We start from the raw sequence: 142,714 nt of genomic DNA on the forward strand, positions 1-142,714 counted from the left end.
CGCAATGACAAGGAGTAAAATGCAACAAAACATTCTAACACAAACACCCCGTACATCCAACTGCCACTGAGCGCGCCTACTTGCTCAATAGCAGACAGTAACGGGACTCAATTTTATCTTCCTTTCCCTCTTAAGAATCACTCATACATACTTGCCAAACAACTAGGTGCGCTCAATGGCGGTTGGATGTACGGGGTGTTTGCGTTCGAATGTTTTGTTTCATTTTTACTCCTATTCCCTCGATATGTCGTCTCACTCTGGTTTCCCTCATCTCTCTTTCTCTACACCATTATTCCTATCCTTTTAATCCGTCCTCACCCCCCATCCCTTGTGAGCTACCGCTGAGGTGTCGCATCCTGATGCAGACAGTTGTTTCGGGGCTCACTTTCCTCTTCGTTTCCATCTTACACATCAGCAATCCCCCCCCCCCCCCCACCTCTAAGTGCTAAATATGTGGCACAAAAAGCAGGAAATGGACTCAATGAAAGGGTGAAAAATAATAATCATAATAGAAAGGAAGATCAACACGCGCCTCAAAAAGCCCCATTCACTCGGCTTTCACATTTTCACGAGAAAATGAAGGTACACACTTGGAGAACAATTTTTGTTATAGGTAGGCTTGCCTGAGCAGAACCACTGTCGTGCGCCTTGGTTACACATTCGACGCGCCTCTTCCTGTGCGGAGGGGGGTGGGAAAAGAAGGGTGCACTTGAAAATGCATTGCTCGTGGGTTGGTGTCGCCATCTGACGGCAGGCTCACGCGAGCGCGCCTTGCTTTCGAATTTCCCGCGCTCGAACCTTTCGCGTTTACATGGGCCAGTCCCCCTCCCCCTCTCGCGTGGGCGGCCAAGCCAGCCTCCCTAGAGTGACCACCTCTGCCGGCGAAATGGAAACAATTGTTGCGTGGCTGTCCGTCCAAGTAAAGCTTTCACAACTGCAGTGTTCGCAGCACCAGTACAGTACATGAGTGCCACTTCTATCAAGTGCAGCTTGCCTCAGCACGCCGCATGGGCAGCGCTTATTGTGTACTTGCTTCTGACTTGCGCAGAAAATTGTTTAAACATCCCCTTCCACTTTTCTTTCTTGCTTTTTTTTTTTTTTTTTTTTACAGCTTGGCAGCGCCAGGTGTGGAAAAAAAAAAAAAATTAGGCGGGACAATGTACACAATGTGTTCTTGAATGGGGCACTTCTGAGTGCACGGCGGTAAACACGACCAACCTGTCACAATCAATTTTCATTTGTAAGTACACAGCCGTTCTTCGTCTGCGTGCCCCACGGTAGAACATAGGGCGTTTTTTATTTATTTCGACACAACGTGACGCGATCGTGTAGTGGGCATTCCAAACAGAAAAGCGAGTTCGTGCTTCCTGAGCATAGTCGTGTCTCCAAGAATGCAGTGACCAGGGTAGAACGCTGCGCTCGGCTTCTTCCTTCGCGCGATAAGGTAACTAACTAGGCGAAGTTCGCTTGACGGGCCCGTTTTAGCAGCTTGGCTTGCAGGAAGGAGAGGAAGAACTCGCAGATGCGGCGATTTATTCGTGCATGCAGACCCAGGAGAAAGACGACGACGCGAACGAAATGCGGTGAACGTGACAAGTACCCAGCGCGATCAGGCTACTACTACACGAGGTGCTGCTCACCTGAGCGATGACGCAATGATATTGCAAAGAGGGACGGGCGGGTATGGCGAACCGCTGGGATCACACTGCCGAAGCATCAAGTGGGTAGCCCTGAAGAGGGCTGTTGTGTTCTCGTTGGCTGGCTGCAGGCGACGCCGCTGGCTTCTTAGCCTCCGAATCCGTACAGGGTGCGGCCCTGACGCTTGAGGGCGTACACGACGTCCATGGCTGTCACGGTCTTCCTTTTGGCGTGCTCGGTGTAAGTGACGGCATCGCGGATCACGTTCTCGAGGAACACCTTGAGAACGCCGCGAGTTTCTTCGTAGATGAGGCCAGAGATGCGCTTGACACCGCCACGGCGCGCCAGACGACGGATGGCCGGCTTGGTTATGCCCTGGATGTTGTCACGCAACACCTTTCGATGACGCTTGGCGCCACCCTTCCCCAACCCCTTGCCACCTTTGCCACGGCCAGACATGACGGCTTCCGAAGTTCTGCTTCTGCTTCGAAACGCGCCCGGAAAGCGAATGCTCCACACGATCGAGTCGTGGTGTCGGCGCCGACCCGCGAGACTGAGGAGGAAGGCGAACGGCGCACGCCGGTTGGTCGGCGGCCGGCTCGTCTCTCTCTCCCTCTTTTCTTCGCGAGGAGCGCGTTGGCCGCGCAGGTTGCTGCACTGACTATTTTTCTGCACTACAAGATTGAATATACACGGCAAACGTGCTTTCGTTTGTTTGTTTGTAATTCTTTTCTCGTTACTGTTGCTAAGTTTCTTGGCCATTCATTCACGCACCCTTCACTGCTGCAAAATGGCGTATCACTCGTATCAGCTGCCCCAGCGGCAAGGAGACATCAAACCGAGTAAGCGACAATTCATGCACAGCGGATACAACGCGTTCGCTAAAACAAACGTTTCATCGTGTCCACTGAACATGACACACGCAATATTTGTCAAAACTCACAGCTGCAACAGCTCACCTGTGTGCCGCACGTAAATAAACTGCACACTTAACACTTTGCGACTACTCGTCCCCGGCCTGTGCCCCCTCCCTCTTTTTTTTTTTCTTTTCTATGTTGTCGCTTTCTTTCTAATCACATCAATGCCTCATTTGCACGCACGAAACCCGTTTCACGGCGTCACTTTGACGCCATCCTTGTCGCCAAACCAAGGGACTAACACACGCGGTCCGGGCACGGCCTCATGGCCGGGAATTTCTAAACAAAGCGTGCTCGCGTTGTTGTGGACGCCGGCACGTGAAATTCGGCAAAGTAACAGCACCTTCGGCTGGCTACGCGTGTCCCAAATTTTACTGTGGCAGCTCCACTACATATCGCGATACGGCAGTTTCACCGAAGCCACGCAACGCGACCGCGCTCATTTCAGCATTCACGGGGACGGCAGAGAGTGAGAGCGCACCTCCTCTCGGGCGCGCCTCTCCTCCCGTAAACACGGACTGTCAAGCGGTCCGGTCGCAGCGAAGTTTCCCCATCTTGTTTCAAGTGCACGGTTGCACTGTGAGGAACCCTGCAAGGGTCACGCAATTACAGGCAAAACAGCCCTAACTCTAAAGCGCCTTACATAGGACGATATTGGAGCGTAAAATGCACCACCCTTTATGCATTCTTTCTTCTTTACAGCGTTGGAAGAGTGTTCGTTCGCTGCATGTTTTACGCATGCGTACTTTCGCTTACATAATACCTTCGGAGGCTGACAACCTGTTAAGTAATCTATCAACGACTATCCGGACGGCATCAGCTGTGCAAAGAGGATTTGCAGTTGGCCTTTCTTATTCGCACTTCTTTTTCCGAGGCTCACATGTGTTCCTAGCTTCATTACGCCTGATATCTGCCGTCCAGAGCAAACAAAGTAGGTCTACACATCGTGGCAACCAATATTTCGAAAAAAGTGAATTGCGTAGTATTATAAAGAATAAAACTTTCAGAATGAGCAAAACTGCTTGGTTTGACCAAAGTACAAAGAGGTGCGATTTATACCACATCGATCCATCTATTGAATTAAAAATTACGCTGGCATTAGATAGAATATCGCAAACTCTAATTTACCGATTGAGGCTAGGCACGACATACACAAAACATTTTTTTTTTTTTTTTTGCACAGACACGGCAGAGCTGAAAGTCCCGAATGCGAATGTGGATTAATAGATGAAGACGTATGTCACCTTCTCGTAGAATGTCCACATCACGAGACGCCGTCTTAAGTCCGAACAGTTGGCATTAGACCGCAGACCGTTTAACATGAAGAAACTTCTGGGTCCGTGGCCTACTCGAGTTTTACAGTCGCACGCTTTAAAAGCATCAACACGTTCTTTACAAGACAGCGGGATTGCTGATAAGTATTAAGAAATAACGAACTTTCATTTGTAACAAATGTACTTATTATGTACAGTATCACGTGACTCCCATCATGTGTGTGTTGTGAAATGAATGACGTGTCGACAATTATGTACACACGAGCGAATGCATCTTTATAAGGACCAGACGTGTGCTCCACTGTTTTGTGCTGGTGGACCGAATATTAACGAGGGACATTATCAGAGACTTCATTCATTGACTTTCGAACATTTACTTACCATTGTGTTCTGATATGTGTGTATAAGTGTAAGTGTGTCTTTGCATATTTCTGCCCGAGTTTTCTACTTTCCATGCACTGCTTTGTATGTTTTGCTTCAAGATACGTGTTCAAGTTTCACTCAACGGCTAAGGAGTAGCCGGTGCCATAATGGTGCGCCGACATATCCTTATATATCATATCAATAAGAGAAAAAGATGCGCGCCAATGCCCATCTATTGTATTCCCTTCTCACGTGCACCAATACCAAACTGCGCGTGCCATTTTTGTGGTGCAAGTGTGTTCAAGCGGTCGCAGTTTCATCTTTCACAATCATGAGCGGTCCCATGGTGGCAGGGACGCACGATGCAAATTTACAAAATGATCGCGCTTGAAGGCTTCATACAAATGCACTGTCGAGCCGCTGAACATAGTCAGTAATCTAAAAAGATCTCACAAAACACCCACAAGCCGTTCGAAAAAGCCGCGGTTGGTATCCTGAAATGAAACATCAATAAAAACACAGCCTGGTCTCACTAACCTCCGCAAATGAAATCATCTTACAAACGACGGCCGCATTGTGCAGGTACACGCCCGCGGCAATCGCAACCCAACAACCAAACTGCCACCTTTGGTTCGCATCCAGTCCAACTGCGAATCCTGAGTAGCCGCTTTTTTTCTTTTTTTTTTAATTAATTAACCCACCATTTAGGACTGAGTCCTCCCGCACCGCATCTACGACACGGTTCTAATGGTACATGAAGTGTGGCGATTCTGCGTAGATAACAACTTTAACTAGGCTTCGCATCTATTTAAACAGGGCCACTGACCGCGAACCATCATCCCTGCTGAACGAAAGGCGGCTGCAGCCGAACGCGTGCACCAGTACTCAGACAAGCCCCGCGATCCAAACGACATCCAAGGCCACGATAACATGCCAGCCAACTCTGGCTGGTTCAGCCTTAATTGTGAGTCACCGCTGTTTTCTTTCTTTGGCGATGTCCTTTCTCTCGTTATATTCATTTGCTCACGACGAGTTAAACGCGGACTTCCCCTTGGCATGCTACGCATCTCTAGCGGCGCTACGACGCACCATAACGATAGCTGCGGTAGCGTCAAACAATTATTTTTTCTCCCATCCCCCTTTTCCTTTTTCGCGCAGAAAACTGCACATTTCTACATTCTGACCGACGTCAACCGCTCAGTTACATGTGTATCGGTTACACTGCAACGCTCGCTGCCGTCCATCACGTCACGAAACCAAGCGGAAATAAAGGGTGCGTCCACTCATTCATTTAACGTAAGTTTCCAACCATATTCCTAATGGAACGCACCACTCATTTGTGCCTAGCACAGGCGCATTTGTTCTTTCGAAGAGAACACAGTGTTCCGCTACACCGTGTGATATGTAAACGTCAAGCCGAGCAGTGTCGTTTGCTGGCCGGCCTGGCTATGTTTGTTTCGGCGACGCGCAAACGGAGCACTCGGTGGTAAAAAACAGGAAATGCCCATACCCCCTGTCGACCGCCTTTCTTTACTGAGTTTCGTACTTCTTTGTACACTATATAAATCACCTGCGTGGTACCCCTGTTATGCGTACGCACAGCTTATTTTTTTTTTTTCCCCTTTCCATGGGGGCTGTTGATACTTTGCGTTGGGGCAATAATTAGCATGCAGCCCGCCCCCACGCTTTTCCGCTTCTACAGCTAATGTCACATGCGTCTATACATTCTCCCCCATCTTTTCTTGCATCAATGCTTCCGCACATTTTTCACCGCATCGCGCACTTCAATCTACATTCACTCCTCCTACAGTCTCGAAACGGGCCTGCCCTGCGCTCTCAAGAAATGAATGCCCCAATTTCGTAAACAAATGAGTGGGCGTGGCAGAGAAGGAACTCGGCGCTGGCTGATGAATGTGGCTGTACCCTTCACATCGGACATGCTTAGCTAAACAACAACTAGATTTATCTTTTTATTTTGTCCCCCTTAAATAGTGAAGTATAGGACCGGCGCTTTGCAGTGAATGGTTTAGTTTTCACTCTTGCTTTGACTGTAGCCACCAATAAGATAACCACCTTCTAGTTGATTCTACCCGCCTAAAGTATATTTTGCCCTCCCCCGGTGCTTTGAAAAACTCTGCGCCATCATTTTAAACTATAGGGTGAAGCCATTTACATAACATTATCAAGTGTTCTGCAGTTCCCTTCTCTCCGCATGCACTGCATACCGTGTATACCCCTTCGTATTTGGCCCGACATGTCGGAGTTGCTCGGGCAAATGCTGACGCTAGTTTTCTTTTCGATCATTCCCCTAGAGCTGAACACACTCGAGGTCATGTTACGTTTTGAGCAGCGGCCACCTTCCCCCTGTTTTTTTTTTTTTTTTTAATTACCACGCTCCTGGTTTTCCCTCCATTACCGTACTTGTGGCACTTTTCTCCGCGCACTCGGTCTTCTCTAATTTACCTGTTCAACCTACCCGAGCACACACGTCGAGCGCGGCACACCAACGCTCCTGCTAGCGGTGTTCAACAGAGAGAAGAGGATGGATTTGGAGCCGAATCTCTCAGCACAACCCCTATGCCGACGCAAACAATTTGGGTGGCTCTGAGAAGAGCCGTTGATTTGTCGCCGCTCGCTGTGGCCCACGACGCACGCCTACTTGGAGCTGGTGTACTTGGTGACGGCTTTTGTGCCCTCGGACACCGCGTGCTTGGCCAGCTCTCCGGGCAGAAGCAGGCGCACCGCGGTCTGGATCTCCCGGCTCGTGATGGTCGAGCGCTTGTTGTAGTGAGCAAGGCGTGACGACTCGGCGGCGATACGCTCGAAGATGTCGTTCACGAAGCTGTTCATGATGGACATGGCCTTGCTGGAGACACCAGTGTCGGGGTGCACCTGCTTCAGCACCTTATAGATGTAGATGGAGAAGCTCTCCTTCCTGCGGCGCTTCTTCTTCTTCTTGTCCGTGGCGCGCACATTCTTCTGCGCCTTGCCGGCCTTCTTGACAGCTTTGCCAGACGGTTGGGGAGGCATGATTTCACGCAACACGCACGCGAGACCAGAGTCGAATGCGCGTGTCGCCCCTGCGCGGCGCGCTTAAATATGAGCGAGGGGTGTTGACGAGATCAGCACAACGCGCGCGCCCCATTGGTTCGCACGGCTTCCCTCTCTCACACTCTCATCCGTTCCCCGCGAGCGGCGGCGCGCGATGGTGGCAACGGAAACCATTCGAGCACGGCTCTCATCTTAGAAGGCAGCAGTTTTTCTCAACCGGCAAGCGAAAAGCAACACCATGTCCGGACGTGGCAAGGGCGGCAAGGCGAAAGGCAAGAGCAAGACCCGTTCTAGCCGCGCGGGGCTTCAGTTCCCCGTGGGCCGTATTCACCGCCTCCTACGCAAGGGAAACTACGCCGAGCGCGTCGGAGCGGGCGCCCCGGTCTACCTGGCTGCCGTACTCGAGTACCTGGCCGCCGAGGTGCTCGAGCTGGCGGGCAACGCCGCTCGTGACAACAAGAAGACCCGGATCATCCCCCGTCACTTGCAGCTCGCCATCCGCAACGACGAGGAGCTGAACAAACTGCTTTCCGGCGTCACCATCGCGCAGGGCGGTGTGTTGCCCAACATTCAAGCCGTGCTTCTTCCGAAGAAGACGGAGAAGAAGGCGTAAGCGAGCACCCCTTCCGCGCGCTCGCCGCATTCCCCAAACGGTCCTTCTAAGGACCACCCAAACAGGTGACGCGGCCGGGCTTCGCTTCGCAGTCACGATGGCTCTGTTCGTACCCTCAAGCGTGTTTGTTTTTGTCTATATTATATATATATTTCCTCGCGACATCAGTTAGCCACCAGTGCGCAACGCCAAATGCTGCACAGAGACAACCAAATCACGCAGCTCGGCACCGAAAGAGACAGAAAAGGGCATGTAAGCGTTGTCATTAGTTACTGTGAAGCTCCACACGTAACCGTCTATCTTTACGATGACACCTGAACGGGTCAGCACAGGGACAGAGTAAATTTAATACTTTTGAATCGAAAAACAAACGTAAGGTAAAAAAGAAGAGAGAGAGAGAACCCGCCGTTAGCGCATTTCATTTCGTGCTTCTAACACAATTTATTTCGTCTGTCTTGCTAGGAAGCGCAGCCACTATTACACAGAACACACAACACAAGCGCTTAACTTCAACTAAACGTTTATTGCAAAAAAAACAAACAAAAAAAAAACTGTCCAGAATATGGCTTAAAAACTTGTTCTGTTTCAAAAGAAATGAAAGGAAATGACACGCGATGATTTTGAGTGTGTTTGTGCACTCTCTATCGCGCTCACGCGGAAAGAACTGTGTTTTGGATGGGGTGATAGAGAATAACAGATAGTAATGTGCGGGACTGGCACGTGTGCTTTTAGTTGTCTACCTTTTACTATTCTTTTTCTATAAACTCTGACGTTTGCAATAAACGTTCAGTTGAAGTTAAGCGCTTGTGTTGTGAGGTCTGTGTAATAGTGGCAGCGCTTCCTAGCAAGATGGATCCTTACCAAGTGGCCCGATACAATTGTTTATTTCGTCTCTCGGTAAAACTTCATCACCTCCTACGAGTGCACCCAAAAGTTGCGCCGGGGTCCAGCAGCCCAAGTCACCATGGCGTTACGCAAACAGAAGCCCTCAAAAACACCTTACAAGCGGCGGGCAAAAAGCTAAACACATAAATGAAATTGACACACCACAGGTTCGCAGCACGGCTGCTGCACACATACCGACTGAAGCTAGCCTACCTTTTGTCTGTCTACTCATAATGGTACACACTTTTACCTTGAATTGTCAAAGCTGAGCCATTTCTTCGTAATAACGACGCGCCGACGTTCCTTTCTTCCGCTCGCTAGACAGCGCAGCCACGAACGTACAAAACATGACAGCAAAAGAGGGTGCGGCCGGAGTACGTGGCCTGGAGTGGTCTCGTAGCCAAAGCAGACACGTTGGTGGTCCTGAGAAGGACCGTTTGTTGTTGCTTGCCTGTCGACCGAAGCGCAGGGAGCAGCCCAACTTAGGCGCGCTCACCGCGAATGCGCCGAGCCAGCTGGATGTCCTTTGGCATGATGGTGACGCGCTTAGCGTGGATGGCGCACAGGTTGGTGTCTTCGAAAAGACCAACGAGGTAGGCCTCGCTAGCTTCCTGAAGGGCCATCACGGCAGAACTCTGGAAACGGAGGTCCGTCTTGAAGTCCTGAGCGATTTCCCGCACCAGGCGCTGAAAGGGAAGCTTGCGGATCAGCAGTTCGGTCGACTTCTGGTATCGGCGAATTTCACGCAGGGCCACGGTTCCAGGCCTGTAACGGTGAGGTTTCTTCACCCCGCCTGTGGCAGGGGCACTCTTGCGAGCAGCCTTGGTAGCAAGCTGCTTACGCGGAGCCTTGCCTCCGGTACTCTTGCGCGCGGTTTGTTTAGTTCGGGCCATGGTTCGTACGTCCGATCACCTCGACTGGCGGAGCGAAACTGCGCTCCTGCCGGAGAACGGCAAGCAGCTTCGCCGCACGACCCATCTCTCTCCCTCCCATTGGCCGACGCGTGAGAACCCGTCCGCGTGCGAGCGCGGAAGCGTGCGCCAGGATGCTGGCTGGCGCTCATTTTCGGGCAACCGTGCAGTTCGCGGCTGCAAAGAGGTACACCGAAACGAAACCACTACCGCTGTACAATACAGCCTGCTGCGCATTTCTTTCGCCTTCCAGGCAACACATCAATCGACGCTGTAGCTCGTCGCTTCCCGAAGGGGCGCGACGGAGTGCGAGACGCCACCATTCACGCCAACAGCGCGCCTCGCATCACCGAGGCCAAATGCGCACTGCCACGCCAAAAAAACTTGCTCCTTGCGTTGTCGCTCATTTGCGACCATTACGTAGAGTGGCGAAGACGACGAGAGACCACCGGCAGTGTTGGTATATGCATACAAGTCGGCGCAATGACAAGGAGTAAAATGCAACAAAACATTCTAACACAAACACCCCGTACATCCAACTGCCACTGAGCGCGCCTACTTGCTCAATAGCAGACAGTAACGGGACTCAATTTTATCTTCCTTTCCCTCTTAAGAATCACTCATACATACTTGCCAAACAACTAGGTGCGCTCAATGGCGGTTGGATGTACGGGGTGTTTGCGTTCGAATGTTTTGTTTCATTTTTACTCCTATTCCCTCGATATGTCGTCTCACTCTGGTTTCCCTCATCTCTCTTTCTCTACACCATTATTCCTATCCTTTTAATCCGTCCTCACCCCCCATCCCTTGTGAGCTACCGCTGAGGTGTCGCATCCTGATGCAGACAGTTGTTTCGGGGCTCACTTTCCTCTTCGTTTCCATCTTACACATCAGCAATCCCCCCCCCCCCCCCTCTAAGTGCTAAATATGTGGCACAAAAAGCAGGAAATGGACTCAATGAAAGGGTGAAAAATAATAATCATAATAGAAAGGAAGATCAACACGCGCCTCAAAAAGCCCCATTCACTCGGCTTTCACATTTTCACGAGAAAATGAAGGTACACACTTGGAGAACAATTTTTGTTATAGGTAGGCTTGCCTGAGCAGAACCACTGTCGTGCGCCTTGGTTACACATTCGACGCGCCTCTTCCTGTGCGGAGGGGGGTGGGAAAAGAAGGGTGCACTTGAAAATGCATTGCTCGTGGGTTGGTGTCGCCATCTGACGGCAGGCTCACGCGAGCGCGCCTTGCTTTCGAATTTCCCGCGCTCGAACCTTTCGCGTTTACATGGGCCAGTCCCCCTCCCCCTCTCGCGTGGGCGGCCAAGCCAGCCTCCCTAGAGTGACCACCTCTGCCGGCGAAATGGAAACAATTGTTGCGTGGCTGTCCGTCCAAGTAAAGCTTTCACAACTGCAGTGTTCGCAGCACCAGTACAGTACATGAGTGCCACTTCTATCAAGTGCAGCTTGCCTCAGCACGCCGCATGGGCAGCGCTTATTGTGTACTTGCTTCTGACTTGCGCAGAAAATTGTTTAAACATCCCCTTCCACTTTTCTTTCTTGCTTTTTTTTTTTTTTTTTTTTTTACAGCTTGGCAGCGCCAGGTGTGGAAAAAAAAAAAAAATTAGGCGGGACAATGTACACAATGTGTTCTTGAATGGGGCACTTCTGAGTGCACGGCGGTAAACACGACCAACCTGTCACAATCAATTTTCATTTGTAAGTACACAGCCGTTCTTCGTCTGCGTGCCCCACGGTAGAACATAGGGCGTTTTTTATTTATTTCGACACAACGTGACGCGATCGTGTAGTGGGCATTCCAAACAGAAAAGCGAGTTCGTGCTTCCTGAGCATAGTCGTGTCTCCAAGAATGCAGTGACCAGGGTAGAACGCTGCGCTCGGCTTCTTCCTTCGCGCGATAAGGTAACTAACTAGGCGAAGTTCGCTTGACGGGCCCGTTTTAGCAGCTTGGCTTGCAGGAAGGAGAGGAAGAACTCGCAGATGCGGCGATTTATTCGTGCATGCAGACCCAGGAGAAAGACGACGACGCGAACGAAATGCGGTGAACGTGACAAGTACCCAGCGCGATCAGGCTACTACTACACGAGGTGCTGCTCACCTGAGCGATGACGCAATGATATTGCAAAGAGGGACGGGCGGGTATGGCGAACCGCTGGGATCACACTGCCGAAGCATCAAGTGGGTAGCCCTGAAGAGGGCTGTTGTGTTCTCGTTGGCTGGCTGCAGGCGACGCCGCTGGCTTCTTAGCCTCCGAATCCGTACAGGGTGCGGCCCTGACGCTTGAGGGCGTACACGACGTCCATGGCTGTCACGGTCTTCCTTTTGGCGTGCTCGGTGTAAGTGACGGCATCGCGGATCACGTTCTCGAGGAACACCTTGAGAACGCCGCGAGTTTCTTCGTAGATGAGGCCAGATGCGCTTGACACCGCCACGGCGCGCCAGACGACGGATGGCCGGCTTGGTTATGCCCTGGATGTTGTCACGCAACACCTTTCGATGACGCTTGGCGCCACCCTTCCCCAACCCCTTGCCACCTTTGCCACGGCCAGACATGACGGCTTCCGAAGTTCTGCTTCTGCTTCGAAACGCGCCCGGAAAGCGAATGCTCCACACGATCGAGTCGTGGTGTCGGCGCCGACCCGCGAGACTGAGGAGGAAGGCGAACGGCGCACGCCGGTTGGTCGGCGGCCGGCTCGTCTCTCTCTCCCTCTTTTCTTCGCGAGGAGCGCGTTGGCCGCGCAGGTTGCTGCACTGACTATTTTTCTGCACTACAAGATTGAATATACACGGCAAACGTGCTTTCGTTTGTTTGTTTGTAATTCTTTTCTCGTTACTGTTGCTAAGTTTCTTGGCCATTCATTCACGCACCCTTCACTGCTGCAAAATGGCGTATCACTCGTATCAGCTGCCCCAGCGGCAAGGAGACATCAAACCGAGTAAGCGACAATTCATGCACAGCGGATACAACGCGTTCGCTAAAACAAACGTTTCATCGTGTCCACTGAACATGACACACGCAATATTTGTCAAAACTCACAGCTGCAACAGCTCACCTGTGTGCCGCACGTAAATAAACTGCACACTTAACACTTTGCGACTACTCGTCCCCGGCCTGTGCCCCCTCCCTCTTTTTTTTTTTCTTTTCTATGTTGTCGCTTTCTTTCTAATCACATCAATGCCTCATTTGCACGCACGAAACCCGTTTCACGGCGTCACTTTGACGCCATCCTTGTCGCCAAACCAAGGGACTAACACACGCGGTCCGGGCACGGCCTCATGGCCGGGAATTTCTAAACAAAGCGTGCTCGCGTTGTTGTGGACGCCGGCACGTGAAATTCGGCAAAGTAACAGCACCTTCGGCTGGCTACGCGTGTCCCAAATTTTACTGTGGCAGCTCCACTACATATCGCGATACGGCAGTTTCACCGAAGCCACGCAACGCGACCGCGCTCATTTCAGCATTCACGGGGACGGCAGAGAGTGAGAGCGCACCTCCTCTCGGGCGCGCCTCTCCTCCCGTAAACACGGACTGTCAAGCGGTCCGGTCGCAGCGAAGTTTCCCCATCTTGTTTCAAGTGCACGGTTGCACTGTGAGGAACCCTGCAAGGGTCACGCAATTACAGGCAAAACAGCCCTAACTCTAAAGCGCCTTACATAGGACGATATTGGAGCGTAAAATGCACCACCCTTTATGCATTCTTTCTTCTTTACAGCGTTGGAAGAGTGTTCGTTCGCTGCATGTTTTACGCATGCGTACTTTCGCTTACATAATACCTTCGGAGGCTGACAACCTGTTAAGTAATCTATCAACGACTATCCGGACGGCATCAGCTGTGCAAAGAGGATTTGCAGTTGGCCTTTCTTATTCGCACTTCTTTTTCCGAGGCTCACATGTGTTCCTAGCTTCATTACGCCTGATATCTGCCGTCCAGAGCAAACAAAGTAGGTCTACACATCGTGGCAACCAATATTTCGAAAAAAGTGAATTGCGTAGTATTATAAAGAATAAAACTTTCAGAATGAGCAAAACTGCTTGGTTTGACCAAAGTACAAAGAGGTGCGATTTATACCACATCGATCCATCTATTGAATTAAAAATTACGCTGGCATTAGATAGAATATCGCAAACTCTAATTTACCGATTGAGGCTAGGCACGACATACACAAAACATTTTTTTTTTTTTTTTTGCACAGACACGGCAGAGCTGAAAGTCCCGAATGCGAATGTGGATTAATAGATGAAGACGTATGTCACCTTCTCGTAGAATGTCCACATCACGAGACGCCGTCTTAAGTCCGAACAGTTGGCATTAGACCGCAGACCGTTTAACATGAAGAAACTTCTGGGTCCGTGGCCTACTCGAGTTTTACAGTCGCACGCTTTAAAAGCATCAACACGTTCTTTACAAGACAGCGGGATTGCTGATAAGTATTAAGAAATAACGAACTTTCATTTGTAACAAATGTACTTATTATGTACAGTATCACGTGACTCCCATCATGTGTGTGTTGTGAAATGAATGACGTGTCGACAATTATGTACACACGAGCGAATGCATCTTTATAAGGACCAGACGTGTGCTCCACTGTTTTGTGCTGGTGGACCGAATATTAACGAGGGACATTATCAGAGACTTCATTCATTGACTTTCGAACATTTACTTACCATTGTGTTCTGATATGTGTGTATAAGTGTAAGTGTGTCTTTGCATATTTCTGCCCGAGTTTTCTACTTTCCATGCACTGCTTTGTATGTTTTGCTTCAAGATACGTGTTCAAGTTTCACTCAACGGCTAAGGAGTAGCCGGTGCCATAATGGTGCGCCGACATATCCTTATATATCATATCAATAAGAGAAAAAGATGCGCGCCAATGCCCATCTATTGTATTCCCTTCTCACGTGCACCAATACCAAACTGCGCGTGCCATTTTTGTGGTGCAAGTGTGTTCAAGCGGTCGCAGTTTCATCTTTCACAATCATGAGCGGTCCCATGGTGGCAGGGACGCACGATGCAAATTTACAAAATGATCGCGCTTGAAGGCTTCATACAAATGCACTGTCGAGCCGCTGAACATAGTCAGTAATCTAAAAAGATCTCACAAAACACCCACAAGCCGTTCGAAAAAGCCGCGGTTGGTATCCTGAAATGAAACATCAATAAAAACACAGCCTGGTCTCACTAACCTCCGCAAATGAAATCATCTTACAAACGACGGCCGCATTGTGCAGGTACACGCCCGCGGCAATCGCAACCCAACAACCAAACTGCCACCTTTGGTTCGCATCCAGTCCAACTGCGAATCCTGAGTAGCCGCTTTTTTTCTTTTTTTTTTAATTAATTAACCCACCATTTAGGACTGAGTCCTCCCGCACCGCATCTACGACACGGTTCTAATGGTACATGAAGTGTGGCGATTCTGCGTAGATAACAACTTTAACTAGGCTTCGCATCTATTTAAACAGGGCCACTGACCGCGAACCATCATCCCTGCTGAACGAAAGGCGGCTGCAGCCGAACGCGTGCACCAGTACTCAGACAAGCCCCGCGATCCAAACGACATCCAAGGCCACGATAACATGCCAGCCAACTCTGGCTGGTTCAGCCTTAATTGTGAGTCACCGCTGTTTTCTTTCTTTGGCGATGTCCTTTCTCTCGTTATATTCATTTGCTCACGACGAGTTAAACGCGGACTTCCCCTTGGCATGCTACGCATCTCTAGCGGCGCTACGACGCACCATAACGATAGCTGCGGTAGCGTCAAACAATTATTTTTTCTCCCATCCCCCTTTTCCTTTTTCGCGCAGAAAACTGCACATTTCTACATTCTGACCGACGTCAACCGCTCAGTTACATGTGTATCGGTTACACTGCAACGCTCGCTGCCGTCCATCACGTCACGAAACCAAGCGGAAATAAAGGGTGCGTCCACTCATTCATTTAACGTAAGTTTCCAACCATATTCCTAATGGAACGCACCACTCATTTGTGCCTAGCACAGGCGCATTTGTTCTTTCGAAGAGAACACAGTGTTCCGCTACACCGTGTGATATGTAAACGTCAAGCCGAGCAGTGTCGTTTGCTGGCCGGCCTGGCTATGTTTGTTTCGGCGACGCGCAAACGGAGCACTCGGTGGTAAAAAACAGGAAATGCCCATACCCCCTGTCGACCGCCTTTCTTTACTGAGTTTCGTACTTCTTTGTACACTATATAAATCACCTGCGTGGTACCCCTGTTATGCGTACGCACAGCTTATTTTTTTTTTTTCCCCTTTCCATGGGGGCTGTTGATACTTTGCGTTGGGGCAATAATTAGCATGCAGCCCGCCCCCACGCTTTTCCGCTTCTACAGCTAATGTCACATGCGTCTATACATTCTCCCCCATCTTTTCTTGCATCAATGCTTCCGCACATTTTTCACCGCATCGCGCACTTCAATCTACATTCACTCCTCCTACAGTCTCGAAACGGGCCTGCCCTGCGCTCTCAAGAAATGAATGCCCCAATTTCGTAAACAAATGAGTGGGCGTGGCAGAGAAGGAACTCGGCGCTGGCTGATGAATGTGGCTGTACCCTTCACATCGGACATGCTTAGCTAAACAACAACTAGATTTATCTTTTTATTTTGTCCCCCTTAAATAGTGAAGTATAGGACCGGCGCTTTGCAGTGAATGGTTTAGTTTTCACTCTTGCTTTGACTGTAGCCACCAATAAGATAACCACCTTCTAGTTGATTCTACCCGCCTAAAGTATATTTTGCCCTCCCCCGGTGCTTTGAAAAACTCTGCGCCATCATTTTAAACTATAGGGTGAAGCCATTTACATAACATTATCAAGTGTTCTGCAGTTCCCTTCTCTCCGCATGCACTGCATACCGTGTATACCCCTTCGTATTTGGCCCGACATGTCGGAGTTGCTCGGGCAAATGCTGACGCTAGTTTTCTTTTCGATCATTCCCCTAGAGCTGAACACACTCGAGGTCATGTTACGTTTTGAGCAGCGGCCACCTTCCCCCTGTTTTTTTTTTTTTTTTTTAATTACCACGCTCCTGGTTTTCCCTCCATTACCGTACTTGTGGCACTTTTCTCCGCGCACTCGGTCTTCTCTAATTTACCTGTTCAACCTACCCGAGCAACACACGTCGAGCGCGGCACACCAACGCTCCTGCTAGCGGTGTTCAACAGAGAGAAGAGGATGGATTTGGAGCCGAATCTCTCAGCACAACCCCTATGCCGACGCAAACAATTTGGGTGGCTCTGAGAAGAGCCGTTGATTTGTCGCCGCTCGCTGTGGCCCACGACGCACGCCTACTTGGAGCTGGTGTACTTGGTGACGGCTTTTGTGCCCTCGGACACCGCGTGCTTGGCCAGCTCTCCGGGCAGAAGCAGGCGCACCGCGGTCTGGATCTCCCGGCTCGTGATGGTCGAGCGCTTGTTGTAGTGAGCAAGGCGTGACGACTCGGCGGCGATACGCTCGAAGATGTCGTTCACGAAGCTGTTCATGATGGACATGGCCTTGCTGGAGACACCAGTGTCGGGGTGCACCTGCTTCAGCACCTTATAGATGTAGATGGAGAAGCTCTCCTTCCTGCGGCGCTTCTTCTTCTTCTTGTCCGTGGCGCGCACATTCTTCTGCGCCTTGCCGGCCTTCTTGACGGCTTTGCCAGACGGTTGGGGAGGCATGATTTCACGCAACACGCACGCGAGACCAGAGTCGAATGCGCGTGTCGCCCCTGCGCGGCGCGCTTAAATATGAGCGAGGGGTGTTGACGAGATCAGCACAACGCGCGCGCCCCATTGGTTCGCACGGCTTCCCTCTCTCACACTCTCATCCGTTCCCCGCGAGCGGCGGCGCGCGATGGTGGCAACGGAAACCATTCGAGGATTCGCTCGCAGGATTTCAAGCTGGACGGTTGTGCCCTCGCGATCTCCGACTTCAGCGTAGCTCCCGCCGACTGGTTCGCCCTCCGCGGTCTCCTGATGCCGTGTAGCTCTCGCATTGTGGCACCCCGCCCTTGGACTGCTTCGACCGGATCCCCACTTTCCTATCTCCTTCTTTTTCCTCTCGTTGGCTGTCTTCTTCTGCTTCTACTTTCCTTCTATCCTTTTTATCCCTCCTTAACCCCACCCCTATAAGGCACTGCGCCGTGTCGCCTGAAGGCAGACAGAAATTAGGTGCCTTTTTCCTCTTCATTGTAACCACTACCACCACCACCATTCGAGCACGGCTCTCATCTTAGAAGGCAGCAGTTTTTCTCAACCGGCAAGCGAAAAGCAACACCATGTCCGGACGTGGCAAGGGCGGCAAGGCGAAAGGCAAGAGCAAGACCCGTTCTAGCCGCGCGGGGCTTCAGTTCCCCGTGGGCCGTATTCACCGCCTCCTACGCAAGGGAAACTACGCCGAGCGCGTCGGAGCGGGCGCCCCGGTCTACCTGGCTGCCGTACTCGAGTACCTGGCCGCCGAGGTGCTCGAGCTGGCGGGCAACGCCGCTCGTGACAACAAGAAGACCCGGATCATCCCCCGTCACTTGCAGCTCGCCATCCGCAACGACGAGGAGCTGAACAAACTGCTTTCCGGCGTCACCATCGCGCAGGGCGGTGTGTTGCCCAACATTCAAGCCGTGCTTCTTCCGAAGAAGACGGAGAAGAAGGCGTAAGCGAGCACCCCTTCCGCGCGCTCGCCGCATTCCCCAAACGGTCCTTCTAAGGACCACCCAAACAGGTGACGCGGCCGGGCTTCGCTTCGCAGTCACGATGGCTCTGTTCGTACCCTCAAGCGTGTTTGTTTTTGTCTATATTATATATATATTTCCTCGCGACATCAGTTAGCCACCAGTGCGCAACGCCAAATGCTGCACAGAGACAACCAAATCATGCAGCTCGGCACCGAAAGAGACAGAAAAGGGCATGTAAGCGTTGTCATTAGTTACTGTGAAGCTCCACACGTAACCGTCTATCTTTACGATGACACCTGAACGGGTCAGCACAGGGACAGAGTAAATTTAATACTTTTGAATCGAAAAACAAACGTAAGGTAAAAAAGAAGAGAGAGAGAGAACCCGCCGTTAGCGCATTTCATTTCGTGCTTCTAACACAATTTATTTCGTCTGTCTTGCTAGGAAGCGCAGCCACTATTACACAGAACACACAACACAAGCGCTTAACTTCAACTAAACGTTTATTGCAAAAAAAACAAACAAAAAAAAACTGTCCAGAATATGGCTTAAAAACTTGTTCTGTTTCAAAAGAAATGAAAGGAAATGACACGCGATGATTTTGAGTGTGTTTGTGCACTCTCTATCGCGCTCACGCGGAAAGAACTGTGTTTTGGATGGGGTGATAGAGAATAACAGATAGTAATGTGCGGGACTGGCACGTGTGCTTTTAGTTGTCTACCTTTTACTATTCTTTTTCTATAAACTCTGACGTTTGCAATAAACGTTCAGTTGAAGTTAAGCGCTTGTGTTGTGAGGTCTGTGTAATAGTGGCAGCGCTTCCTAGCAAGATGGATCCTTACCAAGTGGCCCGATACAATTGTTTATTTCGTCTCTCGGTAAAACTTCATCACCTCCTACGAGTGCACCCAAAAGTTGCGCCGGGGTCCAGCAGCCCAAGTCACCATGGCGTTACGCAAACAGAAGCCCTCAAAAACACCTTACAAGCGGCGGGCAAAAAGCTAAACACATAAATGAAATTGACACACCACAGGTTCGCAGCACGGCTGCTGCACACATACCGACTGAAGCTAGCCTACCTTTTGTCTGTCTACTCATAATGGTACACACTTTTACCTTGAATTGTCAAAGCTGAGCCATTTCTTCGTAATAACGACGCGCCGACGTTCCTTTCTTCCGCTCGCTAGACAGCGCAGCCACGAACGTACAAAACATGACAGCAAAAGAGGGTGCGGCCGGAGTACGTGGCCTGGAGTGGTCTCGTAGCCAAAGCAGACACGTTGGTGGTCCTGAGAAGGACCGTTTGTTGTTGCTTGCCTGTCGACCGAAGCGCAGGGAGCAGCCCAACTTAGGCGCGCTCACCGCGAATGCGCCGAGCCAGCTGGATGTCCTTTGGCATGATGGTGACGCGCTTAGCGTGGATGGCGCACAGGTTGGTGTCTTCGAAAAGACCAACGAGGTAGGCCTCGCTAGCTTCCTGAAGGGCCATCACGGCAGAACTCTGGAAACGGAGGTCCGTCTTGAAGTCCTGAGCGATTTCCCGCACCAGGCGCTGAAAGGGAAGCTTGCGGATCAGCAGTTCGGTCGACTTCTGGTATCGGCGAATTTCACGCAGGGCCACGGTTCCAGGCCTGTAACGGTGAGGTTTCTTCACCCCGCCTGTGGCAGGGGCACTCTTGCGAGCAGCCTTGGTAGCAAGCTGCTTACGCGGAGCCTTGCCTCCGGTACTCTTGCGCGCGGTTTGTTTAGTTCGGGCCATGGTTCGTACGTCCGATCACCTCGACTGGCGGAGCGAAACTGCGCTCCTGCCGGAGAACGGCAAGCGGCTTCGCCGCACGACCCATCTCTCTCCCTCCCATTGGCCGACGCGTGAGAACCCGTCCGCGTGCGAGCGCGGAAGCGTGCGCCAGGATGCTGGCTGGCGCTCATTTTCGGGCAACCGTGCAGTTCGCGGCTGCAAAGAGGTACACCGAAACGAAACCACTACCGCTGTACAATACAGCCTGCTGCGCATTTCTTTCGCCTTCCAGGCAACACATCAATCGACGCTGTAGCTCGTCGCTTCCCGAAGGGGCGCGACGGAGTGCGAGACGCCACCATTCACGCCAACAGCGCGCCTCGCATCACCGAGGCCAAATGCGCACTGCCACGCCAAAAAAACTTGCTCCTTGCGTTGTCGCTCATTTGCGACCATTACGTAGAGTGGCGAAGACGACGAGAGACCACCGGCAGTGTTGGTATATGCATACAAGTCGGCGCAATGACAAGGAGTAAAATGCAACAAAACATTCTAACACAAACACCCCGTACATCCAACTGCCACTGAGCGCGCCTACTTGCTCAATAGCAGACAGTAACGGGACTCAATTTTATCTTCCTTTCCCTCTTAAGAATCACTCATACATACTTGCCAAACAACTAGGTGCGCTCAATGGCGGTTGGATGTACGGGGTGTTTGCGTTCGAATGTTTTGTTTCATTTTTACTCCTATTCCCTCGATATGTCGTCTCACTCTGGTTTCCCTCATCTCTCTTTCTCTACACCATTATTCCTATCCTTTTAATCCGTCCTCACCCCCCATCCCTTGTGAGCTACCGCTGAGGTGTCGCATCCTGATGCAGACAGTTGTTTCGGGGCTCACTTTCCTCTTCGTTTCCATCTTACACATCAGCAATCCCCCCCCCCCCCCCCACCTCTAAGTGCTAAATATGTGGCACAAAAAGCAGGAAATGGACTCAATGAAAGGGTGAAAAATAATAATCATAATAGAAAGGAAGATCAACACGCGCCTCAAAAAGCCCCATTCACTCGGCTTTCACATTTTCACGAGAAAATGAAGGTACACACTTGGAGAACAATTTTTGTTATAGGTAGGCTTGCCTGAGCAGAACCACTGTCGTGCGCCTTGGTTACACATTCGACGCGCCTCTTCCTGTGCGGAGGGGGGTGGGAAAAGAAGGGTGCACTTGAAAATGCATTGCTCGTGGGTTGGTGTCGCCATCTGACGGCAGGCTCACGCGAGCGCGCCTTGCTTTCGAATTTCCCGCGCTCGAACCTTTCGCGTTTACATGGGCCAGTCCCCCTCCCCCTCTCGCGTGGGCGGCCAAGCCAGCCTCCCTAGAGTGACCACCTCTGCCGGCGAAATGGAAACAATTGTTGCGTGGCTGTCCGTCCAAGTAAAGCTTTCACAACTGCAGTGTTCGCAGCACCAGTACAGTACATGAGTGCCACTTCTATCAAGTGCAGCTTGCCTCAGCACGCCGCATGGGCAGCGCTTATTGTGTACTTGCTTCTGACTTGCGCAGAAAATTGTTTAAACATCCCCTTCCACTTTTCTTTCTTGCTTTTTTTTTTTTTTTTTTTTTTACAGCTTGGCAGCGCCAGGTGTGGAAAAAAAAAAAATTAGGCGGGACAATGTACACAATGTGTTCTTGAATGGGGCACTTCTGAGTGCACGGCGGTAAACACGACCAACCTGTCACAATCAATTTTCATTTGTAAGTACACAGCCGTTCTTCGTCTGCGTGCCCCACGGTAGAACATAGGGCGTTTTTTATTTATTTCGACACAACGTGACGCGATCGTGTAGTGGGCATTCCAAACAGAAAAGCGAGTTCGTGCTTCCTGAGCATAGTCGTGTCTCCAAGAATGCAGTGACCAGGGTAGAACGCTGCGCTCGGCTTCTTCCTTCGCGCGATAAGGTAACTAACTAGGCGAAGTTCGCTTGACGGGCCCGTTTTAGCAGCTTGGCTTGCAGGAAGGAGAGGAAGAACTCGCAGATGCGGCGATTTATTCGTGCATGCAGACCCAGGAGAAAGACGACGACGCGAACGAAATGCGGTGAACGTGACAAGTACCCAGCGCGATCAGGCTACTACTACACGAGGTGCTGCTCACCTGAGCGATGACGCAATGATATTGCAAAGAGGGACGGGCGGGTATGGCGAACCGCTGGGATCACACTGCCGAAGCATCAAGTGGGTAGCCCTGAAGAGGGCTGTTGTGTTCTCGTTGGCTGGCTGCAGGCGACGCCGCTGGCTTCTTAGCCTCCGAATCCGTACAGGGTGCGGCCCTGACGCTTGAGGGCGTACACGACGTCCATGGCTGTCACGGTCTTCCTTTTGGCGTGCTCGGTGTAAGTGACGGCATCGCGGATCACGTTCTCGAGGAACACCTTGAGAACGCCGCGAGTTTCTTCGTAGATGAGGCCAGAGATGCGCTTGACACCGCCACGGCGCGCCAGACGACGGATGGCCGGCTTGGTTATGCCCTGGATGTTGTCACGCAACACCTTTCGATGACGCTTGGCGCCACCCTTCCCCAACCCCTTGCCACCTTTGCCACGGCCAGACATGACGGCTTCCGAAGTTCTGCTTCTGCTTCGAAACGCGCCCGGAAAGCGAATGGTGGTGGTGGTAGTGGTTACAATGAAGAGGAAAAAGGCACCTAATTTCTGTCTGCCTTCAGGCGACACGGCGCAGTGCCTTATAGGGGTGGGGGGAAGGAGGGATAAAAAGAATAGAAGGAAAGTAGAAGCAGAAGAAGACAGCCAACGAGAGGAAAAAGAAGGAGATAGGAAAGTGGGGATCCGGTCGAAGCAGTCCAAGGGCGGGGTGCCACAATGCGAGAGCTACACGGCATCAGGAGACCGCGGAGGGCGAACCAGTCGGCGGGAGCTACGCTGAAGTCGGAGATCGCGAGGGCACAACCGTCCAGCTTGAAATCCTGCGAGCGAATCCCAAGCGAATGCTCCACACGATCGAGTCGTGGTGTCGGCGCCGACCCGCGAGACTGAGGAGGAAGGCGAACGGCGCACGCCGGTTGGTCGGCGGCCGGCTCGTCTCTCTCTCCCTCTTTTCTTCGCGAGGAGCGCGTTGGCCGCGCAGGTTGCTGCACTGACTATTTTTCTGCACTACAAGATTGAATATACACGGCAAACGTGCTTTCGTTTGTTTGTTTGTAATTCTTTTCTCGTTACTGTTGCTAAGTTTCTTGGCCATTCATTCACGCACCCTTCACTGCTGCAAAATGGCGTATCACTCGTATCAGCTGCCCCAGCGGCAAGGAGACATCAAACCGAGTAAGCGACAATTCATGCACAGCGGATACAACGCGTTCGCTAAAACAAACGTTTCATCGTGTCCACTGAACATGACACACGCAATATTTGTCAAAACTCACAGCTGCAACAGCTCACCTGTGTGCCGCACGTAAATAAACTGCACACTTAACACTTTGCGACTACTCGTCCCCGGCCTGTGCCCCCTCCCTCTTTTTTTTTTTCTTTTCTATGTTGTCGCTTTCTTTCTAATCACATCAATGCCTCATTTGCACGCACGAAACCCGTTTCACGGCGTCACTTTGACGCCATCCTTGTCGCCAAACCAAGGGACTAACACACGCGGTCCGGGCACGGCCTCATGGCCGGGAATTTCTAAACAAAGCGTGCTCGCGTTGTTGTGGACGCCGGCACGTGAAATTCGGCAAAGTAACAGCACCTTCGGCTGGCTACGCGTGTCCCAAATTTTACTGTGGCAGCTCCACTACATATCGCGATACGGCAGTTTCACCGAAGCCACGCAACGCGACCGCGCTCATTTCAGCATTCACGGGGACGGCAGAGAGTGAGAGCGCACCTCCTCTCGGGCGCGCCTCTCCTCCCGTAAACACGGACTGTCAAGCGGTCCGGTCGCAGCGAAGTTTCCCCATCTTGTTTCAAGTGCACGGTTGCACTGTGAGGAACCCTGCAAGGGTCACGCAATTACAGGCAAAACAGCCCTAACTCTAAAGCGCCTTACATAGGACGATATTGGAGCGTAAAATGCACCACCCTTTATGCATTCTTTCTTCTTTACAGCGTTGGAAGAGTGTTCGTTCGCTGCATGTTTTACGCATGCGTACTTTCGCTTACATAATACCTTCGGAGGCTGACAACCTGTTAAGTAATCTATCAACGACTATCCGGACGGCATCAGCTGTGCAAAGAGGATTTGCAGTTGGCCTTTCTTATTCGCACTTCTTTTTCCGAGGCTCACATGTGTTCCTAGCTTCATTACGCCTGATATCTGCCGTCCAGAGCAAACAAAGTAGGTCTACACATCGTGGCAACCAATATTTCGAAAAAAGTGAATTGCGTAGTATTATAAAGAATAAAACTTTCAGAATGAGCAAAACTGCTTGGTTTGACCAAAGTACAAAGAGGTGCGATTTATACCACATCGATCCATCTATTGAATTAAAAATTACGCTGGCATTAGATAGAATATCGCAAACTCTAATTTACCGATTGAGGCTAGGCACGACATACACAAAACATTTTTTTTTTTTTTTTTTGCACAGACACGGCAGAGCTGAAAGTCCCGAATGCGAATGTGGATTAATAGATGAAGACGTATGTCACCTTCTCGTAGAATGTCCACATCACGAGACGCCGTCTTAAGTCCGAACAGTTGGCATTAGACCGCAGACCGTTTAACATGAAGAAACTTCTGGGTCCGTGGCCTACTCGAGTTTTACAGTCGCACGCTTTAAAAGCATCAACACGTTCTTTACAAGACAGCGGGATTGCTGATAAGTATTAAGAAATAACGAACTTTCATTTGTAACAAATGTACTTATTATGTACAGTATCACGTGACTCCCATCATGTGTGTGTTGTGAAATGAATGACGTGTCGACAATTATGTACCCACGAGCGAATGCATCTTTATAAGGACCAGACGTGTGCTCCACTGTTTTGTGCTGGTGGACCGAATATTAACGAGGGACATTATCAGAGACTTCATTCATTGACTTTCGAACATTTACTTACCATTGTGTTCTGATATGTGTATATAAGTGTAAGTGTGTCTTTGCATATTTCTGCCCGAGTTTTCTACTTTCCATGCACTGCTTTGTATGTTTTGCTTCAAGATACGTGTTCAAGTTTCACTCAACGGCTAAGGAGTAGCCGGTGCCATAATGGTGCGCCGACATATCCTTATATATCATATCAATAAGAGAAAAAGATGCGCGCCAATGCCCATCTATTGTATTCCCTTCTCACGTGCACCAATACCAAACTGCGCGTGCCATTTTTGTGGTGCAAGTGTGTTCAAGCGGTCGCAGTTTCATCTTTCACAATCATGAGCGGTCCCATGGTGGCAGGGACGCACGATGCAAATTTACAAAATGATCGCGCTTGAAGGCTTCATACAAATGCACTGTCGAGCCGCTGAACATAGTCAGTAATCTAAAAAGATCTCACAAAACACCCACAAGCCGTTCGAAAAAGCCGCGGTTGGTATCCTGAAATGAAACATCAATAAAAACACAGCCTGGTCTCACTAACCTCCGCAAATGAAATCATCTTACAAACGACGGCCGCATTGTGCAGGTACACGCCCGCGGCAATCGCAACCCAACAACCAAACTGCCACCTTTGGTTCGCATCCAGTCCAACTGCGAATCCTGAGTAGCCGCTTTTTTTCTTTTTTTTTTAATTAATTAACCCACCATTTAGGACTGAGTCCTCCCGCACCGCATCTACGACACGGTTCTAATGGTACATGAAGTGTGGCGATTCTGCGTAGATAACAACTTTAACTAGGCTTCGCATCTATTTAAACAGGGCCACTGACCGCGAACCATCATCCCTGCTGAACGAAAGGCGGCTGCAGCCGAACGCGTGCACCAGTACTCAGACAAGCCCCGCGATCCAAACGACATCCAAGGCCACGATAACATGCCAGCCAACTCTGGCTGGTTCAGCCTTAATTGTGAGTCACCGCTGTTTTCTTTCTTTGGCGATGTCCTTTCTCTCGTTATATTCATTTGCTCACGACGAGTTAAACGCGGACTTCCCCTTGGCATGCTACGCATCTCTAGCGGCGCTACGACGCACCATAACGATAGCTGCGGTAGCGTCAAACAATTATTTTTTCTCCCATCCCCCTTTTCCTTTTTCGCGCAGAAAACTGCACATTTCTACATTCTGACCGACGTCAACCGCTCAGTTACATGTGTATCGGTTACACTGCAACGCTCGCTGCCGTCCATCACGTCACGAAACCAAGCGGAAATAAAGGGTGCGTCCACTCATTCATTTAACGTAAGTTTCCAACCATATTCCTAATGGAACGCACCACTCATTTGTGCCTAGCACAGGCGCATTTGTTCTTTCGAAGAGAACACAGTGTTCCGCTACACCGTGTGATATGTAAACGTCAAGCCGAGCAGTGTCGTTTGCTGGCCGGCCTGGCTATGTTTGTTTCGGCGACGCGCAAACGGAGCACTCGGTGGTAAAAAACAGGAAATGCCCATACCCCCTGTCGACCGCCTTTCTTTACTGAGTTTCGTACTTCTTTGTACACTATATAAATCACCTGCGTGGTACCCCTGTTATGCGTACGCACAGCTTATTTTTTTTTTTTTCCCCTTTCCATGGGGGCTGTTGATACTTTGCGTTGGGGCAATAATTAGCATGCAGCCCGCCCCCACGCTTTTCCGCTTCTACAGCTAATGTCACATGCGTCTATACATTCTCCCCCATCTTTTCTTGCATCAATGCTTCCGCACATTTTTCACCGCATCGCGCACTTCAATCTACATTCACTCCTCCTACAGTCTCGAAACGGGCCTGCCCTGCGCTCTCAAGAAATGAATGCCCCAATTTCGTAAACAAATGAGTGGGCGTGGCAGAGAAGGAACTCGGCGCTGGCTGATGAATGTGGCTGTACCCTTCACATCGGACATGCTTAGCTAAACAACAACTAGATTTATCTTTTTATTTTGTCCCCCTTAAATAGTGAAGTATAGGACCGGCGCTTTGCAGTGAATGGTTTAGTTTTCACTCTTGCTTTGACTGTAGCCACCAATAAGATAACCACCTTCTAGTTGATTCTACCCGCCTAAAGTATATTTTGCCCTCCCCCGGTGCTTTGAAAAACTCTGCGCCATCATTTTAAACTATAGGGTGAAGCCATTTACATAACATTATCAAGTGTTCTGCAGTTCCCTTCTCTCCGCATGCACTGCATACCGTGTATACCCCTTCGTATTTGGCCCGACATGTCGGAGTTGCTCGGGCAAATGCTGACGCTAGTTTTCTTTTCGATCATTCCCCTAGAGCTGAACACACTCGAGGTCATGTTACGTTTTGAGCAGCGGCCACCTTCCCCCTGTTTTTTTTTTTTTTTTTAATTACCACGCTCCTGGTTTTCCCTCCATTACCGTACTTGTGGCACTTTTCTCCGCGCACTCGGTCTTCTCTAATTTACCTGTTCAACCTACCCGAGCACACACGTCGAGCGCGGCACACCAACGCTCCTGCTAGCGGTGTTCAACAGAGAGAAGAGGATGGATTTGGAGCCGAATCTCTCAGCACAACCCCTATGCCGACGCAAACAATTTGGGTGGCTCTGAGAAGAGCCGTTGATTTGTCGCCGCTCGCTGTGGCCCACGACGCACGCCTACTTGGAGCTGGTGTACTTGGTGACGGCTTTTGTGCCCTCGGACACCGCGTGCTTGGCCAGCTCTCCGGGCAGAAGCAGGCGCACCGCGGTCTGGATCTCCCGGCTCGTGATGGTCGAGCGCTTGTTGTAGTGAGCAAGGCGTGACGACTCGGCGGCGATACGCTCGAAGATGTCGTTCACGAAGCTGTTCATGATGGACATGGCCTTGCTGGAGACACCAGTGTCGGGGTGCACCTGCTTCAGCACCTTATAGATGTAGATGGAGAAGCTCTCCTTCCTGCGGCGCTTCTTCTTCTTCTTGTCCGTGGCGCGCACATTCTTCTGCGCCTTGCCGGCCTTCTTGACGGCTTTGCCAGACGGTTGGGGAGGCATGATTTCACGCAACACGCACGCGAGACCAGAGTCGAATGCGCGTGTCGCCCCTGCGCGGCGCGCTTAAATATGAGCGAGGGGTGTTGACGAGATCAGCACAACGCGCGCGCCCCATTGGTTCGCACGGCTTCCCTCTCTCACACTCTCATCCGTTCCCCGCGAGCGGCGGCGCGCGATGGTGGCAACGGAAACCATTCGAGCACGGCTCTCATCTTAGAAGGCAGCAGTTTTTCTCAACCGGCAAGCGAAAAGCAACACCATGTCCGGACGTGGCAAGGGCGGCAAGGCGAAAGGCAAGAGCAAGACCCGTTCTAGCCGCGCGGGGCTTCAGTTCCCCGTGGGCCGTATTCACCGCCTCCTACGCAAGGGAAACTACGCCGAGCGCGTCGGAGCGGGCGCCCCGGTCTACCTGGCTGCCGTACTCGAGTACCTGGCCGCCGAGGTGCTCGAGCTGGCGGGCAACGCCGCTCGTGACAACAAGAAGACCCGGATCATCCCCCGTCACTTGCAGCTCGCCATCCGCAACGACGAGGAGCTGAACAAACTGCTTTCCGGCGTCACCATCGCGCAGGGCGGTGTGTTGCCCAACATTCAAGCCGTGCTTCTTCCGAAGAAGACGGAGAAGAAGGCGTAAGCGAGCACCCCTTCCGCGCGCTCGCCGCATTCCCCAAACGGTCCTTCTAAGGACCACCCAAACAGGTGACGCGGCCGGGCTTCGCTTCGCAGTCACGATGGCTCTGTTCGTACCCTCAAGCGTGTTTGTTTTTGTCTATATTATATATATATTTCCTCGCGACATCAGTTAGCCACCAGTGCGCAACGCCAAATGCTGCACAGAGACAACCAAATCACGCAGCTCGGCACCGAAAGAGACAGAAAAGGGCATGTAAGCGTTGTCATTAGTTACTGTGAAGCTCCACACGTAACCGTCTATCTTTACGATGACACCTGAACGGGTCAGCACAGGGACAGAGTAAATTTAATACTTTTGAATCGAAAAACAAACGTAAGGTAAAAAAGAAGAGAGAGAGAGAACCCGCCGTTAGCGCATTTCATTTCGTGCTTCTAACACAATTTATTTCGTCTGTCTTGCTAGGAAGCGCAGCCACTATTACACAGAACACACAACACAAGCGCTTAACTTCAACTAAACGTTTATTGCAAAAAAAACAAACAAAAAAAAACTGTCCAGAATATGGCTTAAAAACTTGTTCTGTTTCAAAAGAAATGAAAGGAAATGACACGCGATGATTTTGAGTGTGTTTGTGCACTCTCTATCGCGCTCACGCGGAAAGAACTGTGTTTTGGATGGGGTGATAGAGAATAACAGATAGTAATGTGCGGGACTGGCACGTGTGCTTTTAGTTGTCTACCTTTTACTATTCTTTTTCTATAAACTCTGACGTTTGCAATAAACGTTCAGTTGAAGTTAAGCGCTTGTGTTGTGAGGTCTGTGTAATAGTGGCAGCGCTTCCTAGCAAGATGGATCCTTACCAAGTGGCCCGATACAATTGTTTATTTCGTCTCTCGGTAAAACTTCATCACCTCCTACGAGTGCACCCAAAAGTTGCGCCGGGGTCCAGCAGCCCAAGTCACCATGGCGTTACGCAAACAGAAGCCCTCAAAAACACCTTACAAGCGGCGGGCAAAAAGCTAAACACATAAATGAAATTGACACACCACAGGTTCGCAGCACGGCTGCTGCACACATACCGACTGAAGCTAGCCTACCTTTTGTCTGTCTACTCATAATGGTACACACTTTTACCTTGAATTGTCAAAGCTGAGCCATTTCTTCGTAATAACGACGCGCCGACGTTCCTTTCTTCCGCTCGCTAGACAGCGCAGCCACGAACGTACAAAACATGACAGCAAAAGAGGGTGCGGCCGGAGTACGTGGCCTGGAGTGGTCTCGTAGCCAAAGCAGACACGTTGGTGGTCCTGAGAAGGACCGTTTGTTGTTGCTTGCCTGTCGACCGAAGCGCAGGGAGCAGCCCAACTTAGGCGCGCTCACCGCGAATGCGCCGAGCCAGCTGGATGTCCTTTGGCATGATGGTGACGCGCTTAGCGTGGATGGCGCACAGGTTGGTGTCTTCGAAAAGACCAACGAGGTAGGCCTCGCTAGCTTCCTGAAGGGCCATCACGGCAGAACTCTGGAAACGGAGGTCCGTCTTGAAGTCCTGAGCGATTTCCCGCACCAGGCGCTGAAAGGGAAGCTTGCGGATCAGCAGTTCGGTCGACTTCTGGTATCGGCGAATTTCACGCAGGGCCACGGTTCCAGGCCTGTAACGGTGAGGTTTCTTCACCCCGCCTGTGGCAGGGGCACTCTTGCGAGCAGCCTTGGTAGCAAGCTGCTTACGCGGAGCCTTGCCTCCGGTACTCTTGCGCGCGGTTTGTTTAGTTCGGGCCATGGTTCGTACGTCCGATCACCTCGACTGGCGGAGCGAAACTGCGCTCCTGCCGGAGAACGGCAAGCGGCTTCGCCGCACGACCCATCTCTCTCCCTCCCATTGGCCGACGCGTGAGAACCCGTCCGCGTGCGAGCGCGGAAGCGTGCGCCAGGATGCTGGCTGGCGCTCATTTTCGGGCAACCGTGCAGTTCGCGGCTGCAAAGAGGTACACCGAAACGAAACCACTACCGCTGTACAATACAGCCTGCTGCGCATTTCTTTCGCCTTCCAGGCAACACATCAATCGACGCTGTAGCTCGTCGCTTCCCGAAGGGGCGCGACGGAGTGCGAGACGCCACCATTCACGCCAACAGCGCGCCTCGCATCACCGAGGCCAAATGCGCACTGCCACGCCAAAAAAACTTGCTCCTTGCGTTGTCGCTCATTTGCGACCATTACGTAGAGTGGCGAAGACGACGAGAGACCACCGGCAGTGTTGGTATATGCATACAAGTCGGCGCAATGACAAGGAGTAAAATGCAACAAAACATTCTAACACAAACACCCCGTACATCCAACTGCCACTGAGCGCGCCTACTTGCTCAATAGCAGACAGTAACGGGACTCAATTTTATCTTCCTTTCCCTCTTAAGAATCACTCATACATACTTGCCAAACAACTAGGTGCGCTCAATGGCGGTTGGATGTACGGGGTGTTTGCGTTCGAATGTTTTGTTTCATTTTTACTCCTATTCCCTCGATATGTCGTCTCACTCTGGTTTCCCTCATCTCTCTTTCTCTACACCATTATTCCTATCCTTTTAATCCGTCCTCACCCCCCATCCCTTGTGAGCTACCGCTGAGGTGTCGCATCCTGATGCAGACAGTTGTTTCGGGGCTCACTTTCCTCTTCGTTTCCATCTTACACATCAGCAATCCCCCCCCCCCCCCCCCACCTCTAAGTGCTAAATATGTGGCACAAAAAGCAGGAAATGGACTCAATGAAAGGGTGAAAAATAATAATCATAATAGAAAGGAAGATCAACACGCGCCTCAAAAAGCCCCATTCACTCGGCTTTCACATTTTCACGAGAAAATGAAGGTACACACTTGGAGAACAATTTTTGTTATAGGTAGGCTTGCCTGAGCAGAACCACTGTCGTGCGCCTTGGTTACACATTCGACGCGCCTCTTCCTGTGCGGAGGGGGGTGGGAAAAGAAGGGTGCACTTGAAAATGCATTGCTCGTGGGTTGGTGTCGCCATCTGACGGCAGGCTCACGCGAGCGCGCCTTGCTTTCGAATTTCCCGCGCTCGAACCTTTCGCGTTTACATGGGCCAGTCCCCCTCCCCCTCTCGCGTGGGCGGCCAAGCCAGCCTCCCTAGAGTGACCACCTCTGCCGGCGAAATGGAAACAATTGTTGCGTGGCTGTCCGTCCAAGTAAAGCTTTCACAACTGCAGTGTTCGCAGCACCAGTACAGTACATGAGTGCCACTTCTATCAAGTGCAGCTTGCCTCAGCACGCCGCATGGGCAGCGCTTATTGTGTACTTGCTTCTGACTTGCGCAGAAAATTGTTTAAACATCCCCTTCCACTTTTCTTTCTTGCTTCTTTTTTTTTTTTTTTTTACAGCTTGGCAGCGCCAGGTGTGGAAAAAAAAAAAAAAATTAGGCGGGACAATGTACACAATGTGTTCTTGAATGGGGCACTTCTGAGTGCACGGCGGTAAACACGACCAACCTGTCACAATCAATTTTCATTTGTAAGTACACAGCCGTTCTTCGTCTGCGTGCCCCACGGTAGAACATAGGGCGTTTTTTATTTATTTCGACACAACGTGACGCGATCGTGTAGTGGGCATTCCAAACAGAAAAGCGAGTTCGTGCTTCCTGAGCATAGTCGTGTCTCCAAGAATGCAGTGACCAGGGTAGAACGCTGCGCTCGGCTTCTTCCTTCGCGCGATAAGGTAACTAACTAGGCGAAGTTCGCTTGACGGGCCCGTTTTAGCAGCTTGGCTTGCAGGAAGGAGAGGAAGAACTCGCAGATGCGGCGATTTATTCGTGCATGCAGACCCAGGAGAAAGACGACGACGCGAACGAAATGCGGTGAACGTGACAAGTACCCAGCGCGATCAGGCTACTACTACACGAGGTGCTGCTCACCTGAGCGATGACGCAATGATATTGCAAAGAGGGACGGGCGGGTATGGCGAACCGCTGGGATCACACTGCCGAAGCATCAAGTGGGTAGCCCTGAAGAGGGCTGTTGTGTTCTCGTTGGCTGGCTGCAGGCGACGCCGCTGGCTTCTTAGCCTCCGAATCCGTACAGGGTGCGGCCCTGACGCTTGAGGGCGTACACGACGTCCATGGCTGTCACGGTCTTCCTTTTGGCGTGCTCGGTGTAAGTGACGGCATCGCGGATCACGTTCTCGAGGAACACCTTGAGAACGCCGCGAGTTTCTTCGTAGATGAGGCCAGAGATGCGCTTGACACCGCCACGGCGCGCCAGACGACGGATGGCCGGCTTGGTTATGCCCTGGATGTTGTCACGCAACACCTTTCGATGACGCTTGGCGCCACCCTTCCCCAACCCCTTGCCACCTTTGCCACGGCCAGACATGACGGCTTCCGAAGTTCTGCTTCTGCTTCGAAACGCGCCCGGAAAGCGAATGCTCCACACGATCGAGTCGTGGTGTCGGCGCCGACCCGCGAGACTGAGGAGGAAGGCGAACGGCGCACGCCGGTTGGTCGGCGGCCGGCTCGTCTCTCTCTCCCTCTTTTCTTCGCGAGGAGCGCGTTGGCCGCGCAGGTTGCTGCACTGACTATTTTTCGATTCGCTCGCAGGATTTCAAGCTGGACGGTTGTGCCCTCGCGATCTCCGACTTCAGCGTAGCTCCCGCCGACTGGTTCGCCCTCCGCGGTCTCCTGACGCCGTGTAGCTCTCGCATTGTGGCACCCCGCCCTTGGACTGCTTCGACCGGATCCCCACTTTCCTATCTCCTTCTTTTTTCCTCTCGTTGGCTGTCTTCTTCTGCTTCTACTTTCCTTCTATTCTTTTTATCCCTCCTTCCCCCCACCCCTATAAGGCACTGCGCCGTGTCGCCTGAAGGCAGACAGAAATTAGGTGCCTTTTTCCTCTTCATTCTAATCACTACCACCACCACCACTATTTTTCTGCACTACAAGATTGAATATACACGGCAAACGTGCTTTCGTTTGTTTGTTTGTAATTCTTTTCTCGTTACTGTTGCTAAGTTTCTTGGCCATTCATTCACGCACCCTTCACTGCTGCAAAATGGCGTATCACTCGTATCAGCTGCCCCAGCGGCAAGGAGACATCAAACCGAGTAAGCGACAATTCATGCACAGCGGATACAACGCGTTCGCTAAAACAAACGTTTCATCGTGTCCACTGAACATGACACACGCAATATTTGTCAAAACTCACAGCTGCAACAGCTCACCTGTGTGCCGCACGTAAATAAACTGCACACTTAACACTTTGCGACTACTCGTCCCCGGCCTGTGCCCCCTCCCTCTTTTTTTTTTCTTTTCTATGTTGTCGCTTTCTTTCTAATCACATCAATGCCTCATTTGCACGCACGAAACCCGTTTCACGGCGTCACTTTGACGCCATCCTTGTCGCCAAACCAAGGGACTAACACACGCGGTCCGGGCACGGCCTCATGGCCGGGAATTTCTAAACAAAGCGTGCTCGCGTTGTTGTGGACGCCGGCACGTGAAATTCGGCAAAGTAACAGCACCTTCGGCTGGCTACGCGTGTCCCAAATTTTACTGTGGCAGCTCCACTACATATCGCGATACGGCAGTTTCACCGAAGCCACGCAACGCGACCGCGCTCATTTCAGCATTCACGGGGACGGCAGAGAGTGAGAGCGCACCTCCTCTCGGGCGCGCCTCTCCTCCCGTAAACACGGACTGTCAAGCGGTCCGGTCGCAGCGAAGTTTCCCCATCTTGTTTCAAGTGCACGGTTGCACTGTGAGGAACCCTGCAAGGGTCACGCAATTACAGGCAAAACAGCCCTAACTCTAAAGCGCCTTACATAGGACGATATTGGAGCGTAAAATGCACCACCCTTTATGCATTCTTTCTTCTTTACAGCGTTGGAAGAGTGTTCGTTCGCTGCATGTTTTACGCATGCGTACTTTCGCTTACATAATACCTTCGGAGGCTGACAACCTGTTAAGTAATCTATCAACGACTATCCGGACGGCATCAGCTGTGCAAAGAGGATTTGCAGTTGGCCTTTCTTATTCGCACTTCTTTTTCCGAGGCTCACATGTGTTCCTAGCTTCATTACGCCTGATATCTGCCGTCCAGAGCAAACAAAGTAGGTCTACACATCGTGGCAACCAATATTTCGAAAAAAGTGAATTGCGTAGTATTATAAAGAATAAAACTTTCAGAATGAGCAAAACTGCTTGGTTTGACCAAAGTACAAAGAGGTGCGATTTATACCACATCGATCCATCTATTGAATTAAAAATTACGCTGGCATTAGATAGAATATCGCAAACTCTAATTTACCGATTGAGGCTAGGCACGACATACACAAAACATTTTTTTTTTTTTTTTTTGCACAGACACGGCAGAGCTGAAAGTCCCGAATGCGAATGTGGATTAATAGATGAAGACGTATGTCACCTTCTCGTAGAATGTCCACATCACGAGACGCCGTCTTAAGTCCGAACAGTTGGCATTAGACCGCAGACCGTTTAACATGAAGAAACTTCTGGGTCCGTGGCCTACTCGAGTTTTACAGTCGCACGCTTTAAAAGCATCAACACGTTCTTTACAAGACAGCGGGATTGCTGATAAGTATTAAGAAATAACGAACTTTCATTTGTAACAAATGTACTTATTATGTACAGTATCACGTGACTCCCATCATGTGTGTGTTGTGAAATGAATGACGTGTCGACAATTATGTACACACGAGCGAATGCATCTTTATAAGGACCAGACGTGTGCTCCACTGTTTTGTGCTGGTGGACCGAATATTAACGAGGGACATTATCAGAGACTTCATTCATTGACTTTCGAACATTTACTTACCATTGTGTTCTGATATGTGTGTATAAGTGTAAGTGTGTCTTTGCATATTTCTGCCCGAGTTTTCTACTTTCCATGCACTGCTTTGTATGTTTTGCTTCAAGATACGTGTTCAAGTTTCACTCAACGGCTAAGGAGTAGCCGGTGCCATAATGGTGCGCCGACATATCCTTATATATCATATCAATAAGAGAAAAAGATGCGCGCCAATGCCCATCTATTGTATTCCCTTCTCACGTGCACCAATACCAAACTGCGCGTGCCATTTTTGTGGTGCAAGTGTGTTCAAGCGGTCGCAGTTTCATCTTTCACAATCATGAGCGGTCCCATGGTGGCAGGGACGCACGATGCAAATTTACAAAATGATCGCGCTTGAAGGCTTCATACAAATGCACTGTCGAGCCGCTGAACATAGTCAGTAATCTAAAAAGATCTCACAAAACACCCACAAGCCGTTCGAAAAAGCCGCGGTTGGTATCCTGAAATGAAACATCAATAAAAACACAGCCTGGTCTCACTAACCTCCGCAAATGAAATCATCTTACAAACGACGGCCGCATTGTGCAGGTACACGCCCGCGGCAATCGCAACCCAACAACCAAACTGCCACCTTTGGTTCGCATCCAGTCCAACTGCGAATCCTGAGTAGCCGCTTTTTTTCTTTTTTTTTTAATTAATTAACCCACCATTTAGGACTGAGTCCTCCCGCACCGCATCTACGACACGGTTCTAATGGTACATGAAGTGTGGCGATTCTGCGTAGATAACAACTTTAACTAGGCTTCGCATCTATTTAAACAGGGCCACTGACCGCGAACCATCATCCCTGCTGAACGAAAGGCGGCTGCAGCCGAACGCGTGCACCAGTACTCAGACAAGCCCCGCGATCCAAACGACATCCAAGGCCACGATAACATGCCAGCCAACTCTGGCTGGTTCAGCCTTAATTGTGAGTCACCGCTGTTTTCTTTCTTTGGCGATGTCCTTTCTCTCGTTATATTCATTTGCTCACGACGAGTTAAACGCGGACTTCCCCTTGGCATGCTACGCATCTCTAGCGGCGCTACGACGCACCATAACGATAGCTGCGGTAGCGTCAAACAATTATTTTTTCTCCCATCCCCCTTTTCCTTTTTCGCGCAGAAAACTGCACATTTCTACATTCTGACCGACGTCAACCGCTCAGTTACATGTGTATCGGTTACACTGCAACGCTCGCTGCCGTCCATCACGTCACGAAACCAAGCGGAAATAAAGGGTGCGTCCACTCATTCATTTAACGTAAGTTTCCAACCATATTCCTAATGGAACGCACCACTCATTTGTGCCTAGCACAGGCGCATTTGTTCTTTCGAAGAGAACACAGTGTTCCGCTACACCGTGTGATATGTAAACGTCAAGCCGAGCAGTGTCGTTTGCTGGCCGGCCTGGCTATGTTTGTTTCGGCGACGCGCAAACGGAGCACTCGGTGGTAAAAAACAGGAAATGCCCATACCCCCTGTCGACCGCCTTTCTTTACTGAGTTTCGTACTTCTTTGTACACTATATAAATCACCTGCGTGGTACCCCTGTTATGCGTACGCACAGCTTATTTTTTTTTTTCCCCTTTCCATGGGGGCTGTTGATACTTTGCGTTGGGGCAATAATTAGCATGCAGCCCGCCCCCACGCTTTTCCGCTTCTACAGCTAATGTCACATGCGTCTATACATTCTCCCCCATCTTTTCTTGCATCAATGCTTCCGCACATTTTTCACCGCATCGCGCACTTCAATCTACATTCACTCCTCCTACAGTCTCGAAACGGGCCTGCCCTGCGCTCTCAAGAAATGAATGCCCCAATTTCGTAAACAAATGAGTGGGCGTGGCAGAGAAGGAACTCGGCGCTGGCTGATGAATGTGGCTGTACCCTTCACATCGGACATGCTTAGCTAAACAACAACTAGATTTATCTTTTTATTTTGTCCCCCTTAAATAGTGAAGTATAGGACCGGCGCTTTGCAGTGAATGGTTTAGTTTTCACTCTTGCTTTGACTGTAGCCACCAATAAGATAACCACCTTCTAGTTGATTCTACCCGCCTAAAGTATATTTTGCCCTCCCCCGGTGCTTTGAAAAACTCTGCGCCATCATTTTAAACTATAGGGTGAAGCCATTTACATAACATTATCAAGTGTTCTGCAGTTCCCTTCTCTCCGCATGCACTGCATACCGTGTATACCCCTTCGTATTTGGCCCGACATGTCGGAGTTGCTCGGGCAAATGCTGACGCTAGTTTTCTTTTCGATCATTCCCCTAGAGCTGAACACACTCGAGGTCATGTTACGTTTTGAGCAGCGGCCACCTTCCCCCTGTTTTTTTTTTTTTTTTTTTTAATTACCACGCTCCTGGTTTTCCCTCCATTACCGTACTTGTGGCACTTTTCTCCGCGCACTCGGTCTTCTCTAATTTACCTGTTCAACCTACCCGAGCACACACGTCGAGCGCGGCACACCAACGCTCCTGCTAGCGGTGTTCAACAGAGAGAAGAGGATGGATTTGGAGCCGAATCTCTCAGCACAACCCCTATGCCGACGCAAACAATTTGGGTGGCTCTGAGAAGAGCCGTTGATTTGTCGCCGCTCGCTGTGGCCCACGAGCACGCCTACTTGGAGCTGGTGTACTTGGTGACGGCTTTTGTGCCCTCGGACACCGCGTGCTTGGCCAGCTCTCCGGGCAGAAGCAGGCGCACCGCGGTCTGGATCTCCCGGCTCGTGATGGTCGAGCGCTTGTTGTAGTGAGCAAGGCGTGACGACTCGGCGGCGATACGCTCGAAGATGTCGTTCACGAAGCTGTTCATGATGGACATGGCCTTGCTGGAGACACCAGTGTCGGGGTGCACCTGCTTCAGCACCTTATAGATGTAGATGGAGAAGCTCTCCTTCCTGCGGCGCTTCTTCTTCTTCTTGTCCGTGGCGCGCACATTCTTCTGCGCCTTGCCGGCCTTCTTGACGGCTTTGCCAGACGGTTGGGGAGGCATGATTTCACGCAACACGCACGCGAGACCAGAGTCGAATGCGCGTGTCGCCCCTGCGCGGCGCGCTTAAATATGAGCGAGGGGTGTTGACGAGATCAGCACAACGCGCGCGCCCCATTGGTTCGCACGGCTTCCCTCTCTCACACTCTCATCCGTTCCCCGCGAGCGGCGGCGCGCGATGGTGGCAACGGAAACCATTCGAGCACGGCTCTCATCTTAGAAGGCAGCAGTTTTTCTCAACCGGCAAGCGAAAAGCAACACCATGTCCGGACGTGGCAAGGGCGGCAAGGCGAAAGGCAAGAGCAAGACCCGTTCTAGCCGCGCGGGGCTTCAGTTCCCCGTGGGCCGTATTCACCGCCTCCTACGCAAGGGAAACTACGCCGAGCGCGTCGGAGCGGGCGCCCCGGTCTACCTGGCTGCCGTACTCGAGTACCTGGCCGCCGAGGTGCTCGAGCTGGCGGGCAACGCCGCTCGTGACAACAAGAAGACCCGGATCATCCCCCGTCACTTGCAGCTCGCCATCCGCAACGACGAGGAGCTGAACAAACTGCTTTCCGGCGTCACCATCGCGCAGGGCGGTGTGTTGCCCAACATTCAAGCCGTGCTTCTTCCGAAGAAGACGGAGAAGAAGGCGTAAGCGAGCACCCCTTCCGCGCGCTCGCCGCATTCCCCAAACGGTCCTTCTAAGGACCACCCAAACAGGTGACGCGGCCGGGCTTCGCTTCGCAGTCACGATGGCTCTGTTCGTACCCTCAAGCGTGTTTGTTTTTGTCTATATTATATATATATTTCCTCGCGACATCAGTTAGCCACCAGTGCGCAACGCCAAATGCTGCACAGAGACAACCAAATCACGCAGCTCGGCACCGAAAGAGACAGAAAAGGGCATGTAAGCGTTGTCATTAGTTACTGTGAAGCTCCACACGTAACCGTCTATCTTTACGATGACACCTGAACGGGTCAGCACAGGGACAGAGTAAATTTAATACTTTTGAATCGAAAAACAAACGTAAGGTAAAAAAGAAGAGAGAGAGAGAACCCGCCGTTAGCGCATTTCATTTCGTGCTTCTAACACAATTTATTTCGTCTGTCTTGCTAGGAAGCGCAGCCACTATTACACAGAACACACAACACAAGCGCTTAACTTCAACTAAACGTTTATTGCAAAAAAAACAAACAAAAAAAAACTGTCCAGAATATGGCTTAAAAACTTGTTCTGTTTCAAAAGAAATGAAAGGAAATGACACGCGATGATTTTGAGTGTGTTTGTGCACTCTCTATCGCGCTCACGCGGAAAGAACTGTGTTTTGGATGGGGTGATAGAGAATAACAGATAGTAATGTGCGGGACTGGCACGTGTGCTTTTAGTTGTCTACCTTTTACTATTCTTTTTCTATAAACTCTGACGTTTGCAATAAACGTTCAGTTGAAGTTAAGCGCTTGTGTTGTGAGGTCTGTGTAATAGTGGCAGCGCTTCCTAGCAAGATGGATCCTTACCAAGTGGCCCGATACAATTGTTTATTTCGTCTCTCGGTAAAACTTCATCACCTCCTACGAGTGCACCCAAAAGTTGCGCCGGGGTCCAGCAGCCCAAGTCACCATGGCGTTACGCAAACAGAAGCCCTCAAAAACACCTTACAAGCGGCGGGCAAAAAGCTAAACACATAAATGAAATTGACACACCACAGGTTCGCAGCACGGCTGCTGCACACATACCGACTGAAGCTAGCCTACCTTTTGTCTGTCTACTCATAATGGTACACACTTTTACCTTGAATTGTCAAAGCTGAGCCATTTCTTCGTAATAACGACGCGCCGACGTTCCTTTCTTCCGCTCGCTAGACAGCGCAGCCACGAACGTACAAAACATGACAGCAAAAGAGGGTGCGGCCGGAGTACGTGGCCTGGAGTGGTCTCGTAGCCAAAGCAGACACGTTGGTGGTCCTGAGAAGGACCGTTTGTTGTTGCTTGCCTGTCGACCGAAGCGCAGGGAGCAGCCCAACTTAGGCGCGCTCACCGCGAATGCGCCGAGCCAGCTGGATGTCCTTTGGCATGATGGTGACGCGCTTAGCGTGGATGGCGCACAGGTTGGTGTCTTCGAAAAGACCAACGAGGTAGGCCTCGCTAGCTTCCTGAAGGGCCATCACGGCAGAACTCTGGAAACGGAGGTCCGTCTTGAAGTCCTGAGCGATTTCCCGCACCAGGCGCTGAAAGGGAAGCTTGCGGATCAGCAGTTCGGTCGACTTCTGGTATCGGCGAATTTCACGCAGGGCCACGGTTCCAGGCCTGTAACGGTGAGGTTTCTTCACCCCGCCTGTGGCAGGGGCACTCTTGCGAGCAGCCTTGGTAGCAAGCTGCTTACGCGGAGCCTTGCCTCCGGTACTCTTGCGCGCGGTTTGTTTAGTTCGGGCCATGGTTCGTACGTCCGATCACCTCGACTGGCGGAGCGAAACTGCGCTCCTGCCGGAGAACGGCAAGCGGCTTCGCCGCACGACCCATCTCTCTCCCTCCCATTGGCCGACGCGTGAGAACCCGTCCGCGTGCGAGCGCGGAAGCGTGCGCCAGGATGCTGGCTGGCGCTCATTTTCGGGCAACCGTGCAGTTCGCGGCTGCAAAGAGGTACACCGAAACGAAACCACTACCGCTGTACAATACAGCCTGCTGCGCATTTCTTTCGCCTTCCAGGCAACACATCAATCGACGCTGTAGCTCGTCGCTTCCCGAAGGGGCGCGACGGAGTGCGAGACGCCACCATTCACGCCAACAGCGCGCCTCGCATCACCGAGGCCAAATGCGCACTGCCACGCCAAAAAAACTTGCTCCTTGCGTTGTCGCTCATTTGCGACCATTACGTAGAGTGGCGAAGACGACGAGAGACCACCGGCAGTGTTGGTATATGCATACAAGTCGGCGCAATGACAAGGAGTAAAATGCAACAAAACATTCTAACACAAACACCCCGTACATCCAACTGCCACTGAGCGCGCCTACTTGCTCAATAGCAGACAGTAACGGGACTCAATTTTATCTTCCTTTCCCTCTTAAGAATCACTCATACATACTTGCCAAACAACTAGGTGCGCTCAATGGCGGTTGGATGTACGGGGTGTTTGCGTTCGAATGTTTTGTTTCATTTTTACTCCTATTCCCTCGATATGTCGTCTCACTCTGGTTTCCCTCATCTCTCTTTCTCTACACCATTATTCCTATCCTTTTAATCCGTCCTCACCCCCCATCCCTTGTGAGCTACCGCTGAGGTGTCGCATCCTGATGCAGACAGTTGTTTCGGGGCTCACTTTCCTCTTCGTTTCCATCTTACACATCAGCAATCCCCCCCCCCCCCCCACCTCTAAGTGCTAAATATGTGGCACAAAAAGCAGGAAATGGACTCAATGAAAGGGTGAAAAATAATAATCATAATAGAAAGGAAGATCAACACGCGCCTCAAAAAGCCCCATTCACTCGGCTTTCACATTTTCACGAGAAAATGAAGGTACACACTTGGAGAACAATTTTTGTTATAGGTAGGCTTGCCTGAGCAGAACCACTGTCGTGCGCCTTGGTTACACATTCGACGCGCCTCTTCCTGTGCGGAGGGGGGTGGGAAAAGAAGGGTGCACTTGAAAATGCATTGCTCGTGGGTTGGTGTCGCCATCTGACGGCAGGCTCACGCGAGCGCGCCTTGCTTTCGAATTTCCCGCGCTCGAACCTTTCGCGTTTACATGGGCCAGTCCCCCTCCCCCTCTCGCGTGGGCGGCCAAGCCAGCCTCCCTAGAGTGACCACCTCTGCCGGCGAAATGGAAACAATTGTTGCGTGGCTGTCCGTCCAAGTAAAGCTTTCACAACTGCAGTGTTCGCAGCACCAGTACAGTACATGAGTGCCACTTCTATCAAGTGCAGCTTGCCTCAGCACGCCGCATGGGCAGCGCTTATTGTGTACTTGCTTCTGACTTGCGCAGAAAATTGTTTAAACATCCCCTTCCACTTTTCTTTCTTGCTTTTTTTTTTTTTTTTTTTTACAGCTTGGCAGCGCCAGGTGTGGAAAAAAAAAAAAATTAGGCGGGACAATGTACACAATGTGTTCTTGAATGGGGCACTTCTGAGTGCACGGCGGTAAACACGACCAACCTGTCACAATCAATTTTCATTTGTAAGTACACAGCCGTTCTTCGTCTGCGTGCCCCACGGTAGAACATAGGGCGTTTTTTATTTATTTCGACACAACGTGACGCGATCGTGTAGTGGGCATTCCAAACAGAAAAGCGAGTTCGTGCTTCCTGAGCATAGTCGTGTCTCCAAGAATGCAGTGACCAGGGTAGAACGCTGCGCTCGGCTTCTTCCTTCGCGCGATAAGGTAACTAACTAGGCGAAGTTCGCTTGACGGGCCCGTTTTAGCAGCTTGGCTTGCAGGAAGGAGAGGAAGAACTCGCAGATGCGGCGATTTATTCGTGCATGCAGACCCAGGAGAAAGACGACGACGCGAACGAAATGCGGTGAACGTGACAAGTACCCAGCGCGATCAGGCTACTACTACACGAGGTGCTGCTCACCTGAGCGATGACGCAATGATATTGCAAAGAGGGACGGGCGGGTATGGCGAACCGCTGGGATCACACTGCCGAAGCATCAAGTGGGTAGCCCTGAAGAGGGCTGTTGTGTTCTCGTTGGCTGGCTGCAGGCGACGCCGCTGGCTTCTTAGCCTCCGAATCCGTACAGGGTGCGGCCCTGACGCTTGAGGGCGTACACGACGTCCATGGCTGTCACGGTCTTCCTTTTGGCGTGCTCGGTGTAAGTGACGGCATCGCGGATCACGTTCTCGAGGAACACCTTGAGAACGCCGCGAGTTTCTTCGTAGATGAGGCCAGAGATGCGCTTGACACCGCCACGGCGCGCCAGACGACGGATGGCCGGCTTGGTTATGCCCTGGATGTTGTCACGCAACACCTTTCGATGACGCTTGGCGCCACCCTTCCCCAACCCCTTGCCACCTTTGCCACGGCCAGACATGACGGCTTCCGAAGTTCTGCTTCTGCTTCGAAACGCGCCCGGAAAGCGAATGCTCCACACGATCGAGTCGTGGTGTCGGCGCCGACCCGCGAGACTGAGGAGGTGGTGGTAGTGATTAGAATGAAGAGGAAAAAGGCACCTAATTTCTGTCTGCCTTCAGGCGACACGGCGCAGTGCCTTATAGGGGTGGGGGGAAGGAGGGATAAAAAGAATAGAAGGAAAGTAGAAGCAGAAGAAGACAGCCAACGAGAGGAAAAAGAAGGAGATAGGAAAGTGGGGATCCGGTCGAAGCAGTCCAAGGGCGGGGTGCCACAATGCGAGAGCTACACGGCGTCAGGAGACCGCGGAGGGCGAACCAGTCGGCGGGAGCTACGCTGAAGTCGGAGATCGCGAGGGCACAACCGTCCAGCTTGAAATCCTGCGAGCGAATCCCAACGAGACTGAGGAGGAAGGCGAACGGCGCACGCCGGTTGGTCGGCGGCCGGCTCGTCTCTCTCTCCCTCTTTTCTTCGCGAGGAGCGCGTTGGCCGCGCAGGTTGCTGCACTGACTATTTTTCTGCACTACAAGATTGAATATACACGGCAAACGTGCTTTCGTTTGTTTGTTTGTAATTCTTTTCTCGTTACTGTTGCTAAGTTTCTTGGCCATTCATTCACGCACCCTTCACTGCTGCAAAATGGCGTATCACTCGTATCAGCTGCCCCAGCGGCAAGGAGACATCAAACCGAGTAAGCGACAATTCATGCACAGCGGATACAACGCGTTCGCTAAAACAAACGTTTCATCGTGTCCACTGAACATGACACACGCAATATTTGTCAAAAATCACAGCTGCAACAGCTCACCTGTGTGCCGCACGTAAATAAACTGCACACTTAACACTTTGCGACTACTCGTCCCCGGCCTGTGCCCCCTCCCTCTTTTTTTTTTTCTTTTCTATGTTGTCGCTTTCTTTCTAATCACATCAATGCCTCATTTGCACGCACGAAACCCGTTTCACGGCGTCACTTTGACGCCATCCTTGTCGCCAAACCAAGGGACTAACACACGCGGTCCGGGCACGGCCTCATGGCCGGGAATTTCTAAACAAAGCGTGCTCGCGTTGTTGTGGACGCCGGCACGTGAAATTCGGCAAAGTAACAGCACCTTCGGCTGGCTACGCGTGTCCCAAATTTTACTGTGGCAGCTCCACTACATATCGCGATACGGCAGTTTCACCGAAGCCACGCAACGCGACCGCGCTCATTTCAGCATTCACGGGGACGGCAGAGAGTGAGAGCGCACCTCCTCTCGGGCGCGCCTCTCCTCCCGTAAACACGGACTGTCAAGCGGTCCGGTCGCAGCGAAGTTTCCCCATCTTGTTTCAAGTGCACGGTTGCACTGTGAGGAACCCTGCAAGGGTCACGCAATTACAGGCAAAACAGCCCTAACTCTAAAGCGCCTTACATAGGACGATATTGGAGCGTAAAATGCACCACCCTTTATGCATTCTTTCTTCTTTACAGCGTTGGAAGAGTGTTCGTTCGCTGCATGTTTTACGCATGCGTACTTTCGCTTACATAATACCTTCGGAGGCTGACAACCTGTTAAGTAATCTATCAACGACTATCCGGACGGCATCAGCTGTGCAAAGAGGATTTGCAGTTGGCCTTTCTTATTCGCACTTCTTTTTCCGAGGCTCACATGTGTTCCTAGCTTCATTACGCCTGATATCTGCCGTCCAGAGCAAACAAAGTAGGTCTACACATCGTGGCAACCAATATTTCGAAAAAAGTGAATTGCGTAGTATTATAAAGAATAAAACTTTCAGAATGAGCAAAACTGCTTGGTTTGACCAAAGTACAAAGAGGTGCGATTTATACCACATCGATCCATCTATTGAATTAAAAATTACGCTGGCATTAGATAGAATATCGCAAACTCTAATTTACCGATTGAGGCTAGGCACGACATACACAAAACATTTTTTTTTTTTTTTTGCACAGACACGGCAGAGCTGAAAGTCCCGAATGCGAATGTGGATTAATAGATGAAGACGTATGTCACCTTCTCGTAGAATGTCCACATCACGAGACGCCGTCTTAAGTCCGAACAGTTGGCATTAGACCGCAGACCGTTTAACATGAAGAAACTTCTGGGTCCGTGGCCTACTCGAGTTTTACAGTCGCACGCTTTAAAAGCATCAACACGTTCTTTACAAGACAGCGGGATTGCTGATAAGTATTAAGAAATAACGAACTTTCATTTGTAACAAATGTACTTATTATGTACAGTATCACGTGACTCCCATCATGTGTGTGTTGTGAAATGAATGACGTGTCGACAATTATGTACACACGAGCGAATGCATCTTTATAAGGACCAGACGTGTGCTCCACTGTTTTGTGCTGGTGGACCGAATATTAACGAGGGACATTATCAGAGACTTCATTCATTGACTTTCGAACATTTACTTACCATTGTGTTCTGATATGTGTGTATAAGTGTAAGTGTGTCTTTGCATATTTCTGCCCGAGTTTTCTACTTTCCATGCACTGCTTTGTATGTTTTGCTTCAAGATACGTGTTCAAGTTTCACTCAACGGCTAAGGAGTAGCCGGTGCCATAATGGTGCGCCGACATATCCTTATATATCATATCAATAAGAGAAAAAGATGCGCGCCAATGCCCATCTATTGTATTCCCTTCTCACGTGCACCAATACCAAACTGCGCGTGCCATTTTTGTGGTGCAAGTGTGTTCAAGCGGTCGCAGTTTCATCTTTCACAATCATGAGCGGTCCCATGGTGGCAGGGACGCACGATGCAAATTTACAAAATGATCGCGCTTGAAGGCTTCATACAAATGCACTGTCGAGCCGCTGAACATAGTCAGTAATCTAAAAAGATCTCACAAAACACCCACAAGCCGTTCGAAAAAGCCGCGGTTGGTATCCTGAAATGAAACATCAATAAAAACACAGCCTGGTCTCACTAACCTCCGCAAATGAAATCATCTTACAAACGACGGCCGCATTGTGCAGGTACACGCCCGCGGCAATCGCAACCCAACAACCAAACTGCCACCTTTGGTTCGCATCCAGTCCAACTGCGAATCCTGAGTAGCCGCTTTTTTTCTTTTTTTTTTAATTAATTAACCCACCATTTAGGACTGAGTCCTCCCGCACCGCATCTACGACACGGTTCTAATGGTACATGAAGTGTGGCGATTCTGCGTAGATAACAACTTTAACTAGGCTTCGCATCTATTTAAACAGGGCCACTGACCGCGAACCATCATCCCTGCTGAACGAAAGGCGGCTGCAGCCGAACGCGTGCACCAGTACTCAGACAAGCCCCGCGATCCAAACGACATCCAAGGCCACGATAACATGCCAGCCAACTCTGGCTGGTTCAGCCTTAATTGTGAGTCACCGCTGTTTTCTTTCTTTGGCGATGTCCTTTCTCTCGTTATATTCATTTGCTCACGACGAGTTAAACGCGGACTTCCCCTTGGCATGCTACGCATCTCTAGCGGCGCTACGACGCACCATAACGATAGCTGCGGTAGCGTCAAACAATTATTTTTTCTCCCATCCCCCTTTTCCTTTTTCGCGCAGAAAACTGCACATTTCTACATTCTGACCGACGTCAACCGCTCAGTTACATGTGTATCGGTTACACTGCAACGCTCGCTGCCGTCCATCACGTCACGAAACCAAGCGGAAATAAAGGGTGCGTCCACTCATTCATTTAACGTAAGTTTCCAACCATATTCCTAATGGAACGCACCACTCATTTGTGCCTAGCACAGGCGCATTTGTTCTTTCGAAGAGAACACAGTGTTCCGCTACACCGTGTGATATGTAAACGTCAAGCCGAGCAGTGTCGTTTGCTGGCCGGCCTGGCTATGTTTGTTTCGGCGACGCGCAAACGGAGCACTCGGTGGTAAAAAACAGGAAATGCCCATACCCCCTGTCGACCGCCTTTCTTTACTGAGTTTCGTACTTCTTTGTACACTATATAAATCACCTGCGTGGTACCCCTGTTATGCGTACGCACAGCTTATTTTTTTTTTTTTCCCCTTTCCATGGGGGCTGTTGATACTTTGCGTTGGGGCAATAATTAGCATGCAGCCCGCCCCCACGCTTTTCCGCTTCTACAGCTAATGTCACATGCGTCTATACATTCTCCCCCATCTTTTCTTGCATCAATGCTTCCGCACATTTTTCACCGCATCGCGCACTTCAATCTACATTCACTCCTCCTACAGTCTCGAAACGGGCCTGCCCTGCGCTCTCAAGAAATGAATGCCCCAATTTCGTAAACAAATGAGTGGGCGTGGCAGAGAAGGAACTCGGCGCTGGCTGATGAATGTGGCTGTACCCTTCACATCGGACATGCTTAGCTAAACAACAACTAGATTTATCTTTTTATTTTGTCCCCCTTAAATAGTGAAGTATAGGACCGGCGCTTTGCAGTGAATGGTTTAGTTTTCACTCTTGCTTTGACTGTAGCCACCAATAAGATAACCACCTTCTAGTTGATTCTACCCGCCTAAAGTATATTTTGCCCTCCCCCGGTGCTTTGAAAAACTCTGCGCCATCATTTTAAACTATAGGGTGAAGCCATTTACATAACATTATCAAGTGTTCTGCAGTTCCCTTCTCTCCGCATGCACTGCATACCGTGTATACCCCTTCGTATTTGGCCCGACATGTCGGAGTTGCTCGGGCAAATGCTGACGCTAGTTTTCTTTTCGATCATTCCCCTAGAGCTGAACACACTCGAGGTCATGTTACGTTTTGAGCAGCGGCCACCTTCCCCCTGTTTTTTTTTTTTTTTTTAATTACCACGCTCCTGGTTTTCCCTCCATTACCGTACTTGTGGCACTTTTCTCCGCGCACTCGGTCTTCTCTAATTTACCTGTTCAACCTACCCGAGCACACACGTCGAGCGCGGCACACCAACGCTCCTGCTAGCGGTGTTCAACAGAGAGAAGAGGATGGATTTGGAGCCGAATCTCTCAGCACAACCCCTATGCCGACGCAAACAATTTGGGTGGCTCTGAGAAGAGCCGTTGATTTGTCGCCGCTCGCTGTGGCCCACGACGCACGCCTACTTGGAGCTGGTGTACTTGGTGACGGCTTTTGTGCCCTCGGACACCGCGTGCTTGGCCAGCTCTCCGGGCAGAAGCAGGCGCACCGCGGTCTGGATCTCCCGGCTCGTGATGGTCGAGCGCTTGTTGTAGTGAGCAAGGCGTGACGACTCGGCGGCGATACGCTCGAAGATGTCGTTCACGAAGCTGTTCATGATGGACATGGCCTTGCTGGAGACACCAGTGTCGGGGTGCACCTGCTTCAGCACCTTATAGATGTAGATGGAGAAGCTCTCCTTCCTGCGGCGCTTCTTCTTCTTCTTGTCCGTGGCGCGCACATTCTTCTGCGCCTTGCCGGCCTTCTTGACGGCTTTGCCAGACGGTTGGGGAGGCATGATTTCACGCAACACGCACGCGAGACCAGAGTCGAATGCGCGTGTCGCCCCTGCGCGGCGCGCTTAAATATGAGCGAGGGGTGTTGACGAGATCAGCACAACGCGCGCGCCCCATTGGTTCGCACGGCTTCCCTCTCTCACACTCTCATCCGTTCCCCGCGAGCGGCGGCGCGCGATGGTGGCAACGGAAACCATTCGAGGGGATTCGCTCGCAGGATTTCAAGCTGGACGGTTGTGCCCTCGCGATCTCCGACTTCAGCGTAGCTCCCGCCGACTGGTTCGCCCTCCGCGGTCTCCTGATGCCGTGTAGCTCTCGCATTGTGGCACCCCGCCCTTGGACTGCTTCGACCGGATCCCCACTTTCCTATCTCCTTCTTTTTCCTCTCGTTGGCTGTCTTCTTCTGCTTCTACTTTCCTTCTATTCTTTTTATCCCTCCTTCCCCCCACCCCTATAAGGCACTGCGCCGTGTCGCCTGAAGGCAGACAGAAATTAGGTGCCTTTTTCCTCTTCATTGTAACCACTACCACCACCATTCGAGCACGGCTCTCATCTTAGAAGGCAGCAGTTTTTCTCAACCGGCAAGCGAAAAGCAACACCATGTCCGGACGTGGCAAGGGCGGCAAGGCGAAAGGCAAGAGCAAGACCCGTTCTAGCCGCGCGGGGCTTCAGTTCCCCGTGGGCCGTATTCACCGCCTCCTACGCAAGGGAAACTACGCCGAGCGCGTCGGAGCGGGCGCCCCGGTCTACCTGGCTGCCGTACTCGAGTACCTGGCCGCCGAGGTGCTCGAGCTGGCGGGCAACGCCGCTCGTGACAACAAGAAGACCCGGATCATCCCCCGTCACTTGCAGCTCGCCATCCGCAACGACGAGGAGCTGAACAAACTGCTTTCCGGCGTCACCATCGCGCAGGGCGGTGTGTTGCCCAACATTCAAGCCGTGCTTCTTCCGAAGAAGACGGAGAAGAAGGCGTAAGCGAGCACCCCTTCCGCGCGCTCGCCGCATTCCCCAAACGGTCCTTCTAAGGACCACCCAAACAGGTGACGCGGCCGGGCTTCGCTTCGCAGTCACGATGGCTCTGTTCGTACCCTCAAGCGTGTTTGTTTTTGTCTATATTATATATATATTTCCTCGCGACATCAGTTAGCCACCAGTGCGCAACGCCAAATGCTGCACAGAGACAACCAAATCACGCAGCTCGGCACCGAAAGAGACAGAAAAGGGCATGTAAGCGTTGTCATTAGTTACTGTGAAGCTCCACACGTAACCGTCTATCTTTACGATGACACCTGAACGGGTCAGCACAGGGACAGAGTAAATTTAATACTTTTGAATCGAAAAACAAACGTAAGGTAAAAAAGAAGAGAGAGAGAGAACCCGCCGTTAGCGCATTTCATTTCGTGCTTCTAACACAATTTATTTCGTCTGTCTTGCTAGGAAGCGCAGCCACTATTACACAGAACACACAACACAAGCGCTTAACTTCAACTAAACGTTTATTGCAAAAAAAACAAACAAAAAAAAACTGTCCAGAATATGGCTTAAAAACTTGTTCTGTTTCAAAAGAAATGAAAGGAAATGACACGCGATGATTTTGAGTGTGTTTGTGCACTCTCTATCGCGCTCACGCGGAAAGAACTGTGTTTTGGATGGGGTGATAGAGAATAACAGATAGTAATGTGCGGGACTGGCACGTGTGCTTTTAGTTGTCTACCTTTTACTATTCTTTTTCTATAAACTCTGACGTTTGCAATAAACGTTCAGTTGAAGTTAAGCGCTTGTGTTGTGAGGTCTGTGTAATAGTGGCAGCGCTTCCTAGCAAGATGGATCCTTACCAAGTGGCCCGATACAATTGTTTATTTCGTCTCTCGGTAAAACTTCATCACCTCCTACGAGTGCACCCAAAAGTTGCGCCGGGGTCCAGCAGCCCAAGTCACCATGGCGTTACGCAAACAGAAGCCCTCAAAAACACCTTACAAGCGGCGGGCAAAAAGCTAAACACATAAATGAAATTGACACACCACAGGTTCGCAGCACGGCTGCTGCACACATACCGACTGAAGCTAGCCTACCTTTTGTCTGTCTACTCATAATGGTACACACTTTTACCTTGAATTGTCAAAGCTGAGCCATTTCTTCGTAATAACGACGCGCCGACGTTCCTTTCTTCCGCTCGCTAGACAGCGCAGCCACGAACGTACAAAACATGACAGCAAAAGAGGGTGCGGCCGGAGTACGTGGCCTGGAGTGGTCTCGTAGCCAAAGCAGACACGTTGGTGGTCCTGAGAAGGACCGTTTGTTGTTGCTTGCCTGTCGACCGAAGCGCAGGGAGCAGCCCAACTTAGGCGCGCTCACCGCGAATGCGCCGAGCCAGCTGGATGTCCTTTGGCATGATGGTGACGCGCTTAGCGTGGATGGCGCACAGGTTGGTGTCTTCGAAAAGACCAACGAGGTAGGCCTCGCTAGCTTCCTGAAGGGCCATCACGGCAGAACTCTGGAAACGGAGGTCCGTCTTGAAGTCCTGAGCGATTTCCCGCACCAGGCGCTGAAAGGGAAGCTTGCGGATCAGCAGTTCGGTCGACTTCTGGTATCGGCGAATTTCACGCAGGGCCACGGTTCCAGGCCTGTAACGGTGAGGTTTCTTCACCCCGCCTGTGGCAGGGGCACTCTTGCGAGCAGCCTTGGTAGCAAGCTGCTTACGCGGAGCCTTGCCTCCGGTACTCTTGCGCGCGGTTTGTTTAGTTCGGGCCATGGTTCGTACGTCCGATCACCTCGACTGGCGGAGCGAAACTGCGCTCCTGCCGGAGAACGGCAAGCGGCTTCGCCGCACGACCCATCTCTCTCCCTCCCATTGGCCGACGCGTGAGAACCCGTCCGCGTGCGAGCGCGGAAGCGTGCGCCAGGATGCTGGCTGGCGCTCATTTTCGGGCAACCGTGCAGTTCGCGGCTGCAAAGAGGTACACCGAAACGAAACCACTACCGCTGTACAATACAGCCTGCTGCGCATTTCTTTCGCCTTCCAGGCAACACATCAATCGACGCTGTAGCTCGTCGCTTCCCGAAGGGGCGCGACGGAGTGCGAGACGCCACCATTCACGCCAACAGCGCGCCTCGCATCACCGAGGCCAAATGCGCACTGCCACGCCAAAAAAACTTGCTCCTTGCGTTGTCGCTCATTTGCGACCATTACGTAGAGTGGCGAAGACGACGAGAGACCACCGGCAGTGTTGGTATATGCATACAAGTCGGCGCAATGACAAGGAGTAAAATGCAACAAAACATTCTAACACAAACACCCCGTACATCCAACTGCCACTGAGCGCGCCTACTTGCTCAATAGCAGACAGTAACGGGACTCAATTTTATCTTCCTTTCCCTCTTAAGAATCACTCATACATACTTGCCAAACAACTAGGTGCGCTCAATGGCGGTTGGATGTACGGGGTGTTTGCGTTCGAATGTTTTGTTTCATTTTTACTCCTATTCCCTCGATATGTCGTCTCACTCTGGTTTCCCTCATCTCTCTTTCTCTACACCATTATTCCTATCCTTTTAATCCGTCCTCACCCCCCATCCCTTGTGAGCTACCGCTGAGGTGTCGCATCCTGATGCAGACAGTTGTTTCGGGGCTCACTTTCCTCTTCGTTTCCATCTTACACATCAGCAATCCCCCCCCCCCCCCCACCTCTAAGTGCTAAATATGTGGCACAAAAAGCAGGAAATGGACTCAATGAAAGGGTGAAAAATAATAATCATAATAGAAAGGAAGATCAACACGCGCCTCAAAAAGCCCCATTCACTCGGCTTTCACATTTTCACGAGAAAATGAAGGTACACACTTGGAGAACAATTTTTGTTATAGGTAGGCTTGCCTGAGCAGAACCACTGTCGTGCGCCTTGGTTACACATTCGACGCGCCTCTTCCTGTGCGGAGGGGGGTGGGAAAAGAAGGGTGCACTTGAAAATGCATTGCTCGTGGGTTGGTGTCGCCATCTGACGGCAGGCTCACGCGAGCGCGCCTTGCTTTCGAATTTCCCGCGCTCGAACCTTTCGCGTTTACATGGGCCAGTCCCCCTCCCCCTCTCGCGTGGGCGGCCAAGCCAGCCTCCCTAGAGTGACCACCTCTGCCGGCGAAATGGAAACAATTGTTGCGTGGCTGTCCGTCCAAGTAAAGCTTTCACAACTGCAGTGTTCGCAGCACCAGTACAGTACATGAGTGCCACTTCTATCAAGTGCAGCTTGCCTCAGCACGCCGCATGGGCAGCGCTTATTGTGTACTTGCTTCTGACTTGCGCAGAAAATTGTTTAAACATCCCCTTCCACTTTTCTTTCTTGCTTTTTTTTTTTTTTTTTTTTACAGCTTGGCAGCGCCAGGTGTGGAAAAAAAAAAAAAATTAGGCGGGACAATGTACACAATGTGTTCTTGAATGGGGCACTTCTGAGTGCACGGCGGTAAACACGACCAACCTGTCACAATCAATTTTCATTTGTAAGTACACAGCCGTTCTTCGTCTGCGTGCCCCACGGTAGAACATAGGGCGTTTTTTATTTATTTCGACACAACGTGACGCGATCGTGTAGTGGGCATTCCAAACAGAAAAGCGAGTTCGTGCTTCCTGAGCATAGTCGTGTCTCCAAGAATGCAGTGACCAGGGTAGAACGCTGCGCTCGGCTTCTTCCTTCGCGCGATAAGGTAACTAACTAGGCGAAGTTCGCTTGACGGGCCCGTTTTAGCAGCTTGGCTTGCAGGAAGGAGAGGAAGAACTCGCAGATGCGGCGATTTATTCGTGCATGCAGACCCAGGAGAAAGACGACGACGCGAACGAAATGCGGTGAACGTGACAAGTACCCAGCGCGATCAGGCTACTACTACACGAGGTGCTGCTCACCTGAGCGATGACGCAATGATATTGCAAAGAGGGACGGGCGGGTATGGCGAACCGCTGGGATCACACTGCCGAAGCATCAAGTGGGTAGCCCTGAAGAGGGCTGTTGTGTTCTCGTTGGCTGGCTGCAGGCGACGCCGCTGGCTTCTTAGCCTCCGAATCCGTACAGGGTGCGGCCCTGACGCTTGAGGGCGTACACGACGTCCATGGCTGTCACGGTCTTCCTTTTGGCGTGCTCGGTGTAAGTGACGGCATCGCGGATCACGTTCTCGAGGAACACCTTGAGAACGCCGCGAGTTTCTTCGTAGATGAGGCCAGAGATGCGCTTGACACCGCCACGGCGCGCCAGACGACGGATGGCCGGCTTGGTTATGCCCTGGATGTTGTCACGCAACACCTTTCGATGACGCTTGGCGCCACCCTTCCCCAACCCCTTGCCACCTTTGCCACGGCCAGACATGACGGCTTCCGAAGTTCTGCTTCTGCTTCGAAACGCGCCCGGAAAGCGAATGCTCCACACGATCGAGTCGTGGTGTCGGCGCCGACCCGCGAGACTGAGGAGGAAGGCGAACGGCGCACGCCGGTTGGTCGGCGGCCGGCTCGTCTCTCTCTCCCTCTTTTCTTCGCGAGGAGCGCGTTGGCCGCGCAGGTTGCTGCACTGACTATTTTTCTGCACTACAAGATTGAATATACACGGCAAACGTGCTTTCGTTTGTTTGTTTGTAATTCTTTTCTCGTTACTGTTGCTAAGTTTCTTGGCCATTCATTCACGCACCCTTCACTGCTGCAAAATGGCGTATCACTCGTATCAGCTGCCCCAGCGGCAAGGAGACATCAAACCGAGTAAGCGACAATTCATGCACAGCGGATACAACGCGTTCGCTAAAACAAACGTTTCATCGTGTCCACTGAACATGACACACGCAATATTTGTCAAAACTCACAGCTGCAACAGCTCACCTGTGTGCCGCACGTAAATAAACTGCACACTTAACACTTTGCGACTACTCGTCCCCGGCCTGTGCCCCCTCCCTCTTTTTTTTTTTCTTTTCTATGTTGTCGCTTTCTTTCTAATCACATCAATGCCTCATTTGCACGCACGAAACCCGTTTCACGGCGTCACTTTGACGCCATCCTTGTCGCCAAACCAAGGGACTAACACACGCGGTCCGGGCACGGCCTCATGGCCGGGAATTTCTAAACAAAGCGTGCTCGCGTTGTTGTGGACGCCGGCACGTGAAATTCGGCAAAGTAACAGCACCTTCGGCTGGCTACGCGTGTCCCAAATTTTACTGTGGCAGCTCCACTACATATCGCGATACGGCAGTTTCACCGAAGCCACGCAACGCGACCGCGCTCATTTCAGCATTCACGGGGACGGCAGAGAGTGAGAGCGCACCTCCTCTCGGGCGCGCCTCTCCTCCCGTAAACACGGACTGTCAAGCGGTCCGGTCGCAGCGAAGTTTCCCCATCTTGTTTCAAGTGCACGGTTGCACTGTGAGGAACCCTGCAAGGGTCACGCAATTACAGGCAAAACAGCCCTAACTCTAAAGCGCCTTACATAGGACGATATTGGAGCGTAAAATGCACCACCCTTTATGCATTCTTTCTTCTTTACAGCGTTGGAAGAGTGTTCGTTCGCTGCATGTTTTACGCATGCGTACTTTCGCTTACATAATACCTTCGGAGGCTGACAACCTGTTAAGTAATCTATCAACGACTATCCGGACGGCATCAGCTGTGCAAAGAGGATTTGCAGTTGGCCTTTCTTATTCGCACTTCTTTTTCCGAGGCTCACATGTGTTCCTAGCTTCATTACGCCTGATATCTGCCGTCCAGAGCAAACAAAGTAGGTCTACACATCGTGGCAACCAATATTTCGAAAAAAGTGAATTGCGTAGTATTATAAAGAATAAAACTTTCAGAATGAGCAAAACTGCTTGGTTTGACCAAAGTACAAAGAGGTGCGATTTATACCACATCGATCCATCTATTGAATTAAAAATTACGCTGGCATTAGATAGAATATCGCAAACTCTAATTTACCGATTGAGGCTAGGCACGACATACACAAAACATTTTTTTTTTTTTTTTTGCACAGACACGGCAGAGCTGAAAGTCCCGAATGCGAATGTGGATTAATAGATGAAGATCACCTTCTCGTAGAATGTCCACATCACGAGACGCCGTCTTAAGTCCGAACAGTTGGCATTAGACCGCAGACCGTTTAACATGAAGAAACTTCTGGGTCCGTGGCCTACTCGAGTTTTACAGTCGCACGCTTTAAAAGCATCAACACGTTCTTTACAAGACAGCGGGATTGCTGATAAGTATTAAGAAATAACGAACTTTCATTTGTAACAAATGTACTTATTATGTACAGTATCACGTGACTCCCATCATGTGTGTGTTGTGAAATGAATGACGTGTCGACAATTATGTACACACGAGCGAATGCATCTTTATAAGGACCAGACGTGTGCTCCACTGTTTTGTGCTGGTGGACCGAATATTAACGAGGGACATTATCAGAGACTTCATTCATTGACTTTCGAACATTTACTTACCATTGTGTTCTGATATGTGTGTATAAGTGTAAGTGTGTCTTTGCATATTTCTGCCCGAGTTTTCTACTTTCCATGCACTGCTTTGTATGTTTTGCTTCAAGATACGTGTTCAAGTTTCACTCAACGGCTAAGGAGTAGCCGGTGCCATAATGGTGCGCCGACATATCCTTATATATCATATCAATAAGAGAAAAAGATGCGCGCCAATGCCCATCTATTGTATTCCCTTCTCACGTGCACCAATACCAAACTGCGCGTGCCATTTTTGTGGTGCAAGTGTGTTCAAGCGGTCGCAGTTTCATCTTTCACAATCATGAGCGGTCCCATGGTGGCAGGGACGCACGATGCAAATTTACAAAATGATCGCGCTTGAAGGCTTCATACAAATGCACTGTCGAGCCGCTGAACATAGTCAGTAATCTAAAAAGATCTCACAAAACACCCACAAGCCGTTCGAAAAAGCCGCGGTTGGTATCCTGAAATGAAACATCAATAAAAACACAGCCTGGTCTCACTAACCTCCGCAAATGAAATCATCTTACAAACGACGGCCGCATTGTGCAGGTACACGCCCGCGGCAATCGCAACCCAACAACCAAACTGCCACCTTTGGTTCGCATCCAGTCCAACTGCGAATCCTGAGTAGCCGCTTTTTTTCTTTTTTTTTTAATTAATTAACCCACCATTTAGGACTGAGTCCTCCCGCACAGCATCTACGACACGGTTCTAATGGTACATGAAGTGTGGCGATTCTGCGTAGATAACAACTTTAACTAGGCTTCGCATCTATTTAAACAGGGCCACTGACCGCGAACCATCATCCCTGCTGAACGAAAGGCGGCTGCAGCCGAACGCGTGCACCAGTACTCAGACAAGCCCCGCGATCCAAACGACATCCAAGGCCACGATAACATGCCAGCCAACTCTGGCTGGTTCAGCCTTAATTGTGAGTCACCGCTGTTTTCTTTCTTTGGCGATGTCCTTTCTCTCGTTATATTCATTTGCTCACGACGAGTTAAACGCGGACTTCCCCTTGGCATGCTACGCATCTCTAGCGGCGCTACGACGCACCATAACGATAGCTGCGGTAGCGTCAAACAATTATTTTTTCTCCCATCCCCCTTTTCCTTTTTCGCGCAGAAAACTGCACATTTCTACATTCTGACCGACGTCAACCGCTCAGTTACATGTGTATCGGTTACACTGCAACGCTCGCTGCCGTCCATCACGTCACGAAACCAAGCGGAAATAAAGGGTGCGTCCACTCATTCATTTAACGTAAGTTTCCAACCATATTCCTAATGGAACGCACCACTCATTTGTGCCTAGCACAGGCGCATTTGTTCTTTCGAAGAGAACACAGTGTTCCGCTACACCGTGTGATATGTAAACGTCAAGCCGAGCAGTGTCGTTTGCTGGCCGGCCTGGCTATGTTTGTTTCGGCGACGCGCAAACGGAGCACTCGGTGGTAAAAAACAGGAAATGCCCATACCCCCTGTCGACCGCCTTTCTTTACTGAGTTTCGTACTTCTTTGTACACTATATAAATCACCTGCGTGGTACCCCTGTTATGCGTACGCACAGCTTATTTTTTTTTTTTCCCCTTTCCATGGGGGCTGTTGATACTTTGCGTTGGGGCAATAATTAGCATGCAGCCCGCCCCCACGCTTTTCCGCTTCTACAGCTAATGTCACATGCGTCTATACATTCTCCCCCATCTTTTCTTGCATCAATGCTTCCGCACATTTTTCACCGCATCGCGCACTTCAATCTACATTCACTCCTCCTACAGTCTCGAAACGGGCCTGCCCTGCGCTCTCAAGAAATGAATGCCCCAATTTCGTAAACAAATGAGTGGGCGTGGCAGAGAAGGAACTCGGCGCTGGCTGATGAATGTGGCTGTACCCTTCACATCGGACATGCTTAGCTAAACAACAACTAGATTTATCTTTTTATTTTGTCCCCCTTAAATAGTGAAGTATAGGACCGGCGCTTTGCAGTGAATGGTTTAGTTTTCACTCTTGCTTTGACTGTAGCCACCAATAAGATAACCACCTTCTAGTTGATTCTACCCGCCTAAAGTATATTTTGCCCTCCCCCGGTGCTTTGAAAAACTCTGCGCCATCATTTTAAACTATAGGGTGAAGCCATTTACATAACATTATCAAGTGTTCTGCAGTTCCCTTCTCTCCGCATGCACTGCATACCGTGTATACCCCTTCGTATTTGGCCCGACATGTCGGAGTTGCTCGGGCAAATGCTGACGCTAGTTTTCTTTTCGATCATTCCCCTAGAGCTGAACACACTCGAGGTCATGTTACGTTTTGAGCAGCGGCCACCTTCCCCCTGTTTTTTTTTTTTTTTTTAATTACCACGCTCCTGGTTTTCCCTCCATTACCGTACTTGTGGCACTTTTCTCCGCGCACTCGGTCTTCTCTAATTTACCTGTTCAACCTACCCGAGCACACACGTCGAGCGCGGCACACCAACGCTCCTGCTAGCGGTGTTCAACAGAGAGAAGAGGATGGATTTGGAGCCGAATCTCTCAGCACAACCCCTATGCCGACGCAAACAATTTGGGTGGCTCTGAGAAGAGCCGTTGATTTGTCGCCGCTCGCTGTGGCCCACGACGCACGCCTACTTGGAGCTGGTGTACTTGGTGACGGCTTTTGTGCCCTCGGACACCGCGTGCTTGGCCAGCTCTCCGGGCAGAAGCAGGCGCACCGCGGTCTGGATCTCCCGGCTCGTGATGGTCGAGCGCTTGTTGTAGTGAGCAAGGCGTGACGACTCGGCGGCGATACGCTCGAAGATGTCGTTCACGAAGCTGTTCATGATGGACATGGCCTTGCTGGAGACACCAGTGTCGGGGTGCACCTGCTTCAGCACCTTATAGATGTAGATGGAGAAGCTCTCCTTCCTGCGGCGCTTCTTCTTCTTCTTGTCCGTGGCGCGCACATTCTTCTGCGCCTTGCCGGCCTTCTTGACGGCTTTGCCAGACGGTTGGGGAGGCATGATTTCACGCAACACGCACGCGAGACCAGAGTCGAATGCGCGTGTCGCCCCTGCGCGGCGCGCTTAAATATGAGCGAGGGGTGTTGACGAGATCAGCACAACGCGCGCGCCCCATTGGTTCGCACGGCTTCCCTCTCTCACACTCTCATCCGTTCCCCGCGAGCGGCGGCGCGCGATGGTGGCAACGGAAACCATTCGAGCACGGCTCTCATCTTAGAAGGCAGCAGTTTTTCTCAACCGGCAAGCGAAAAGCAACACCATGTCCGGACGTGGCAAGGGCGGCAAGGCGAAAGGCAAGAGCAAGACCCGTTCTAGCCGCGCGGGGCTTCAGTTCCCCGTGGGCCGTATTCACCGCCTCCTACGCAAGGGAAACTACGCCGAGCGCGTCGGAGCGGGCGCCCCGGTCTACCTGGCTGCCGTACTCGAGTACCTGGCCGCCGAGGTGCTCGAGCTGGCGGGCAACGCCGCTCGTGACAACAAGAAGACCCGGATCATCCCCCGTCACTTGCAGCTCGCCATCCGCAACGACGAGGAGCTGAACAAACTGCTTTCCGGCGTCACCATCGCGCAGGGCGGTGTGTTGCCCAACATTCAAGCCGTGCTTCTTCCGAAGAAGACGGAGAAGAAGGCGTAAGCGAGCACCCCTTCCGCGCGCTCGCCGCATTCCCCAAACGGTCCTTCTAAGGACCACCCAAACAGGTGACGCGGCCGGGCTTCGCTTCGCAGTCACGATGGCTCTGTTCGTACCCTCAAGCGTGTTTGTTTTTGTCTATATTATATATATATTTCCTCGCGACATCAGTTAGCCACCAGTGCGCAACGCCAAATGCTGCACAGAGACAACCAAATCACGCAGCTCGGCACCGAAAGAGACAGAAAAGGGCATGTAAGCGTTGTCATTAGTTACTGTGAAGCTCCACACGTAACCGTCTATCTTTACGATGACACCTGAACGGGTCAGCACAGGGACAGAGTAAATTTAATACTTTTGAATCGAAAAACAAACGTAAGGTAAAAAAGAAGAGAGAGAGAGAACCCGCCGTTAGCGCATTTCATTTCGTGCTTCTAACACAATTTATTTCGTCTGTCTTGCTAGGAAGCGCAGCCACTATTACACAGAACACACAACACAAGCGCTTAACTTCAACTAAACGTTTATTGCAAAAAAAACAAACAAAAAAAAAACTGTCCAGAATATGGCTTAAAAACTTGTTCTGTTTCAAAAGAAATGAAAGGAAATGACACGCGATGATTTTGAGTGTGTTTGTGCACTCTCTATCGCGCTCACGCGGAAAGAACTGTGTTTTGGATGGGGTGATAGAGAATAACAGATAGTAATGTGCGGGACTGGCACGTGTGCTTTTAGTTGTCTACCTTTTACTATTCTTTTTCTATAAACTCTGACGTTTGCAATAAACGTTCAGTTGAAGTTAAGCGCTTGTGTTGTGAGGTCTGTGTAATAGTGGCAGCGCTTCCTAGCAAGATGGATCCTTACCAAGTGGCCCGATACAATTGTTTATTTCGTCTCTCGGTAAAACTTCATCACCTCCTACGAGTGCACCCAAAAGTTGCGCCGGGGTCCAGCAGCCCAAGTCACCATGGCGTTACGCAAACAGAAGCCCTCAAAAACACCTTACAAGCGGCGGGCAAAAAGCTAAACACATAAATGAAATTGACACACCACAGGTTCGCAGCACGGCTGCTGCACACATACCGACTGAAGCTAGCCTACCTTTTGTCTGTCTACTCATAATGGTACACACTTTTACCTTGAATTGTCAAAGCTGAGCCATTTCTTCGTAATAACGACGCGCCGACGTTCCTTTCTTCCGCTCGCTAGACAGCGCAGCCACGAACGTACAAAACATGACAGCAAAAGAGGGTGCGGCCGGAGTACGTGGCCTGGAGTGGTCTCGTAGCCAAAGCAGACACGTTGGTGGTCCTGAGAAGGACCGTTTGTTGTTGCTTGCCTGTCGACCGAAGCGCAGGGAGCAGCCCAACTTAGGCGCGCTCACCGCGAATGCGCCGAGCCAGCTGGATGTCCTTTGGCATGATGGTGACGCGCTTAGCGTGGATGGCGCACAGGTTGGTGTCTTCGAAAAGACCAACGAGGTAGGCCTCGCTAGCTTCCTGAAGGGCCATCACGGCAGAACTCTGGAAACGGAGGTCCGTCTTGAAGTCCTGAGCGATTTCCCGCACCAGGCGCTGAAAGGGAAGCTTGCGGATCAGCAGTTCGGTCGACTTCTGGTATCGGCGAATTTCACGCAGGGCCACGGTTCCAGGCCTGTAACGGTGAGGTTTCTTCACCCCGCCTGTGGCAGGGGCACTCTTGCGAGCAGCCTTGGTAGCAAGCTGCTTACGCGGAGCCTTGCCTCCGGTACTCTTGCGCGCGGTTTGTTTAGTTCGGGCCATGGTTCGTACGTCCGATCACCTCGACTGGCGGAGCGAAACTGCGCTCCTGCCGGAGAACGGCAAGCAGCTTCGCCGCACGACCCATCTCTCTCCCTCCCATTGGCCGACGCGTGAGAACCCGTCCGCGTGCGAGCGCGGAAGCGTGCGCCAGGATGCTGGCTGGCGCTCATTTTCGGGCAACCGTGCAGTTCGCGGCTGCAAAGAGGTACACCGAAACGAAACCACTACCGCTGTACAATACAGCCTGCTGCGCATTTCTTTCGCCTTCCAGGCAACACATCAATCGACGCTGTAGCTCGTCGCTTCCCGAAGGGGCGCGACGGAGTGCGAGACGCCACCATTCACGCCAACAGCGCGCCTCGCATCACCGAGGCCAAATGCGCACTGCCACGCCAAAAAAACTTGCTCCTTGCGTTGTCGCTCATTTGCGACCATTACGTAGAGTGGCGAAGACGACGAGAGACCACCGGCAGTGTTGGTATATGCATACAAGTCGGCGCAATGACAAGGAGTAAAATGCAACAAAACATTCTAACACAAACACCCCGTACATCCAACTGCCACTGAGCGCGCCTACTTGCTCAATAGCAGACAGTAACGGGACTCAATTTTATCTTCCTTTCCCTCTTAAGAATCACTCATACATACTTGCCAAACAACTAGGTGCGCTCAATGGCGGTTGGATGTACGGGGTGTTTGCGTTCGAATGTTTTGTTTCATTTTTACTCCTATTCCCTCGATATGTCGTCTCACTCTGGTTTCCCTCATCTCTCTTTCTCTACACCATTATTCCTATCCTTTTAATCCGTCCTCACCCCCCATCCCTTGTGAGCTACCGCTGAGGTGTCGCATCCTGATGCAGACAGTTGTTTCGGGGCTCACTTTCCTCTTCGTTTCCATCTTACACATCAGCAATCCCCCCCCCCCCCCCTCTAAGTGCTAAATATGTGGCACAAAAAGCAGGAAATGGACTCAATGAAAGGGTGAAAAATAATAATCATAATAGAAAGGAAGATCAACACGCGCCTCAAAAAGCCCCATTCACTCGGCTTTCACATTTTCACGAGAAAATGAAGGTACACACTTGGAGAACAATTTTTGTTATAGGTAGGCTTGCCTGAGCAGAACCACTGTCGTGCGCCTTGGTTACACATTCGACGCGCCTCTTCCTGTGCGGAGGGGGGTGGGAAAAGAAGGGTGCACTTGAAAATGCATTGCTCGTGGGTTGGTGTCGCCATCTGACGGCAGGCTCACGCGAGCGCGCCTTGCTTTCGAATTTCCCGCGCTCGAACCTTTCGCGTTTACATGGGCCAGTCCCCCTCCCCCTCTCGCGTGGGCGGCCAAGCCAGCCTCCCTAGAGTGACCACCTCTGCCGGCGAAATGGAAACAATTGTTGCGTGGCTGTCCGTCCAAGTAAAGCTTTCACAACTGCAGTGTTCGCAGCACCAGTACAGTACATGAGTGCCACTTCTATCAAGTGCAGCTTGCCTCAGCACGCCGCATGGGCAGCGCTTATTGTGTACTTGCTTCTGACTTGCGCAGAAAATTGTTTAAACATCCCCTTCCACTTTTCTTTCTTGCTTTTTTTTTTTTTTTTTTTTTACAGCTTGGCAGCGCCAGGTGTGGAAAAAAAAAAAAAATTAGGCGGGACAATGTACACAATGTGTTCTTGAATGGGGCACTTCTGAGTGCACGGCGGTAAACACGACCAACCTGTCACAATCAATTTTCATTTGTAAGTACACAGCCGTTCTTCGTCTGCGTGCCCCACGGTAGAACATAGGGCGTTTTTTATTTATTTCGACACAACGTGACGCGATCGTGTAGTGGGCATTCCAAACAGAAAAGCGAGTTCGTGCTTCCTGAGCATAGTCGTGTCTCCAAGAATGCAGTGACCAGGGTAGAACGCTGCGCTCGGCTTCTTCCTTCGCGCGATAAGGTAACTAACTAGGCGAAGTTCGCTTGACGGGCCCGTTTTAGCAGCTTGGCTTGCAGGAAGGAGAGGAAGAACTCGCAGATGCGGCGATTTATTCGTGCATGCAGACCCAGGAGAAAGACGACGACGCGAACGAAATGCGGTGAACGTGACAAGTACCCAGCGCGATCAGGCTACTACTACACGAGGTGCTGCTCACCTGAGCGATGACGCAATGATATTGCAAAGAGGGACGGGCGGGTATGGCGAACCGCTGGGATCACACTGCCGAAGCATCAAGTGGGTAGCCCTGAAGAGGGCTGTTGTGTTCTCGTTGGCTGGCTGCAGGCGACGCCGCTGGCTTCTTAGCCTCCGAATCCGTACAGGGTGCGGCCCTGACGCTTGAGGGCGTACACGACGTCCATGGCTGTCACGGTCTTCCTTTTGGCGTGCTCGGTGTAAGTGACGGCATCGCGGATCACGTTCTCGAGGAACACCTTGAGAACGCCGCGAGTTTCTTCGTAGATGAGGCCAGAGATGCGCTTGACACCGCCACGGCGCGCCAGACGACGGATGGCCGGCTTGGTTATGCCCTGGATGTTGTCACGCAACACCTTTCGATGACGCTTGGCGCCACCCTTCCCCAACCCCTTGCCACCTTTGCCACGGCCAGACATGACGGCTTCCGAAGTTCTGCTTCTGCTTCGAAACGCGCCCGGAAAGCGAATGCTCCACACGATCGAGTCGTGGTGTCGGCGCCGACCCGCGAGACTGAGGAGGAAGGCGAACGGCGCACGCCGGTTGGTCGGCGGCCGGCTCGTCTCTCTCTCCCTCTTTTCTTCGCGAGGAGCGCGTTGGCCGCGCAGGTTGCTGCACTGACTATTTTTCTGCACTACAAGATTGAATATACACGGCAAACGTGCTTTCGTTTGTTTGTTTGTAATTCTTTTCTCGTTACTGTTGCTAAGTTTCTTGGCCATTCATTCACGCACCCTTCACTGCTGCAAAATGGCGTATCACTCGTATCAGCTGCCCCAGCGGCAAGGAGACATCAAACCGAGTAAGCGACAATTCATGCACAGCGGATACAACGCGTTCGCTAAAACAAACGTTTCATCGTGTCCACTGAACATGACACACGCAATATTTGTCAAAACTCACAGCTGCAACAGCTCACCTGTGTGCCGCACGTAAATAAACTGCACACTTAACACTTTGCGACTACTCGTCCCCGGCCTGTGCCCCCTCCCTCTTTTTTTTTTTCTTTTCTATGTTGTCGCTTTCTTTCTAATCACATCAATGCCTCATTTGCACGCACGAAACCCGTTTCACGGCGTCACTTTGACGCCATCCTTGTCGCCAAACCAAGGGACTAACACACGCGGTCCGGGCACGGCCTCATGGCCGGGAATTTCTAAACAAAGCGTGCTCGCGTTGTTGTGGACGCCGGCACGTGAAATTCGGCAAAGTAACAGCACCTTCGGCTGGCTACGCGTGTCCCAAATTTTACTGTGGCAGCTCCACTACATATCGCGATACGGCAGTTTCACCGAAGCCACGCAACGCGACCGCGCTCATTTCAGCATTCACGGGGACGGCAGAGAGTGAGAGCGCACCTCCTCTCGGGCGCGCCTCTCCTCCCGTAAACACGGACTGTCAAGCGGTCCGGTCGCAGCGAAGTTTCCCCATCTTGTTTCAAGTGCACGGTTGCACTGTGAGGAACCCTGCAAGGGTCACGCAATTACAGGCAAAACAGCCCTAACTCTAAAGCGCCTTACATAGGACGATATTGGAGCGTAAAATGCACCACCCTTTATGCATTCTTTCTTCTTTACAGCGTTGGAAGAGTGTTCGTTCGCTGCATGTTTTACGCATGCGTACTTTCGCTTACATAATACCTTCGGAGGCTGACAACCTGTTAAGTAATCTATCAACGACTATCCGGACGGCATCAGCTGTGCAAAGAGGATTTGCAGTTGGCCTTTCTTATTCGCACTTCTTTTTCCGAGGCTCACATGTGTTCCTAGCTTCATTACGCCTGATATCTGCCGTCCAGAGCAAACAAAGTAGGTCTACACATCGTGGCAACCAATATTTCGAAAAAAGTGAATTGCGTAGTATTATAAAGAATAAAACTTTCAGAATGAGCAAAACTGCTTGGTTTGACCAAAGTACAAAGAGGTGCGATTTATACCACATCGATCCATCTATTGAATTAAAAATTACGCTGGCATTAGATAGAATATCGCAAACTCTAATTTACCGATTGAGGCTAGGCACGACATACACAAAACATTTTTTTTTTTTTTTTGCACAGACACGGCAGAGCTGAAAGTCCCGAATGCGAATGTGGATTAATAGATGAAGACGTATGTCACCTTCTCGTAGAATGTCCACATCACGAGACGCCGTCTTAAGTCCGAACAGTTGGCATTAGACCGCAGACCGTTTAACATGAAGAAACTTCTGGGTCCGTGGCCTACTCGAGTTTTACAGTCGCACGCTTTAAAAGCATCAACACGTTCTTTACAAGACAGCGGGATTGCTGATAAGTATTAAGAAATAACGAACTTTCATTTGTAACAAATGTACTTATTATGTACAGTATCACGTGACTCCCATCATGTGTGTGTTGTGAAATGAATGACGTGTCGACAATTATGTACACACGAGCGAATGCATCTTTATAAGGACCAGACGTGTGCTCCACTGTTTTGTGCTGGTGGACCGAATATTAACGAGGGACATTATCAGAGACTTCATTCATTGACTTTCGAACATTTACTTACCATTGTGTTCTGATATGTGTGTATAAGTGTAAGTGTGTCTTTGCATATTTCTGCCCGAGTTTTCTACTTTCCATGCACTGCTTTGTATGTTTTGCTTCAAGATACGTGTTCAAGTTTCACTCAACGGCTAAGGAGTAGCCGGTGCCATAATGGTGCGCCGACATATCCTTATATATCATATCAATAAGAGAAAAAGATGCGCGCCAATGCCCATCTATTGTATTCCCTTCTCACGTGCACCAATACCAAACTGCGCGTGCCATTTTTGTGGTGCAAGTGTGTTCAAGCGGTCGCAGTTTCATCTTTCACAATCATGAGCGGTCCCATGGTGGCAGGGACGCACGATGCAAATTTACAAAATGATCGCGCTTGAAGGCTTCATACAAATGCACTGTCGAGCCGCTGAACATAGTCAGTAATCTAAAAAGATCTCACAAAACACCCACAAGCCGTTCGAAAAAGCCGCGGTTGGTATCCTGAAATGAAACATCAATAAAAACACAGCCTGGTCTCACTAACCTCCGCAAATGAAATCATCTTACAAACGACGGCCGCATTGTGCAGGTACACGCCCGCGGCAATCGCAACCCAACAACCAAACTGCCACCTTTGGTTCGCATCCAGTCCAACTGCGAATCCTGAGTAGCCGCTTTTTTTCTTTTTTTTTTAATTAATTAACCCACCATTTAGGACTGAGTCCTCCCGCACCGCATCTACGACACGGTTCTAATGGTACATGAAGTGTGGCGATTCTGCGTAGATAACAACTTTAACTAGGCTTCGCATCTATTTAAACAGGGCCACTGACCGCGAACCATCATCCCTGCTGAACGAAAGGCGGCTGCAGCCGAACGCGTGCACCAGTACTCAGACAAGCCCCGCGATCCAAACGACATCCAAGGCCACGATAACATGCCAGCCAACTCTGGCTGGTTCAGCCTTAATTGTGAGTCACCGCTGTTTTCTTTCTTTGGCGATGTCCTTTCTCTCGTTATATTCATTTGCTCACGACGAGTTAAACGCGGACTTCCCCTTGGCATGCTACGCATCTCTAGCGGCGCTACGACGCACCATAACGATAGCTGCGGTAGCGTCAAACAATTATTTTTTCTCCCATCCCCCTTTTCCTTTTTCGCGCAGAAAACTGCACATTTCTACATTCTGACCGACGTCAACCGCTCAGTTACATGTGTATCGGTTACACTGCAACGCTCGCTGCCGTCCATCACGTCACGAAACCAAGCGGAAATAAAGGGTGCGTCCACTCATTCATTTAACGTAAGTTTCCAACCATATTCCTAATGGAACGCACCACTCATTTGTGCCTAGCACAGGCGCATTTGTTCTTTCGAAGAGAACACAGTGTTCCGCTACACCGTGTGATATGTAAACGTCAAGCCGAGCAGTGTCGTTTGCTGGCCGGCCTGGCTATGTTTGTTTCGGCGACGCGCAAACGGAGCACTCGGTGGTAAAAAACAGGAAATGCCCATACCCCCTGTCGACCGCCTTTCTTTACTGAGTTTCGTACTTCTTTGTACACTATATAAATCACCTGCGTGGTACCCCTGTTATGCGTACGCACAGCTTATTTTTTTTTTTTCCCCTTTCCATGGGGGCTGTTGATACTTTGCGTTGGGGCAATAATTAGCATGCAGCCCGCCCCCACGCTTTTCCGCTTCTACAGCTAATGTCACATGCGTCTATACATTCTCCCCCATCTTTTCTTGCATCAATGCTTCCGCACATTTTTCACCGCATCGCGCACTTCAATCTACATTCACTCCTCCTACAGTCTCGAAACGGGCCTGCCCTGCGCTCTCAAGAAATGAATGCCCCAATTTCGTAAACAAATGAGTGGGCGTGGCAGAGAAGGAACTCGGCGCTGGCTGATGAATGTGGCTGTACCCTTCACATCGGACATGCTTAGCTAAACAACAACTAGATTTATCTTTTTATTTTGTCCCCCTTAAATAGTGAAGTATAGGACCGGCGCTTTGCAGTGAATGGTTTAGTTTTCACTCTTGCTTTGACTGTAGCCACCAATAAGATAACCACCTTCTAGTTGATTCTACCCGCCTAAAGTATATTTTGCCCTCCCCCGGTGCTTTGAAAAACTCTGCGCCATCATTTTAAACTATAGGGTGAAGCCATTTACATAACATTATCAAGTGTTCTGCAGTTCCCTTCTCTCCGCATGCACTGCATACCGTGTATACCCCTTCGTATTTGGCCCGACATGTCGGAGTTGCTCGGGCAAATGCTGACGCTAGTTTTCTTTTCGATCATTCCCCTAGAGCTGAACACACTCGAGGTCATGTTACGTTTTGAGCAGCGGCCACCTTCCCCCTGTTTTTTTTTTTTTTTTTTTAATTACCACGCTCCTGGTTTTCCCTCCATTACCGTACTTGTGGCACTTTTCTCCGCGCACTCGGTCTTCTCTAATTTACCTGTTCAACCTACCCGAGCACACACGTCGAGCGCGGCACACCAACGCTCCTGCTAGCGGTGTTCAACAGAGAGAAGAGGATGGATTTGGAGCCGAATCTCTCAGCACAACCCCTATGCCGACGCAAACAATTTGGGTGGCTCTGAGAAGAGCCGTTGATTTGTCGCCGCTCGCTGTGGCCCACGACGCACGCCTACTTGGAGCTGGTGTACTTGGTGACGGCTTTTGTGCCCTCGGACACCGCGTGCTTGGCCAGCTCTCCGGGCAGAAGCAGGCGCACCGCGGTCTGGATCTCCCGGCTCGTGATGGTCGAGCGCTTGTTGTAGTGAGCAAGGCGTGACGACTCGGCGGCGATACGCTCGAAGATGTCGTTCACGAAGCTGTTCATGATGGACATGGCCTTGCTGGAGACACCAGTGTCGGGGTGCACCTGCTTCAGCACCTTATAGATGTAGATGGAGAAGCTCTCCTTCCTGCGGCGCTTCTTCTTCTTCTTGTCCGTGGCGCGCACATTCTTCTGCGCCTTGCCGGCCTTCTTGACGGCTTTGCCAGACGGTTGGGGAGGCATGATTTCACGCAACACGCACGCGAGACCAGAGTCGAATGCGCGTGTCGCCCCTGCGCGGCGCGCTTAAATATGAGCGAGGGGTGTTGACGAGATCAGCACAACGCGCGCGCCCCATTGGTTCGCACGGCTTCCCTCTCTCACACTCTCATCCGTTCCCCGCGAGCGGCGGCGCGCGATGGTGGCAACGGAAACCATTCGAGGATTCGCTCGCAGGATTTCAAGCTGGACGGTTGTGCCCTCGCGATCTCCGACTTCAGCGTAGCTCCCGCCGACTGGTTCGCCCTCCGCGGTCTCCTGATGCCGTGTAGCTCTCGCATTGTGGCACCCCGCCCTTGGACTGCTTCGACCGGATCCCCACTTTCCTATCTCCTTCTTTTTCCTCTCGTTGGCTGTCTTCTTCTGCTTCTACTTTCCTTCTATCCTTTTTATCCCTCCTTAACCCCACCCCTATAAGGCACTGCGCCGTGTCGCCTGAAGGCAGACAGAAATTAGGTGCCTTTTTCCTCTTCATTGTAACCACTACCACCACCACCATTCGAGCACGGCTCTCATCTTAGAAGGCAGCAGTTTTTCTCAACCGGCAAGCGAAAAGCAACACCATGTCCGGACGTGGCAAGGGCGGCAAGGCGAAAGGCAAGAGCAAGACCCGTTCTAGCCGCGCGGGGCTTCAGTTCCCCGTGGGCCGTATTCACCGCCTCCTACGCAAGGGAAACTACGCCGAGCGCGTCGGAGCGGGCGCCCCGGTCTACCTGGCTGCCGTACTCGAGTACCTGGCCGCCGAAGTGCTCGAGCTGGCGGGCAACGCCGCTCGTGACAACAAGAAGACCCGGATCATCCCCCGTCACTTGCAGCTCGCCATCCGCAACGACGAGGAGCTGAACAAACTGCTTTCCGGCGTCACCATCGCGCAGGGCGGTGTGTTGCCCAACATTCAAGCCGTGCTTCTTCCGAAGAAGACGGAGAAGAAGGCGTAAGCGAGCACCCCTTCCGCGCGCTCGCCGCATTCCCCAAACGGTCCTTCTAAGGACCACCCAAACAGGTGACGCGGCCGGGCTTCGCTTCGCAGTCACGATGGCTCTGTTCGTACCCTCAAGCGTGTTTGTTTTTGTCTATATTATATATATATTTCCTCGCGACATCAGTTAGCCACCAGTGCGCAACGCCAAATGCTGCACAGAGACAACCAAATCATGCAGCTCGGCACCGAAAGAGACAGAAAAGGGCATGTAAGCGTTGTCATTAGTTACTGTGAAGCTCCACACGTAACTGTCTATCTTTACGATGACACCTGAACGGGTCAGCACAGGGACAGAGTAAATTTAATACTTTTGAATCGAAAAACAAACGTAAGGTAAAAAAGAAGAGAGAGAGAGAACCCGCCGTTAGCGCATTTCATTTCGTGCTTCTAACACAATTTATTTCGTCTGTCTTGCTAGGAAGCGCAGCCACTATTACACAGAACACACAACACAAGCGCTTAACTTCAACTAAACGTTTATTGCAAAAAAAACAAACAAATAAAACTGTCCAGAATATGGCTTAAAAACTTGTTCTGTTTCAAAAGAAATGAAAGGAAATGACACGCGATGATTTTGAGTGTGTTTGTGCACTCTCTATCGCGCTCACGCGGAAAGAACTGTGTTTTGGATGGGGTGATAGAGAATAACAGATAGTAATGTGCGGGACTGGCACGTGTGCTTTTAGTTGTCTACCTTTTACTATTCTTTTTCTATAAACTCTGACGTTTGCAATAAACGTTCAGTTGAAGTTAAGCGCTTGTGTTGTGAGGTCTGTGTAATAGTGGCAGCGCTTCCTAGCAAGATGGATCCTTACCAAGTGGCCCGATACAATTGTTTATTTCGTCTCTCGGTAAAACTTCATCACCTCCTACGAGTGCACCCAAAAGTTGCGCCGGGGTCCAGCAGCCCAAGTCACCATGGCGTTACGCAAACAGAAGCCCTCAAAAACACCTTACAAGCGGCGGGCAAAAAGCTAAACACATAAATGAAATTGACACACCACAGGTTCGCAGCACGGCTGCTGCACACATACCGACTGAAGCTAGCCTACCTTTTGTCTGTCTACTCATAATGGTACACACTTTTACCTTGAATTGTCAAAGCTGAGCCATTTCTTCGTAATAACGACGCGCCGACGTTCCTTTCTTCCGCTCGCTAGACAGCGCAGCCACGAACGTACAAAACATGACAGCAAAAGAGGGTGCGGCCGGAGTACGTGGCCTGGAGTGGTCTCGTAGCCAAAGCAGACACGTTGGTGGTCCTGAGAAGGACCGTTTGTTGTTGCTTGCCTGTCGACCGAAGCGCAGGGAGCAGCCCAACTTAGGCGCGCTCACCGCGAATGCGCCGAGCCAGCTGGATGTCCTTTGGCATGATGGTGACGCGCTTAGCGTGGATGGCGCACAGGTTGGTGTCTTCGAAAAGACCAACGAGGTAGGCCTCGCTAGCTTCCTGAAGGGCCATCACGGCAGAACTCTGGAAACGGAGGTCCGTCTTGAAGTCCTGAGCGATTTCCCGCACCAGGCGCTGAAAGGGAAGCTTGCGGATCAGCAGTTCGGTCGACTTCTGGTATCGGCGAATTTCACGCAGGGCCACGGTTCCAGGCCTGTAACGGTGAGGTTTCTTCACCCCGCCTGTGGCAGGGGCACTCTTGCGAGCAGCCTTGGTAGCAAGCTGCTTACGCGGAGCCTTGCCTCCGGTACTCTTGCGCGCGGTTTGTTTAGTTCGGGCCATGGTTCGTACGTCCGATCACCTCGACTGGCGGAGCGAAACTGCGCTCCTGCCGGAGAACGGCAAGCGGCTTCGCCGCACGACCCATCTCTCTCCCTCCCATTGGCCGACGCGTGAGAACCCGTCCGCGTGCGAGCGCGGAAGCGTGCGCCAGGATGCTGGCTGGCGCTCATTTTCGGGCAACCGTGCAGTTCGCGGCTGCAAAGAGGTACACCGAAACGAAACCACTACCGCTGTACAATACAGCCTGCTGCGCATTTCTTTCGCCTTCCAGGCAACACATCAATCGACGCTGTAGCTCGTCGCTTCCCGAAGGGGCGCGACGGAGTGCGAGACGCCACCATTCACGCCAACAGCGCGCCTCGCATCACCGAGGCCAAATGCGCACTGCCACGCCAAAAAAACTTGCTCCTTGCGTTGTCGCTCATTTGCGACCATTACGTAGAGTGGCGAAGACGACGAGAGACCACCGGCAGTGTTGGTATATGCATACAAGTCGGCGCAATGACAAGGAGTAAAATGCAACAAAACATTCTAACACAAACACCCCGTACATCCAACTGCCACTGAGCGCGCCTACTTGCTCAATAGCAGACAGTAACGGGACTCAATTTTATCTTCCTTTCCCTCTTAAGAATCACTCATACATACTTGCCAAACAACTAGGTGCGCTCAATGGCGGTTGGATGTACGGGGTGTTTGCGTTCGAATGTTTTGTTTCATTTTTACTCCTATTCCCTCGATATGTCGTCTCACTCTGGTTTCCCTCATCTCTCTTTCTCTACACCATTATTCCTATCCTTTTAATCCGTCCTCACCCCCCATCCCTTGTGAGCTACCGCTGAGGTGTCGCATCCTGATGCAGACAGTTGTTTCGGGGCTCACTTTCCTCTTCGTTTCCATCTTACACATCAGCAATCCCCCCCCCCCCCCCCACCTCTAAGTGCTAAATATGTGGCACAAAAAGCAGGAAATGGACTCAATGAAAGGGTGAAAAATAATAATCATAATAGAAAGGAAGATCAACACGCGCCTCAAAAAGCCCCATTCACTCGGCTTTCACATTTTCACGAGAAAATGAAGGTACACACTTGGAGAACAATTTTTGTTATAGGTAGGCTTGCCTGAGCAGAACCACTGTCGTGCGCCTTGGTTACACATTCGACGCGCCTCTTCCTGTGCGGAGGGGGGTGGGAAAAGAAGGGTGCACTTGAAAATGCATTGCTCGTGGGTTGGTGTCGCCATCTGACGGCAGGCTCACGCGAGCGCGCCTTGCTTTCGAATTTCCCGCGCTCGAACCTTTCGCGTTTACATGGGCCAGTCCCCCTCCCCCTCTCGCGTGGGCGGCCAAGCCAGCCTCCCTAGAGTGACCACCTCTGCCGGCGAAATGGAAACAATTGTTGCGTGGCTGTCCGTCCAAGTAAAGCTTTCACAACTGCAGTGTTCGCAGCACCAGTACAGTACATGAGTGCCACTTCTATCAAGTGCAGCTTGCCTCAGCACGCCGCATGGGCAGCGCTTATTGTGTACTTGCTTCTGACTTGCGCAGAAAATTGTTTAAACATCCCCTTCCACTTTTCTTTCTTGCTTTTTTTTTTTTTTTTTTTTTTACAGCTTGGCAGCGCCAGGTGTGGAAAAAAAAAAAATTAGGCGGGACAATGTACACAATGTGTTCTTGAATGGGGCACTTCTGAGTGCACGGCGGTAAACACGACCAACCTGTCACAATCAATTTTCATTTGTAAGTACACAGCCGTTCTTCGTCTGCGTGCCCCACGGTAGAACATAGGGCGTTTTTTATTTATTTCGACACAACGTGACGCGATCGTGTAGTGGGCATTCCAAACAGAAAAGCGAGTTCGTGCTTCCTGAGCATAGTCGTGTCTCCAAGAATGCAGTGACCAGGGTAGAACGCTGCGCTCGGCTTCTTCCTTCGCGCGATAAGGTAACTAACTAGGCGAAGTTCGCTTGACGGGCCCGTTTTAGCAGCTTGGCTTGCAGGAAGGAGAGGAAGAACTCGCAGATGCGGCGATTTATTCGTGCATGCAGACCCAGGAGAAAGACGACGACGCGAACGAAATGCGGTGAACGTGACAAGTACCCAGCGCGATCAGGCTACTACTACACGAGGTGCTGCTCACCTGAGCGATGACGCAATGATATTGCAAAGAGGGACGGGCGGGTATGGCGAACCGCTGGGATCACACTGCCGAAGCATCAAGTGGGTAGCCCTGAAGAGGGCTGTTGTGTTCTCGTTGGCTGGCTGCAGGCGACGCCGCTGGCTTCTTAGCCTCCGAATCCGTACAGGGTGCGGCCCTGACGCTTGAGGGCGTACACGACGTCCATGGCTGTCACGGTCTTCCTTTTGGCGTGCTCGGTGTAAGTGACGGCATCGCGGATCACGTTCTCGAGGAACACCTTGAGAACGCCGCGAGTTTCTTCGTAGATGAGGCCAGAGATGCGCTTGACACCGCCACGGCGCGCCAGACGACGGATGGCCGGCTTGGTTATGCCCTGGATGTTGTCACGCAACACCTTTCGATGACGCTTGGCGCCACCCTTCCCCAACCCCTTGCCACCTTTGCCACGGCCAGACATGACGGCTTCCGAAGTTCTGCTTCTGCTTCGAAACGCGCCCGGAAAGCGAATGGTGGTGGTGGTAGTGGTTACAATGAAGAGGAAAAAGGCACCTAATTTCTGTCTGCCTTCAGGCGACACGGCGCAGTGCCTTATAGGGGTGGGGGGAAGGAGGGATAAAAAGAATAGAAGGAAAGTAGAAGCAGAAGAAGACAGCCAACGAGAGGAAAAAGAAGGAGATAGGAAAGTGGGGATCCGGTCGAAGCAGTCCAAGGGCGGGGTGCCACAATGCGAGAGCTACACGGCATCAGGAGACCGCGGAGGGCGAACCAGTCGGCGGGAGCTACGCTGAAGTCGGAGATCGCGAGGGCACAACCGTCCAGCTTGAAATCCTGCGAGCGAATCCCAAGCGAATGCTCCACACGATCGAGTCGTGGTGTCGGCGCCGACCCGCGAGACTGAGGAGGAAGGCGAACGGCGCACGCCGGTTGGTCGGCGGCCGGCTCGTCTCTCTCTCCCTCTTTTCTTCGCGAGGAGCGCGTTGGCCGCGCAGGTTGCTGCACTGACTATTTTTCTGCACTACAAGATTGAATATACACGGCAAACGTGCTTTCGTTTGTTTGTTTGTAATTCTTTTCTCGTTACTGTTGCTAAGTTTCTTGGCCATTCATTCACGCACCCTTCACTGCTGCAAAATGGCGTATCACTCGTATCAGCTGCCCCAGCGGCAAGGAGACATCAAACCGAGTAAGCGACAATTCATGCACAGCGGATACAACGCGTTCGCTAAAACAAACGTTTCATCGTGTCCACTGAACATGACACACGCAATATTTGTCAAAACTCACAGCTGCAACAGCTCACCTGTGTGCCGCACGTAAATAAACTGCACACTTAACACTTTGCGACTACTCGTCCCCGGCCTGTGCCCCCTCCCTCTTTTTTTTTTTCTTTTCTATGTTGTCGCTTTCTTTCTAATCACATCAATGCCTCATTTGCACGCACGAAACCCGTTTCACGGCGTCACTTTGACGCCATCCTTGTCGCCAAACCAAGGGACTAACACACGCGGTCCGGGCACGGCCTCATGGCCGGGAATTTCTAAACAAAGCGTGCTCGCGTTGTTGTGGACGCCGGCACGTGAAATTCGGCAAAGTAACAGCACCTTCGGCTGGCTACGCGTGTCCCAAATTTTACTGTGGCAGCTCCACTACATATCGCGATACGGCAGTTTCACCGAAGCCACGCAACGCGACCGCGCTCATTTCAGCATTCACGGGGACGGCAGAGAGTGAGAGCGCACCTCCTCTCGGGCGCGCCTCTCCTCCCGTAAACACGGACTGTCAAGCGGTCCGGTCGCAGCGAAGTTTCCCCATCTTGTTTCAAGTGCACGGTTGCACTGTGAGGAACCCTGCAAGGGTCACGCAATTACAGGCAAAACAGCCCTAACTCTAAAGCGCCTTACATAGGACGATATTGGAGCGTAAAATGCACCACCCTTTATGCATTCTTTCTTCTTTACAGCGTTGGAAGAGTGTTCGTTCGCTGCATGTTTTACGCATGCGTACTTTCGCTTACATAATACCTTCGGAGGCTGACAACCTGTTAAGTAATCTATCAACGACTATCCGGACGGCATCAGCTGTGCAAAGAGGATTTGCAGTTGGCCTTTCTTATTCGCACTTCTTTTTCCGAGGCTCACATGTGTTCCTAGCTTCATTACGCCTGATATCTGCCGTCCAGAGCAAACAAAGTAGGTCTACACATCGTGGCAACCAATATTTCGAAAAAAGTGAATTGCGTAGTATTATAAAGAATAAAACTTTCAGAATGAGCAAAACTGCTTGGTTTGACCAAAGTACAAAGAGGTGCGATTTATACCACATCGATCCATCTATTGAATTAAAAATTACGCTGGCATTAGATAGAATATCGCAAACTCTAATTTACCGATTGAGGCTAGGCACGACATACACAAAACATTTTTTTTTTTTTTTTTTGCACAGACACGGCAGAGCTGAAAGTCCCGAATGCGAATGTGGATTAATAGATGAAGACGTATGTCACCTTCTCGTAGAATGTCCACATCACGAGACGCCGTCTTAAGTCCGAACAGTTGGCATTAGACCGCAGACCGTTTAACATGAAGAAACTTCTGGGTCCGTGGCCTACTCGAGTTTTACAGTCGCACGCTTTAAAAGCATCAACACGTTCTTTACAAGACAGCGGGATTGCTGATAAGTATTAAGAAATAACGAACTTTCATTTGTAACAAATGTACTTATTATGTACAGTATCACGTGACTCCCATCATGTGTGTGTTGTGAAATGAATGACGTGTCGACAATTATGTACCCACGAGCGAATGCATCTTTATAAGGACCAGACGTGTGCTCCACTGTTTTGTGCTGGTGGACCGAATATTAACGAGGGACATTATCAGAGACTTCATTCATTGACTTTCGAACATTTACTTACCATTGTGTTCTGATATGTGTATATAAGTGTAAGTGTGTCTTTGCATATTTCTGCCCGAGTTTTCTACTTTCCATGCACTGCTTTGTATGTTTTGCTTCAAGATACGTGTTCAAGTTTCACTCAACGGCTAAGGAGTAGCCGGTGCCATAATGGTGCGCCGACATATCCTTATATATCATATCAATAAGAGAAAAAGATGCGCGCCAATGCCCATCTATTGTATTCCCTTCTCACGTGCACCAATACCAAACTGCGCGTGCCATTTTTGTGGTGCAAGTGTGTTCAAGCGGTCGCAGTTTCATCTTTCACAATCATGAGCGGTCCCATGGTGGCAGGGACGCACGATGCAAATTTACAAAATGATCGCGCTTGAAGGCTTCATACAAATGCACTGTCGAGCCGCTGAACATAGTCAGTAATCTAAAAAGATCTCACAAAACACCCACAAGCCGTTCGAAAAAGCCGCGGTTGGTATCCTGAAATGAAACATCAATAAAAACACAGCCTGGTCTCACTAACCTCCGCAAATGAAATCATCTTACAAACGACGGCCGCATTGTGCAGGTACACGCCCGCGGCAATCGCAACCCAACAACCAAACTGCCACCTTTGGTTCGCATCCAGTCCAACTGCGAATCCTGAGTAGCCGCTTTTTTTCTTTTTTTTTTAATTAATTAACCCACCATTTAGGACTGAGTCCTCCCGCACCGCATCTACGACACGGTTCTAATGGTACATGAAGTGTGGCGATTCTGCGTAGATAACAACTTTAACTAGGCTTCGCATCTATTTAAACAGGGCCACTGACCGCGAACCATCATCCCTGCTGAACGAAAGGCGGCTGCAGCCGAACGCGTGCACCAGTACTCAGACAAGCCCCGCGATCCAAACGACATCCAAGGCCACGATAACATGCCAGCCAACTCTGGCTGGTTCAGCCTTAATTGTGAGTCACCGCTGTTTTCTTTCTTTGGCGATGTCCTTTCTCTCGTTATATTCATTTGCTCACGACGAGTTAAACGCGGACTTCCCCTTGGCATGCTACGCATCTCTAGCGGCGCTACGACGCACCATAACGATAGCTGCGGTAGCGTCAAACAATTATTTTTTCTCCCATCCCCCTTTTCCTTTTTCGCGCAGAAAACTGCACATTTCTACATTCTGACCGACGTCAACCGCTCAGTTACATGTGTATCGGTTACACTGCAACGCTCGCTGCCGTCCATCACGTCACGAAACCAAGCGGAAATAAAGGGTGCGTCCACTCATTCATTTAACGTAAGTTTCCAACCATATTCCTAATGGAACGCACCACTCATTTGTGCCTAGCACAGGCGCATTTGTTCTTTCGAAGAGAACACAGTGTTCCGCTACACCGTGTGATATGTAAACGTCAAGCCGAGCAGTGTCGTTTGCTGGCCGGCCTGGCTATGTTTGTTTCGGCGACGCGCAAACGGAGCACTCGGTGGTAAAAAACAGGAAATGCCCATACCCCCTGTCGACCGCCTTTCTTTACTGAGTTTCGTACTTCTTTGTACACTATATAAATCACCTGCGTGGTACCCCTGTTATGCGTACGCACAGCTTATTTTTTTTTTTTTCCCCTTTCCATGGGGGCTGTTGATACTTTGCGTTGGGGCAATAATTAGCATGCAGCCCGCCCCCACGCTTTTCCGCTTCTACAGCTAATGTCACATGCGTCTATACATTCTCCCCCATCTTTTCTTGCATCAATGCTTCCGCACATTTTTCACCGCATCGCGCACTTCAATCTACATTCACTCCTCCTACAGTCTCGAAACGGGCCTGCCCTGCGCTCTCAAGAAATGAATGCCCCAATTTCGTAAACAAATGAGTGGGCGTGGCAGAGAAGGAACTCGGCGCTGGCTGATGAATGTGGCTGTACCCTTCACATCGGACATGCTTAGCTAAACAACAACTAGATTTATCTTTTTATTTTGTCCCCCTTAAATAGTGAAGTATAGGACCGGCGCTTTGCAGTGAATGGTTTAGTTTTCACTCTTGCTTTGACTGTAGCCACCAATAAGATAACCACCTTCTAGTTGATTCTACCCGCCTAAAGTATATTTTGCCCTCCCCCGGTGCTTTGAAAAACTCTGCGCCATCATTTTAAACTATAGGGTGAAGCCATTTACATAACATTATCAAGTGTTCTGCAGTTCCCTTCTCTCCGCATGCACTGCATACCGTGTATACCCCTTCGTATTTGGCCCGACATGTCGGAGTTGCTCGGGCAAATGCTGACGCTAGTTTTCTTTTCGATCATTCCCCTAGAGCTGAACACACTCGAGGTCATGTTACGTTTTGAGCAGCGGCCACCTTCCCCCTGTTTTTTTTTTTTTTTTTAATTACCACGCTCCTGGTTTTCCCTCCATTACCGTACTTGTGGCACTTTTCTCCGCGCACTCGGTCTTCTCTAATTTACCTGTTCAACCTACCCGAGCACACACGTCGAGCGCGGCACACCAACGCTCCTGCTAGCGGTGTTCAACAGAGAGAAGAGGATGGATTTGGAGCCGAATCTCTCAGCACAACCCCTATGCCGACGCAAACAATTTGGGTGGCTCTGAGAAGAGCCGTTGATTTGTCGCCGCTCGCTGTGGCCCACGACGCACGCCTACTTGGAGCTGGTGTACTTGGTGACGGCTTTTGTGCCCTCGGACACCGCGTGCTTGGCCAGCTCTCCGGGCAGAAGCAGGCGCACCGCGGTCTGGATCTCCCGGCTCGTGATGGTCGAGCGCTTGTTGTAGTGAGCAAGGCGTGACGACTCGGCGGCGATACGCTCGAAGATGTCGTTCACGAAGCTGTTCATGATGGACATGGCCTTGCTGGAGACACCAGTGTCGGGGTGCACCTGCTTCAGCACCTTATAGATGTAGATGGAGAAGCTCTCCTTCCTGCGGCGCTTCTTCTTCTTCTTGTCCGTGGCGCGCACATTCTTCTGCGCCTTGCCGGCCTTCTTGACGGCTTTGCCAGACGGTTGGGGAGGCATGATTTCACGCAACACGCACGCGAGACCAGAGTCGAATGCGCGTGTCGCCCCTGCGCGGCGCGCTTAAATATGAGCGAGGGGTGTTGACGAGATCAGCACAACGCGCGCGCCCCATTGGTTCGCACGGCTTCCCTCTCTCACACTCTCATCCGTTCCCCGCGAGCGGCGGCGCGCGATGGTGGCAACGGAAACCATTCGAGCACGGCTCTCATCTTAGAAGGCAGCAGTTTTTCTCAACCGGCAAGCGAAAAGCAACACCATGTCCGGACGTGGCAAGGGCGGCAAGGCGAAAGGCAAGAGCAAGACCCGTTCTAGCCGCGCGGGGCTTCAGTTCCCCGTGGGCCGTATTCACCGCCTCCTACGCAAGGGAAACTACGCCGAGCGCGTCGGAGCGGGCGCCCCGGTCTACCTGGCTGCCGTACTCGAGTACCTGGCCGCCGAGGTGCTCGAGCTGGCGGGCAACGCCGCTCGTGACAACAAGAAGACCCGGATCATCCCCCGTCACTTGCAGCTCGCCATCCGCAACGACGAGGAGCTGAACAAACTGCTTTCCGGCGTCACCATCGCGCAGGGCGGTGTGTTGCCCAACATTCAAGCCGTGCTTCTTCCGAAGAAGACGGAGAAGAAGGCGTAAGCGAGCACCCCTTCCGCGCGCTCGCCGCATTCCCCAAACGGTCCTTCTAAGGACCACCCAAACAGGTGACGCGGCCGGGCTTCGCTTCGCAGTCACGATGGCTCTGTTCGTACCCTCAAGCGTGTTTGTTTTTGTCTATATTATATATATATTTCCTCGCGACATCAGTTAGCCACCAGTGCGCAACGCCAAATGCTGCACAGAGACAACCAAATCACGCAGCTCGGCACCGAAAGAGACAGAAAAGGGCATGTAAGCGTTGTCATTAGTTACTGTGAAGCTCCACACGTAACCGTCTATCTTTACGATGACACCTGAACGGGTCAGCACAGGGACAGAGTAAATTTAATACTTTTGAATCGAAAAACAAACGTAAGGTAAAAAAGAAGAGAGAGAGAGAACCCGCCGTTAGCGCATTTCATTTCGTGCTTCTAACACAATTTATTTCGTCTGTCTTGCTAGGAAGCGCAGCCACTATTACACAGAACACACAACACAAGCGCTTAACTTCAACTAAACGTTTATTGCAAAAAAAACAAACAAAAAAAAACTGTCCAGAATATGGCTTAAAAACTTGTTCTGTTTCAAAAGAAATGAAAGGAAATGACACGCGATGATTTTGAGTGTGTTTGTGCACTCTCTATCGCGCTCACGCGGAAAGAACTGTGTTTTGGATGGGGTGATAGAGAATAACAGATAGTAATGTGCGGGACTGGCACGTGTGCTTTTAGTTGTCTACCTTTTACTATTCTTTTTCTATAAACTCTGACGTTTGCAATAAACGTTCAGTTGAAGTTAAGCGCTTGTGTTGTGAGGTCTGTGTAATAGTGGCAGCGCTTCCTAGCAAGATGGATCCTTACCAAGTGGCCCGATACAATTGTTTATTTCGTCTCTCGGTAAAACTTCATCACCTCCTACGAGTGCACCCAAAAGTTGCGCCGGGGTCCAGCAGCCCAAGTCACCATGGCGTTACGCAAACAGAAGCCCTCAAAAACACCTTACAAGCGGCGGGCAAAAAGCTAAACACATAAATGAAATTGACACACCACAGGTTCGCAGCACGGCTGCTGCACACATACCGACTGAAGCTAGCCTACCTTTTGTCTGTCTACTCATAATGGTACACACTTTTACCTTGAATTGTCAAAGCTGAGCCATTTCTTCGTAATAACGACGCGCCGACGTTCCTTTCTTCCGCTCGCTAGACAGCGCAGCCACGAACGTACAAAACATGACAGCAAAAGAGGGTGCGGCCGGAGTACGTGGCCTGGAGTGGTCTCGTAGCCAAAGCAGACACGTTGGTGGTCCTGAGAAGGACCGTTTGTTGTTGCTTGCCTGTCGACCGAAGCGCAGGGAGCAGCCCAACTTAGGCGCGCTCACCGCGAATGCGCCGAGCCAGCTGGATGTCCTTTGGCATGATGGTGACGCGCTTAGCGTGGATGGCGCACAGGTTGGTGTCTTCGAAAAGACCAACGAGGTAGGCCTCGCTAGCTTCCTGAAGGGCCATCACGGCAGAACTCTGGAAACGGAGGTCCGTCTTGAAGTCCTGAGCGATTTCCCGCACCAGGCGCTGAAAGGGAAGCTTGCGGATCAGCAGTTCGGTCGACTTCTGGTATCGGCGAATTTCACGCAGGGCCACGGTTCCAGGCCTGTAACGGTGAGGTTTCTTCACCCCGCCTGTGGCAGGGGCACTCTTGCGAGCAGCCTTGGTAGCAAGCTGCTTACGCGGAGCCTTGCCTCCGGTACTCTTGCGCGCGGTTTGTTTAGTTCGGGCCATGGTTCGTACGTCCGATCACCTCGACTGGCGGAGCGAAACTGCGCTCCTGCCGGAGAACGGCAAGCGGCTTCGCCGCACGACCCATCTCTCTCCCTCCCATTGGCCGACGCGTGAGAACCCGTCCGCGTGCGAGCGCGGAAGCGTGCGCCAGGATGCTGGCTGGCGCTCATTTTCGGGCAACCGTGCAGTTCGCGGCTGCAAAGAGGTACACCGAAACGAAACCACTACCGCTGTACAATACAGCCTGCTGCGCATTTCTTTCGCCTTCCAGGCAACACATCAATCGACGCTGTAGCTCGTCGCTTCCCGAAGGGGCGCGACGGAGTGCGAGACGCCACCATTCACGCCAACAGCGCGCCTCGCATCACCGAGGCCAAATGCGCACTGCCACGCCAAAAAAACTTGCTCCTTGCGTTGTCGCTCATTTGCGACCATTACGTAGAGTGGCGAAGACGACGAGAGACCACCGGCAGTGTTGGTATATGCATACAAGTCGGCGCAATGACAAGGAGTAAAATGCAACAAAACATTCTAACACAAACACCCCGTACATCCAACTGCCACTGAGCGCGCCTACTTGCTCAATAGCAGACAGTAACGGGACTCAATTTTATCTTCCTTTCCCTCTTAAGAATCACTCATACATACTTGCCAAACAACTAGGTGCGCTCAATGGCGGTTGGATGTACGGGGTGTTTGCGTTCGAATGTTTTGTTTCATTTTTACTCCTATTCCCTCGATATGTCGTCTCACTCTGGTTTCCCTCATCTCTCTTTCTCTACACCATTATTCCTATCCTTTTAATCCGTCCTCACCCCCCATCCCTTGTGAGCTACCGCTGAGGTGTCGCATCCTGATGCAGACAGTTGTTTCGGGGCTCACTTTCCTCTTCGTTTCCATCTTACACATCAGCAATCCCCCCCCCCCCCCCCCCACCTCTAAGTGCTAAATATGTGGCACAAAAAGCAGGAAATGGACTCAATGAAAGGGTGAAAAATAATAATCATAATAGAAAGGAAGATCAACACGCGCCTCAAAAAGCCCCATTCACTCGGCTTTCACATTTTCACGAGAAAATGAAGGTACACACTTGGAGAACAATTTTTGTTATAGGTAGGCTTGCCTGAGCAGAACCACTGTCGTGCGCCTTGGTTACACATTCGACGCGCCTCTTCCTGTGCGGAGGGGGGTGGGAAAAGAAGGGTGCACTTGAAAATGCATTGCTCGTGGGTTGGTGTCGCCATCTGACGGCAGGCTCACGCGAGCGCGCCTTGCTTTCGAATTTCCCGCGCTCGAACCTTTCGCGTTTACATGGGCCAGTCCCCCTCCCCCTCTCGCGTGGGCGGCCAAGCCAGCCTCCCTAGAGTGACCACCTCTGCCGGCGAAATGGAAACAATTGTTGCGTGGCTGTCCGTCCAAGTAAAGCTTTCACAACTGCAGTGTTCGCAGCACCAGTACAGTACATGAGTGCCACTTCTATCAAGTGCAGCTTGCCTCAGCACGCCGCATGGGCAGCGCTTATTGTGTACTTGCTTCTGACTTGCGCAGAAAATTGTTTAAACATCCCCTTCCACTTTTCTTTCTTGCTTCTTTTTTTTTTTTTTTTTTTACAGCTTGGCAGCGCCAGATGTGGAAAAAAAAAAAAAAAATTAGGCGGGACAATGTACACAATGTGTTCTTGAATGGGGCACTTCTGAGTGCACGGCGGTAAACACGACCAACCTGTCACAATCAATTTTCATTTGTAAGTACACAGCCGTTCTTCGTCTGCGTGCCCCACGGTAGAACATAGGGCGTTTTTTATTTATTTCGACACAACGTGACGCGATCGTGTAGTGGGCATTCCAAACAGAAAAGCGAGTTCGTGCTTCCTGAGCATAGTCGTGTCTCCAAGAATGCAGTGACCAGGGTAGAACGCTGCGCTCGGCTTCTTCCTTCGCGCGATAAGGTAACTAACTAGGCGAAGTTCGCTTGACGGGCCCGTTTTAGCAGCTTGGCTTGCAGGAAGGAGAGGAAGAACTCGCAGATGCGGCGATTTATTCGTGCATGCAGACCCAGGAGAAAGACGACGACGCGAACGAAATGCGGTGAACGTGACAAGTACCCAGCGCGATCAGGCTACTACTACACGAGGTGCTGCTCACCTGAGCGATGACGCAATGATATTGCAAAGAGGGACGGGCGGGTATGGCGAACCGCTGGGATCACACTGCCGAAGCATCAAGTGGGTAGCCCTGAAGAGGGCTGTTGTGTTCTCGTTGGCTGGCTGCAGGCGACGCCGCTGGCTTCTTAGCCTCCGAATCCGTACAGGGTGCGGCCCTGACGCTTGAGGGCGTACACGACGTCCATGGCTGTCACGGTCTTCCTTTTGGCGTGCTCGGTGTAAGTGACGGCATCGCGGATCACGTTCTCGAGGAACACCTTGAGAACGCCGCGAGTTTCTTCGTAGATGAGGCCAGAGATGCGCTTGACACCGCCACGGCGCGCCAGACGACGGATGGCCGGCTTGGTTATGCCCTGGATGTTGTCACGCAACACCTTTCGATGACGCTTGGCGCCACCCTTCCCCAACCCCTTGCCACCTTTGCCACGGCCAGACATGACGGCTTCCGAAGTTCTGCTTCTGCTTCGAAACGCGCCCGGAAAGCGAATGGTGGTAGTGGTTACAATGAAGAGGAAAAAGGCACCTAATTTCTGTCTGCCTTCAGGCGACACGGCGCAGTGCCTTATAGGGGTGGGGTGAAGGAGGGATAAAAAGGATAGAAGGAAAGTAGAAGCAGAAGAAGACAGCCAACGAGAGGAAAAAGAAGGAGATAGGAAAGTGGGGATCCGGTCGAAGCAGTCCAAGGGCGGGGTGCCACAATGCGAGAGCTACACGGCGTCAGGAGACCGCGGAGGGCGAACCAGTCGGCGGGAGCTACGCTGAAGTCGGAGATCGCGAGGGCACAACCGTCCAGCTTGAAATCCTGCGAGCGAATCAAGCGAATGCTCCACACGATCGAGTCGTGGTGTCGGCGCCGACCCGCGAGACTGAGGAGGAAGGCGAACGGCGCACGCCGGTTGGTCGGCGGCCGGCTCGTCTCTCTCTCCCTCTTTTCTTCGCGAGGAGCGCGTTGGCCGCGCAGGTTGCTGCACTGACTATTTTTCGATTCGCTCGCAGGATTTCAAGCTGGACGGTTGTGCCCTCGCGATCTCCGACTTCAGCGTAGCTCCCGCCGACTGGTTCGCCCTCCGCGGTCTCCTGACGCCGTGTAGCTCTCGCATTGTGGCACCCCGCCCTTGGACTGCTTCGACCGGATCCCCACTTTCCTATCTCCTTCTTTTTTCCTCTCGTTGGCTGTCTTCTTCTGCTTCTACTTTCCTTCTATTCTTTTTATCCCTCCTTCCCCCCACCCCTATAAGGCACTGCGCCGTGTCGCCTGAAGGCAGACAGAAATTAGGTGCCTTTTTCCTCTTCATTCTAATCACTACCACCACCACCACTATTTTTCTGCACTACAAGATTGAATATACACGGCAAACGTGCTTTCGTTTGTTTGTTTGTAATTCTTTTCTCGTTACTGTTGCTAAGTTTCTTGGCCATTCATTCACGCACCCTTCACTGCTGCAAAATGGCGTATCACTCGTATCAGCTGCCCCAGCGGCAAGGAGACATCAAACCGAGTAAGCGACAATTCATGCACAGCGGATACAACGCGTTCGCTAAAACAAACGTTTCATCGTGTCCACTGAACATGACACACGCAATATTTGTCAAAACTCACAGCTGCAACAGCTCACCTGTGTGCCGCACGTAAATAAACTGCACACTTAACACTTTGCGACTACTCGTCCCCGGCCTGTGCCCCCTCCCTCTTTTTTTTTTCTTTTCTATGTTGTCGCTTTCTTTCTAATCACATCAATGCCTCATTTGCACGCACGAAACCCGTTTCACGGCGTCACTTTGACGCCATCCTTGTCGCCAAACCAAGGGACTAACACACGCGGTCCGGGCACGGCCTCATGGCCGGGAATTTCTAAACAAAGCGTGCTCGCGTTGTTGTGGACGCCGGCACGTGAAATTCGGCAAAGTAACAGCACCTTCGGCTGGCTACGCGTGTCCCAAATTTTACTGTGGCAGCTCCACTACATATCGCGATACGGCAGTTTCACCGAAGCCACGCAACGCGACCGCGCTCATTTCAGCATTCACGGGGACGGCAGAGAGTGAGAGCGCACCTCCTCTCGGGCGCGCCTCTCCTCCCGTAAACACGGACTGTCAAGCGGTCCGGTCGCAGCGAAGTTTCCCCATCTTGTTTCAAGTGCACGGTTGCACTGTGAGGAACCCTGCAAGGGTCACGCAATTACAGGCAAAACAGCCCTAACTCTAAAGCGCCTTACATAGGACGATATTGGAGCGTAAAATGCACCACCCTTTATGCATTCTTTCTTCTTTACAGCGTTGGAAGAGTGTTCGTTCGCTGCATGTTTTACGCATGCGTACTTTCGCTTACATAATACCTTCGGAGGCTGACAACCTGTTAAGTAATCTATCAACGACTATCCGGACGGCATCAGCTGTGCAAAGAGGATTTGCAGTTGGCCTTTCTTATTCGCACTTCTTTTTCCGAGGCTCACATGTGTTCCTAGCTTCATTACGCCTGATATCTGCCGTCCAGAGCAAACAAAGTAGGTCTACACATCGTGGCAACCAATATTTCGAAAAAAGTGAATTGCGTAGTATTATAAAGAATAAAACTTTCAGAATGAGCAAAACTGCTTGGTTTGACCAAAGTACAAAGAGGTGCGATTTATACCACATCGATCCATCTATTGAATTAAAAATTACGCTGGCATTAGATAGAATATCGCAAACTCTAATTTACCGATTGAGGCTAGGCACGACATACACAAAACATTTTTTTTTTTTTTTTTTTGCACAGACACGGCAGAGCTGAAAGTCCCGAATGCGAATGTGGATTAATAGATGAAGACGTATGTCACCTTCTCGTAGAATGTCCACATCACGAGACGCCGTCTTAAGTCCGAACAGTTGGCATTAGACCGCAGACCGTTTAACATGAAGAAACTTCTGGGTCCGTGGCCTACTCGAGTTTTACAGTCGCACGCTTTAAAAGCATCAACACGTTCTTTACAAGACAGCGGGATTGCTGATAAGTATTAAGAAATAACGAACTTTCATTTGTAACAAATGTACTTATTATGTACAGTATCACGTGACTCCCATCATGTGTGTGTTGTGAAATGAATGACGTGTCGACAATTATGTACACACGAGCGAATGCATCTTTATAAGGACCAGACGTGTGCTCCACTGTTTTGTGCTGGTGGACCGAATATTAACGAGGGACATTATCAGAGACTTCATTCATTGACTTTCGAACATTTACTTACCATTGTGTTCTGATATGTGTGTATAAGTGTAAGTGTGTCTTTGCATATTTCTGCCCGAGTTTTCTACTTTCCATGCACTGCTTTGTATGTTTTGCTTCAAGATACGTGTTCAAGTTTCACTCAACGGCTAAGGAGTAGCCGGTGCCATAATGGTGCGCCGACATATCCTTATATATCATATCAATAAGAGAAAAAGATGCGCGCCAATGCCCATCTATTGTATTCCCTTCTCACGTGCACCAATACCAAACTGCGCGTGCCATTTTTGTGGTGCAAGTGTGTTCAAGCGGTCGCAGTTTCATCTTTCACAATCATGAGCGGTCCCATGGTGGCAGGGACGCACGATGCAAATTTACAAAATGATCGCGCTTGAAGGCTTCATACAAATGCACTGTCGAGCCGCTGAACATAGTCAGTAATCTAAAAAGATCTCACAAAACACCCACAAGCCGTTCGAAAAAGCCGCGGTTGGTATCCTGAAATGAAACATCAATAAAAACACAGCCTGGTCTCACTAACCTCCGCAAATGAAATCATCTTACAAACGACGGCCGCATTGTGCAGGTACACGCCCGCGGCAATCGCAACCCAACAACCAAACTGCCACCTTTGGTTCGCATCCAGTCCAACTGCGAATCCTGAGTAGCCGCTTTTTTTCTTTTTTTTTTAATTAATTAACCCACCATTTAGGACTGAGTCCTCCCGCACCGCATCTACGACACGGTTCTAATGGTACATGAAGTGTGGCGATTCTGCGTAGATAACAACTTTAACTAGGCTTCGCATCTATTTAAACAGGGCCACTGACCGCGAACCATCATCCCTGCTGAACGAAAGGCGGCTGCAGCCGAACGCGTGCACCAGTACTCAGACAAGCCCCGCGATCCAAACGACATCCAAGGCCACGATAACATGCCAGCCAACTCTGGCTGGTTCAGCCTTAATTGTGAGTCACCGCTGTTTTCTTTCTTTGGCGATGTCCTTTCTCTCGTTATATTCATTTGCTCACGACGAGTTAAACGCGGACTTCCCCTTGGCATGCTACGCATCTCTAGCGGCGCTACGACGCACCATAACGATAGCTGCGGTAGCGTCAAACAATTATTTTTTCTCCCATCCCCCTTTTCCTTTTTCGCGCAGAAAACTGCACATTTCTACATTCTGACCGACGTCAACCGCTCAGTTACATGTGTATCGGTTACACTGCAACGCTCGCTGCCGTCCATCACGTCACGAAACCAAGCGGAAATAAAGGGTGCGTCCACTCATTCATTTAACGTAAGTTTCCAACCATATTCCTAATGGAACGCACCACTCATTTGTGCCTAGCACAGGCGCATTTGTTCTTTCGAAGAGAACACAGTGTTCCGCTACACCGTGTGATATGTAAACGTCAAGCCGAGCAGTGTCGTTTGCTGGCCGGCCTGGCTATGTTTGTTTCGGCGACGCGCAAACGGAGCACTCGGTGGTAAAAAACAGGAAATGCCCATACCCCCTGTCGACCGCCTTTCTTTACTGAGTTTCGTACTTCTTTGTACACTATATAAATCACCTGCGTGGTACCCCTGTTATGCGTACGCACAGCTTATTTTTTTTTTCCCCTTTCCATGGGGGCTGTTGATACTTTGCGTTGGGGCAATAATTAGCATGCAGCCCGCCCCCACGCTTTTCCGCTTCTACAGCTAATGTCACATGCGTCTATACATTCTCCCCCATCTTTTCTTGCATCAATGCTTCCGCACATTTTTCACCGCATCGCGCACTTCAATCTACATTCACTCCTCCTACAGTCTCGAAACGGGCCTGCCCTGCGCTCTCAAGAAATGAATGCCCCAATTTCGTAAACAAATGAGTGGGCGTGGCAGAGAAGGAACTCGGCGCTGGCTGATGAATGTGGCTGTACCCTTCACATCGGACATGCTTAGCTAAACAACAACTAGATTTATCTTTTTATTTTGTCCCCCTTAAATAGTGAAGTATAGGACCGGCGCTTTGCAGTGAATGGTTTAGTTTTCACTCTTGCTTTGACTGTAGCCACCAATAAGATAACCACCTTCTAGTTGATTCTACCCGCCTAAAGTATATTTTGCCCTCCCCCGGTGCTTTGAAAAACTCTGCGCCATCATTTTAAACTATAGGGTGAAGCCATTTACATAACATTATCAAGTGTTCTGCAGTTCCCTTCTCTCCGCATGCACTGCATACCGTGTATACCCCTTCGTATTTGGCCCGACATGTCGGAGTTGCTCGGGCAAATGCTGACGCTAGTTTTCTTTTCGATCATTCCCCTAGAGCTGAACACACTCGAGGTCATGTTACGTTTTGAGCAGCGGCCACCTTCCCCCTGTTTTTTTTTTTTTTTTTTTTAATTACCACGCTCCTGGTTTTCCCTCCATTACCGTACTTGTGGCACTTTTCTCCGCGCACTCGGTCTTCTCTAATTTACCTGTTCAACCTACCCGAGCACACACGTCGAGCGCGGCACACCAACGCTCCTGCTAGCGGTGTTCAACAGAGAGAAGAGGATGGATTTGGAGCCGAATCTCTCAGCACAACCCCTATGCCGACGCAAACAATTTGGGTGGCTCTGAGAAGAGCCGTTGATTTGTCGCCGCTCGCTGTGGCCCACGACGCACGCCTACTTGGAGCTGGTGTACTTGGTGACGGCTTTTGTGCCCTCGGACACCGCGTGCTTGGCCAGCTCTCCGGGCAGAAGCAGGCGCACCGCGGTCTGGATCTCCCGGCTCGTGATGGTCGAGCGCTTGTTGTAGTGAGCAAGGCGTGACGACTCGGCGGCGATACGCTCGAAGATGTCGTTCACGAAGCTGTTCATGATGGACATGGCCTTGCTGGAGACACCAGTGTCGGGGTGCACCTGCTTCAGCACCTTATAGATGTAGATGGAGAAGCTCTCCTTCCTGCGGCGCTTCTTCTTCTTCTTGTCCGTGGCGCGCACATTCTTCTGCGCCTTGCCGGCCTTCTTGACGGCTTTGCCAGACGGTTGGGGAGGCATGATTTCACGCAACACGCACGCGAGACCAGAGTCGAATGCGCGTGTCGCCCCTGCGCGGCGCGCTTAAATATGAGCGAGGGGTGTTGACGAGATCAGCACAACGCGCGCGCCCCATTGGTTCGCACGGCTTCCCTCTCTCACACTCTCATCCGTTCCCCGCGAGCGGCGGCGCGCGATGGTGGCAACGGAAACCATTCGAGCACGGCTCTCATCTTAGAAGGCAGCAGTTTTTCTCAACCGGCAAGCGAAAAGCAACACCATGTCCGGACGTGGCAAGGGCGGCAAGGCGAAAGGCAAGAGCAAGACCCGTTCTAGCCGCGCGGGGCTTCAGTTCCCCGTGGGCCGTATTCACCGCCTCCTACGCAAGGGAAACTACGCCGAGCGCGTCGGAGCGGGCGCCCCGGTCTACCTGGCTGCCGTACTCGAGTACCTGGCCGCCGAGGTGCTCGAGCTGGCGGGCAACGCCGCTCGTGACAACAAGAAGACCCGGATCATCCCCCGTCACTTGCAGCTCGCCATCCGCAACGACGAGGAGCTGAACAAACTGCTTTCCGGCGTCACCATCGCGCAGGGCGGTGTGTTGCCCAACATTCAAGCCGTGCTTCTTCCGAAGAAGACGGAGAAGAAGGCGTAAGCGAGCACCCCTTCCGCGCGCTCGCCGCATTCCCCAAACGGTCCTTCTAAGGACCACCCAAACAGGTGACGCGGCCGGGCTTCGCTTCGCAGTCACGATGGCTCTGTTCGTACCCTCAAGCGTGTTTGTTTTTGTCTATATTATATATATATTTCCTCGCGACATCAGTTAGCCACCAGTGCGCAACGCCAAATGCTGCACAGAGACAACCAAATCACGCAGCTCGGCACCGAAAGAGACAGAAAAGGGCATGTAAGCGTTGTCATTAGTTACTGTGAAGCTCCACACGTAACCGTCTATCTTTACGATGACACCTGAACGGGTCAGCACAGGGACAGAGTAAATTTAATACTTTTGAATCGAAAAACAAACGTAAGGTAAAAAAGAAGAGAGAGAGAGAACCCGCCGTTAGCGCATTTCATTTCGTGCTTCTAACACAATTTATTTCGTCTGTCTTGCTAGGAAGCGCAGCCACTATTACACAGAACACACAACACAAGCGCTTAACTTCAACTAAACGTTTATTGCAAAAAAAACAAACAAAAAAAAACTGTCCAGAATATGGCTTAAAAACTTGTTCTGTTTCAAAAGAAATGAAAGGAAATGACACGCGATGATTTTGAGTGTGTTTGTGCACTCTCTATCGCGCTCACGCGGAAAGAACTGTGTTTTGGATGGGGTGATAGAGAATAACAGATAGTAATGTGCGGGACTGGCACGTGTGCTTTTAGTTGTCTACCTTTTACTATTCTTTTTCTATAAACTCTGACGTTTGCAATAAACGTTCAGTTGAAGTTAAGCGCTTGTGTTGTGAGGTCTGTGTAATAGTGGCAGCGCTTCCTAGCAAGATGGATCCTTACCAAGTGGCCCGATACAATTGTTTATTTCGTCTCTCGGTAAAACTTCATCACCTCCTACGAGTGCACCCAAAAGTTGCGCCGGGGTCCAGCAGCCCAAGTCACCATGGCGTTACGCAAACAGAAGCCCTCAAAAACACCTTACAAGCGGCGGGCAAAAAGCTAAACACATAAATGAAATTGACACACCACAGGTTCGCAGCACGGCTGCTGCACACATACCGACTGAAGCTAGCCTACCTTTTGTCTGTCTACTCATAATGGTACACACTTTTACCTTGAATTGTCAAAGCTGAGCCATTTCTTCGTAATAACGACGCGCCGACGTTCCTTTCTTCCGCTCGCTAGACAGCGCAGCCACGAACGTACAAAACATGACAGCAAAAGAGGGTGCGGCCGGAGTACGTGGCCTGGAGTGGTCTCGTAGCCAAAGCAGACACGTTGGTGGTCCTGAGAAGGACCGTTTGTTGTTGCTTGCCTGTCGACCGAAGCGCAGGGAGCAGCCCAACTTAGGCGCGCTCACCGCGAATGCGCCGAGCCAGCTGGATGTCCTTTGGCATGATGGTGACGCGCTTAGCGTGGATGGCGCACAGGTTGGTGTCTTCGAAAAGACCAACGAGGTAGGCCTCGCTAGCTTCCTGAAGGGCCATCACGGCAGAACTCTGGAAACGGAGGTCCGTCTTGAAGTCCTGAGCGATTTCCCGCACCAGGCGCTGAAAGGGAAGCTTGCGGATCAGCAGTTCGGTCGACTTCTGGTATCGGCGAATTTCACGCAGGGCCACGGTTCCAGGCCTGTAACGGTGAGGTTTCTTCACCCCGCCTGTGGCAGGGGCACTCTTGCGAGCAGCCTTGGTAGCAAGCTGCTTACGCGGAGCCTTGCCTCCGGTACTCTTGCGCGCGGTTTGTTTAGTTCGGGCCATGGTTCGTACGTCCGATCACCTCGACTGGCGGAGCGAAACTGCGCTCCTGCCGGAGAACGGCAAGCGGCTTCGCCGCACGACCCATCTCTCTCCCTCCCATTGGCCGACGCGTGAGAACCCGTCCGCGTGCGAGCGCGGAAGCGTGCGCCAGGATGCTGGCTGGCGCTCATTTTCGGGCAACCGTGCAGTTCGCGGCTGCAAAGAGGTACACCGAAACGAAACCACTACCGCTGTACAATACAGCCTGCTGCGCATTTCTTTCGCCTTCCAGGCAACACATCAATCGACGCTGTAGCTCGTCGCTTCCCGAAGGGGCGCGACGGAGTGCGAGACGCCACCATTCACGCCAACAGCGCGCCTCGCATCACCGAGGCCAAATGCGCACTGCCACGCCAAAAAAACTTGCTCCTTGCGTTGTCGCTCATTTGCGACCATTACGTAGAGTGGCGAAGACGACGAGAGACCACCGGCAGTGTTGGTATATGCATACAAGTCGGCGCAATGACAAGGAGTAAAATGCAACAAAACATTCTAACACAAACACCCCGTACATCCAACTGCCACTGAGCGCGCCTACTTGCTCAATAGCAGACAGTAACGGGACTCAATTTTATCTTCCTTTCCCTCTTAAGAATCACTCATACATACTTGCCAAACAACTAGGTGCGCTCAATGGCGGTTGGATGTACGGGGTGTTTGCGTTCGAATGTTTTGTTTCATTTTTACTCCTATTCCCTCGATATGTCGTCTCACTCTGGTTTCCCTCATCTCTCTTTCTCTACACCATTATTCCTATCCTTTTAATCCGTCCTCACCCCCCATCCCTTGTGAGCTACCGCTGAGGTGTCGCATCCTGATGCAGACAGTTGTTTCGGGGCTCACTTTCCTCTTCGTTTCCATCTTACACATCAGCAATCCCCCCCCCCCCCCCCCCACCTCTAAGTGCTAAATATGTGGCACAAAAAGCAGGAAATGGACTCAATGAAAGGGTGAAAAATAATAATCATAATAGAAAGGAAGATCAACACGCGCCTCAAAAAGCCCCATTCACTCGGCTTTCACATTTTCACGAGAAAATGAAGGTACACACTTGGAGAACAAGTTTTGTTATAGGTAGGCTTGCCTGAGCAGAACCACTGTCGTGCGCCTTGGTTACACATTCGACGCGCCTCTTCCTGTGCGGAGGGGGGTGGGAAAAGAAGGGTGCACTTGAAAATGCATTGCTCGTGGGTTGGTGTCGCCATCTGACGGCAGGCTCACGCGAGCGCGCCTTGCTTTCGAATTTCCCGCGCTCGAACCTTTCGCGTTTACATGGGCCAGTCCCCCTCCCCCTCTCGCGTGGGCGGCCAAGCCAGCCTCCCTAGAGTGACCACCTCTGCCGGCGAAATGGAAACAATTGTTGCGTGGCTGTCCGTCCAAGTAAAGCTTTCACAACTGCAGTGTTCGCAGCACCAGTACAGTACATGAGTGCCACTTCTATCAAGTGCAGCTTGCCTCAGCACGCCGCATGGGCAGCGCTTATTGTGTACTTGCTTCTGACTTGCGCAGAAAATTGTTTAAACATCCCCTTCCACTTTTCTTTCTTGCTTTTTTTTTTTTTTTTTTTTACAGCTTGGCAGCGCCAGGTGTGGAAAAAAAAAAATTAGGCGGGACAATGTACACAATGTGTTCTTGAATGGGGCACTTCTGAGTGCACGGCGGTAAACACGACCAACCTGTCACAATCAATTTTCATTTGTAAGTACACAGCCGTTCTTCGTCTGCGTGCCCCACGGTAGAACATAGGGCGTTTTTTATTTATTTCGACACAACGTGACGCGATCGTGTAGTGGGCATTCCAAACAGAAAAGCGAGTTCGTGCTTCCTGAGCATAGTCGTGTCTCCAAGAATGCAGTGACCAGGGTAGAACGCTGCGCTCGGCTTCTTCCTTCGCGCGATAAGGTAACTAACTAGGCGAAGTTCGCTTGACGGGCCCGTTTTAGCAGCTTGGCTTGCAGGAAGGAGAGGAAGAACTCGCAGATGCGGCGATTTATTCGTGCATGCAGACCCAGGAGAAAGACGACGACGCGAACGAAATGCGGTGAACGTGACAAGTACCCAGCGCGATCAGGCTACTACTACACGAGGTGCTGCTCACCTGAGCGATGACGCAATGATATTGCAAAGAGGGACGGGCGGGTATGGCGAACCGCTGGGATCACACTGCCGAAGCATCAAGTGGGTAGCCCTGAAGAGGGCTGTTGTGTTCTCGTTGGCTGGCTGCAGGCGACGCCGCTGGCTTCTTAGCCTCCGAATCCGTACAGGGTGCGGCCCTGACGCTTGAGGGCGTACACGACGTCCATGGCTGTCACGGTCTTCCTTTTGGCGTGCTCGGTGTAAGTGACGGCATCGCGGATCACGTTCTCGAGGAACACCTTGAGAACGCCGCGAGTTTCTTCGTAGATGAGGCCAGAGATGCGCTTGACACCGCCACGGCGCGCCAGACGACGGATGGCCGGCTTGGTTATGCCCTGGATGTTGTCACGCAACACCTTTCGATGACGCTTGGCGCCACCCTTCCCCAACCCCTTGCCACCTTTGCCACGGCCAGACATGACGGCTTCCGAAGTTCTGCTTCTGCTTCGAAACGCGCCCGGAAAGCGAATGCTCCACACGATCGAGTCGTGGTGTCGGCGCCGACCCGCGAGACTGAGGAGGTGGTGGTAGTGATTAGAATGAAGAGGAAAAAGGCACCTAATTTCTGTCTGCCTTCAGGCGACACGGCGCAGTGCCTTATAGGGGTGGGGGGAAGGAGGGATAAAAAGAATAGAAGGAAAGTAGAAGCAGAAGAAGACAGCCAACGAGAGGAAAAAGAAGGAGATAGGAAAGTGGGGATCCGGTCGAAGCAGTCCAAGGGCGGGGTGCCACAATGCGAGAGCTACACGGCGTCAGGAGACCGCGGAGGGCGAACCAGTCGGCGGGAGCTACGCTGAAGTCGGAGATCGCGAGGGCACAACCGTCCAGCTTGAAATCCTGCGAGCGAATCCCAACGAGACTGAGGAGGAAGGCGAACGGCGCACGCCGGTTGGTCGGCGGCCGGCTCGTCTCTCTCTCCCTCTTTTCTTCGCGAGGAGCGCGTTGGCCGCGCAGGTTGCTGCACTGACTATTTTTCTGCACTACAAGATTGAATATACACGGCAAACGTGCTTTCGTTTGTTTGTTTGTAATTCTTTTCTCGTTACTGTTGCTAAGTTTCTTGGCCATTCATTCACGCACCCTTCACTGCTGCAAAATGGCGTATCACTCGTATCAGCTGCCCCAGCGGCAAGGAGACATCAAACCGAGTAAGCGACAATTCATGCACAGCGGATACAACGCGTTCGCTAAAACAAACGTTTCATCGTGTCCACTGAACATGACACACGCAATATTTGTCAAAAATCACAGCTGCAACAGCTCACCTGTGTGCCGCACGTAAATAAACTGCACACTTAACACTTTGCGACTACTCGTCCCCGGCCTGTGCCCCCTCCCTCTTTTTTTTTTTCTTTTCTATGTTGTCGCTTTCTTTCTAATCACATCAATGCCTCATTTGCACGCACGAAACCCGTTTCACGGCGTCACTTTGACGCCATCCTTGTCGCCAAACCAAGGGACTAACACACGCGGTCCGGGCACGGCCTCATGGCCGGGAATTTCTAAACAAAGCGTGCTCGCGTTGTTGTGGACGCCGGCACGTGAAATTCGGCAAAGTAACAGCACCTTCGGCTGGCTACGCGTGTCCCAAATTTTACTGTGGCAGCTCCACTACATATCGCGATACGGCAGTTTCACCGAAGCCACGCAACGCGACCGCGCTCATTTCAGCATTCACGGGGACGGCAGAGAGTGAGAGCGCACCTCCTCTCGGGCGCGCCTCTCCTCCCGTAAACACGGACTGTCAAGCGGTCCGGTCGCAGCGAAGTTTCCCCATCTTGTTTCAAGTGCACGGTTGCACTGTGAGGAACCCTGCAAGGGTCACGCAATTACAGGCAAAACAGCCCTAACTCTAAAGCGCCTTACATAGGACGATATTGGAGCGTAAAATGCACCACCCTTTATGCATTCTTTCTTCTTTACAGCGTTGGAAGAGTGTTCGTTCGCTGCATGTTTTACGCATGCGTACTTTCGCTTACATAATACCTTCGGAGGCTGACAACCTGTTAAGTAATCTATCAACGACTATCCGGACGGCATCAGCTGTGCAAAGAGGATTTGCAGTTGGCCTTTCTTATTCGCACTTCTTTTTCCGAGGCTCACATGTGTTCCTAGCTTCATTACGCCTGATATCTGCCGTCCAGAGCAAACAAAGTAGGTCTACACATCGTGGCAACCAATATTTCGAAAAAAGTGAATTGCGTAGTATTATAAAGAATAAAACTTTCAGAATGAGCAAAACTGCTTGGTTTGACCAAAGTACAAAGAGGTGCGATTTATACCACATCGATCCATCTATTGAATTAAAAATTACGCTGGCATTAGATAGAATATCGCAAACTCTAATTTACCGATTGAGGCTAGGCACGACATACACAAAACATTTTTTTTTTTTTTTTTGCACAGACACGGCAGAGCTGAAGTCCCGAATGCGAATGTGGATTAATAGATGAAGACGTATGTCACCTTCTCGTAGAATGTCCACATCACGAGACGCCGTCTTAAGTCCGAACAGTTGGCATTAGACCGCAGACCGTTTAACATGAAGAAACTTCTGGGTCCGTGGCCTACTCGAGTTTTACAGTCGCACGCTTTAAAAGCATCAACACGTTCTTTACAAGACAGCGGGATTGCTGATAAGTATTAAGAAATAACGAACTTTCATTTGTAACAAATGTACTTATTATGTACAGTATCACGTGACTCCCATCATGTGTGTGTTGTGAAATGAATGACGTGTCGACAATTATGTACACACGAGCGAATGCATCTTTATAAGGACCAGACGTGTGCTCCACTGTTTTGTGCTGGTGGACCGAATATTAACGAGGGACATTATCAGAGACTTCATTCATTGACTTTCGAACATTTACTTACCATTGTGTTCTGATATGTGTGTATAAGTGTAAGTGTGTCTTTGCATATTTCTGCCCGAGTTTTCTACTTTCCATGCACTGCTTTGTATGTTTTGCTTCAAGATACGTGTTCAAGTTTCACTCAACGGCTAAGGAGTAGCCGGTGCCATAATGGTGCGCCGACATATCCTTATATATCATATCAATAAGAGAAAAAGATGCGCGCCAATGCCCATCTATTGTATTCCCTTCTCACGTGCACCAATACCAAACTGCGCGTGCCATTTTTGTGGTGCAAGTGTGTTCAAGCGGTCGCAGTTTCATCTTTCACAATCATGAGCGGTCCCATGGTGGCAGGGACGCACGATGCAAATTTACAAAATGATCGCGCTTGAAGGCTTCATACAAATGCACTGTCGAGCCGCTGAACATAGTCAGTAATCTAAAAAGATCTCACAAAACACCCACAAGCCGTTCGAAAAAGCCGCGGTTGGTATCCTGAAATGAAACATCAATAAAAACACAGCCTGGTCTCACTAACCTCCGCAAATGAAATCATCTTACAAACGACGGCCGCATTGTGCAGGTACACGCCCGCGGCAATCGCAACCCAACAACCAAACTGCCACCTTTGGTTCGCATCCAGTCCAACTGCGAATCCTGAGTAGCCGCTTTTTTTCTTTTTTTTTTAATTAATTAACCCACCATTTAGGACTGAGTCCTCCCGCACCGCATCTACGACACGGTTCTAATGGTACATGAAGTGTGGCGATTCTGCGTAGATAACAACTTTAACTAGGCTTCGCATCTATTTAAACAGGGCCACTGACCGCGAACCATCATCCCTGCTGAACGAAAGGCGGCTGCAGCCGAACGCGTGCACCAGTACTCAGACAAGCCCCGCGATCCAAACGACATCCAAGGCCACGATAACATGCCAGCCAACTCTGGCTGGTTCAGCCTTAATTGTGAGTCACCGCTGTTTTCTTTCTTTGGCGATGTCCTTTCTCTCGTTATATTCATTTGCTCACGACGAGTTAAACGCGGACTTCCCCTTGGCATGCTACGCATCTCTAGCGGCGCTACGACGCACCATAACGATAGCTGCGGTAGCGTCAAACAATTATTTTTTCTCCCATCCCCCTTTTCCTTTTTCGCGCAGAAAACTGCACATTTCTACATTCTGACCGACGTCAACCGCTCAGTTACATGTGTATCGGTTACACTGCAACGCTCGCTGCCGTCCATCACGTCACGAAACCAAGCGGAAATAAAGGGTGCGTCCACTCATTCATTTAACGTAAGTTTCCAACCATATTCCTAATGGAACGCACCACTCATTTGTGCCTAGCACAGGCGCATTTGTTCTTTCGAAGAGAACACAGTGTTCCGCTACACCGTGTGATATGTAAACGTCAAGCCGAGCAGTGTCGTTTGCTGGCCGGCCTGGCTATGTTTGTTTCGGCGACGCGCAAACGGAGCACTCGGTGGTAAAAAACAGGAAATGCCCATACCCCCTGTCGACCGCCTTTCTTTACTGAGTTTCGTACTTCTTTGTACACTATATAAATCACCTGCGTGGTACCCCTGTTATGCGTACGCACAGCTTATTTTTTTTTTTTTCCCCTTTCCATGGGGGCTGTTGATACTTTGCGTTGGGGCAATAATTAGCATGCAGCCCGCCCCCACGCTTTTCCGCTTCTACAGCTAATGTCACATGCGTCTATACATTCTCCCCCATCTTTTCTTGCATCAATGCTTCCGCACATTTTTCACCGCATCGCGCACTTCAATCTACATTCACTCCTCCTACAGTCTCGAAACGGGCCTGCCCTGCGCTCTCAAGAAATGAATGCCCCAATTTCGTAAACAAATGAGTGGGCGTGGCAGAGAAGGAACTCGGCGCTGGCTGATGAATGTGGCTGTACCCTTCACATCGGACATGCTTAGCTAAACAACAACTAGATTTATCTTTTTATTTTGTCCCCCTTAAATAGTGAAGTATAGGACCGGCGCTTTGCAGTGAATGGTTTAGTTTTCACTCTTGCTTTGACTGTAGCCACCAATAAGATAACCACCTTCTAGTTGATTCTACCCGCCTAAAGTATATTTTGCCCTCCCCCGGTGCTTTGAAAAACTCTGCGCCATCATTTTAAACTATAGGGTGAAGCCATTTACATAACATTATCAAGTGTTCTGCAGTTCCCTTCTCTCCGCATGCACTGCATACCGTGTATACCCCTTCGTATTTGGCCCGACATGTCGGAGTTGCTCGGGCAAATGCTGACGCTAGTTTTCTTTTCGATCATTCCCCTAGAGCTGAACACACTCGAGGTCATGTTACGTTTTGAGCAGCGGCCACCTTCCCCCTGTTTTTTTTTTTTTTTTTAATTACCACGCTCCTGGTTTTCCCTCCATTACCGTACTTGTGGCACTTTTCTCCGCGCACTCGGTCTTCTCTAATTTACCTGTTCAACCTACCCGAGCACACACGTCGAGCGCGGCACACCAACGCTCCTGCTAGCGGTGTTCAACAGAGAGAAGAGGATGGATTTGGAGCCGAATCTCTCAGCACAACCCCTATGCCGACGCAAACAATTTGGGTGGCTCTGAGAAGAGCCGTTGATTTGTCGCCGCTCGCTGTGGCCCACGACGCACGCCTACTTGGAGCTGGTGTACTTGGTGACGGCTTTTGTGCCCTCGGACACCGCGTGCTTGGCCAGCTCTCCGGGCAGAAGCAGGCGCACCGCGGTCTGGATCTCCCGGCTCGTGATGGTCGAGCGCTTGTTGTAGTGAGCAAGGCGTGACGACTCGGCGGCGATACGCTCGAAGATGTCGTTCACGAAGCTGTTCATGATGGACATGGCCTTGCTGGAGACACCAGTGTCGGGGTGCACCTGCTTCAGCACCTTATAGATGTAGATGGAGAAGCTCTCCTTCCTGCGGCGCTTCTTCTTCTTCTTGTCCGTGGCGCGCACATTCTTCTGCGCCTTGCCGGCCTTCTTGACGGCTTTGCCAGACGGTTGGGGAGGCATGATTTCACGCAACACGCACGCGAGACCAGAGTCGAATGCGCGTGTCGCCCCTGCGCGGCGCGCTTAAATATGAGCGAGGGGTGTTGACGAGATCAGCACAACGCGCGCGCCCCATTGGTTCGCACGGCTTCCCTCTCTCACACTCTCATCCGTTCCCCGCGAGCGGCGGCGCGCGATGGTGGCAACGGAAACCATTCGAGGGGATTCGCTCGCAGGATTTCAAGCTGGACGGTTGTGCCCTCGCGATCTCCGACTTCAGCGTAGCTCCCGCCGACTGGTTCGCCCTCCGCGGTCTCCTGATGCCGTGTAGCTCTCGCATTGTGGCACCCCGCCCTTGGACTGCTTCGACCGGATCCCCACTTTCCTATCTCCTTCTTTTTCCTCTCGTTGGCTGTCTTCTTCTGCTTCTACTTTCCTTCTATTCTTTTTATCCCTCCTTCCCCCCACCCCTATAAGGCACTGCGCCGTGTCGCCTGAAGGCAGACAGAAATTAGGTGCCTTTTTCCTCTTCATTGTAACCACTACCACCACCATTCGAGCACGGCTCTCATCTTAGAAGGCAGCAGTTTTTCTCAACCGGCAAGCGAAAAGCAACACCATGTCCGGACGTGGCAAGGGCGGCAAGGCGAAAGGCAAGAGCAAGACCCGTTCTAGCCGCGCGGGGCTTCAGTTCCCCGTGGGCCGTATTCACCGCCTCCTACGCAAGGGAAACTACGCCGAGCGCGTCGGAGCGGGCGCCCCGGTCTACCTGGCTGCCGTACTCGAGTACCTGGCCGCCGAGGTGCTCGAGCTGGCGGGCAACGCCGCTCGTGACAACAAGAAGACCCGGATCATCCCCCGTCACTTGCAGCTCGCCATCCGCAACGACGAGGAGCTGAACAAACTGCTTTCCGGCGTCACCATCGCGCAGGGCGGTGTGTTGCCCAACATTCAAGCCGTGCTTCTTCCGAAGAAGACGGAGAAGAAGGCGTAAGCGAGCACCCCTTCCGCGCGCTCGCCGCATTCCCCAAACGGTCCTTCTAAGGACCACCCAAACAGGTGACGCGGCCGGGCTTCGCTTCGCAGTCACGATGGCTCTGTTCGTACCCTCAAGCGTGTTTGTTTTTGTCTATATTATATATATATTTCCTCGCGACATCAGTTAGCCACCAGTGCGCAACGCCAAATGCTGCACAGAGACAACCAAATCACGCAGCTCGGCACCGAAAGAGACAGAAAAGGGCATGTAAGCGTTGTCATTAGTTACTGTGAAGCTCCACACGTAACCGTCTATCTTTACGATGACACCTGAACGGGTCAGCACAGGGACAGAGTAAATTTAATACTTTTGAATCGAAAAACAAACGTAAGGTAAAAAAGAAGAGAGAGAGAGAACCCGCCGTTAGCGCATTTCATTTCGTGCTTCTAACACAATTTATTTCGTCTGTCTTGCTAGGAAGCGCAGCCACTATTACACAGAACACACAACACAAGCGCTTAACTTCAACTAAACGTTTATTGCAAAAAAAACAAACAAAAAAAAACTGTCCAGAATATGGCTTAAAAACTTGTTCTGTTTCAAAAGAAATGAAAGGAAATGACACGCGATGATTTTGAGTGTGTTTGTGCACTCTCTATCGCGCTCACGCGGAAAGAACTGTGTTTTGGATGGGGTGATAGAGAATAACAGATAGTAATGTGCGGGACTGGCACGTGTGCTTTTAGTTGTCTACCTTTTACTATTCTTTTTCTATAAACTCTGACGTTTGCAATAAACGTTCAGTTGAAGTTAAGCGCTTGTGTTGTGAGGTCTGTGTAATAGTGGCAGCGCTTCCTAGCAAGATGGATCCTTACCAAGTGGCCCGATACAATTGTTTATTTCGTCTCTCGGTAAAACTTCATCACCTCCTACGAGTGCACCCAAAAGTTGCGCCGGGGTCCAGCAGCCCAAGTCACCATGGCGTTACGCAAACAGAAGCCCTCAAAAACACCTTACAAGCGGCGGGCAAAAAGCTAAACACATAAATGAAATTGACACACCACAGGTTCGCAGCACGGCTGCTGCACACATACCGACTGAAGCTAGCCTACCTTTTGTCTGTCTACTCATAATGGTACACACTTTTACCTTGAATTGTCAAAGCTGAGCCATTTCTTCGTAATAACGACGCGCCGACGTTCCTTTCTTCCGCTCGCTAGACAGCGCAGCCACGAACGTACAAAACATGACAGCAAAAGAGGGTGCGGCCGGAGTACGTGGCCTGGAGTGGTCTCGTAGCCAAAGCAGACACGTTGGTGGTCCTGAGAAGGACCGTTTGTTGTTGCTTGCCTGTCGACCGAAGCGCAGGGAGCAGCCCAACTTAGGCGCGCTCACCGCGAATGCGCCGAGCCAGCTGGATGTCCTTTGGCATGATGGTGACGCGCTTAGCGTGGATGGCGCACAGGTTGGTGTCTTCGAAAAGACCAACGAGGTAGGCCTCGCTAGCTTCCTGAAGGGCCATCACGGCAGAACTCTGGAAACGGAGGTCCGTCTTGAAGTCCTGAGCGATTTCCCGCACCAGGCGCTGAAAGGGAAGCTTGCGGATCAGCAGTTCGGTCGACTTCTGGTATCGGCGAATTTCACGCAGGGCCACGGTTCCAGGCCTGTAACGGTGAGGTTTCTTCACCCCGCCTGTGGCAGGGGCACTCTTGCGAGCAGCCTTGGTAGCAAGCTGCTTACGCGGAGCCTTGCCTCCGGTACTCTTGCGCGCGGTTTGTTTAGTTCGGGCCATGGTTCGTACGTCCGATCACCTCGACTGGCGGAGCGAAACTGCGCTCCTGCCGGAGAACGGCAAGCGGCTTCGCCGCACGACCCATCTCTCTCCCTCCCATTGGCCGACGCGTGAGAACCCGTCCGCGTGCGAGCGCGGAAGCGTGCGCCAGGATGCTGGCTGGCGCTCATTTTCGGGCAACCGTGCAGTTCGCGGCTGCAAAGAGGTACACCGAAACGAAACCACTACCGCTGTACAATACAGCCTGCTGCGCATTTCTTTCGCCTTCCAGGCAACACATCAATCGACGCTGTAGCTCGTCGCTTCCCGAAGGGGCGCGACGGAGTGCGAGACGCCACCATTCACGCCAACAGCGCGCCTCGCATCACCGAGGCCAAATGCGCACTGCCACGCCAAAAAAACTTGCTCCTTGCGTTGTCGCTCATTTGCGACCATTACGTAGAGTGGCGAAGACGACGAGAGACCACCGGCAGTGTTGGTATATGCATACAAGTCGGCGCAATGACAAGGAGTAAAATGCAACAAAACATTCTAACACAAACACCCCGTACATCCAACTGCCACTGAGCGCGCCTACTTGCTCAATAGCAGACAGTAACGGGACTCAATTTTATCTTCCTTTCCCTCTTAAGAATCACTCATACATACTTGCCAAACAACTAGGTGCGCTCAATGGCGGTTGGATGTACGGGGTGTTTGCGTTCGAATGTTTTGTTTCATTTTTACTCCTATTCCCTCGATATGTCGTCTCACTCTGGTTTCCCTCATCTCTCTTTCTCTACACCATTATTCCTATCCTTTTAATCCGTCCTCACCCCCCATCCCTTGTGAGCTACCGCTGAGGTGTCGCATCCTGATGCAGACAGTTGTTTCGGGGCTCACTTTCCTCTTCGTTTCCATCTTACACATCAGCAATCCCCCCCCCCCCCCCCACCTCTAAGTGCTAAATATGTGGCACAAAAAGCAGGAAATGGACTCAATGAAAGGGTGAAAAATAATAATCATAATAGAAAGGAAGATCAACACGCGCCTCAAAAAGCCCCATTCACTCGGCTTTCACATTTTCACGAGAAAATGAAGGTACACACTTGGAGAACAATTTTTGTTATAGGTAGGCTTGCCTGAGCAGAACCACTGTCGTGCGCCTTGGTTACACATTCGACGCGCCTCTTCCTGTGCGGAGGGGGGTGGGAAAAGAAGGGTGCACTTGAAAATGCATTGCTCGTGGGTTGGTGTCGCCATCTGACGGCAGGCTCACGCGAGCGCGCCTTGCTTTCGAATTTCCCGCGCTCGAACCTTTCGCGTTTACATGGGCCAGTCCCCCTCCCCCTCTCGCGTGGGCGGCCAAGCCAGCCTCCCTAGAGTGACCACCTCTGCCGGCGAAATGGAAACAATTGTTGCGTGGCTGTCCGTCCAAGTAAAGCTTTCACAACTGCAGTGTTCGCAGCACCAGTACAGTACATGAGTGCCACTTCTATCAAGTGCAGCTTGCCTCAGCACGCCGCATGGGCAGCGCTTATTGTGTACTTGCTTCTGACTTGCGCAGAAAATTGTTTAAACATCCCCTTCCACTTTTCTTTCTTGCTTTTTTTTTTTTTTTTTTTTACAGCTTGGCAGCGCCAGGTGTGGAAAAAAAAAAAAAATTAGGCGGGACAATGTACACAATGTGTTCTTGAATGGGGCACTTCTGAGTGCACGGCGGTAAACACGACCAACCTGTCACAATCAATTTTCATTTGTAAGTACACAGCCGTTCTTCGTCTGCGTGCCCCACGGTAGAACATAGGGCGTTTTTTATTTATTTCGACACAACGTGACGCGATCGTGTAGTGGGCATTCCAAACAGAAAAGCGAGTTCGTGCTTCCTGAGCATAGTCGTGTCTCCAAGAATGCAGTGACCAGGGTAGAACGCTGCGCTCGGCTTCTTCCTTCGCGCGATAAGGTAACTAACTAGGCGAAGTTCGCTTGACGGGCCCGTTTTAGCAGCTTGGCTTGCAGGAAGGAGAGGAAGAACTCGCAGATGCGGCGATTTATTCGTGCATGCAGACCCAGGAGAAAGACGACGACGCGAACGAAATGCGGTGAACGTGACAAGTACCCAGCGCGATCAGGCTACTACTACACGAGGTGCTGCTCACCTGAGCGATGACGCAATGATATTGCAAAGAGGGACGGGCGGGTATGGCGAACCGCTGGGATCACACTGCCGAAGCATCAAGTGGGTAGCCCTGAAGAGGGCTGTTGTGTTCTCGTTGGCTGGCTGCAGGCGACGCCGCTGGCTTCTTAGCCTCCGAATCCGTACAGGGTGCGGCCCTGACGCTTGAGGGCGTACACGACGTCCATGGCTGTCACGGTCTTCCTTTTGGCGTGCTCGGTGTAAGTGACGGCATCGCGGATCACGTTCTCGAGGAACACCTTGAGAACGCCGCGAGTTTCTTCGTAGATGAGGCCAGAGATGCGCTTGACACCGCCACGGCGCGCCAGACGACGGATGGCCGGCTTGGTTATGCCCTGGATGTTGTCACGCAACACCTTTCGATGACGCTTGGCGCCACCCTTCCCCAACCCCTTGCCACCTTTGCCACGGCCAGACATGACGGCTTCCGAAGTTCTGCTTCTGCTTCGAAACGCGCCCGGAAAGCGAATGCTCCACACGATCGAGTCGTGGTGTCGGCGCCGACCCGCGAGACTGAGGAGGAAGGCGAACGGCGCACGCCGGTTGGTCGGCGGCCGGCTCGTCTCTCTCTCCCTCTTTTCTTCGCGAGGAGCGCGTTGGCCGCGCAGGTTGCTGCACTGACTATTTTTCTGCACTACAAGATTGAATATACACGGCAAACGTGCTTTCGTTTGTTTGTTTGTAATTCTTTTCTCGTTACTGTTGCTAAGTTTCTTGGCCATTCATTCACGCACCCTTCACTGCTGCAAAATGGCGTATCACTCGTATCAGCTGCCCCAGCGGCAAGGAGACATCAAACCGAGTAAGCGACAATTCATGCACAGCGGATACAACGCGTTCGCTAAAACAAACGTTTCATCGTGTCCACTGAACATGACACACGCAATATTTGTCAAAACTCACAGCTGCAACAGCTCACCTGTGTGCCGCACGTAAATAAACTGCACACTTAACACTTTGCGACTACTCGTCCCCGGCCTGTGCCCCCTCCCTCTTTTTTTTTTTCTTTTCTATGTTGTCGCTTTCTTTCTAATCACATCAATGCCTCATTTGCACGCACGAAACCCGTTTCACGGCGTCACTTTGACGCCATCCTTGTCGCCAAACCAAGGGACTAACACACGCGGTCCGGGCACGGCCTCATGGCCGGGAATTTCTAAACAAAGCGTGCTCGCGTTGTTGTGGACGCCGGCACGTGAAATTCGGCAAAGTAACAGCACCTTCGGCTGGCTACGCGTGTCCCAAATTTTACTGTGGCAGCTCCACTACATATCGCGATACGGCAGTTTCACCGAAGCCACGCAACGCGACCGCGCTCATTTCAGCATTCACGGGGACGGCAGAGAGTGAGAGCGCACCTCCTCTCGGGCGCGCCTCTCCTCCCGTAAACACGGACTGTCAAGCGGTCCGGTCGCAGCGAAGTTTCCCCATCTTGTTTCAAGTGCACGGTTGCACTGTGAGGAACCCTGCAAGGGTCACGCAATTACAGGCAAAACAGCCCTAACTCTAAAGCGCCTTACATAGGACGATATTGGAGCGTAAAATGCACCACCCTTTATGCATTCTTTCTTCTTTACAGCGTTGGAAGAGTGTTCGTTCGCTGCATGTTTTACGCATGCGTACTTTCGCTTACATAATACCTTCGGAGGCTGACAACCTGTTAAGTAATCTATCAACGACTATCCGGACGGCATCAGCTGTGCAAAGAGGATTTGCAGTTGGCCTTTCTTATTCGCACTTCTTTTTCCGAGGCTCACATGTGTTCCTAGCTTCATTACGCCTGATATCTGCCGTCCAGAGCAAACAAAGTAGGTCTACACATCGTGGCAACCAATATTTCGAAAAAAGTGAATTGCGTAGTATTATAAAGAATAAAACTTTCAGAATGAGCAAAACTGCTTGGTTTGACCAAAGTACAAAGAGGTGCGATTTATACCACATCGATCCATCTATTGAATTAAAAATTACGCTGGCATTAGATAGAATATCGCAAACTCTAATTTACCGATTGAGGCTAGGCACGACATACACAAAACATTTTTTTTTTTTTTTTTTGCACAGACACGGCAGAGCTGAAAGTCCCGAATGCGAATGTGGATTAATAGATGAAGACGTATGTCACCTTCTCGTAGAATGTCCACATCACGAGACGCCGTCTTAAGTCCGAACAGTTGGCATTAGACCGCAGACCGTTTAACATGAAGAAACTTCTGGGTCCGTGGCCTACTCGAGTTTTACAGTCGCACGCTTTAAAAGCATCAACACGTTCTTTACAAGACAGCGGGATTGCTGATAAGTATTAAGAAATAACGAACTTTCATTTGTAACAAATGTACTTATTATGTACAGTATCACGTGACTCCCATCATGTGTGTGTTGTGAAATGAATGACGTGTCGACAATTATGTACACACGAGCGAATGCATCTTTATAAGGACCAGACGTGTGCTCCACTGTTTTGTGCTGGTGGACCGAATATTAACGAGGGACATTATCAGAGACTTCATTCATTGACTTTCGAACATTTACTTACCATTGTGTTCTGATATGTGTGTATAAGTGTAAGTGTGTCTTTGCATATTTCTGCCCGAGTTTTCTACTTTCCATGCACTGCTTTGTATGTTTTGCTTCAAGATACGTGTTCAAGTTTCACTCAACGGCTAAGGAGTAGCCGGTGCCATAATGGTGCGCCGACATATCCTTATATATCATATCAATAAGAGAAAAAGATGCGCGCCAATGCCCATCTATTGTATTCCCTTCTCACGTGCACCAATACCAAACTGCGCGTGCCATTTTTGTGGTGCAAGTGTGTTCAAGCGGTCGCAGTTTCATCTTTCACAATCATGAGCGGTCCCATGGTGGCAGGGACGCACGATGCAAATTTACAAAATGATCGCGCTTGAAGGCTTCATACAAATGCACTGTCGAGCCGCTGAACATAGTCAGTAATCTAAAAAGATCTCACAAAACACCCACAAGCCGTTCGAAAAAGCCGCGGTTGGTATCCTGAAATGAAACATCAATAAAAACACAGCCTGGTCTCACTAACCTCCGCAAATGAAATCATCTTACAAACGACGGCCGCATTGTGCAGGTACACGCCCGCGGCAATCGCAACCCAACAACCAAACAGCCACCTTTGGTTCGCATCCAGTCCAACTGCGAATCCTGAGTAGCCGCTTTTTTTCTTTTTTTTTTAATTAATTAACCCACCATTTAGGACTGAGTCCTCCCGCACCGCATCTACGACACGGTTCTAATGGTACATGAAGTGTGGCGATTCTGCGTAGATAACAACTTTAACTAGGCTTCGCATCTATTTAAACAGGGCCACTGACCGCGAACCATCATCCCTGCTGAACGAAAGGCGGCTGCAGCCGAACGCGTGCACCAGTACTCAGACAAGCCCCGCGATCCAAACGACATCCAAGGCCACGATAACATGCCAGCCAACTCTGGCTGGTTCAGCCTTAATTGTGAGTCACCGCTGTTTTCTTTCTTTGGCGATGTCCTTTCTCTCGTTATATTCATTTGCTCACGACGAGTTAAACGCGGACTTCCCCTTGGCATGCTACGCATCTCTAGCGGCGCTACGACGCACCATAACGATAGCTGCGGTAGCGTCAAACAATTATTTTTTCTCCCATCCCCCTTTTCCTTTTTCGCGCAGAAAACTGCACATTTCTACATTCTGACCGACGTCAACCGCTCAGTTACATGTGTATCGGTTACACTGCAACGCTCGCTGCCGTCCATCACGTCACGAAACCAAGCGGAAATAAAGGGTGCGTCCACTCATTCATTTAACGTAAGTTTCCAACCATATTCCTAATGGAACGCACCACTCATTTGTGCCTAGCACAGGCGCATTTGTTCTTTCGAAGAGAACACAGTGTTCCGCTACACCGTGTGATATGTAAACGTCAAGCCGAGCAGTGTCGTTTGCTGGCCGGCCTGGCTATGTTTGTTTCGGCGACGCGCAAACGGAGCACTCGGTGGTAAAAAACAGGAAATGCCCATACCCCCTGTCGACCGCCTTTCTTTACTGAGTTTCGTACTTCTTTGTACACTATATAAATCACCTGCGTGGTACCCCTGTTATGCGTACGCACAGCTTATTTTTTTTTTTTTCCCCTTTCCATGGGGGCTGTTGATACTTTGCGTTGGGGCAATAATTAGCATGCAGCCCGCCCCCACGCTTTTCCGCTTCTACAGCTAATGTCACATGCGTCTATACATTCTCCCCCATCTTTTCTTGCATCAATGCTTCCGCACATTTTTCACCGCATCGCGCACTTCAATCTACATTCACTCCTCCTACAGTCTCGAAACGGGCCTGCCCTGCGCTCTCAAGAAATGAATGCCCCAATTTCGTAAACAAATGAGTGGGCGTGGCAGAGAAGGAACTCGGCGCTGGCTGATGAATGTGGCTGTACCCTTCACATCGGACATGCTTAGCTAAACAACAACTAGATTTATCTTTTTATTTTGTCCCCCTTAAATAGTGAAGTATAGGACCGGCGCTTTGCAGTGAATGGTTTAGTTTTCACTCTTGCTTTGACTGTAGCCACCAATAAGATAACCACCTTCTAGTTGATTCTACCCGCCTAAAGTATATTTTGCCCTCCCCCGGTGCTTTGAAAAACTCTGCGCCATCATTTTAAACTATAGGGTGAAGCCATTTACATAACATTATCAAGTGTTCTGCAGTTCCCTTCTCTCCGCATGCACTGCATACCGTGTATACCCCTTCGTATTTGGCCCGACATGTCGGAGTTGCTCGGGCAAATGCTGACGCTAGTTTTCTTTTCGATCATTCCCCTAGAGCTGAACACACTCGAGGTCATGTTACGTTTTGAGCAGCGGCCACCTTCCCCCTGTTTTTTTTTTTTTTTTTTTTTAATTACCACGCTCCTGGTTTTCCCTCCATTACCGTACTTGTGGCACTTTTCTCCGCGCACTCGGTCTTCTCTAATTTACCTGTTCAACCTACCCGAGCACACACGTCGAGCGCGGCACACCAACGCTCCTGCTAGCGGTGTTCAACAGAGAGAAGAGGATGGATTTGGAGCCGAATCTCTCAGCACAACCCCTATGCCGACGCAAACAATTTGGGTGGCTCTGAGAAGAGCCGTTGATTTGTCGCCGCTCGCTGTGGCCCACGACGCACGCCTACTTGGAGCTGGTGTACTTGGTGACGGCTTTTGTGCCCTCGGACACCGCGTGCTTGGCCAGCTCTCCGGGCAGAAGCAGGCGCACCGCGGTCTGGATCTCCCGGCTCGTGATGGTCGAGCGCTTGTTGTAGTGAGCAAGGCGTGACGACTCGGCGGCGATACGCTCGAAGATGTCGTTCACGAAGCTGTTCATGATGGACATGGCCTTGCTGGAGACACCAGTGTCGGGGTGCACCTGCTTCAGCACCTTATAGATGTAGATGGAGAAGCTCTCCTTCCTGCGGCGCTTCTTCTTCTTCTTGTCCGTGGCGCGCACATTCTTCTGCGCCTTGCCGGCCTTCTTGACGGCTTTGCCAGACGGTTGGGGAGGCATGATTTCACGCAACACGCACGCGAGACCAGAGTCGAATGCGCGTGTCGCCCCTGCGCGGCGCGCTTAAATATGAGCGAGGGGTGTTGACGAGATCAGCACAACGCGCGCGCCCCATTGGTTCGCACGGCTTCCCTCTCTCACACTCTCATCCGTTCCCCGCGAGCGGCGGCGCGCGATGGTGGCAACCACAGCCTACAGGAGACAGGGCCTTCCTGCCTCCACACTGGAACACTTCATCTTCCCGTCTCGTCCTCATCTGCCAGCGCTGCGGAGCCTGGTGGTGTTCCTCGACGAGACGGGAATCGCGGCCTACCGCTGAGACCGGGACCCCTGCCACCCCCGCCCTTGCTGCCGGCCTGCCATCTGTGCTGATGTTCGCCTGGCCACTACACCTCTAACACCTACACTCCTATCCACTTTTCTCCCACTCCCCCCCCCCCCCTAAGACGCTGCGCCGTGCTCCCTAATGGGCTGCAGAAATTAGGCGTCTCATTCTTCCACGAACCACCAACACACACACACATTCGAGCACGGCTCTCATCTTAGAAGGCAGCAGTTTTTCTCAACCGGCAAGCGAAAAGCAACACCATGTCCGGACGTGGCAAGGGCGGCAAGGCGAAAGGCAAGAGCAAGACCCGTTCTAGCCGCGCGGGGCTTCAGTTCCCCGTGGGCCGTATTCACCGCCTCCTACGCAAGGGAAACTACGCCGAGCGCGTCGGAGCGGGCGCCCCGGTCTACCTGGCTGCCGTACTCGAGTACCTGGCCGCCGAGGTGCTCGAGCTGGCGGGCAACGCCGCTCGTGACAACAAGAAGACCCGGATCATCCCCCGTCACTTGCAGCTCGCCATCCGCAACGACGAGGAGCTGAACAAACTGCTTTCCGGCGTCACCATCGCGCAGGGCGGTGTGTTGCCCAACATTCAAGCCGTGCTTCTTCCGAAGAAGACGGAGAAGAAGGCGTAAGCGAGCACCCCTTCCGCGCGCTCGCCGCATTCCCCAAACGGTCCTTCTAAGGACCACCCAAACAGGTGACGCGGCCGGGCTTCGCTTCGCAGTCACGATGGCTCTGTTCGTACCCTCAAGCGTGTTTGTTTTTGTCTATATTATATATATATTTCCTCGCGACATCAGTTAGCCACCAGTGCGCAACGCCAAATGCTGCACAGAGACAACCAAATCACGCAGCTCGGCACCGAAAGAGACAGAAAAGGGCATGTAAGCGTTGTCATTAGTTACTGTGAAGCTCCACACGTAACCGTCTATCTTTACGATGACACCTGAACGGGTCAGCACAGGGACAGAGTAAATTTAATACTTTTGAATCGAAAAACAAACGTAAGGTAAAAAAGAAGAGAGAGAGAGAACCCGCCGTTAGCGCATTTCATTTCGTGCTTCTAACACAATTTATTTCGTCTGTCTTGCTAGGAAGCGCAGCCACTATTACACAGAACACACAACACAAGCGCTTAACTTCAACTAAACGTTTATTGCAAAAAAAAACAAACAAAAAAAAACTGTCCAGAATATGGCTTAAAAACTTGTTCTGTTTCAAAAGAAATGAAAGGAAATGACACGCGATGATTTTGAGTGTGTTTGTGCACTCTCTATCGCGCTCACGCGGAAAGAACTGTGTTTTGGATGGGGTGATAGAGAATAACAGATAGTAATGTGCGGGACTGGCACGTGTGCTTTTAGTTGTCTACCTTTTACTATTCTTTTTCTATAAACTCTGACGTTTGCAATAAACGTTCAGTTGAAGTTAAGCGCTTGTGTTGTGAGGTCTGTGTAATAGTGGCAGCGCTTCCTAGCAAGATGGATCCTTACCAAGTGGCCCGATACAATTGTTTATTTCGTCTCTCGGTAAAACTTCATCACCTCCTACGAGTGCACCCAAAAGTTGCGCCGGGGTCCAGCAGCCCAAGTCACCATGGCGTTACGCAAACAGAAGCCCTCAAAAACACCTTACAAGCGGCGGGCAAAAAGCTAAACACATAAATGAAATTGACACACCACAGGTTCGCAGCACGGCTGCTGCACACATACCGACTGAAGCTAGCCTACCTTTTGTCTGTCTACTCATAATGGTACACACTTTTACCTTGAATTGTCAAAGCTGAGCCATTTCTTCGTAATAACGACGCGCCGACGTTCCTTTCTTCCGCTCGCTAGACAGCGCAGCCACGAACGTACAAAACATGACAGCAAAAGAGGGTGCGGCCGGAGTACGTGGCCTGGAGTGGTCTCGTAGCCAAAGCAGACACGTTGGTGGTCCTGAGAAGGACCGTTTGTTGTTGCTTGCCTGTCGACCGAAGCGCAGGGAGCAGCCCAACTTAGGCGCGCTCACCGCGAATGCGCCGAGCCAGCTGGATGTCCTTTGGCATGATGGTGACGCGCTTAGCGTGGATGGCGCACAGGTTGGTGTCTTCGAAAAGACCAACGAGGTAGGCCTCGCTAGCTTCCTGAAGGGCCATCACGGCAGAACTCTGGAAACGGAGGTCCGTCTTGAAGTCCTGAGCGATTTCCCGCACCAGGCGCTGAAAGGGAAGCTTGCGGATCAGCAGTTCGGTCGACTTCTGGTATCGGCGAATTTCACGCAGGGCCACGGTTCCAGGCCTGTAACGGTGAGGTTTCTTCACCCCGCCTGTGGCAGGGGCACTCTTGCGAGCAGCCTTGGTAGCAAGCTGCTTACGCGGAGCCTTGCCTCCGGTACTCTTGCGCGCGGTTTGTTTAGTTCGGGCCATGGTTCGTACGTCCGATCACCTCGACTGGCGGAGCGAAACTGCGCTCCTGCCGGAGAACGGCAAGCGGCTTCGCCGCACGACCCATCTCTCTCCCTCCCATTGGCCGACGCGTGAGAACCCGTCCGCGTGCGAGCGCGGAAGCGTGCGCCAGGATGCTGGCTGGCGCTCATTTTCGGGCAACCGTGCAGTTCGCGGCTGCAAAGAGGTACACCGAAACGAAACCACTACCGCTGTACAATACAGGCTGCTGCGCATTTCTTTCGCCTTCCAGGCAACACATCAATCGACGCTGTAGCTCGTCGCTTCCCGAAGGGGCGCGACGGAGTGCGAGACGCCACCATTCACGCCAACAGCGCGCCTCGCATCACCGAGGCCAAATGCGCACTGCCACGCCAAAAAAACTTGCTCCTTGCGTTGTCGCTCATTTGCGACCATTACGTAGAGTGGCGAAGACGACGAGAGACCACCGGCAGTGTTGGTATATGCATACAAGTCGGCGCAATGACAAGGAGTAAAATGCAACAAAACATTCTAACACAAACACCCCGTACATCCAACTGCCACTGAGCGCGCCTACTTGCTCAATAGCAGACAGTAACGGGACTCAATTTTATCTTCCTTTCCCTCTTAAGAATCACTCATACATACTTGCCAAACAACTAGGTGCGCTCAATGGCGGTTGGATGTACGGGGTGTTTGCGTTCGAATGTTTTGTTTCATTTTTACTCCTATTCCCTCGATATGTCGTCTCACTCTGGTTTCCCTCATCTCTCTTTCTCTACACCATTATTCCTATCCTTTTAATCCGTCCTCACCCCCCATCCCTTGTGAGCTACCGCTGAGGTGTCGCATCCTGATGCAGACAGTTGTTTCGGGGCTCACTTTCCTCTTCGTTTCCATCTTACACATCAGCAATCCCCCCCCCCCCACCTCTAAGTGCTAAATATGTGGCACAAAAAGCAGGAAATGGACTCAATGAAAGGGTGAAAAATAATAATCATAATAGAAAGGAAGATCAACACGCGCCTCAAAAAGCCCCATTCACTCGGCTTTCACATTTTCACGAGAAAATGAAGGTACACACTTGGAGAACAATTTTTGTTATAGGTAGGCTTGCCTGAGCAGAACCACTGTCGTGCGCCTTGGTTACACATTCGACGCGCCTCTTCCTGTGCGGAGGGGGGTGGGAAAAGAAGGGTGCACTTGAAAATGCATTGCTCGTGGGTTGGTGTCGCCATCTGACGGCAGGCTCACGCGAGCGCGCCTTGCTTTCGAATTTCCCGCGCTCGAACCTTTCGCGTTTACATGGGCCAGTCCCCCTCCCCCTCTCGCGTGGGCGGCCAAGCCAGCCTCCCTAGAGTGACCACCTCTGCCGGCGAAATGGAAACAATTGTTGCGTGGCTGTCCGTCCAAGTAAAGCTTTCACAACTGCAGTGTTCGCAGCACCAGTACAGTACATGAGTGCCACTTCTATCAAGTGCAGCTTGCCTCAGCACGCCGCATGGGCAGCGCTTATTGTGTACTTGCTTCTGACTTGCGCAGAAAATTGTTTAAACATCCCCTTCCACTTTTCTTTCTTGCTTTTTTTTTTTTTTTTTTTTACAGCTTGGCAGCGCCAGGTGTGGAAAAAAAAAAAAATTAGGCGGGACAATGTACACAATGTGTTCTTGAATGGGGCACTTCTGAGTGCACGGCGGTAAACACGACCAACCTGTCACAATCAATTTTCATTTGTAAGTACACAGCCGTTCTTCGTCTGCGTGCCCCACGGTAGAACATAGGGCGTTTTTTATTTATTTCGACACAACGTGACGCGATCGTGTAGTGGGCATTCCAAACAGAAAAGCGAGTTCGTGCTTCCTGAGCATAGTCGTGTCTCCAAGAATGCAGTGACCAGGGTAGAACGCTGCGCTCGGCTTCTTCCTTCGCGCGATAAGGTAACTAACTAGGCGAAGTTCGCTTGACGGGCCCGTTTTAGCAGCTTGGCTTGCAGGAAGGAGAGGAAGAACTCGCAGATGCGGCGATTTATTCGTGCATGCAGACCCAGGAGAAAGACGACGACGCGAACGAAATGCGGTGAACGTGACAAGTACCCAGCGCGATCAGGCTACTACTACACGAGGTGCTGCTCACCTGAGCGATGACGCAATGATATTGCAAAGAGGGACGGGCGGGTATGGCGAACCGCTGGGATCACACTGCCGAAGCATCAAGTGGGTAGCCCTGAAGAGGGCTGTTGTGTTCTCGTTGGCTGGCTGCAGGCGACGCCGCTGGCTTCTTAGCCTCCGAATCCGTACAGGGTGCGGCCCTGACGCTTGAGGGCGTACACGACGTCCATGGCTGTCACGGTCTTCCTTTTGGCGTGCTCGGTGTAAGTGACGGCATCGCGGATCACGTTCTCGAGGAACACCTTGAGAACGCCGCGAGTTTCTTCGTAGATGAGGCCAGAGATGCGCTTGACACCGCCACGGCGCGCCAGACGACGGATGGCCGGCTTGGTTATGCCCTGGATGTTGTCACGCAACACCTTTCGATGACGCTTGGCGCCACCCTTCCCCAACCCCTTGCCACCTTTGCCACGGCCAGACATGACGGCTTCCGAAGTTCTGCTTCTGCTTCGAAACGCGCCCGGAAAGCGAATGGTGGTGGTGGTAGTGGTTACAATGAAGAGGAAAAAGGCACCTAATTTCTGTCTGCCTTCAGGCGACACGGCGCAGTGCCTTATAGGGGTGGGGGGAAGGAGGGATAAAAAGAATAGAAGGAAAGTAGAAGCAGAAGAAGACAGCCAACGAGAGGAAAAAGAAGGAGATAGGAAAGTGGGGATCCGGTCGAAGCAGTCCAAGGGCGGGGTGCCACAATGCGAGAGCTACACGGCATCAGGAGACCGCGGAGGGCGAACCAGTCGGCGGGAGCTACGCTGAAGTCGGAGATCGCGAGGGCACAACCGTCCAGCTTGAAATCCTGCGAGCGAATCCAGCGAATGCTCCACACGATCGAGTCGTGGTGTCGGCGCCGACCCGCGAGACTGAGGAGGAAGGCGAACGGCGCACGCCGGTTGGTCGGCGGCCGGCTCGTCTCTCTCTCCCTCTTTTCTTCGCGAGGAGCGCGTTGGCCGCGCAGGTTGCTGCACTGACTATTTTTCTGCACTACAAGATTGAATATACACGGCAAACGTGCTTTCGTTTGTTTGTTTGTAATTCTTTTCTCGTTACTGTTGCTAAGTTTCTTGGCCATTCATTCACGCACCCTTCACTGCTGCAAAATGGCGTATCACTCGTATCAGCTGCCCCAGCGGCAAGGAGACATCAAACCGAGTAAGCGACAATTCATGCACAGCGGATACAACGCGTTCGCTAAAACAAACGTTTCATCGTGTCCACTGAACATGACACACGCAATATTTGTCAAAACTCACAGCTGCAACAGCTCACCTGTGTGCCGCACGTAAATAAACTGCACACTTAACACTTTGCGACTACTCGTCCCCGGCCTGTGCCCCCTCCCTCTTTTTTTTTTCTTTTCTATGTTGTCGCTTTCTTTCTAATCACATCAATGCCTCATTTGCACGCACGAAACCCGTTTCACGGCGTCACTTTGACGCCATCCTTGTCGCCAAACCAAGGGACTAACACACGCGGTCCGGGCACGGCCTCATGGCCGGGAATTTCTAAACAAAGCGTGCTCGCGTTGTTGTGGACGCCGGCACGTGAAATTCGGCAAAGTAACAGCACCTTCGGCTGGCTACGCGTGTCCCAAATTTTACTGTGGCAGCTCCACTACATATCGCGATACGGCAGTTTCACCGAAGCCACGCAACGCGACCGCGCTCATTTCAGCATTCACGGGGACGGCAGAGAGTGAGAGCGCACCTCCTCTCGGGCGCGCCTCTCCTCCCGTAAACACGGACTGTCAAGCGGTCCGGTCGCAGCGAAGTTTCCCCATCTTGTTTCAAGTGCACGGTTGCACTGTGAGGAACCCTGCAAGGGTCACGCAATTACAGGCAAAACAGCCCTAACTCTAAAGCGCCTTACATAGGACGATATTGGAGCGTAAAATGCACCACCCTTTATGCATTCTTTCTTCTTTACAGCGTTGGAAGAGTGTTCGTTCGCTGCATGTTTTACGCATGCGTACTTTCGCTTACATAATACCTTCGGAGGCTGACAACCTGTTAAGTAATCTATCAACGACTATCCGGACGGCATCAGCTGTGCAAAGAGGATTTGCAGTTGGCCTTTCTTATTCGCACTTCTTTTTCCGAGGCTCACATGTGTTCCTAGCTTCATTACGCCTGATATCTGCCGTCCAGAGCAAACAAAGTAGGTCTACACATCGTGGCAACCAATATTTCGAAAAAAGTGAATTGCGTAGTATTATAAAGAATAAAACTTTCAGAATGAGCAAAACTGCTTGGTTTGACCAAAGTACAAAGAGGTGCGATTTATACCACATCGATCCATCTATTGAATTAAAAATTACGCTGGCATTAGATAGAATATCGCAAACTCTAATTTACCGATTGAGGCTAGGCACGACATACACAAAACATTTTTTTTTTTTTTTTGCACAGACACGGCAGAGCTGAAAGTCCCGAATGCGAATGTGGATTAATAGATGAAGACGTATGTCACCTTCTCGTAGAATGTCCACATCACGAGACGCCGTCTTAAGTCCGAACAGTTGGCATTAGACCGCAGACCGTTTAACATGAAGAAACTTCTGGGTCCGTGGCCTACTCGAGTTTTACAGTCGCACGCTTTAAAAGCATCAACACGTTCTTTACAAGACAGCGGGATTGCTGATAAGTATTAAGAAATAACGAACTTTCATTTGTAACAAATGTACTTATTATGTACAGTATCACGTGACTCCCATCATGTGTGTGTTGTGAAATGAATGACGTGTCGACAATTATGTACACACGAGCGAATGCATCTTTATAAGGACCAGACGTGTGCTCCACTGTTTTGTGCTGGTGGACCGAATATTAACGAGGGACATTATCAGAGACTTCATTCATTGACTTTCGAACATTTACTTACCATTGTGTTCTGATATGTGTGTATAAGTGTAAGTGTGTCTTTGCATATTTCTGCCCGAGTTTTCTACTTTCCATGCACTGCTTTGTATGTTTTGCTTCAAGATACGTGTTCAAGTTTCACTCAACGGCTAAGGAGTAGCCGGTGCCATAATGGTGCGCCGACATATCCTTATATATCATATCAATAAGAGAAAAAGATGCGCGCCAATGCCCATCTATTGTATTCCCTTCTCACGTGCACCAATACCAAACTGCGCGTGCCATTTTTGTGGTGCAAGTGTGTTCAAGCGGTCGCAGTTTCATCTTTCACAATCATGAGCGGTCCCATGGTGGCAGGGACGCACGATGCAAATTTACAAAATGATCGCGCTTGAAGGCTTCATACAAATGCACTGTCGAGCCGCTGAACATAGTCAGTAATCTAAAAAGATCTCACAAAACACCCACAAGCCGTTCGAAAAAGCCGCGGTTGGTATCCTGAAATGAAACATCAATAAAAACACAGCCTGGTCTCACTAACCTCCGCAAATGAAATCATCTTACAAACGACGGCCGCATTGTGCAGGTACACGCCCGCGGCAATCGCAACCCAACAACCAAACTGCCACCTTTGGTTCGCATCCAGTCCAACTGCGAATCCTGAGTAGCCGCTTTTTTTCTTTTTTTTTTAATTAATTAACCCACCATTTAGGACTGAGTCCTCCCGCACCGCATCTACGACACGGTTCTAATGGTACATGAAGTGTGGCGATTCTGCGTAGATAACAACTTTAACTAGGCTTCGCATCTATTTAAACAGGGCCACTGACCGCGAACCATCATCCCTGCTGAACGAAAGGCGGCTGCAGCCGAACGCGTGCACCAGTACTCAGACAAGCCCCGCGATCCAAACGACATCCAAGGCCACGATAACATGCCAGCCAACTCTGGCTGGTTCAGCCTTAATTGTGAGTCACCGCTGTTTTCTTTCTTTGGCGATGTCCTTTCTCTCGTTATATTCATTTGCTCACGACGAGTTAAACGCGGACTTCCCCTTGGCATGCTACGCATCTCTAGCGGCGCTACGACGCACCATAACGATAGCTGCGGTAGCGTCAAACAATTATTTTTTCTCCCATCCCCCTTTTCCTTTTTCGCGCAGAAAACTGCACATTTCTACATTCTGACCGACGTCAACCGCTCAGTTACATGTGTATCGGTTACACTGCAACGCTCGCTGCCGTCCATCACGTCACGAAACCAAGCGGAAATAAAGGGTGCGTCCACTCATTCATTTAACGTAAGTTTCCAACCATATTCCTAATGGAACGCACCACTCATTTGTGCCTAGCACAGGCGCATTTGTTCTTTCGAAGAGAACACAGTGTTCCGCTACACCGTGTGATATGTAAACGTCAAGCCGAGCAGTGTCGTTTGCTGGCCGGCCTGGCTATGTTTGTTTCGGCGACGCGCAAACGGAGCACTCGGTGGTAAAAAACAGGAAATGCCCATACCCCCTGTCGACCGCCTTTCTTTACTGAGTTTCGTACTTCTTTGTACACTATATAAATCACCTGCGTGGTACCCCTGTTATGCGTACGCACAGCTTATTTTTTTTTTTTCCCCTTTCCATGGGGGCTGTTGATACTTTGCGTTGGGGCAATAATTAGCATGCAGCCCGCCCCCACGCTTTTCCGCTTCTACAGCTAATGTCACATGCGTCTATACATTCTCCCCCATCTTTTCTTGCATCAATGCTTCCGCACATTTTTCACCGCATCGCGCACTTCAATCTACATTCACTCCTCCTACAGTCTCGAAACGGGCCTGCCCTGCGCTCTCAAGAAATGAATGCCCCAATTTCGTAAACAAATGAGTGGGCGTGGCAGAGAAGGAACTCGGCGCTGGCTGATGAATGTGGCTGTACCCTTCACATCGGACATGCTTAGCTAAACAACAACTAGATTTATCTTTTTATTTTGTCCCCCTTAAATAGTGAAGTATAGGACCGGCGCTTTGCAGTGAATGGTTTAGTTTTCACTCTTGCTTTGACTGTAGCCACCAATAAGATAACCACCTTCTAGTTGATTCTACCCGCCTAAAGTATATTTTGCCCTCCCCCGGTGCTTTGAAAAACTCTGCGCCATCATTTTAAACTATAGGGTGAAGCCATTTACATAACATTATCAAGTGTTCTGCAGTTCCCTTCTCTCCGCATGCACTGCATACCGTGTATACCCCTTCGTATTTGGCCCGACATGTCGGAGTTGCTCGGGCAAATGCTGACGCTAGTTTTCTTTTCGATCATTCCCCTAGAGCTGAACACACTCGAGGTCATGTTACGTTTTGAGCAGCGGCCACCTTCCCCCTGTTTTTTTTTTTTTTTTTTAATTACCACGCTCCTGGTTTTCCCTCCATTACCGTACTTGTGGCACTTTTCTCCGCGCACTCGGTCTTCTCTAATTTACCTGTTCAACCTACCCGAGCACACACGTCGAGCGCGGCACACCAACGCTCCTGCTAGCGGTGTTCAACAGAGAGAAGAGGATGGATTTGGAGCCGAATCTCTCAGCACAACCCCTATGCCGACGCAAACAATTTGGGTGGCTCTGAGAAGAGCCGTTGATTTGTCGCCGCTCGCTGTGGCCCACGACGCACGCCTACTTGGAGCTGGTGTACTTGGTGACGGCTTTTGTGCCCTCGGACACCGCGTGCTTGGCCAGCTCTCCGGGCAGAAGCAGGCGCACCGCGGTCTGGATCTCCCGGCTCGTGATGGTCGAGCGCTTGTTGTAGTGAGCAAGGCGTGACGACTCGGCGGCGATACGCTCGAAGATGTCGTTCACGAAGCTGTTCATGATGGACATGGCCTTGCTGGAGACACCAGTGTCGGGGTGCACCTGCTTCAGCACCTTATAGATGTAGATGGAGAAGCTCTCCTTCCTGCGGCGCTTCTTCTTCTTCTTGTCCGTGGCGCGCACATTCTTCTGCGCCTTGCCGGCCTTCTTGACGGCTTTGCCAGACGGTTGGGGAGGCATGATTTCACGCAACACGCACGCGAGACCAGAGTCGAATGCGCGTGTCGCCCCTGCGCGGCGCGCTTAAATATGAGCGAGGGGTGTTGACGAGATCAGCACAACGCGCGCGCCCCATTGGTTCGCACGGCTTCCCTCTCTCACACTCTCATCCGTTCCCCGCGAGCGGCGGCGCGCGATGGTGGCAACGGAAACCATTCGAGATTCGCTCGCAGGATTTCAAGCTGGACGGTTGTGCCCTCGCGATCTCCGACTTCAGCGTAGCTCCCGCCGACTGGTTCGCCCTCCGCGGTCTCCTGATGCCGTGTAGCTCTCGCATTGTGGCACCCCGCCCTTGGACTGCTTCGACCGGATCCCCACTTTCCTATCTCCTTCTTTTTCCTCTCGTTGGCTGTCTTCTTCTGCTTCTACTTTCCTTCTATCCTTTTTATCCCTCCTTAACCCCACCCCTATAAGGCACTGCGCCGTGTCGCCTGAAGGCAGACAGAAATTAGGTGCCTTTTTCCTCTTCATTGTAACCACTACCACCACCATTCGAGCACGGCTCTCATCTTAGAAGGCAGCAGTTTTTCTCAGATTCGAGGATTCGAATTCGAGATTCGCGATTCGCTTGGCTTGCTGCCCGGTCGTTCGCGCGCCGCGCGCGCTCTCCAGGAGTACGGCACCCGTGCTCGGCCGTCCAGCCGCTGTGGCGGCACGCGCGTGACGGACTCGTGCGCTCTCCAACTACTTGGACTGCCTGCCCTTGGGCTACCTGCCTGTGCCCCCCCTGCTTGCCACCGCCGTTCCGTGAGTTTTCTCTATTTTACCGTGTGTTTATGCGGTTGATCGGCGTGTGTATGTGGCGCGGGGACACGGTGCTTCGCGTGTACCTTAGGCGCGGGTTCCTAGCTTAGTGCGCTTAACGTAACAGCACTTCGTTTTTCTCCCTGACAGCCCCCTTTTATTTTTAGCTGTTATTTTATTATCATCGCTGTCAGGGAACAGCTACTTCGCGTAGCTGAGTGTCAGTGTGTATCGCGTGTGTGTGACTTATCGCGAACACTCGCACCTTTCCCGCAGTGTGTATAGCGTGTGTGTGACTTATCGCGAACACTCGCGCCTTTCCCGAAGTACGCGCGGTTGACTCTGAAGTGCCATATCCTTTTTTGTTTGATTGTTTCTTTTTCACTTTTATTTTGTGACCCCGTGGCGCTTCCCTTCGCTCCCGCTCTACTCCGGCGTTTTTTTTTTTTTTTTTTTTTTTTTTTTTTTTTACCGGAACCTTGCGCTGACATTCCTCGTGCTTGTGTGTGTGTGAGTGAATGTGCCTGTGAGAGGTCTTCGCCTGTCCGAGCCTTCTCTGCACTCCACAACCGACCATGGACGACGTCGCGTACCGGCCTTCCAGGGAAACCATGGCCAACGCAGTTGCTACAGCGCCGCTACCAGCGACTAAACCTACATCAGCACAGTGCGCCCCGGCCGCTGACCCGGACTTCGCGGCGCCCACTACGCGCCCCCCCCGTCCGGGTCATCGCCGATCGAACAGCCTCACGACCTGTCGTGCCGAGGCGCACTCCCTGCTGCTTGGTGGCGCCGCGACCGACAGCATTCAACGCCAAGTTGATAAGTGGCTGCAAGCCAATCCACCCAAGCCTTGGGACCGCCCACTGCCGACCTTCCCGCGAGGCAGCAGCGCCTCGGACGCTGCTGCAGTCTCCTCGCTGCCTCCAACGGACGACCCTGCCGCGCCTGAACGTGCCAGCACCATGGAGGTGCACAGCGTTGTCGCGCTGCCCCCGACCGATGACGAAGAGGAGGGGATGGACTCCTCGGCCACCAGGAAGCGCGGCCGGGAGCAGTTCAGCAGTGATGACGAGGAGGACGGCCCGCGGAAACAGCCGGTCACCTCTCCGGTCACACTCGAGCCTTCCGAGAGGAGTGACATCCCCGAGCAGAAGGGGACAGTCCCGGCGGGCCACAGTGATGGTGCCACAGCAGTTGATACGCCGGCGGCCCTTCCTGACGCTCTCTCCAGTGACGAGGAGCACATGGACGAGGTGCCCGATGCCTCGGCGGAATCCAGCAGGCAGGAAGACCGCAGGCAGCCCACCCCTGGGACTGCGGCGGCCTTTCTGAAAAGTACCACAGCGGGGGACACACCGGCCCCTCGCAAGAAGAAGAAGAAGGGCAAGAAGTCAGCCCGCAAGCAGCACACACCTGCTGCACCCGCGGGCACTTCTGCTGCCATCTCTTCTTCCGGGGGACTACGTGCTGCACCCGCTGGCCCTGTCACCACAGCGAGACCACTGGCAGAGACTCCTGCAACCACCAGCGTCCCGGCGAGCCAGCCAGAGGACGAGGTGGCCTTCCAGGTGGTCAAGTCCAAAGCTGCACTACGACGTGACAGAAGGCTGACCGCTGCTGTTCTGCCGGTGAACCCCGCGGTGGTGGGAACGGTGCTGTACCGGCCCGCCGCAGCTGGAGGCACCTTCAGCGGGATCCCGCGCCTCACTCTCGCCCGGGCACTCTTCCCGCGGCCTGGCGTTGCCGCGATTCGTGTCAATCACAGGCGCAACATCGTGGCGGCGGACGCTGCAACGCAAGAGTGCCTGGAACAGCTCCTGACCATCAAGGAGCTGCACGGGATCCCAGTGAGCGCGCGGAAGCCTGCCGACCGACACACAAGCACCGGCTTCCTGCACGGCGTTGACGGTGAGCCTACAGATGAGAGCCTGCTGCCCGGACTCAAGTCCTCTGTACCAATACTTGCTGCCACCAGAGAGGGCCGTACCATCACGATACGCTTTGCCAGCCCTGTGCCCCCTGAGCACGTCACCCTCTTCCTGGTGCGCTTCCCGGTGCGGCCAGCCAGGCCCCGTCCCACGCAATGCCTACAGTGCGGCCGGTTCGGCCATGTGAAGGAAAGCTGCAGCTGGCCCGGAGCCTGTATTCGCTGTGGCCGGGCCCACCCCGAGTTGCAGGACTGCCCGCAGGCACGGCCACGGTGTGTGAACTGTGGTGGCCCACACCCTGCCAACACACCGGACTGCCCACGGTGGCAAGAGCAACGGCGAGTTGCCACCATCATGGCATCCTCCACCACCTTACTATCCAGGCGTGCTGTGGCAGCAGCGGTGCGGGAGGAGGACAAGGAGGCCCGCACTTTTGCGAGCGTTTTGAAGGGGCGCACTCCACCCGCCCCCCCACCTACCAGCTCTCCTGCCGCATCAGGCAATCGCCATCGTCAGCCGCCACAAGGACTGCAGCCCCTCCGTGCCACTGCCCCAGCAACTCTGCCTGCTACCTCTGCCGCCCCAACAGTCACGACTGTTGCCCCAGGGATGCCGCCTGCTGCCGAGGGTACCTCAGCGCCCCCGCCTGCCACTGCCGCTCCCACAGCCATAGCTGCTCCCCACACAGCACTCCCTGCTGTGGCCGTGGCCCTACCTGCTGTAGATCCCGTGACCCAGATTGTATCAACCCTGCTGCTAACCTTGCAGGCCTTGGGAAATGCCCTCCCAGAAGGTCACCCCGCCCGTGCCATCTGCCTGCAGGCAGGGGCCTTGCAACAACAAACGCCCCACCATGGCTGATTCTTCCCTTGGGTCGAGTCGATGTTGCCGCCCGAGCATTCTCCAGTGGAATGCCAACTGGCTAGGGCGGCGGAGTGCTGACCTGGCGGAGCACCTCCTGTGCAGCAACTACGACGTCCTCGCATTCCAGGAGGTGTACGCCCGGGCAGAGGATCTGCGACTGCCTGGCTACATGGGCTACAGCAGCCGCACTGGCTGCACTCTGACGACCTGCAGTGCTGCCCCCTGCCTGGACGACAGCCACCAGCAGGGACCTGCTCGCTGCGCCGTGTACGTGAAGCGGGAGCTTCTCCAAGCAGAGGTGCCTGTGGCTGATCTGGTCGGTGGTCCCTTCGAGTGTTGTGCTGTCCGCATACGCCTCGAGGAGAGGGACACCACTGTGGCCAGTGTGTATATCCGGCCGCAGCAGCCCTGGGACCCCAGATGCCTCCGACAACTCGTGCATCGGTTGGGGAAGGAGTTCCTGCTCTGCGGCGATGTCAATGCACATCACCCGGACTGGGGCAGCCGGAGGATGGACCCGCGAGGCAGGGAGGTGCGGGACATGCTACAGCAGCTGGGCCTCACCATCCTCAACACCGGGTCCGACACCTTCCTTCGTCGTGGGCGCCGGGCCTCCAGCACTGCCATCGATCTCAGCGTGGCCACGGAAGGGTGCCGGTACGCCTGGTCACCATTCCCGGACACATGGGGCTCGGACCACCTGCCCATCCTGCTCACCCCCTTCCGAGGCAGGGCCCCCCGGGACCGGCAGTACAGCGTGGTGGACTGGCAAGTCTACCGGCAGCTATTCAGGCAGGACACGAGTGACAGGGACCTCCTACAACTGGTGGCCGACAACGCAAAGGCGGCAACCGTCATCACCAGGGTCCAGCAGGGGCAGCCTGTGCCAGACATCCCACACCTGGCCTTGAGAGCGGCGCGGCGGCGAGCAGAGCGGCAGGCTCTGAAAAGAGGCGAACCGGCGCTCTGGACAGCGTTCCGGAGGGTCGACGCCGTCTGCAGACGCCATGCACGCAGACGCAGGAACCAGGGCTGGATCGGCGTCTGCGTCTCCATCAACGACGCACGAGATGGGACACGAGCCTGGCGCCTGCTGAAGAGCCTGCTGACGGTGCCCCGGGCCTTCAATCAGGTGCTGTCACTGGCTGTGCACTTTTCCATCCAGGCTGCAGACTTGGCCGAACAGCTCGCTGACCAGTTCGCTGCCAGGGATGTCGCCCAACTGCCTGCTGCACCTCCACCTGCTGCCCTACCATGCCCTGCCTCTTGCCACCATCCTGGATGGGTGGCTGCTCAGGTACATGAGCTTTGCAGCGAGCCCATTGCAATGCACGAGCTGGTGGCTGCCCTCGAGGGATCCAGGAGGCGGAGTGCTCCAGGTGCAGATGGCATCACGTTCCAAATGCTCCGAAACCTGGATGGGACTGGTCGACAACGCCTCCTGGAGCTTTACAACGACATCTGGAGCGCTGGGACCCTGCCGGAATCCTGGCGAACTGCAGTGGTGGCGCCAATCCTGAAACCCGGGAAGAAAGCCACGGCCCTCTCCTCATACAGGCCAGTTTCTCTGACCTCTGCACCATGCAAGGTGATGGAGAGGGTGGCCCTAGAGAGACTGGAGTGGATCGCCGACCAGCTGGGCTTCTTCCCGGAGCAGCAGACGGGTTTCAGGCGGCACCGGTGCACAGCAGACTCCATCTCAGACGTCGTTGCCACCCTCGAGGACGCAAGGAACAGCGGGGACGTGGCCATGCTGCTGCTGCTGGATGTAGAGAACGCATTCGACGGGCTCCCACATGTGGTCATCGAGGCGGCCCTCGACCGACTTGGCATCAGCGGATGCCTCCGAGGCTTTGTGACTGCCTTCCTGTCCGGGAGGACCTTCCGCGTCAGAGTCGGAAAGGAGACCAGCCAACCCAGGGACATCACTGCAGGTGTACCACAGGGCTCTGTGCTGAGCCCCTTCCTGTTCAACTTGGCGCTGGCGGGACTTCCAGCTTCCCTCCCGACAGACACCAGGTTCCCAGCCCGCTGTTCGGTGTACGCCGACGACGTGGCACTCTGGGCTCGGGGACCACGGCAGTCCATCCCTGCCATCCGGAGGTCACTGCAGGCGGCCCTGGATGCGGTGATCACCTACCTCGGAGGCATCGGGCTCAAGGTCTCTGCCACCAAGACCGAGGCCCTGCTGATACATCCACTGGCTGCGGGACGAACCTACGTGAGACGGCTGAAGGTCGGCAACCGCAACCTACCCTGGAGGCTGACGGTGAAGTACCTGGGGCTCACCGTGGACCACCGGCTCACGTGGATCCCTGCTGCCAAGGCTGCTGCCACAAGGGTGAAACGAGTCCAGGGGGCCATCACCAAGCTGCAGCAGCGAGGTCGCGGCTGCTCGGCCAAGTGGGCTCTGCGGCTCAACCAGGCTGCGGCGTCCTCAGTGCTGCTGTACGGCCTCCCACTGGTGACCCTGTCGCCGGCCAGGAGGGACCTGCTGGAGGGACTACACCGGAAAGCACTTCGAACCATCCTGGGGCTGCCCAAGTGCTCCCCCGTGGCAGCAACTCTTGCCGAGGCAGGTGAGTGGCCCCTGTCACTCCGCATGCTTCAACGCGCGCTGGGGCACATAGACCGCCTGCACCGGGCCGCCGACGGCAGGGCCCTCCTGGAGCGTCTCCGCAACCAGCCCCAGTCACGGATGGGAGGACTATGCCAGCTGTATCACGAGATGGTCCCGGATCCGCCAGTCCCGGTAGCCTCACCACCGCCACACCACCGGCCGCCAGAGGTCCACCTCTTCTTGGATGGCGCAGCCAAACATCGAACACCTGCGGCCGCATTGCAGCAGGCTGCCACCTGCAAGCTCCAGGAACAGCTGGCGGGGCGGCTGCAGGTTTTCACCGATGGATCCGTCCTGGCGGACGGGACTGCGGCAGCAGCGTGTGTCATCCCTTCCAGGGCCAGCAGCAGGCAATGCCAGCTTCCCTTCCCAGCGAGCTCCACGGCTGCGGAGCTGGCGGGACTCCACCTGGCAGCGGACCTCCTGGCTGAAGACCCCCCTGCTGAGCCGGTTGCAGTAGTGTGCGACAGCAGAGCAGCCCTGCAGACCCTGTCCAACCATCGCCGGGGCGGGCTCAATGGCAGCCTCCTGGCTTCTAAGTTCCGGGCGCTCACGACGTCAGGGACGTCCGTCTCCTTCCACTGGCTGCCCTCCCACGTGGGCATAGCTGGCAATGAGGAGGCGGACACACTGGCTAAGGCAGCCCATCAGCCTGGCACCCCCATCACCCGGGCCGTGGCGGCCAGGGACTTTACGCAGGCTCGTCTTAAGAAGCTTCTCATCACAGTCCACCCAGACCAGCGGGTGGCCAGCGGACGGGGACCGAAGCTTCTACCAGAGAAGGGCCTAACCAGGAGGGAAAGAGCCACCCTGCTGCGACTACGGACCGGCTGCGTGTGGACCGCGGCCCGCCGCCACGCCAAGGGCCGCTGCACCTCCCCGGCCTGCGACCGCTGCGGCGATCCCGAGACCCTCGAACATCTCCTCTGTGCCTGTCCTGGCCTGGCACAGGAACGTTCGAGGCTCACCACAGCCTACAGGAGACAGGGCCTTCCTGCCTCCACACTGGAACACTTCATCTTCCCGTCTCGTCCTCATCTGCCAGCGCTGCGGAGCCTGGTGGTGTTCCTCGACGAGACGGGAATCGCGGCCTACCGCTGAGACCGGGACCCCTGCCACCCCCGCCCTTGCTGCCGGCCTGCCATCTGTGCTGATGTTCGCCTGGCCACTACACCTCTAACACCTACACTCCTATCCACTTTTCTCCCACTCCCCCCCCCCCCTAAGACGCTGCGCCGTGCTCCCTAATGGGCTGCAGAAATTAGGCGTCTCATTCTTCCACGAACCACCAACACAGTTTTTCTCAACCGGCAAGCGAAAAGCAACACCATGTCCGGACGTGGCAAGGGCGGCAAGGCGAAAGGCAAGAGCAAGACCCGTTCTAGCCGCGCGGGGCTTCAGTTCCCCGTGGGCCGTATTCACCGCCTCCTACGCAAGGGAAACTACGCCGAGCGCGTCGGAGCGGGCGCCCCGGTCTACCTGGCTGCCGTACTCGAGTACCTGGCCGCCGAGGTGCTCGAGCTGGCGGGCAACGCCGCTCGTGACAACAAGAAGACCCGGATCATCCCCCGTCACTTGCAGCTCGCCATCCGCAACGACGAGGAGCTGAACAAACTGCTTTCCGGCGTCACCATCGCGCAGGGCGGTGTGTTGCCCAACATTCAAGCCGTGCTTCTTCCGAAGAAGACGGAGAAGAAGGCGTAAGCGAGCACCCCTTCCGCGCGCTCGCCGCATTCCCCAAACGGTCCTTCTAAGGACCACCCAAACAGGTGACGCGGCCGGGCTTCGCTTCGCAGTCACGATGGCTCTGTTCGTACCCTCAAGCGTGTTTGTTTTTGTCTATATTATATATATATTTCCTCGCGACATCAGTTAGCCACCAGTGCGCAACGCCAAATGCTGCACAGAGACAACCAAATCACGCAGCTCGGCACCGAAAGAGACAGAAAAGGGCATGTAAGCGTTGTCATTAGTTACTGTGAAGCTCCACACGTAACCGTCTATCTTTACGATGACACCTGAACGGGTCAGCACAGGGACAGAGTAAATTTAATACTTTTGAATCGAAAAACAAACGTAAGGTAAAAAAGAAGAGAGAGAGAGAACCCGCCGTTAGCGCATTTCATTTCGTGCTTCTAACACAATTTATTTCGTCTGTCTTGCTAGGAAGCGCAGCCACTATTACACAGAACACACAACACAAGCGCTTAACTTCAACTAAACGTTTATTGCAAAAAAAACAAACAAAAAAAAACTGTCCAGAATATGGCTTAAAAACTTGTTCTGTTTCAAAAGAAATGAAAGGAAATGACACGCGATGATTTTGAGTGTGTTTGTGCACTCTCTATCGCGCTCACGCGGAAAGAACTGTGTTTTGGATGGGGTGATAGAGAATAACAGATAGTAATGTGCGGGACTGGCACGTGTGCTTTTAGTTGTCTACCTTTTACTATTCTTTTTCTATAAACTCTGACGTTTGCAATAAACGTTCAGTTGAAGTTAAGCGCTTGTGTTGTGAGGTCTGTGTAATAGTGGCAGCGCTTCCTAGCAAGATGGATCCTTACCAAGTGGCCCGATACAATTGTTTATTTCGTCTCTCGGTAAAACTTCATCACCTCCTACGAGTGCACCCAAAAGTTGCGCCGGGGTCCAGCAGCCCAAGTCACCATGGCGTTACGCAAACAGAAGCCCTCAAAAACACCTTACAAGCGGCGGGCAAAAAGCTAAACACATAAATGAAATTGACACACCACAGGTTCGCAGCACGGCTGCTGCACACATACCGACTGAAGCTAGCCTACCTTTTGTCTGTCTACTCATAATGGTACACACTTTTACCTTGAATTGTCAAAGCTGAGCCATTTCTTCGTAATAACGACGCGCCGACGTTCCTTTCTTCCGCTCGCTAGACAGCGCAGCCACGAACGTACAAAACATGACAGCAAAAGAGGGTGCGGCCGGAGTACGTGGCCTGGAGTGGTCTCGTAGCCAAAGCAGACACGTTGGTGGTCCTGAGAAGGACCGTTTGTTGTTGCTTGCCTGTCGACCGAAGCGCAGGGAGCAGCCCAACTTAGGCGCGCTCACCGCGAATGCGCCGAGCCAGCTGGATGTCCTTTGGCATGATGGTGACGCGCTTAGCGTGGATGGCGCACAGGTTGGTGTCTTCGAAAAGACCAACGAGGTAGGCCTCGCTAGCTTCCTGAAGGGCCATCACGGCAGAACTCTGGAAACGGAGGTCCGTCTTGAAGTCCTGAGCGATTTCCCGCACCAGGCGCTGAAAGGGAAGCTTGCGGATCAGCAGTTCGGTCGACTTCTGGTATCGGCGAATTTCACGCAGGGCCACGGTTCCAGGCCTGTAACGGTGAGGTTTCTTCACCCCGCCTGTGGCAGGGGCACTCTTGCGAGCAGCCTTGGTAGCAAGCTGCTTACGCGGAGCCTTGCCTCCGGTACTCTTGCGCGCGGTTTGTTTAGTTCGGGCCATGGTTCGTACGTCCGATCACCTCGACTGGCGGAGCGAAACTGCGCTCCTGCCGGAGAACGGCAAGCGGCTTCGCCGCACGACCCATCTCTCTCCCTCCCATTGGCCGACGCGTGAGAACCCGTCCGCGTGCGAGCGCGGAAGCGTGCGCCAGGATGCTGGCTGGCGCTCATTTTCGGGCAACCGTGCAGTTCGCGGCTGCAAAGAGGTACACCGAAACGAAACCACTACCGCTGTACAATACAGCCTGCTGCGCATTTCTTTCGCCTTCCAGGCAACACATCAATCGACGCTGTAGCTCGTCGCTTCCCGAAGGGGCGCGACGGAGTGCGAGACGCCACCATTCACGCCAACAGCGCGCCTCGCATCACCGAGGCCAAATGCGCACTGCCACGCCAAAAAAACTTGCTCCTTGCGTTGTCGCTCATTTGCGACCATTACGTAGAGTGGCGAAGACGACGAGAGACCACCGGCAGTGTTGGTATATGCATACAAGTCGGCGCAATGACAAGGAGTAAAATGCAACAAAACATTCTAACACAAACACCCCGTACATCCAACTGCCACTGAGCGCGCCTACTTGCTCAATAGCAGACAGTAACGGGACTCAATTTTATCTTCCTTTCCCTCTTAAGAATCACTCATACATACTTGCCAAACAACTAGGTGCGCTCAATGGCGGTTGGATGTACGGGGTGTTTGCGTTCGAATGTTTTGTTTCATTTTTACTCCTATTCCCTCGATATGTCGTCTCACTCTGGTTTCCCTCATCTCTCTTTCTCTACACCATTATTCCTATCCTTTTAATCCGTCCTCACCCCCCATCCCTTGTGAGCTACCGCTGAGGTGTCGCATCCTGATGCAGACAGTTGTTTCGGGGCTCACTTTCCTCTTCGTTTCCATCTTACACATCAGCAATCCCCCCCCCCCCCCCCCCCACCTCTAAGTGCTAAATATGTGGCACAAAAAGCAGGAAATGGACTCAATGAAAGGGTGAAAAATAATAATCATAATAGAAAGGAAGATCAACACGCGCCTCAAAAAGCCCCATTCACTCGGCTTTCACATTTTCACGAGAAAATGAAGGTACACACTTGGAGAACAATTTTTGTTATAGGTAGGCTTGCCTGAGCAGAACCACTGTCGTGCGCCTTGGTTACACATTCGACGCGCCTCTTCCTGTGCGGAGGGGGGTGGGAAAAGAAGGGTGCACTTGAAAATGCATTGCTCGTGGGTTGGTGTCGCCATCTGACGGCAGGCTCACGCGAGCGCGCCTTGCTTTCGAATTTCCCGCGCTCGAACCTTTCGCGTTTACATGGGCCAGTCCCCCTCCCCCTCTCGCGTGGGCGGCCAAGCCAGCCTCCCTAGAGTGACCACCTCTGCCGGCGAAATGGAAACAATTGTTGCGTGGCTGTCCGTCCAAGTAAAGCTTTCACAACTGCAGTGTTCGCAGCACCAGTACAGTACATGAGTGCCACTTCTATCAAGTGCAGCTTGCCTCAGCACGCCGCATGGGCAGCGCTTATTGTGTACTTGCTTCTGACTTGCGCAGAAAATTGTTTAAACATCCCCTTCCACTTTTCTTTCTTGCTTCTTTTTTTTTTTTTTTTTACAGCTTGGCAGCGCCAGATGTGGAAAAAAAAAAAAAATTAGGCGGGACAATGTACACAATGTGTTCTTGAATGGGGCACTTCTGAGTGCACGGCGGTAAACACGACCAACCTGTCACAATCAATTTTCATTTGTAAGTACACAGCCGTTCTTCGTCTGCGTGCCCCACGGTAGAACATAGGGCGTTTTTTATTTATTTCGACACAACGTGACGCGATCGTGTAGTGGGCATTCCAAACAGAAAAGCGAGTTCGTGCTTCCTGAGCATAGTCGTGTCTCCAAGAATGCAGTGACCAGGGTAGAACGCTGCGCTCGGCTTCTTCCTTCGCGCGATAAGGTAACTAACTAGGCGAAGTTCGCTTGACGGGCCCGTTTTAGCAGCTTGGCTTGCAGGAAGGAGAGGAAGAACTCGCAGATGCGGCGATTTATTCGTGCATGCAGACCCAGGAGAAAGACGACGACGCGAACGAAATGCGGTGAACGTGACAAGTACCCAGCGCGATCAGGCTACTACTACACGAGGTGCTGCTCACCTGAGCGATGACGCAATGATATTGCAAAGAGGGACGGGCGGGTATGGCGAACCGCTGGGATCACACTGCCGAAGCATCAAGTGGGTAGCCCTGAAGAGGGCTGTTGTGTTCTCGTTGGCTGGCTGCAGGCGACGCCGCTGGCTTCTTAGCCTCCGAATCCGTACAGGGTGCGGCCCTGACGCTTGAGGGCGTACACGACGTCCATGGCTGTCACGGTCTTCCTTTTGGCGTGCTCGGTGTAAGTGACGGCATCGCGGATCACGTTCTCGAGGAACACCTTGAGAACGCCGCGAGTTTCTTCGTAGATGAGGCCAGAGATGCGCTTGACACCGCCACGGCGCGCCAGACGACGGATGGCCGGCTTGGTTATGCCCTGGATGTTGTCACGCAACACCTTTCGATGACGCTTGGCGCCACCCTTCCCCAACCCCTTGCCACCTTTGCCACGGCCAGACATGACGGCTTCCGAAGTTCTGCTTCTGCTTCGAAACGCGCCCGGAAAGCGAATGCTCCACACGATCGAGTCGTGGTGTCGGCGCCGACCCGCGAGACTGAGGAGGAAGGCGAACGGCGCACGCCGGTTGGTCGGCGGCCGGCTCGTCTCTCTCTCCCTCTTTTCTTCGCGAGGAGCGCGTTGGCCGCGCAGGTTGCTGCACTGACTATTTTTCTGCACTACAAGATTGAATATACACGGCAAACGTGCTTTCGTTTGTTTGTTTGTAATTCTTTTCTCGTTACTGTTGCTAAGTTTCTTGGCCATTCATTCACGCACCCTTCACTGCTGCAAAATGGCGTATCACTCGTATCAGCTGCCCCAGCGGCAAGGAGACATCAAACCGAGTAAGCGACAATTCATGCACAGCGGATACAACGCGTTCGCTAAAACAAACGTTTCATCGTGTCCACTGAACATGACACACGCAATATTTGTCAAAACTCACAGCTGCAACAGCTCACCTGTGTGCCGCACGTAAATAAACTGCACACTTAACACTTTGCGACTACTCGTCCCCGGCCTGTGCCCCCTCCCTCTTTTTTTTTTCTTTTCTATGTTGTCGCTTTCTTTCTAATCACATCAATGCCTCATTTGCACGCACGAAACCCGTTTCACGGCGTCACTTTGACGCCATCCTTGTCGCCAAACCAAGGGACTAACACACGCGGTCCGGGCACGGCCTCATGGCCGGGAATTTCTAAACAAAGCGTGCTCGCGTTGTTGTGGACGCCGGCACGTGAAATTCGGCAAAGTAACAGCACCTTCGGCTGGCTACGCGTGTCCCAAATTTTACTGTGGCAGCTCCACTACATATCGCGATACGGCAGTTTCACCGAAGCCACGCAACGCGACCGCGCTCATTTCAGCATTCACGGGGACGGCAGAGAGTGAGAGCGCACCTCCTCTCGGGCGCGCCTCTCCTCCCGTAAACACGGACTGTCAAGCGGTCCGGTCGCAGCGAAGTTTCCCCATCTTGTTTCAAGTGCACGGTTGCACTGTGAGGAACCCTGCAAGGGTCACGCAATTACAGGCAAAACAGCCCTAACTCTAAAGCGCCTTACATAGGACGATATTGGAGCGTAAAATGCACCACCCTTTATGCATTCTTTCTTCTTTACAGCGTTGGAAGAGTGTTCGTTCGCTGCATGTTTTACGCATGCGTACTTTCGCTTACATAATACCTTCGGAGGCTGACAACCTGTTAAGTAATCTATCAACGACTATCCGGACGGCATCAGCTGTGCAAAGAGGATTTGCAGTTGGCCTTTCTTATTCGCACTTCTTTTTCCGAGGCTCACATGTGTTCCTAGCTTCATTACGCCTGATATCTGCCGTCCAGAGCAAACAAAGTAGGTCTACACATCGTGGCAACCAATATTTCGAAAAAAGTGAATTGCGTAGTATTATAAAGAATAAAACTTTCAGAATGAGCAAAACTGCTTGGTTTGACCAAAGTACAAAGAGGTGCGATTTATACCACATCGATCCATCTATTGAATTAAAAATTACGCTGGCATTAGATAGAATATCGCAAACTCTAATTTACCGATTGAGGCTAGGCACGACATACACAAAACATTTTTTTTTTTTTTTTTGCACAGACACGGCAGAGCTGAAAGTCCCGAATGCGAATGTGGATTAATAGATGAAGACGTATGTCACCTTCTCGTAGAATGTCCACATCACGAGACGCCGTCTTAAGTCCGAACAGTTGGCATTAGACCGCAGACCGTTTAACATGAAGAAACTTCTGGGTCCGTGGCCTACTCGAGTTTTACAGTCGCACGCTTTAAAAGCATCAACACGTTCTTTACAAGACAGCGGGATTGCTGATAAGTATTAAGAAATAACGAACTTTCATTTGTAACAAATGTACTTATTATGTACAGTATCACGTGACTCCCATCATGTGTGTGTTGTGAAATGAATGACGTGTCGACAATTATGTACACACGAGCGAATGCATCTTTATAAGGACCAGACGTGTGCTCCACTGTTTTGTGCTGGTGGACCGAATATTAACGAGGGACATTATCAGAGACTTCATTCATTGACTTTCGAACATTTACTTACCATTGTGTTCTGATATGTGTGTATAAGTGTAAGTGTGTCTTTGCATATTTCTGCCCGAGTTTTCTACTTTCCATGCACTGCTTTGTATGTTTTGCTTCAAGATACGTGTTAAAGTTTCACTCAACGGCTAAGGAGTAGCCGGTGCCATAATGGTGCGCCGACATATCCTTATATATCATATCAATAAGAGAAAAAGATGCGCGCCAATGCCCATCTATTGTATTCCCTTCTCACGTGCACCAATACCAAACTGCGCGTGCCATTTTTGTGGTGCAAGTGTGTTCAAGCGGTCGCAGTTTCATCTTTCACAATCATGAGCGGTCCCATGGTGGCAGGGACGCACGATGCAAATTTACAAAATGATCGCGCTTGAAGGCTTCATACAAATGCACTGTCGAGCCGCTGAACATAGTCAGTAATCTAAAAAGATCTCACAAAACACCCACAAGCCGTTCGAAAAAGCCGCGGTTGGTATCCTGAAATGAAACATCAATAAAAACACAGCCTGGTCTCACTAACCTCCGCAAATGAAATCATCTTACAAACGACGGCCGCATTGTGCAGGTACACGCCCGCGGCAATCGCAACCCAACAACCAAACTGCCACCTTTGGTTCGCATCCAGTCCAACTGCGAATCCTGAGTAGCCGCTTTTTTTCTTTTTTTTTTAATTAATTAACCCACCATTTAGGACTGAGTCCTCCCGCACCGCATCTACGACACGGTTCTAATGGTACATGAAGTGTGGCGATTCTGCGTAGATAACAACTTTAACTAGGCTTCGCATCTATTTAAACAGGGCCACTGACCGCGAACCATCATCCCTGCTGAACGAAAGGCGGCTGCAGCCGAACGCGTGCACCAGTACTCAGACAAGCCCCGCGATCCAAACGACATCCAAGGCCACGATAACATGCCAGCCAACTCTGGCTGGTTCAGCCTTAATTGTGAGTCACCGCTGTTTTCTTTCTTTGGCGATGTCCTTTCTCTCGTTATATTCATTTGCTCACGACGAGTTAAACGCGGACTTCCCCTTGGCATGCTACGCATCTCTAGCGGCGCTACGACGCACCATAACGATAGCTGCGGTAGCGTCAAACAATTATTTTTTCTCCCATCCCCCTTTTCCTTTTTCGCGCAGAAAACTGCACATTTCTACATTCTGACCGACGTCAACCGCTCAGTTACATGTGTATCGGTTACACTGCAACGCTCGCTGCCGTCCATCACGTCACGAAACCAAGCGGAAATAAAGGGTGCGTCCACTCATTCATTTAACGTAAGTTTCCAACCATATTCCTAATGGAACGCACCACTCATTTGTGCCTAGCACAGGCGCATTTGTTCTTTCGAAGAGAACACAGTGTTCCGCTACACCGTGTGATATGTAAACGTCAAGCCGAGCAGTGTCGTTTGCTGGCCGGCCTGGCTATGTTTGTTTCGGCGACGCGCAAACGGAGCACTCGGTGGTAAAAAACAGGAAATGCCCATACCCCCTGTCGACCGCCTTTCTTTACTGAGTTTCGTACTTCTTTGTACACTATATAAATCACCTGCGTGGTACCCCTGTTATGCGTACGCACAGCTTATTTTTTTTTTTTCCCCTTTCCATGGGGGCTGTTGATACTTTGCGTTGGGGCAATAATTAGCATGCAGCCCGCCCCCACGCTTTTCCGCTTCTACAGCTAATGTCACATGCGTCTATACATTCTCCCCCATCTTTTCTTGCATCAATGCTTCCGCACATTTTTCACCGCATCGCGCACTTCAATCTACATTCACTCCTCCTACAGTCTCGAAACGGGCCTGCCCTGCGCTCTCAAGAAATGAATGCCCCAATTTCGTAAACAAATGAGTGGGCGTGGCAGAGAAGGAACTCGGCGCTGGCTGATGAATGTGGCTGTACCCTTCACATCGGACATGCTTAGCTAAACAACAACTAGATTTATCTTTTTATTTTGTCCCCCTTAAATAGTGAAGTATAGGACCGGCGCTTTGCAGTGAATGGTTTAGTTTTCACTCTTGCTTTGACTGTAGCCACCAATAAGATAACCACCTTCTAGTTGATTCTACCCGCCTAAAGTATATTTTGCCCTCCCCCGGTGCTTTGAAAAACTCTGCGCCATCATTTTAAACTATAGGGTGAAGCCATTTACATAACATTATCAAGTGTTCTGCAGTTCCCTTCTCTCCGCATGCACTGCATACCGTGTATACCCCTTCGTATTTGGCCCGACATGTCGGAGTTGCTCGGGCAAATGCTGACGCTAGTTTTCTTTTCGATCATTCCCCTAGAGCTGAACACACTCGAGGTCATGTTACGTTTTGAGCAGCGGCCACCTTCCCCCTGTTTTTTTTTTTTTTTTTTTAATTACCACGCTCCTGGTTTTCCCTCCATTACCGTACTTGTGGCACTTTTCTCCGCGCACTCGGTCTTCTCTAATTTACCTGTTCAACCTACCCGAGCACACACGTCGAGCGCGGCACACCAACGCTCCTGCTAGCGGTGTTCAACAGAGAGAAGAGGATGGATTTGGAGCCGAATCTCTCAGCACAACCCCTATGCCGACGCAAACAATTTGGGTGGCTCTGAGAAGAGCCGTTGATTTGTCGCCGCTCGCTGTGGCCCACGACGCACGCCTACTTGGAGCTGGTGTACTTGGTGACGGCTTTTGTGCCCTCGGACACCGCGTGCTTGGCCAGCTCTCCGGGCAGAAGCAGGCGCACCGCGGTCTGGATCTCCCGGCTCGTGATGGTCGAGCGCTTGTTGTAGTGAGCAAGGCGTGACGACTCGGCGGCGATACGCTCGAAGATGTCGTTCACGAAGCTGTTCATGATGGACATGGCCTTGCTGGAGACACCAGTGTCGGGGTGCACCTGCTTCAGCACCTTATAGATGTAGATGGAGAAGCTCTCCTTCCTGCGGCGCTTCTTCTTCTTCTTGTCCGTGGCGCGCACATTCTTCTGCGCCTTGCCGGCCTTCTTGACGGCTTTGCCAGACGGTTGGGGAGGCATGATTTCACGCAACACGCACGCGAGACCAGAGTCGAATGCGCGTGTCGCCCCTGCGCGGCGCGCTTAAATATGAGCGAGGGGTGTTGACGAGATCAGCACAACGCGCGCGCCCCATTGGTTCGCACGGCTTCCCTCTCTCACACTCTCATCCGTTCCCCGCGAGCGGCGGCGCGCGATGGTGGCAACGGAAACCATTCGAGCACGGCTCTCATCTTAGAAGGCAGCAGTTTTTCTCAACCGGCAAGCGAAAAGCAACACCATGTCCGGACGTGGCAAGGGCGGCAAGGCGAAAGGCAAGAGCAAGACCCGTTCTAGCCGCGCGGGGCTTCAGTTCCCCGTGGGCCGTATTCACCGCCTCCTACGCAAGGGAAACTACGCCGAGCGCGTCGGAGCGGGCGCCCCGGTCTACCTGGCTGCCGTACTCGAGTACCTGGCCGCCGAGGTGCTCGAGCTGGCGGGCAACGCCGCTCGTGACAACAAGAAGACCCGGATCATCCCCCGTCACTTGCAGCTCGCCATCCGCAACGACGAGGAGCTGAACAAACTGCTTTCCGGCGTCACCATCGCGCAGGGCGGTGTGTTGCCCAACATTCAAGCCGTGCTTCTTCCGAAGAAGACGGAGAAGAAGGCGTAAGCGAGCACCCCTTCCGCGCGCTCGCCGCATTCCCCAAACGGTCCTTCTAAGGACCACCCAAACAGGTGACGCGGCCGGGCTTCGCTTCGCAGTCACGATGGCTCTGTTCGTACCCTCAAGCGTGTTTGTTTTTGTCTATATTATATATATATTTCCTCGCGACATCAGTTAGCCACCAGTGCGCAACGCCAAATGCTGCACAGAGACAACCAAATCACGCAGCTCGGCACCGAAAGAGACAGAAAAGGGCATGTAAGCGTTGTCATTAGTTACTGTGAAGCTCCACACGTAACCGTCTATCTTTACGATGACACCTGAACGGGTCAGCACAGGGACAGAGTAAATTTAATACTTTTGAATCGAAAAACAAACGTAAGGTAAAAAAGAAGAGAGAGAGAGAACCCGCCGTTAGCGCATTTCATTTCGTGCTTCTAACACAATTTATTTCGTCTGTCTTGCTAGGAAGCGCAGCCACTATTACACAGAACACACAACACAAGCGCTTAACTTCAACTAAACGTTTATTGCAAAAAAAACAAACAAAAAAAAACTGTCCAGAATATGGCTTAAAAACTTGTTCTGTTTCAAAAGAAATGAAAGGAAATGACACGCGATGATTTTGAGTGTGTTTGTGCACTCTCTATCGCGCTCACGCGGAAAGAACTGTGTTTTGGATGGGGTGATAGAGAATAACAGATAGTAATGTGCGGGACTGGCACGTGTGCTTTTAGTTGTCTACCTTTTACTATTCTTTTTCTATAAACTCTGACGTTTGCAATAAACGTTCAGTTGAAGTTAAGCGCTTGTGTTGTGAGGTCTGTGTAATAGTGGCAGCGCTTCCTAGCAAGATGGATCCTTACCAAGTGGCCCGATACAATTGTTTATTTCGTCTCTCGGTAAAACTTCATCACCTCCTACGAGTGCACCCAAAAGTTGCGCCGGGGTCCAGCAGCCCAAGTCACCATGGCGTTACGCAAACAGAAGCCCTCAAAAACACCTTACAAGCGGCGGGCAAAAAGCTAAACACATAAATGAAATTGACACACCACAGGTTCGCAGCACGGCTGCTGCACACATACCGACTGAAGCTAGCCTACCTTTTGTCTGTCTACTCATAATGGTACACACTTTTACCTTGAATTGTCAAAGCTGAGCCATTTCTTCGTAATAACGACGCGCCGACGTTCCTTTCTTCCGCTCGCTAGACAGCGCAGCCACGAACGTACAAAACATGACAGCAAAAGAGGGTGCGGCCGGAGTACGTGGCCTGGAGTGGTCTCGTAGCCAAAGCAGACACGTTGGTGGTCCTGAGAAGGACCGTTTGTTGTTGCTTGCCTGTCGACCGAAGCGCAGGGAGCAGCCCAACTTAGGCGCGCTCACCGCGAATGCGCCGAGCCAGCTGGATGTCCTTTGGCATGATGGTGACGCGCTTAGCGTGGATGGCGCACAGGTTGGTGTCTTCGAAAAGACCAACGAGGTAGGCCTCGCTAGCTTCCTGAAGGGCCATCACGGCAGAACTCTGGAAACGGAGGTCCGTCTTGAAGTCCTGAGCGATTTCCCGCACCAGGCGCTGAAAGGGAAG

The 142,714-nt window shown here is 51.7% G+C and overlaps 11 protein-coding genes across 11 annotated transcripts; all 11 read left to right on the forward strand.

Moving 5' to 3' along the window:
* Positions 1–7,455: 7,455 nt before the first annotated feature.
* LOC142766085 (histone H2A-like) lies at positions 7,456–7,856 on the forward strand. Its single transcript, XM_075867923.1, has one exon. The coding sequence runs from the start codon at positions 7,482–7,484 to the stop codon at positions 7,854–7,856; it is 375 nt and encodes a 124-aa protein (XP_075724038.1). The 5' UTR covers positions 7,456–7,481.
* Positions 7,857–17,546: 9,690 nt separating this feature from the next.
* On the forward strand, positions 17,547–50,094 carry LOC142766089 (histone H2A-like). The gene is made up of 2 exons (XM_075867927.1): positions 17,547–17,891; positions 49,322–50,094. Exon 2 carries the CDS (start codon positions 49,720–49,722, stop codon positions 50,092–50,094), a length of 375 nt encoding a protein of 124 aa, XP_075724042.1. The 5' UTR covers positions 17,547–17,891; positions 49,322–49,719.
* On the forward strand, positions 17,884–18,326 carry LOC142766086 (histone H2A-like). The gene has a single exon (XM_075867924.1). It carries the CDS (start codon positions 17,952–17,954, stop codon positions 18,324–18,326), a length of 375 nt encoding a protein of 124 aa, XP_075724039.1. The 5' UTR covers positions 17,884–17,951.
* LOC142766087 (histone H2A-like) lies at positions 28,402–28,802 on the forward strand. Its single transcript, XM_075867925.1, has one exon. The coding sequence runs from the start codon at positions 28,428–28,430 to the stop codon at positions 28,800–28,802; it is 375 nt and encodes a 124-aa protein (XP_075724040.1). The 5' UTR covers positions 28,402–28,427.
* LOC142766088 (histone H2A-like) lies at positions 38,843–39,280 on the forward strand. The gene has a single exon (XM_075867926.1). It carries the CDS (start codon positions 38,906–38,908, stop codon positions 39,278–39,280), a length of 375 nt encoding a protein of 124 aa, XP_075724041.1. The 5' UTR covers positions 38,843–38,905.
* Positions 50,095–59,817: 9,723 nt separating the features above from the next.
* LOC142766090 (histone H2A-like) lies at positions 59,818–60,218 on the forward strand. The gene has a single exon (XM_075867928.1). It carries the CDS (start codon positions 59,844–59,846, stop codon positions 60,216–60,218), a length of 375 nt encoding a protein of 124 aa, XP_075724043.1. The 5' UTR covers positions 59,818–59,843.
* Positions 60,219–69,908: 9,690 nt separating this feature from the next.
* Positions 69,909–102,796, forward strand: LOC142766094 (histone H2A-like). The gene is made up of 2 exons (XM_075867932.1): positions 69,909–70,253; positions 102,024–102,796. Exon 2 carries the CDS (start codon positions 102,422–102,424, stop codon positions 102,794–102,796), a length of 375 nt encoding a protein of 124 aa, XP_075724047.1. The 5' UTR covers positions 69,909–70,253; positions 102,024–102,421.
* On the forward strand, positions 70,248–70,688 carry LOC142766091 (histone H2A-like). Its single transcript, XM_075867929.1, has one exon. The coding sequence runs from the start codon at positions 70,314–70,316 to the stop codon at positions 70,686–70,688; it is 375 nt and encodes a 124-aa protein (XP_075724044.1). The 5' UTR covers positions 70,248–70,313.
* On the forward strand, positions 80,763–81,163 carry LOC142766092 (histone H2A-like). Its single transcript, XM_075867930.1, has one exon. It carries the CDS (start codon positions 80,789–80,791, stop codon positions 81,161–81,163), a length of 375 nt encoding a protein of 124 aa, XP_075724045.1. The 5' UTR covers positions 80,763–80,788.
* Positions 91,544–91,981, forward strand: LOC142766093 (histone H2A-like). The gene has a single exon (XM_075867931.1). It carries the CDS (start codon positions 91,607–91,609, stop codon positions 91,979–91,981), a length of 375 nt encoding a protein of 124 aa, XP_075724046.1. The 5' UTR covers positions 91,544–91,606.
* Positions 102,797–112,861: 10,065 nt separating the features above from the next.
* Positions 112,862–113,262, forward strand: LOC142766095 (histone H2A-like). The gene has a single exon (XM_075867933.1). The coding sequence runs from the start codon at positions 112,888–112,890 to the stop codon at positions 113,260–113,262; it is 375 nt and encodes a 124-aa protein (XP_075724048.1). The 5' UTR covers positions 112,862–112,887.
* The last annotated feature ends 29,452 nt before the right edge of the window (positions 113,263–142,714 follow it).

The sequence above is a fragment of the Rhipicephalus microplus genome, chromosome 6 (genome assembly GCF_043290135.1).
Source record: "Rhipicephalus microplus isolate Deutch F79 chromosome 6, USDA_Rmic, whole genome shotgun sequence".
NCBI lineage: Eukaryota > Metazoa > Arthropoda > Arachnida > Ixodida > Ixodidae > Rhipicephalus > Rhipicephalus microplus.

Bases quoted from the DNA above. Each gene is read 5' to 3' on its own strand.
- LOC142766085 (XM_075867923.1), top strand. From the start codon at position 7,482: ATGTCCGGACGTGGCAAGGGCGGCAAGGCGAAAGGCAAGAGCAAGACC.
- LOC142766086 (XM_075867924.1), top strand. From the start codon at position 17,952: ATGTCCGGACGTGGCAAGGGCGGCAAGGCGAAAGGCAAGAGCAAGACC.
- LOC142766087 (XM_075867925.1), top strand. From the start codon at position 28,428: ATGTCCGGACGTGGCAAGGGCGGCAAGGCGAAAGGCAAGAGCAAGACC.
- LOC142766088 (XM_075867926.1), top strand. From the start codon at position 38,906: ATGTCCGGACGTGGCAAGGGCGGCAAGGCGAAAGGCAAGAGCAAGACC.
- LOC142766089 (XM_075867927.1), top strand. From the start codon at position 49,720: ATGTCCGGACGTGGCAAGGGCGGCAAGGCGAAAGGCAAGAGCAAGACC.
- LOC142766090 (XM_075867928.1), top strand. From the start codon at position 59,844: ATGTCCGGACGTGGCAAGGGCGGCAAGGCGAAAGGCAAGAGCAAGACC.
- LOC142766091 (XM_075867929.1), top strand. From the start codon at position 70,314: ATGTCCGGACGTGGCAAGGGCGGCAAGGCGAAAGGCAAGAGCAAGACC.
- LOC142766092 (XM_075867930.1), top strand. From the start codon at position 80,789: ATGTCCGGACGTGGCAAGGGCGGCAAGGCGAAAGGCAAGAGCAAGACC.
- LOC142766093 (XM_075867931.1), top strand. From the start codon at position 91,607: ATGTCCGGACGTGGCAAGGGCGGCAAGGCGAAAGGCAAGAGCAAGACC.
- LOC142766094 (XM_075867932.1), top strand. From the start codon at position 102,422: ATGTCCGGACGTGGCAAGGGCGGCAAGGCGAAAGGCAAGAGCAAGACC.
- LOC142766095 (XM_075867933.1), top strand. From the start codon at position 112,888: ATGTCCGGACGTGGCAAGGGCGGCAAGGCGAAAGGCAAGAGCAAGACC.